The sequence below is a fragment of the Phyllobates terribilis genome, unplaced genomic scaffold (assembly GCF_046119375.1).
Source record: "Phyllobates terribilis strain yellow unplaced genomic scaffold, ASM4611937v1 Scaffold_5__5_contigs__length_657084704, whole genome shotgun sequence".
NCBI classification, from domain to species: Eukaryota; Metazoa; Chordata; class Amphibia; order Anura; family Dendrobatidae; genus Phyllobates; species Phyllobates terribilis.
Window position 1 is genome coordinate 364994749 of NW_027362765.1, and position 144179 is coordinate 365138927.

The following is a 144179-nucleotide window of genomic DNA, read 5'->3' on the forward strand; positions in this document are numbered from 1 at the left end:
TGGTCGTCAAGCTTGTGGCTTCTTCTCTTTCGTTTCAGCGCAACTTCTCCAGATGTCAAGGGTTCAGCTGGTGCACTCTTGTTGTACTGTGCTTCCTGCTTATCTCTCACCCTACTTAGACTGTCTTCGACACAGGCCTGTACTCTCTTGTACTGCTCCTGTCGGGTCACATCCCAGTCTTCAGTGGACATATCTTCTTCTGGCTCTACCACTCCAAGCTCCAGGTCCATGGGCAACTTTCCGGGTCTTGCTCTCATGAGGTACGCTGGAGTACAATTGGTGGAACTCACAGGTATGTGGTTGTACAGATCTACCAGGTCAGGTAGTTTGTCTGGCCACTGGTTTCTTTCTTCTAGAGGTAAGGTCTTCAACAGGTCGATGACTATATTATTCATCTTTTCACATAACCCATTGGTTTGGGGGTGGTACGGTGTAGTCCAGATCTTCTTACACCCGTACAGATGACAAAACTCTTTGAACAGCTCGGCTTCAAAGGCAGGGCCTTGATCCGTCAGCACCTTATCCGGGTATCCATGGGGTCTGCAGAAATAGGCTTGAAACGCAGTTTCTGCCCTCAGATACTTGACGGGGGCTACCACCAGGAACCGGGAGTAGTAATCCACCATGGTCAGTGCATAAGAGTAGCCCGACCTGCTGGGTGACAGCTTGACATGATTCAGAGCCACAATCTCTAGGGGCTGGGTTGTCTTGATGGACTGCAAGGGTGCTTTCTGGCTGCTGTAGTCTTTTCTTCTGAGGCTACAGGGTCCACAATCCCGGCACCACCTCTCTATGGAACTCCGCATTCCAACCCAATAAAACCGACTCTTCAGGAGGGTTTCCAGCTTCTTCCAGCCAAAGTGCCCCGCTTGATCGTGGTACACCTCCAACACCATCTGGATGTCTGTCCTGGGCACTACAATCTGCCATACCATCTCATGGGTCCTTGGGTTGACATACCTTCGGCACAGCTTCTCTCTATAGATGAACAGCTGGCTTCTCTTATTCCACAGTTGCTTGGCTTGTGGAGACGCGTCCTTCTCCAGGGAGGAGCCTTCCTGGGTTATCAGTTCTTTAATACGGCTGACAACCAGGTCGCTGTCCTGGGTCTCCTTACAACTGTGGTGAGGCAAAGGGTTTAGTTTCTTACCACGATACCTCCTGGAGGTGCGCTGCTCATGGACCATCCCATTTCTGTGGAAGGCAGGTAGCTCAATCTTCCAGGTCATCCACTTCTTCTTCAGTGTCCGACTGGTGAGGCATTCTGAACAGGGCATCGGCGTTGGCGTTCTTGTGGCCTGCCCGGTACTTGATGGTGAATTGATAGTTTGACAGCTGGGCCATCCAATGCTGTTCCATGGCTCCCAACTTGGCTGTCTCTAGATGTGTCAAGGGGTTGTTGTCAGTGTAAGCCGTGAACTTACTGTAGGCCAAGTAGTGCTTGAATCGTTCAGTGATGGCCCAGACCAAGGCCAGGAGCTCCAACTTGAAGGAGCTATAGTTTTCTGGATTTCTCTCGGTCGGACGAAGCTTCCTGCTGGCATAGGCAATCACCTTCTCTTTGCCACACTGCTTCTGGCTTAACACAGCTCCTAGTCCCTCGTTGCTGGCATCAGTGTACAGCAGGAAAGGTTGGCTTTAGTCAGGGTAGGCCAGGATTTCTTCGCCAGTCAGGATCTCTTTCCTCACTGCAAAGGACTCAGCCTGCTCTTTACCCCACTGGAAGGGGGGGGGGGGAGTTTGCCTCTGTGGGACTGTTCTACCAGGAGATCTTGCAAAGGCGCTGACTTCTTGGTGTAGTCCTTTACAAACCTCCGGTAATACCCGACCAGTCCCAGGAACTGACGTACCTCCTTGAGATTCTTCGGCTCCGGCCATTTCTGGATGGCAGTGACCTTCTCCGGGTCTGGTGCTACTCCTTCTGGACTGACGATGTGCCCCAGGTACTGAACCTTCCGTTTGAGCAGGTGACACTTGGAAGGCTTCAATTTCATCCCATACCGGGACAACGATTCAAATACCTTCGCCAGGTGCTTCAAATGGTCCTCATACGTCTTGGAGTACACTATCACGTCATCCAGGTATAGCAGCACGGTCTCGAAGTTACGGTGTCCCAAACAGCACTCCATCAATCTCTGGAACGTTCCAGGGGCGTTGCAGAGTCCGAACTGCATACTGTTGTACTCGCAGAGTCCCATCGGGGTAGTGAAGGCCGTCTTCTCTCGGTCCTCCTCAGCAACTGCTACTTGCCAGTACACACTAGTGAGGTCAAGGGTGGAGAAGTAATTTGCAGACTTTAATGCAGCCAGGGATTCCTCTATACTGGGCAAAGAGTATGCATCTTTATGTGATATGCGATTTACCTGTCTGTAATCTACACATATTCTCATGCTTCCATCCTTTTTCCTGACCAGGACCAGGGGAGCTGCCCAGGGGCTACAGCTATCTCTTATTACCCCTGCCTTCTTCATGTCATGCAACATTTCGTTCGCTTTCTGGTAGTGTGCTGGTGGGATTGGCCTGTAATGTTCTTTGATGGGTGGATGGTCACCAGTGGGTATATGGTGTTGTACCCCTTTAATCCTCCCGAAATCAAGTGGGTGTTTGCTGAATACTCCCTCGTATTCCTGAACCACCCTGTGTACACCCTGTTTCTGATGGACAGGAGTGGCGTCAGTCCCAACATGGAGCTGTTGACACCAATCCCCCACCTGGGTTTCCGAGTCGTTATCCTACACTCTGTCTGGTAAGGTTAAGGACTCCACTGTGTGGATAGCGTTGTTATTTACAGTGTACAATCTGGCAACAGTGGCATATCGTGGTAATTTGACTTCATCCTCTCCATAGTTTAGGAGACGTACAGGTACCCTCCCATTGCGTACATCAACTACCCCTCTAGCAGTTAGGAGTGTAGGTCTGTGCTCTGAGCTAATGGGCTCTACTACCGCCTGGTAGCTCTGTCCTTTGAGACCTATTGCTGCCCTACACCAAATCAGCATTTCACTCATCGGGGGAATCACAATGGGTATCGGGTCTGTCACCCGTACATTACCAATTTCACCACCTGTTAGCTTTACCTGTTGCTGGTACATAACGGCTCGGATCTCTCTCTGGAGCACCCTTCTCTGCCCTGGTCTGGCGGTGTCAGCCATCTGTTGGAGCAAGAACAACACTTCTCCCAAACAGTTACCAACAACATTAGTACCAAGTATCATGTACAAGTCTGTATCATCAGGATTAGTCTCTACTACAATTAGTCCCTGGTCCTTCAGTTCCGCTCTCCCCACCTTCACTGTCACATCCTTAACCCCGACTAGGTTAAGGGGAAGGCCATTGGAGGCATAAACGGAAAGGTTTGGAGGTGGCGGGTTCAGTTCGTCTATGGACCAGAACCTTTTGTAGAGGACATCAGGCATGATGGTTACCTGAGATCCTGTGTCCAGTAGAGCAGGTGTCGCAATGCCATCCAGCACAATGGACAGGAAAGGTCTTCCTCCCACGAACCGATGGTACAAGCCTGATGGGCCTGCTTGATCTACTCCTGGGTGTTGGCCCTCAGCCCCAGGGTTTGCTCGTTTAAAGGACAGTTCCGCGCTGTGTGGCCTGCCTTCTGGCAGCGATAGCAGATAAACTCTCCTGGAGGGCGAAATTGGTTGTTGGTCCTCCCACGGGGTGGCGTTGTCCTCCTACGGGGTGGCGTTGTCCTCCTTCTTCTTCTCATTCAGGGGACATCCTCAGGGCTGTCGGCGAGTAGTATCCTTCCTTCCAGCTCGGGCTCCTCCTGTAGCTGCAGGGTGCTCAGGACAGTGGCCAGGGTTTTACTTAACTTGCGCACTTCAGAGCGTAGGCAGTCCAGCTCTCTAGGGGGTACTGTTTGCATCTTTGTTCCGGCCATTAGTGAAGGAGCAGTTGGTGCTGCGGGCACTGGGGTGGCCCCACCCTGGTAACATTGGATAGCAGTATCTGATGTTTCCAGGGGCTGCAGACCCTTTATAGCCATGTCCTTAAGGGTGTCAAAGGTGGCATCTGGATGATCTAAGGCCCACCACCGTACAGTTCTGCTCTCCTCCTGGGATCTCAACCCCCGGACGAACTGTTCCATCAGCATTTTATTTTCATTTTGTATGCTGGCTGGACTGACCTGTTTCAGGGCCCGCAGGGCTTCCTGTAGGCGCCAGTCGTAGTCCCGGACACTGTCCTCAGGTTTCTGGACACAGTGGTAGAACCTCATCCGGAGATCTGTCTCAGTGCGGTTTTCAAACACAGCTTGCAGTGTCTTAAAGATGATAGATACTGATTCCTGGTCTGCGGCTGGCCAGGTTTCAACTTCCCGCTCTGCAGCACCAGTCAATTGTCCCAGCACAACAGCGGCTCTCTGCTTACCGGTCATAGAATACATATCTAGCACACCCCATATTTTTCTCTTGAATCCGGACAAGATGTCTGGTTTGCCATTATACTGGGAAAGCCATTTCGCTCCAGGGATATATGGCAGGGCCATGGGTATCACCCTGCTGGTGGAGCGGCCGCTCTGGTCTGTGCAGCGCCGGGCGCAAGTTGGGCATCAGGAGCGTTAACCGGTGCTCCGGCGGCTTGCCAGTCATCGGCCATGGTTGCGCCCCCCTAGTGAACCAGAGCCTACCTTCTTAACTTTTCTTTATTAGGTAGGCCGCAGCTCCAATGGCGACGGTCTTGTTCCAGGACCTTGCGTCGCTCGCCTCTGACGTCAGAGCGTCCTCTGGACTCCTTCCAGGACCTGATGCTTCCTGGTTCGACGTCAGGGGCGGGGCTTGTCCTGGGCTTTGCGCGCTTCCAGCGGTTACGCCTCTCCGATTCCCGCGGTTACGCCCCTCTTCTTCCCTCACGGCGACAGGAAAAATGACGGACAATGACAGGAAATCTCAGGAATGGCGGGAAAACTTCACCACAGTGAGTATTACAGTCTCTTAATGCGCACAGTACCCGGTGGCAACGGGCACGGAATCCTGTTCGTGACGCCAAGGCTGACGCGCCCCCTGGGCCATGGGGTACTCGGCAGCCGGGCCTCTGGTTGCCGGGGGATATCACGGTGGCTAGCCCGGTCCGTGACCTAGGGCGGTCAGTAAAAAGGGGGAGCTTTATAGGGGATTTGGAAAAGTGTTCGTGACACCACCTGTGGATTGCGGCTAGAGGGAGCCGCCGCTGCTGAGCAGTCCTCTGGAGCTGGTGTTACGGCAGCAGGGATGGTGTGGCTCTCCAAAGGTAGAGCTAGCTCCAGGGCAGTTGTAATAGTGGGGAAGGGCACAGCCTTCCCTTGGCACTGAGATAGTTAAAGGAAGTGTTCCTGAAGTCAGACCTCTCTGAACTGTTGGTAGACCAAGCTAAGGGGTTAGCTTTAGTGGTCCAGTCAGTAGAGTAGAGGGGGAACTTAGTGCCCTGATCAAGCCTTGAGTGATATAGAGATTGTTCCTGGCATAATTCCTTGTGGGCTGCAGTACCTGTAAACAGCCACAAGATGCCACTGTCCTGGGTGCAGATGTCAGGTTGAGTCTGCTAGCAGTGTTACCGACAGTGATGAGTTAATGCTGTGTGATGACAGCTCACCGAGGGTGGGCACATTAGGAAAATCTCTGTTTTAGTTTCCAGAATCAGGAAGTGATTCTTCAGTGAGAGATAGGACAGTGAATTGTACGGGCAGCCAATATATGTGACTGCTAGGGTAGACGGGAGCTCCATACCCTCAGACAGTGGGATCACCAGTGTGAAAGTCTCCCTACGCAAGAGCAAGAGTCCTGTTAGCCGGCCGGAGAAACTCATCAAAGGTAGTGAGGACCCGGGGCACTTCTAGTCTGCAGGAAGCAAAGGAAGATAAATAGGACTCCAGGCTAAGACGTGGGGGAGAGATATCGGATCCAGATCACTGTTGGTATTTCAGAAGAGTCTCTTGGGCCAGAGATTAGAGTCACAGAGATGCTTCACTTAAAGAGGGAACCAGGGCTGAAGGAGTTACCAGTGCCTGTGAGAGAGATGATAACCTGTCGGGCCTTATCCATTATATCTGCCTGTAAATATTGTACATATTCCTCTTCCCCAAGTAAAGTTCAAGTTCTGGTTAAGAACCTCGTGTCCTCTGAATTTATTGCTGCCCTGGTCCCAGAAGAGAAATGCCTGGAGACAGCCGCGATCGGATGGTTTGAAGTAAGTGGAGAGTCCCACATACACAGCCACACATCAGAGGGAGGACACAAATTGTCTGTAGGGTGCCAGAGCGAGAGGGGGCTACAGCTCGCCCACGACTACCTCGCTGGGGCACCTTACACAGTGTGAGGTGTAATGGATGGTGGTGCAGGGGAGAGACGGCAGGACGGTCCTGGAGGAAAGACGGACACTCACATGGGGATAAGCTTCAGTACCTTTACTGGTGATGTTGCAGGCACGGTCCAGGGTAGTCCAGGCGACAGGCACACTTTTGGACTCTCCCCAGTGAGTGTGTATAGGGCCTCCTGAGCCGTTGCTTTATTCTCTAAGCTTCTGACCTGCCTGGAACTAGGCCTAGCTTGGTTACTGTCTCTCTTTGCACCTGCTGACCTGGTGGTAGGGCCTTCTCTTGGAGATCACTCTCCCTGGATGCTGGGACCTCTGTGACTTCTAGCCCTGGTACTGTAGTCAGCGTTTGGTGAACCTGGGACCTGTAGTCCTCCAGGGGTTCCGGTTGTTCCTACTGGGTATAAATGACCCTGCAGGCACGGACCCGGTGTCCGGTTTATATATCGGGGTGAGCCTGGTATGCTCCTCTGCCCCCTCGCTACTTCTTCCTTCTCCTCTCGCCTTCGGCCCACTCAAGGCCCTCACTAGGCCTTCACACGTGCTGTAGGCCTTGGCTCGCCTAAGTACAGCAGCCTGCGTGCTGCTCTCTGAGCGTTAGCACGCTCTCAGCTCAACTCTGTGCTCTGTTCCTCTCTGTCTCTCAGCAGGAACTAAACTAAACTGCCTGGCTCCACCCTCCCTATATATATCCCTAACGGGCTCCCTCTGCTGGTCTGAGGTGGTAGGGTGGAGGTGTGTGAATGTGTGAGGGCCTCTTGTGAAGTCCATCCATGCACCCTTCTGGGTTCTGTGGCACCAATGCGCAGCAGGGCGCCACAGATCCGTGTGACGGAGAAAACACAGTTTTAAATAGCTGGATTTTAGCGCTGTAATATGGAAAGGACCTGGCTGTATTCTGCAGTGCCAACAAGCAAATGGCGCAGAAAAAACGTGTTCTCTGGATTGCTTTTTAAGTAAATAATGAGGATTAAGAACCAAAAAAAAGTATTCCTGGCCCCTGAGACCTGGGCCTTTGTATAGAAATATCTAACAGCAGCAGAAGGCAGAAGTGGAATGGAGCCTCTTGTGCTATATGCACTGCAGTCTGCTATATACACTGCCTGCCTACCTATATACACTGCCTGCCTGATATCTTTGCAGATGGATTAGTCCTCAGAAGGACTATTTGTTGAGATGGATATCTGTCTCTAATATAGTCTGTACACCTACACTAACTAGAAACAAGCAAATCTCTCCCTGACACAGCAGCAGCTGTCTGATCCGGAGTGACTGTGACGAGCATGGCGGCGCCAAGTCTGATATAGACCTGATGACGCTGTGCGGCCAGTCAATCACTGTAATGCCACAACCAACATGGCTACGGCATTACAGTGCATGGCAGGCAATCCCTGCATGATCATTGTCTCTGTAAAGAGCGCCAGACGTGCAAGTACTCGGCGAGCTCCGAGAATCTGAATACTGAGATGGTCGGGAGAGTACCGAGTACTTGTGAGTATGCTCGCTCATCACTAGTAATGACTTATCTATCGCCAGCAGTGCAGAGGGGCACATGGCCGACGCTCAGCGCGCTCCTATGATCTGCACCTGTCACACTATTCTTATAATGCAAAAGAAACGCAGCAAAAAGCTGCAGCTGTGCTCAGTGTCAGACTGAAGAACATTGTGCCCACCAGAGGATTTGTTTCTGAGGGCTAACCTTTCTCTCCCACTCAAGAGCTTCATAGCAGCTGCAAAGTTAGCGCTATCATGAACTCTCCTGAAGGAGAAGCCAGGGCCCACCGGAGGATTCTCCAGTTCTCTGTTGGGCCAGTCCAACCCTGATTGTGGTTATCCTGCAGCAAGGATGATCCTAATGAATGTCCAGTCAAAGACAGGATTTGAGTTCGGGCAGAATCTGGGCTGGATTTAATTCATTTGGCAATTGGTAATTGTAATAAGACTTAAAGGGGGTCTTCATGCTTGCTTCCTCCTTGCCGGGGGGCGGTGCACTCCTGATAACTGACAGTTCGGACCAGCAGCATGGCCGAGCTGTTGCTCTGTGCTGTGCTCTCTCCCATGCTGAAAGCAAAGGTAGGATTATCTCTGCAGCATTGGAGGAGAACAAACGCACGATTCTTGCAATCCTTGCAAACATTAGAGCAGTCTTTACAAACTCTATGGCAAAGAGCTTGGAAATGCTACACTCATTGACTAGGAGACCGGCTACCTCAGACTGAAAAAGTGGCCGGTCACCTAGGCAATGAGCAGCAAACTATAGAATGAAAAATCCCTCAGATCTTGTCAATGGACAGGAATTTTTTAAATTGCAATGTTGCTTGTTTGCAAGAAAAAGTTTCCAGTTTGTCAGGGAGCGCTTCCAGGTGATTCATTACTTACTCCAAATCTTTCAGGAATAATCCAGTTTATTTTTATATAAACAACGCGTTTCGGCTATACATAGCATTAGCCTTCATCAGGTGAAATCATAGTTGTCTTTAAAGAATACATTTATATAGCATAAAAAGAGGAGGAGGAACTAATCCAACCCCTCAATCAATTTTCATCAATTTAAAACACATGTGCACTTCCAAAAGGTATTAAGCAGTTAATTAAAAGTGAACTCTATATAGATTTAGAAAGGGGGGAGGGGGAAACAAAAACAAAAACAAAAAAAAAAATAAATAAATTTAAAAAAAAAAATAAATAAATAAAATAAAAATAAAAAACACCACTATATATTGTTTTTTCCTATTCAATAAATTTTTTTTTCCTCCTCTTTTTATGCTATATAAATGTATTCTTTAAAGACAACTATGATTTCACCTGATGAAGGCTAATGCTATGTATAGCCGAAACGCGTTGTTTATATAAAAATAAACTGGATTATTCCTGAAAGATTTGGAGTAAGTAATGAATCACCTGGAAGCGCTCCCTGACAAACTGGAAACTTTTTCTTGCACTTTCTGACGAGTCTCCTGCAAAGGAGCTCGTTTTACCTGTTTTTGAGCTGCAGGCCAGCAGATCCAGACAACTACTCCACTCCCTAAAGACAGGGATACATGCTGGATAACAAGACACCACAAAGGTGAGAGCAATTTTTAATTCTAATTCGATATTGTTAAAATATTACACTTAGATCTGCGCCCCCCTTTCTTTTCTCCTTTTCCCTTTTTTTTATTCATCCAATGTTGCTTGTTTGCACAACCCCTTCAACAATCGACTATGGCTGCGGTCCGGAGGAATACATGGAGTTGCATCCTGCACGGGGCGCTCATATAATCTGCTCCTGTCACACATTATTCATGTCCCTGGTATAGAGATAATATGCATGAAAAGTGCAGCCAGGTCCGCTATAAATATGGCGACATGACTATAATCAGCGATCAATAGGTGATATATAACCAATAACTGTCCGATCCATTGCTTGATTGCCTGCTGGACTCCATAGACACAATGGAGGTCTTGATACAGAAGAGAACAGATACCACAGTGCTTGTGTGATACTTATTGTTGGGGGTCTTAGGGCTGGACCTTAGGGTAGGACCCCACCAATCACATTAATTGATGTAAGGTTGTAGAAAATCCCTTTAAGTGCCATCTATGTGTATTAAATGTGTCTTGGTGAAACATGGTATGGCCAATGGCGATAAGCTCTGGGAATATAATGGAAGGTTATAGCGCCCTCTACAGCCATGAAACTCCGAGCCATAGACAGATACATCTTCCTTACAATGAATTACTTAAAGCCGCGGTGTTTCCTGAATACAGCCGGTCGTAAAATGATATTGCAGGTTACTCTGCAGCGAGGGCTGTAATCCGTTAAACGAGGACACATTTTATTAATGTCACTTTTTCTCGGAGCCGTTTCTGTAATTCTGCACTCGCTGGAAACACAATAATGAGACACCGGGTCAAATTGTTTACTGTGCAAGGGGTACAATAACAGCTATTGTTTCTCTGGTGTAAAATCACCGCCTCGCCATCTAATGATTTGCTATGCATAATTTAATTTCCTAATTTACTGATATGAGACTGCGGAAGAAGCCGGAACGCAAGAGCCCCCTATGGGGATATAAATTGTACGGGCGGCGGAGGGGTCGCTCCACACAGGTTCATTTTATTACAAGACAACAATGCGGCTCTATGTTATCGATACCAAAGAATTATCCTCAGGTCTCACTCCCTCCAGTGTTTAATATTGTATAGACTCATATAACATGTAATAATAACAAATAATCAACATCGATCCGCCAAAAAGATTATTAACAGAAAATGGGAAATAATGATTCATGTGTCAGCGGATCGTACGGAGCCAGAAAAAGAGGAAACAGTACAATGGAAGCAAGAAAGAAAAGCAACATAATAAGCTATCTGTAAGGCTATGTGCACACGATGCGGATTTAATCCATTTTTGCAGTGGATTTTCGATGCGAAAACGCATTAATATCGCTTGTAATAGGTCTGCCGTGTACTGCAATGCAAATCCGCATGTGCTGTGCAAGTCATGCGGTAATTTCCGCTGCAGATTCGCATTGCGGTAACAACCGCAGCAAGACCAATTCTAGTGAGATTCCGCTGCGAAATCACCGCCATTGACTTGCATTGGATCGCATAATATCCGCATGACTATGTGGCGCCCCTGAGGGTTCGGTTGCACAGAGGTACTGCACCTCACCCAGAGGTGTGGTGTCTCCCTTCTCTCAGGTAAGGAGGGAGTGCTTCACAGAACCCCAACACCTACATCCAACACTACACTACCCCAGGCCAGCAGGAGGGGCAAGACGCAATGTAGTTTTCTGCTGAGCCCTGACCCTTGTTGGGGTTGGGGAACCCAAAATTAGGGGGAACCAGTAGTGGGTGTGGGTGGAGGAAGTAGTTCATGGGAGCACTCATACAGTAAAGATATAAAATGGGGAAGCCATCTTGGGGTGGCAGACTAGTAGTTGGAGAACAATTTGGGAGCAGAGTCTCTCTAGGAGCTCTGCTCCACTTCAAGGGCCCAGGACTGGGGCTCAGGAGGGGAGCAGGGAGTAGGCTCCCTTCTACAGAAGGGATACTAAGGGGTACGACGAGTGCTGGTGTGGCGCCCCTGAGGGTTCGGTCGCCACAAGGGAGGATACTGCAGTCTGTCAGCAGGTGTAGTGTCTCCTCACCCAGGTAAGGATGGTGCACTGGTCAGGACCCTAATCTACATTCAACACTACACACACTCCTGACCTATGGGAGGCAATTATGCACCATAGTGGTGCCTCAGCAGGATCACGAGTGGGGGAACCAAAAGATAGGGGAACCATGTAGTGGGTGAAGGGTAGAACACAGTTTTAGTTTACACACATAATTTCATACATAATAGCCAGCCATCTTAAGCACAAGGTTCTTGCTTCTTGCTTCTTGGTTCTTGGTTCTTGGCTCCTGTTCTTTGATTGTGGTCTTTGCAGCTGACAGTGGCCTTGTGTAGGAGCCTGCAGTGTGCTGAAGATGCACGGTCCTCGTGCTCTGACCTTGACACGAGGAGCGGGTATGAGTTAACAGTGTCTCTACCCCGGTCAAGTTCCCTTGCTTAAGAAGGTCGGGAGCTATAGTGAAACAGCTCCACAAGCAAAAGGATCCCCGGGAGCACGGACAGAGCGGCGTACGCCACCTGTACTCTCCATTCAGGCCCTGCCAGAGGGACTCCTGCTGCAAGAGGGGTACCGGCCCCGACATCTGACTCTGCCACTTCACGTCTCTGTCAGAGAAGCCCAGTAGGCTACAGTGGATCCCGTCGGGTGACGGGCGGAACGGAATTGCCGCCTTACCCTATATCTGTGCATAGTCCAGAGGGAGACCCAGCCTTTGCACGCACACAGACAGGAGAGGTTCAAAGGGGACTGTTAGGAACACTCAGAGGGTCCTGATCGAGGTACCTGAATACCTTGGGTGCGCTGAGCCCTCATCCCTGGTGGCCGCAGTGATCCGTGAGGAGCTGGGAGAAGCCTTGCCGCTGCTTAAAAAACTGTGAGTAAAAGACCTGGAAGACTATCCCTATGGCCTCTGATTCCTTCATTTCTGCACTGCACCACACAGCACCTGAGTGACCCAGGACTACTCTCCCCATCCTCCTGTCACATCTGCCCTGAGGCCCTGCTCCGCCTGTGGGGAGTTATAACATCTCCTGCTGCCACTACATCCCGCCTCAGAGGGCAGTTAGCAGCGCTGGTGGCCTTCACCAGACACCACAGGTGGCGTAGTCGATAAATACCACTCAACCCTGAAAGCCCTTACATCTTTTTTAATGTGACGGCCGTGAGCACGGGTCGGGCCCGGGCCACGGCTGCATCCCACCTCTCCATCACGGGGCCCGACACCGAGTCCCCCAACACCCAGGGTAAAACACAGGCTTTACGAGTAGAGGCGTCACACAGGCGGCACCCGTACAACCCGAACCTGCCAGGTGTCAGGAGGATCTAGGCCGCAAGAAGGGGACCGGCCCCTGGCCCAGTCGTGCAGCTTCAAGCCTCGGCTGGAAAAAACGGAGGCTTCTGACTTCTATAGCAGAAGCCAAACTCTCACTTCAATCCCAGTAAGGTCGAGCAGGTCTGTGCAACTCCGACGGACAGGGGGGACCTCGCAGCACCCGAATAGGATTCACAGTGAGAAGCGCAGGGCAGGAGGGAGTAAAGAGAGCGTGAAGTCGGTCTAGGAAGGTACATATGAAAGTGGGGTTCTGCCAGGTACATCTGAGCCGCCTGAGGAAGGACTGAACCCCTGCCCGGTGAACGCAGTGTGACGCGGGAGGCTTGCACCGGTACTGTGCACCTGAGAAACTTGAACAGAACTGTAAGTAAACTCGGATGACAGCACTGAGCTGCCTCCTCTCCTTCATTTCGCCGGTACCATTTCCCTCCCTGCACTACAACGCCCAGCGCACCTCCTCCATTTTCTCTACACTGCCCAGAGGCCTGCTCCACCTGTGGAGAGCCGTTCCATCTCAAGCTGCCTTATCACCTGCCTCAGAGGACTGTCGCAGCGCTGGTGATCCTCGCCAGACACCACAGGTGGCGTCACGACGATTTCCACAACCTATAATTTCCCTTTTCAGTGACCGCCCTGGGCCACGGACCGGGCCAGCCACCGTGATATCCCCCGGCAACCAGAGGCCTGGCTGCCGAGCACCCCACGGCCCTGGGGGCGCGTCAACTACATGTGCACATGCGTATCTTATGCGATTTAATGCGCGGATGGTATCCGAGTCTGGAGAAGAGGAGACTCTCATCTGACCCAGGTACCATCGTACCTACAAGTTAAAAAATAATTGTAAAGTTAAAAAATAAAAAAAAATAATCATACTCACCTCTCCGGCGCCCCCGGTGTCCTCCCGGTCTCCTCCATGCGATGATGCGCTCTCCTTGGCTCCCAGGGGTGATCTGCAAGGACCTTGGGTCACGTCATTTAGTCAGCTGATGGTCACGCGACCATCACCTGACCGCTGATGTCATGGAAGGTCCTCTTACATTACCGGTACCCGCCACGGAGCTAGCAGCAACGCCGGGAGCAGACCGAGACCGCTGGAAAGGTGAGTATAAGATTATTTTTTATTTTTTACGATCTAATTCTTTTTTTTTAACATTATGTTGGTCACACAATATAAATCCATGCCGGTTGCATGGATTTATATAGTGTGACCAACTTTCAAGCACTTTTCCAAGTGATGCTAAAATCTCTTGACAAACGCTTGTCCCTGCCAGAAAAAACGAATATACAATCCGCATGTACAATCCGCATGTACAATCCGCATGCGTTTTTTCTGCCAGGGAGATGCAGAAACGCTCAGGAAAAATCCAGAGCATTTCTGCTTCATGGGCACATAGCCTAAAACTCACATTAACCTGTGGAGCAGTATTATAGTAGTTATATTCTTGTACATAGGGGCAGTATTATAGTAGTTATATTCTTGTACATAGGGGGCAGTATTATAGTAGTTATATTCTTGTACATAGGGGCAGTATTATAGTAGTTTTATTCTTGTACATAGAAGCAGTATTACAGTAGTTATATTCTTGTACATAGGGGCAGTATTATAGTAGTTATATTCTTGTATTTAGGAGCAGTATTATAGTAGTTATATTCTTGTACATAGGAGCAGTATTATAGTAGTTATATTCTTGTATATAGGAGCAGTATTATAGTAGTTATATTCTTGTACATAGGAGCAGTATTATAGTAGTTATATTCTTGTACATATGGGGCAGTATTATAGTAGTTATATTCTTGTACATATGGGACAGTATTATAGTAGTTATATTCTTGTACATAGGGGCAGTATTATAGTAGTTATATTCTTGTATTTAGGAGCAGTATTATAGTAGTTATATTCTTGTACATAGGAGCAGTATTATAGCAGTTATATTCTTGTACATAGGGGACTGTATTATAGTAGTTATATTCTTGTATTTAGGAGCAGTATTATAGTAGTTATATTCTTGTACATAGGGGGCAGTATTATAGTAGTTATAGTCTTGTACATAGGGGCAGCATTATAGTAGTTATATTATTGTACATAGGGGCAGTATTATAGTAGTTATATTCTTGTGCATAGGGGACAGTATTATAGTAGTGATATTCTTGTACATAGGGGGCAGTATTATAGTAGTTATATTCTTGTACATAGGAGCAGTATTATAGTAGTTATATTCTTGTACAAAGGAGGCAGTATTATAGTAGTTATATTCTTGCACATAGGGGCAGTATTATAGTAGTTATATTCTTGTACATAGGAGCAGTATTATAGCAGTTATATTCTTGTACATAGGGGCAGTATTATAGTAGTTTTATTCTTGTACATAGGGGACAATATTATAGTAGTTATATTCTTGCACATAGGAGCAGTATTATAGTAGTTATATTCTTGTACATAGGAGGCTGTATTGTAGTAGTTATATTCTTGTACATAGGGACAGTATTATAGTAGTTATATTCTTGTACATAGGAGCAGTGTTATAGTAGTTATATTCTTGTACATAGGAGCAGTATTATAGTAGTTATATTCTTGTACATAGGGGGCAGCATTATAGTAGTTATATTCTTGTACATAGGGAGCAGTATTATAGTAGTTATATTCTTGTACATAGGAGCAGTATTATAGTAATTATATTCTTGTACATAGGGGCAGTATTATAGTAATTATATTCTTGTACATAGGGAGCAGTATTATAGTAGTTATATTCTTGTACATATGAGCAGTATTATAGTAGTTATATTCTTTTACATAGGGGCAGTATTATAGTAGTTATATTCTTGTACATAGGAGCAGTATTATAGTAGTTATGTTCTTGTACGTAGGAGCAGTATTATAGTAGTTATATTCTTGTATATAGGGGCAGCATTATAGTAGTTATATTCTTGTACATAGGAGCAGTATTATAGTAGTTATATTCTTGTACATAGGAGCAGTATTATAGTAGTTATATTCTTGTACATAGGGGGCAGTATTATAGTAGTTATATTCTTGTACATAGGAGCAGTATTATAGTAGTTATATTCTTGTACATAGGGGCAGTATTATAGTAGTTATATTCTTGTACATAGGAGCAGTATTATAGTATTTATATTCTCGTACATAGGGGCAGTATTATAGTAGTTATATTCTTGTACATAGGGGCAGTATTATAGTAGCTATATTCTTGTACATAGGGGCAGTATTATAGTAGTTATATTCTTGTACATAGGGGCAGTATTATAGTAGTTATATTCTTGTACATAGGGGCAGTATTATAGTAGTTATATTCTTGTACATAGGGAGCAGTATTATAGTAGTTATATTCTTGCACATAGGAGCTGTATTATAGTAGTTATATTCTTGTACATAGGGGCAGTATTATAGTAGTTATATTCTTGCACATAGGTGCAGTATTATAGTAGTTATATTCTTTTACATAGGGGCAGTATTATAGTAGTTATATTCTTGTACATAGGAGCAGTATTATAGTAGTTATGTTCTTGTACGTAGGAGCAGTATTATAGTAGTTATATTCTTGTATATAGGGGCAGCATTATAGTAGTTATATTCTTGTACATAGGAGCAGTATTATAGTAGTTATATTCTTGTACATAGGAGCAGTATTATAGTAGTTATATTCTTGTACATAGGGGCAGTATTATAGTAGTTATATTCTTGTACATAGGAGCAGTATTATAGTATTTATATTCTCGTACATAGGGGCAGTATTATAGTAGTTATATTCTTGTACATAGGGGCAGTATTATAGTAGCTATATTCTTGTACATAGGGGCAGTATTATAGTAGTTATATTCTTGTACATAGGGGCAGTATTATAGTAGTTATATTCTTGTACATAGGGGCAGTATTATAGTAGTTATATTCTTGTACATAGGGAGCAGTATTATAGTAGTTATATTCTTGCACATAGGAGCTGTATTATAGTAGTTATATTCTTGTACATAGGGGCAGTATTATAGTAGTTATATTCTTGTACATAGGTGTAGTATTATAGTAGTTATATTCTTGTACATAGGGGCAGTATTATAGTAGTTATATTCTTGTACATAGGAGCAGTATTATAGTAGTTATATTTTTGTACATAGGAGCAGTATTATAGTAGTTATATTCTTGTACATAGGGGGCAGCATTATAGTAGTTATATTCTTGTACATAGGAGCAGTATTATAGTACTTATATTCTTGTACACAGGAGCAGTATTATAGTAGTTATATTCTTGTACATAGCGGCAGTATTACAGTAGTTATTTTCTTGTACATAGTGGGCAGTATTATAGTAGTTATATTCTTGTACATAGTGGGCAGTATTATAGTAGTTATATTCTTGTACATAGTGGGCAGTATTATAGTAGTTATATTCTTGTACATAGGGGGCAGTATTATAGTAGTTATATTCTTGTACATAGTGGGCAGTATTATAGTAGTTATATTCTTGTACATAGTGGGCAGTATTATAGTAGTTATATTCTTGTACATAGGGGGCAGTATTATAGTAGTTATATTCTTGTACATAGTGGGCAGTATTATAGTAGTTATATTCTTGTACATAGGGGGCAGTATTATAGTAGTTATATTCTTGTACATAGGGGCAGTATTATAGTAGTTATATTCTTGTACATAGTGGGCAGCATTATAGTAGTTATATTCTTGTACATAGCGGCAGTATTATAGTAGTTATATTCTTGTACATAGTGGTCAGTATTATAGTAGTTATATTCTTGTACATAGGGGGCAGTATTATAGTAGTTATATTCTTGTACATAGGGGCAGTACTATAGTAGTTATATTCTTGTACATAGGGGGCAGTATTATAGTAGTTATATTCTTGTACATAGGGGTCAGCATTGTCTGTGATACTTTAAGTATATTCATTTCTTGCCCACAGATGTTGTTACAGTCCGTATATTGCCTGTGGCATTAGTACAGTCCACTTCCTCTTTGTGATCAATTTGATGTGTATAATAAGAAATTCTTGATTTTTATAACCCCTGACCGTTCATAGTCATCTCTTATTAAGCCCTTTTACAGTTATAGATAGAAATTTGTTAATTTTTTTGTTTTCTTATTTGGATCTCTGGCATTATTTAAGCTTCAGGTAAAGGAAATTTCCTGTAAGATCTTTTTGCGTCTGATGTTTCTACGTCTAAGACGACAGAAGATGGTATCTAATATTCTCATGTGGTGTTCGTGGCTCTGTACTAGAGTCTAAGTGCCTTCCATTTACAATATGGTCTTTCGATAAATGTAAGAGGCTTTCACTGCGCTGACATCCTCGCTGATGTTTAGATCGGATTGAGGAAATTGAATAAGCCTCTATAAAGAACAATCAATCTTCAAGGAGTATTTTATTTTGTGCTTCCAAATTGTGGCTAGATATAAAACCTTACTATGATAAAAGTGGATGAAAAAAACAATTGTGTATAAATTACAATGTATCAGTAAAGAAATGAACACAATGAAATAATAAATAAAAAGAGATGTGGACCACATCAAACACGAAGTTGCGCTGGTATTTTGCAGCTTTTAGCATTTCGGCCTGGATTAGGGTGGAAAGCGGCAAAGTCTTCCTTCTAATTCATGAAAAGTTGTATCATAAGTTGAACCAGAAATGTTACTCCGGTCCCTGAACCTCTTACTGAATTAGGTTTTTCTTTCTCCAGCAAACCCATCATTAAGAAATGAACTGTGCATTACAAGTCTGAATGAATTGTGATATTTAATTGTAAAGGGAACATTCACATTTTAGCACAATTTTTCGCATCTTCTGCATTGATTTTATATACTTTATATAAGTGATTTAGGATTGTCATTGCAGCAGAGCTAAATATGTCATTTCGCAGAATGCAGATGGGAGCAGTGAAATACAGCAATGCAGCAAGAAAAAAACAGGTCAATGATAAATTCATCTTTGCAACATTTGTAGCAGAGGTTGTCAGCGTATACAATGTTGTTAGAAACTGCTCTGCAATTTGACACCCGCATAATTACACTCAATTTCAATCATTCCAGGTATCCATGGCCGTAACTGGAAGTGTTGGGCGCCTTATAAAACTTTATGTCCCCTCCCCATACTATTCCCTAAAAGAAATTCTCCATATTAAAGTTACATTTTATTTTTTAAATTTTACTCACTTATATAGCGCCAACATATTCTGCAGCGCTTTACAGACATTATGGGCACTGTCCCCATTGGGGCTCACAATCCACATTCCCTATCAGTCTTTGGAGTGCGGGAGGAAACCAGAGAACCTGGAGGGAACCCACACAAACACGGGGAGAACATACAAACTCCTTGCAGGTGTTGTCCTTGGTGGGATTTGAACCCAGGACCCCAGCGCTGTGAGATTAAGTGCACACGTAGCGTTTTTGATGCATAATCGCAGCGGTTTTTCCATGCGGAAATACATAAAAAACACTTGGTAATCGGATTGCCAGCTAATGCAATGACAATCCTGATGTGCTGTGCACATGATGTGGAATTTTCCGCTCAGGATTGTCATTGCGTTTTAAAGCACAGCATGTCCTTTCTATGCAGCGTTTCTGCAGCGTTTCTCGCCCATTGACTTTAATTGAACTGCAGCAAATCTGCAGGTATAATATTTATACCTGCGGATTTGCTACGGTTCAATTAAAGTCAATGGGCCGCGCAGAGGCGTAGCTAGGGTTTTGGTTCAGGGGGGGCGAAATTTCTGAGTGGGCTCCTAACCAGGTAACCCTGATTACAGCTATGGTGGAGCACCCAGATAGTGGATGTAGGAGAACCTCAGCAGATGACCGCGCTGTTACTAAAAATAATCTCTATACAAAGACCAGCACTGACAATACGGCCATACTGTGACCATAGAGTGGTAGATGCCAGTCCTGCAGAACATGGAAGAGATTACAGTACAGTTATATATAGGGACTTACAGGTGACACTCTTTCTGATGGAGTCGTTCACTTTTCCTGTCTTTTCCATCTGGCCCAGACCGACATGACAACTTCTCCAGCCAGGACTCGTCTGCAGGGATTACAGCACAGACACAGGTAATGACTTTCAGCTGACGTTCTTTCTGATTGAGTATTTCACTTTTCTCGTGTTTTCCATCTTACCCAGACCGATATGACGACTTCTCCAGCTAGGACTTATCTAAAGGGATTACAACAAAGATGCATTTGACTTCTCACATTTCCAGCCCCGTCCCCATCTATTCCCAACCTGCACAAACTCCTCATCCTGCTGATACCCCAATACTGAGCCGCTGTTGCCGTATGTTTCCCTATTACTGATCCTATTAGTACCCCACATAACAATGCGCACCACTGTGCCCCCACACAATAATGCCTCTTACAAAGTAACATCCCCCCTTTGTGCTCTCTAGATGTAAAACTACCCCTATAAAATATTACTGCCCTGTGCAAGTGCCCAAGAAAACAGTGTCAACATTTTGCCCCTAGAAAGAAATAGTGCCCCTATAACAATAATGCTTCTTAAGTGCTCACTTAACATTTAATGTCCCCTGATTCCCCCATGTACAGTAATAATGGCCCATGAGTCCCCAGCATTGCTTGTGTGATCGGCCGGTCGTTGCTATTTGCATGTGTTGCTTAGACTCTCACGCCTCAATTCTCTTCTATTGAGAGAAGCCAAATCTATCTAGTCGACACATGCAAATAGCAAACATGGGGTCACACGACCGGCCGATCGCGCTGTTGATATTGGGGGCTCATGACTGACAGCAGGTGCAACACAGACAATAGAAGACATTGCAGAATAAGGCTATGTGCCCACGATGCAGAAATGCTGCAGATTTTTTCCTGAGCGTTTCTGCATCTCCCTGGCAGAAAAAACGCATGCGGATTGTACATGCGGATTGTACATGCGGATTGTACATGCGGATTGTACATGCGGATTGTACATGCGGATTGTACATGCGGATTGTACATGCGGATTGTACATGCGGATTGTGCATGCGTTTTTCCTGCCAGGGACAAGCGGATGTGAAGCGTTCTTCACTTGCATTTCCGCATGCGGGTTGACAAGCGATTTTAGCATCACTTGGAAAGTGCTTAACAACTTGGTCACACTATATAAATCCATGTAAATGGCATATATAGTGTGACCTTAGAATGTTTAAAGATAAAAAAATAAATCTATACTTACCTTCTGATGGCCCCCGGAGTCTTTATTCGATGCGTCCTGGCTTGCCGGCAGCTCGTGGTACACTGAAGGACCTGCCGACGTCAGCGGTCGCGTGACCCGTCACATAACTAAATGACGTCACTGCAGGTCCTTTTCAGACCATATCGAGCTGCCGACAAGCCGGAGACCAGGGGCCATCAGAAGGTAAATATAATATTTATTTTTTATTTTAGTCTTTTTTTTACAGGTACTATGGTACCCGGGTCCGGAGGAGAGTCTCCTGTCCTCCACACCCGGGTACCATCCGCGCATTGAATCACATGGTATCCGCATGTACAGATGCAGTGATGCGGATTCCATGTGTTTCAATGCAAGTCAATGGCGGTGAAAACACCGCGCTTCCACAAAATAAATAGTAGTGCTGCGTTTTTTTTTCGTAATGATAATCCGGATTAGCACATGCGGATTATCATTGGGGAACATGGCAGACCTTCTACCAAGCGTTTTTTTTTAAGCATTTCTGCAGCGAAATTGCCGCTGCGGAAATGCTTAAAAAACGCATAGTGGGCACACAGCCTAACAATAATCACATAAATCAGATACCAGGAGAGAGGTCCCTGCTGCTCGCAAGCTACAATCTATGAGGAAATAGGGGAGACATGAAAGGTGGATGGTAACAATTGCTTGTATTGTACGGTCAGCTATCAATGTAATAAAAAGGGTATTCACATAATGCTAAATGAACCAGTCACCAACCAGTAATAGAACAAATACAGACACAGTAGTCTTAAGTGATGGGGTGTGTGAACAGAAGATACGACGGACCTGATTTGGAAGGATGTTTTGTATATGGGAAAAAAAGGGATAGTTAGATAGGTGAGGGGAGGCGATAGGCCAGTCTAAAGAAATGCATTTTTAGAGCACGTGTCAGATGCAGAAGTAGTGCTGTTGCTTTAAAAGCATTCAGAAACTATTAGAAGTAACACAAGCACATGAGAAAGGAAGTGTTGTGCTCCAGAAGCATCCAGCAACTAGAGGGGTTAACACAGTCACAGGAGAAGGGGAGTGTTTTAGCAGAGTCCCAGGGGGATTGTGGGAAGTTGTTTACTGTCTAGTTGGAGCCGAAGAGAAAGGTGATGTGTGTGTTCTGCATCTCACAGAAGCGCCCCTGCAAGTGAAAAGGATTCAAGTCAGGAGTGAAGCTAAGCACAGGCCAGGTAGAGTTTCTGAACTCACAATGCAGAGTATTGTCAGGCAGAAAGATAAGGACAGGAAGAAATGGTGTCACAGGGATCATCTCCCTCAGCAAACCCTCCCCCCTCCTCCATCTCACTGTGCTGTAAAGAATGCTGTGTTCATTAATGTGCCTTTGCATTAGAACTGTGCTGTCCTGTACTACTGGGAAGACTGTGAACTGCTGTGCTGCTAAGGAAACTGTACTGTTTGTCACTGGAGCCTGTTGCTCATAAGACTTAACTTGCACTGGCTGTGCGGCTTCTTATTAAATGCTACTGTTCTACCGTTTATGAAGACTCTTGTCAAGTGTGTCTGGTCAGCAAGTGAAACAACCTACGTGTCTGTGCCTGAGGGTCAATACCCCATTGTGCCTGAGAGAAGCTACAGCATATGGTCTATGGTCGCCCTGAGTAATGGTTCCCCCAGGATTCCAAAGAATTCATGTAATCTGTCTCGCCCCTATCTGAACCTAGCGGTGTACGTGTAACACACTTAAAATTGTGGGTATTGGGGATTAATTGAAGTCCTGGGTGGTGCGTTCCAAAGAATTGGCGCAGCACGTGAGAAGTTTTGGAGACGGGAGTGGGAGAGCCGGATTATTGAGGATGTTAATCTTAGGACATTAGCAGAACGGAGGGCACGGGTAGGGTGGTAGACTGAGACGAGAGAGGAGATGTAGGGTGGTGCTGAAGCATGGAGCGCTTTGTGGGAGAGGGTGATGAGTTTATATTGAACTCTGTATTGGATGGGTAACCAGTGCAACGAATGGCACAGGGAAGAGGCATCGGTGTAGCGGTTGGCGAGGAATATGACCCTGGTTGCTGCATTTAGGACAGGTTGGAGAGGGGAGAGTTTAGTAAGAGGGAGACCGATTAGTAGAGAGTTGCAGTAGTCCAGACGAGAATGAATCAGTGCGACAGTCAGAGTTTTTGCAGAGTCAAAGGTAAGAAAAGGTCGGATCCTAGAAATGTTTTTCAGGTGTAGATGACATGAGCGGGTTAATGATTGGATATGGGGAGAGAAGGAAAGATCTGAATCAAATATAACCCCAAGACAGCGGGCTTGTTGTTGGGGAGTAATGGTGGAGCCACACACGGAGATGGCAATATCGGGCATAGGTAGATTAATGGAGGGAGGAAACACAAGAAGTTCAGTTTTTGATGGGTTCGGTTTCAGATAGAGGAAGGACATGATGTTAGAGACAGGGGAAAGACAATCACTGGTGTTTTGTAATAATTCAGGGGTGAGGTCAGGAGACGATGTGTATAATTGGATGTCATCAGCATAGAGATGGTACTGAAAACCAAATCTACTGATTGTTTGTCCAATTGGGGGCGGTATGTAAGGAGAAGAGGAGGGGGCCCAGGACTGATCCTTGAGGAACCCCGACAATAAGGGGAAAAGGAGAGGAAAAGGAGCCGGCAAAAGACACAGAGAAGGAGCGGTCAGTGATGTAGGAGGAGAACCAGGAGAGAACAGTGTCCTTGAGGCCAATAGATTGGAGCATAGTGAGGAGGAGCTGGTGATCCTCAGTGTCGAATGCTGCAGAGAGATCCAGGAGAATCAGCAGGGAATAGTGACCATTAGATTTAGCTGTTAGTAGATCATTAAAGACTTTGAGGGCAGATTCAGTGGAGTGTAGAGCAGAAACCGGATTGCAGAGGGTCAAGAAGAGAGCTATCTGAGAGATAGCGGATTAGACGAGAGTGGACCAAGCGTTCCAGGAGTTTAGAGATGAAGAGAATATTGGAAACAGGTCTGTAGTTGGCCGTGCAGTTCTGGCCGATCGATGGTTTTTTAAGTAAATGATGTATGCTGGAATTTTTAAATGAGGAGGGAAAGATACCGGATGAGAGAGAGAGATTAAATATTTTAGTTAGGTGAGTGGTGACAGCTGGAGAAAGGGACTGAAGGAGATGTGAGGGAATAGGGTCACTGTTGCAGGTGGTAGGGCGCGAAGATGCAAGGAGCCTGAGCACTTCTTCTTTCGTGACTGGTTCAAAGACAGAGAGTGAGCTAGATGTAATGGGAGAGGGAGGATCGTGCATGGTATTAGGGGATTGGGAGAAAATTTTCCGTCTGATATGGTCAATTTTTCTTTGAAATAATTAGCCAGATCGTCAGCGCTGAGATCAGTAGTCGGGGCTTTCACTCTTGGTTGGAGGAGGGAATGAAAAGTGTCAACGAGGCGGTTAGGATTTTTGGAAAGTGAGGTGATGAGGGTGTTGAAATAGGTTTGTTTGGAGAGGTGATTTAAGCATAAACTTATAATGGATGAAGTCTTCGGCCAGATTCGATTTTCTCCACAGACGTTCAGCACCTGGAACTGAAAACACGTAGAAGACGTGTTTGCAGTGTGTGCCAGGGTTGTCGCCGTCTGTGCCGAGTTGTTCTAAGTGTAGGAGGAGCAGCTTCATCCACAGCGCTCTGCAATGTTTCATTATAATGTTTCAGTGCAGAGTCAGGACATGGGAGGGAGGAGATCGGGGCCAATGATGACTGCAATTTCTCGTCAAGTTTCTGGGTGTTAATGGCACATATATTTCTATAGGTGTGGAAAGTGGGGGTGTCCTGAGTGGAGCGACAGTTACTGACGGAGAATGACAGAAGGTTGTGGTCAGAGAGTGGGAGAGGGGAGATAGTAAAATCATGCACTGTACAGAGCCGGGAAAAGATCGGGTCCACCGTATTTCCATCTTTGTGAGTAGGAGAGTTAGTAAGCTGTGAAAAGCTGAAGGAGGAGGTTAGAGATAAAATCCTACCATTGTGCGCACAGCACACTGTCAGGACTCTCTGGTGTGGTGAGCGGGTTGTCATGTGACCTCAAGTATGTGATTTCCATGCTCCTGGCCACATTCCACCTACACTGATCCCGGTCTCCCTCAATACACTTGTATTGAATGAGGCCGAGCAGTTGGAATGTGGCCAGGAGCATGGAAATCGCATACTCGCCGATGGCGAATCCTCACAGTGTGCGCAATGTGAGGATTCACAAGTCTGCAGCACATAGAGTCACGGCAGACTTGTACATTTACACCGGACAACCCCTTTATACACAGTGCAGCTCATGCCATGGTTACTGTATGGGGGCTTATTATACTAAGAGGCAGGGGCTTATTATAAGAACTAAGCTGTAAATACAATAAGCCTTCTATCTCCAGCCTCCCCAGATAGCAACTATGACATGAGATCGCACTTAAAGGAGTTGTCCAGTACTTTTTATTATGTCCTCAATGTATTCACCCTGTGCCCATAAGTCTTTTTGTAATTACCTTCTGCTGTCCTTCTTTCCTATGAGCTATTGTGGCGCCCCTGAGGGTTCAGTCGCCACAGGGGTACAGCACCTCACCCAGAGTTGTGGTGTCTCCTTCTCTCAGGTAAGGAGGGAGTGCTGCCCGGGACCCCAACACCTGCATCCAACACTACACTGCTCCAGGCCGGCTGGAAGGGCAAGATGCATGTGCGCAGCTGCTGAGCCCTGTCCCTGGCTGGAGTGGGGGGAACCCAGCGGTAGGGGGAACCAGTAGTGGGTGTGGGTGGAGGAAGCAGTTTGAGGGAGCACTATAGAGTGAGATATAAAAAGGGAAGCCATCTTAGGGTGGCAGATGAGTCAGTGGAGAACAGTCTGGGAGCAGAGTCTCTTTAGGAGCTCTGCTTCACAAGTAGGGCCCAGTCCTAGAGGCCCAGGTGGGGAGCAGAGGAGGAAGGCTCCGTTCTAAGAAGGGATCCTAGGGGGTACGGCGAGTGCAGGACGGCACCCGTACGCCCTGAATCTGTCAGAAGACAGAGGGATCGTAGGCTGCAAGAAGGGGACCGGCCCCTTGTCCAGCCTTGCTACTCTACGTCTCGGCTGGGAAAACCGGAGGCTTCTGGCTTATATAGTCAGTTGCTGAAGCCGCATTCTAATCCCCGTGAGGGTCAAGCAGGTCCGGGAACTCCGACGAGACAGGAGGGACTTCAGAGTACCCGAGCGGGATTGAGAGTGGGAAGCGCAGGGCAGGAGGGAGAAAGACCCAGCGTGAAGACGGTCTAGCTAGGAACACAAGAAAGTGGGGTTCTGCCAGGTACTCCTAACCTGCCTGGGGAAGAGCTGAACCCCTGCCTGGTGAATGCAGCGCGACGTGGGAGGCCGACACCTATATAGTGCACCAGTGGAACTGTCATAAGAACTGTGAGTAAAATCTCGGATAACTGCACCGCACTGCCTCCGTCCCTTCTTTCATCTGCGCCATCTCTCCCTCCCGGCACTACAGCGCCCAGAGCAACCTACACATCCTACACTGCCCTGGAGCTAGCTCTACCTGTGGAGAGCCACACCATCCCTGCTGCCGTAACACCAGCTCCAGAGGAATGCTCCGCAGCGGCGGCACCCTTTAGCCGCAATCCACAGGTGGCGTCACGAACACTTTCCCAAATCCCCTATAAACTATTCCCCCTTTCACTGACTGCCCTGGGTCACGGACCGGGCCAGCTACCGTGATATCCCCCCAGCAACCAGAAGCCCGGCTGCCGAGTACCCCACGGCCCAGGAGGCGCGTCACTATCACTGGCCGCTCACAGGCATCACGTGACCCCCGACTGCAGCCGGCTCTGACATCTGCTGATGTCACGTCAAGTGAGGCGTGACATCAGTGCTGCGCTCCCCGCGGTGGATACTGGGCTGTGGGCAGGGTTACCCCGCTCGTTACACCCAGCATCCATAGCGGTAACCCCGCCCATACCCCCTAAATCAAGGGGGACCGCGTCACTGATGTCACGCCTCACGTGATGTGACATCAGTGGATATCAGAGGCGGCTGCAGCTGGGGGTCATGTGATGCCTGTGAGCTGCCAGCGATAGCGCCGCTCGCAGGAAAGAAGGACAGCAGAAGGTAATTACAAAAAGACTTATGGGCACAGGGTGAATACATTGGGGACATAATAAAAAGTACTGGACAACTCCTTTAATCTCAGCACACAAGTCCCCCAGCGCCACCCCCACTACCCCAAATCAACTCCCCCTCTTACCCTCACATTTACCCCACTCCCACAGTAAAATCATATGCTGGAGCTAACTGCAGCATTGCCAGCCTGTAGAAGAACATCAGGTTAGCAGGCAATAGCAGTGCTCCAGCCCGCACCGTGCGCTACTTCGCTGCACTGAGACTCTGCAATTGGCTGCTGTGCAGCATGCAGAGTCTCAGCTCAGAGTCAGACAGAGAACTGCGGCATGCATGTGTGCAGTGTGCGCCATTCTGACACATCAGAGAGCTGCAGCCAGCTGCTACTTAATGACAGAAGCGGTCGTGGCTCCAGGTGGACCCCTCCATGTGTCAGGGCCCATCAATAAGACCCTTTCATTACCAAACCTAATTAAAGTATGCAGTTTTGCCGCATTTTTGCTGCGATTTTGATGCGTTTTTGGAAGCGTTTTTTTAAGCGTTATTTGAAGCGTTTTTGTACATCAATGAATGCTTTTTGGAGCTAAATAAAGTTATTTTGGTGGGACATTGCTTTAACCCTTGGATTACCATCAGAACTTGGGTGAGAATATTGGTTAATTTAAATGATTAAAGAATGTGTGTGTTGTATTTCAAATAAAGTGTTTACTCTGTGTCTGTGTGTTTATTTAACTCTTTACTTTACTTTAATTAGGTTTGGTGATGAAAGGGTGTGATTGACACCTTGTCATCACCAAACAAAAGAGCTAGGTGTCAGCTAATCCCATTCACCTAATCTTCATTAGCATTCCCATTCATGTAATTTGTGGTGCAGCTGTGAGCTGCTATTTTTAGTCTAGGAAGGTGACTTTAGGCTAACATGGTCCCAGGCTTTAATAACAGCTCACAGCTGTTTCGTTAGCCGCTACGTCCCCATGAACAGCAACAAACAGCGCTTTGGACGCAGTATATTTTTGCCGCGTCCAAAACGCTGTTTTCTAATGCCGCACTTTTGTTGTTGGTACATGTGAATCCACTGCATATAATGACACTTCAAAATCTGCTGTGGAGACTAGTGTGTCCGCTACAGAAATTGAGATGTTGCGGGTGAGTTTGGTTACGTGGCCACGATCAGGAGCTGCTGCAGGTTTGACGTCGCATGTTTATACAGCATCAAACCGCAGCTTCCAAATGTTACAGCATAGTGGATTGGATTTCTAGAAATCCCATGACCACTATGCATGCATCAGAGGCTGCGAATCACCCATGGACACTGACATGCGGCGCATCTTTCAGGACCGCAGCATGTCAAATTCTCTTCCGGAGTCGCTAGTCTCCGCAACAGAAATTTGACCACTAGAAAGTATTGAATGCGATAAATCCGCATGGTTCAGTGAGCACATGCGGATTTACCTGCGTTCAATAGAATGCAATGTTTTGGACGCAGCAAAAATATGCGTCCAAAGCGCTGCTATGTCCGGATCATGGTACAGAGCCTAAAATTAAAAAAAAAAATGGCGTGGGCTCCCGCACCATTTTTATAACCAGCAGAGGGAAAGCCAACCGCTGGGGGCTGATATTAGTAGCCAGGGAAGGGGCCTTTAGCCAACAATTTTCCCTGGCTATTAATATCAGCCCACAGCTGTTTGTTTAGCCTTTACTGGCTAGATTACAGGGGGACCCCAGAAAAAAATTGATGTAGGATCCCCCTATAAAATCTAACCTGAAAAGGCTAAACAGACAGCTGCGGGCTGATATTAATAGCCAGGTAAGGGGCCATGGATACTAGCCCCCTCCGCGGCTAATAATATCACCCCTCACCAGTCTCAGAAATGGCGCATCCATAAGATGCGCCACATCTAGCGCTTAGCCTCCGCTCTTCCCACTGCCCTGTAGCAGTGGTGAGTGGGTAATGGGGTTGGAGTTCACATCAGCATTTTTTTTGTCGGCTGACATGAAGCCCAGGTTAGTAATGGAGGGCGTCTATAAGACGGCCCCATTACTTACCGCATAGTAAAGTTGTCGCCGCTTTTTCAATAAATACACGGCCAGTATTTTAATGAAATAAAAAACACACAGTTTTAAAAAACTTTTTTATTGTACACTCAGTTCCCGAAGCCCTCAATCTTCTGTAAAAAAAAAAAGTAAAATAAAAAACAACCATATCCCTCACCTGTCTGCTGACACGACGTAGTCCATGATTACCACCATCACGATTGTCCCTCGGCCATCCGGGTCACCTCTACAGCAGTGACATCAGCACTGGGAAACTCGAGCATTTTTCAGTCGGCTACCCCTGGCGGTCTGCAGAGGGCCTAAAAATTGGCCAAATCGATGGGAACAGTGCTCAAATGAGATGGGAACAGCATGGGGAAGACCCCTGGAAGCATCTCTGACTCCTGGGTCACTGCTGTCAACAACGTTGTCAGAGAATTATGCCACTTTTACGGACTCACAATAAAACATACAAAATCAAAACCAAAATGGATTTTCCTGGGAAATATATTAAGGAACATCCTTTGTATATAAGGCAAAATAAATAACCCAAACCAAAAATATTCCTCCACACCTTGGGCTGTGTTCACACGTAGCGTTTTTGATGCGTTTTTTCCCTTTTGCATTGCTTTCAACCGTGACAAATGCATTCACTGGGAAATGTCATTTTAACATTTTATAACCTTATTTGGCCATGTGGTGTGTGACACATCATCAGACACATGCATACAGTGCTGAAAAGACATGGGAACAGCATGGGGAAGACCTCTGGAAGCATTTCTGACTCCCAGGTCACTGCCTTAAAGTGTGTCTATCATAAGTGATCCTTGGCGCATGACGAAGATGCCTCCTGCCATGTACCTGTCGTTGCAGACTTGCAACAATCACCGTCCACATCCTTGTCCCACTGCAGCGTTCAGTTGCCCCTACCCCATTCCTTGGAATGCAAGCGCAAGTATGTAGCCAGCCACCCACCCACGCACAGGCTGCAATACTATAATGCCAATTTTTTGACAGCTGCTTGCACTTGAAATGTGGCCTTTTAGGTTCGTGGAGACAGAAGCTTTTCATAACCTCATGCTGGCAGCGGCCGGGTGTCCATACTTGGTCCCCAGCCGCCACTATTTCTCCCGGTATCGTCTCCGCCTTTCATAAGCACGGGTCCCACAACATTACCCGTGCCCTCCCCAGTGCACTTACTGGGAAGGACCGCCTAACCACAAACACGTGGACAGGTGAATGTGGCCAGGGACGGTACGGAGCCAGTCCACAGCTTTTTTTGCTGAGAGTTGTATTTAGCTTGGTGAAAGGACTGGCATAGAGGGAAACCCTATCTACCCTGGGTGCCATTTCTCCCAGGAAGTACTCTAATGCAGCTTGTCGCAGAAGCAATGGCAGCCCATCCAACATCAACTCGCACTTGTTGGTGGCTTTGACACACAATCATCTTTCTTTGCGCATTTAATTTTATGAATACAGAGTTGGACAATGGCCTGATTTGCAATGCAGTTTAAGAAATAACATGCATAAGCATGGCCGATCCACATTAAAAAAGCAGCCATAGAGTGCCCGGGAACCTTCCCCCACACTTTTCTTAGCCAGGGCTGCTTCTCGGCAGGGATGGACGGGCCCACCCGAGAACCGGAGACTCCTCCGGTGGGCCCTGGCTTCTCCTTCAGGAGAGTTCATAGTGCCGAGATGGGGCCATGATGATGATAGAGGCCACCATCTGCTTAGTTTTCTGTTACTTGGAATGCAAGCGCAAGTATGCAGCCAGCCAGCCACCCACCCACAGGCCACAACACTAAACTGCCAGATTTCTGGGCCGCTGCTTGCACTTGAAATATGGCCTTTTAGTGTCATGGAGGCGGAAGCTTTCACAACCTCATGCCGGCGGCGGCCGGGTGTCCATACTCTGTCCCCAGCCGCCACTGTTTCTCCCGGTGTCGTCTCCGCCTTCCACAAGCACGGGTCCCACAACATTACCCATGCTCCCATTATTAACAAGTGGGTCTCCTATACTGTTATTGCGTATCCAGTGACTGCAAGGGCTGCCAAAAATTTGGACGCAACCCAATACCCCTTTGAAGAGACATAGAGGAGGGTCTCAGTAAAAAAAAATGTTCCCATGTAAAGGAGCTTGTCTCCTATATTGGTAATGCCCATACTGTGACTGCAAGGGCTGCCAAAATTTGGGAAAAACCCCACTAAGAATTTAAAGATACTTAGAGCTGGGCCACAGTAACGACAAATTCCTATTAGAAAGGAGAGAGTCAGCTATACAGTTATAGGGTATGCAGTGAGTCCAACGGCTGACCAATTTTAGGAAAAACCCCAATAAGAATTTAAAGACACATAGAGCAGGGCCACAGTAACGACAAATTCCCATTAGAAAGGAGAGAGTCTCCCATAGTGTTGGCCTATGCAGTGAATGCAAGGGCTGCCAAAAATTTGGAGGCACTTCAATGCCCCTTGGAAGAGACGTGGAGGAGGGCCTCATAAAAAAATGTTCCCATTAGAAAGGAGCGGGTCTCCTATACTTGTAATGCCCATTCACTAAGTGTATGGGCTGACAAACATTTACCCCTGGGGGGTATACATGAACATACTGTATAAAATTTTTTTTTTACAGACATCATAAACACCCTTTAAAAAAATGATGTGGGTGTTGCATCACGGACCACGGTCACCCTGGTGATATGGTGGTGGAGTATGAGGAGATGGAGGAGGACAAGAGCAAATGGCCAAAATCAGGAAGCGTACACATATGTCTGGGTGTGAAGAGGTGCATGGGAATACATCTCCCAAGAAAAGACACTGGATTTGAGTTTATGTTACGCTGCTATTATTCGGTGGTGTTGAGAAGTCTGGCCCAATCCAGCCCTTGTTCATTTTTATAAGAGTCAGCCTGTCAGCATTTTCAGTTGACAGGCGGATGCGCTTATCAGTTATAATTCCACCAGAGGCACTAAAAACCCGCTCTGATAAAACGCTGGCGGCAGGGCAGGACAGGACCTCCAAGGCATAGAGAGCCAGTTCATTCCACATATCCAGCTTGGATACCCAATAATTATAAGGCACAGAGGAATCACGGAGGATGTTGGTACGGTCGGCAAGGTACTCCCTCAGCATCTTCCAAAACTTTGCTCTCCTTGTGAGAGTACCCCGCGCCTCAGGGCCTGTGCGATGGGAGAGCCTGAGAAAACTCTCCCAGAACTTTGACAGTGTTCCCCTGCCTCTGCTGGATTGGAGTTGTGTCTCTCTCGCCGGTACTCCTTGGTTGTCCAACGAAGTGTGCCCTCTGCCGCCAGCGTTTTCAGATGGGAATTTTTTTAATAGTTCCCCAACAAGGGCCTTCTGGTACAGCCCCATTTTTGTAGACCAGTCCGCCTCAGGAATAAGAGATATAAAGTTCTCCTTGTAGCGTGGGTCTAGAAGTGTCACCAACCAGTAATGACTGTCACCCAAAATTTTGAGAACACGAGGGTCATGGGAAAGGCAGCATAACATAAACTCAGCCATGCGTGCCAGACGACTAACAGGAAAGACTTCCGTGTCCTCACCAAGAGGATGACTGACGATGCTCTCCTCCTCCTCCTCCTCTCTGTCCTCTGGCCATCCACGCTGAACAGACGGTATGACAGCTGTGCAGGTAGTACCGTCTATAGTGCATGAAACTAGCTCCTGTCCTACCTCCTCCTCCTCCTCTTCCTCATTGTCACCCAATCCACGTTGGGATGAGATGAGGCTGGACTTTGTGTAATCACCCTGTATGGTTCCTTGCTCCATCTCATCGTGCTCCACCTGCAATGCATCCTCTTTAATTGTGAGCAGAGAGTGTTTCAGAAGACAGAGAAGCGGGATGGTGACGCTAATTATGGCGTCATCGCCGCTCACCATCTTGGTGGAGTCCTCAAAGTTTTGGAGGATGGTACATATGTCTGACATCAATGTCCACTTCCGAGGTCTTATGTGTGGAGTCTTAACTGAATACCGACGGCCTTGTTGATGCTGGTACTCAACAACTGCCCTCTTCTGCTCACAAATCCTTCCCAACATCTGCAGTGTAGAGTTCCAATGCGTGGGGACATCACACACCAGTCTGTGAGCCGGAAGCTGCAAACGCAGTTGAAACACGGCAAGGACGGCGGAAGCTGTAGCTGACTTTCTAAAATGGGCACACAGGCGGCGTACTTTAACAAGCAGATCCGGCAGCTCCGGGTAGGATTTGAGAAACCGCTGAACCATGAGGTTAAGCACATGGGCCAGGCATGGTACGTGTGTGAGCTCGCCTCGCCTCAGAGCCGCCACCAGGTTCTGGCCATTGTCACACACGACCATGCCTGGCTGTAGGTTCAGCGGTGTGAGCCACAGATCTTCCTACTATTTCAGAGCTGTCCACAACTCTTCAGCATTGTGCGGTTTGTCACCTAAGCATATTAGCACAGCCTGTTGCCGCTTGGCCGAGGCAGTGCTGCAGTGCTTCCAGCTTATGACTGATGTGGTCATTTCGGAGATGGAGGCTGAAGAGGAGGAGGAGGAGGAGGAGGATGAGGTGCAGGAGCTGTAGACCATGAGGGCAACCCTGATTGACCTAGGGCCCGCAATCCATGGCGTCGGGAGGACGTGTTCCTGATGCTGCTACTTGAGAGTGCGCAGCGACAGGTGCAGGGCAGGAGGCATCGTCGCATGCACCATGGACAGGGGATTGGCTTGCATGCACAACAGCGGAAGAAGCAATGGTGCCACCTGCAGACACTGTTCCTGGACCCTGGGGTTCGGCCCACAAAGTCAGGTGCTTTGCTGTCATGTGCCTGATCATGCTGGTGGTGGTCAGGCTGGTTGTTTTGCCACCCCTGCTGATGCTGGCTTGGTACGTGGTGCAAATGGCCTTTTTGGGGTTATCGGCAGAGTCTTTAAAAAACAACCAGACTCGGGAAGACCTAACAGTTGTACTGGCAATTTCCTTCGTGTTGGTGTTACGGGGAACGGTTGCCTGCCTTCTGTTTGCGGCCACCACACTGCTTCTTCCTTCCTGTTGTGGTGCTCTGCCTCCCTCCCCGTGTGTGCTGCTGTCCTCGCTCTGCATGTCCTCCTGCCAGGTTGGGTCAATTACTATATCATCCACCACCTCGTCTTCCACTTCCGCACCCTGGTCCTCCTCCTGACTTTCTGGCAATTGAGTCTCATCATCGTCCACCACTTGTGACACTTTCCCACCGTCGCCTTCGTGTGACCGTGGCTGCTCAAATATTTGGGCATCGCTACACGCGATCTCCTCTTGCCCCGCTTCAAGTGGACAGGGCGAGAGGCCCGAATCTATAAATGGAAAAGTGAACAGCTCTTCAGAGTGTCCAAGTGTGGGATCAGTTGTCTCTGGGCACTCGGCATGGTGGGAGGAAGGAGGATCAGGGTGAGGAATATGCGGTCCAGACTCACGGCTGCTGAGACTTGACAGTGTGGAAGACAGGGTGGTGGTGGTGGTGGCTAAGTGACTGGAAGCATTATCCGCTATCCAACCAACAACCTTTTGACACTGCTCTGGGTTCAATAGTGGTGTGCTGCGGTCCCCTAGAAATTGGGACAGGAAGGTCAGGCAAGAAGATGTGGGTGTTTGTTGTGGCACAATTTCAGCTTGCCCACGGCCTTGTCCTCGGCCTCTGCATGCACCATTACCATCACGTCCAGTTCCCCGTCTCTTGCCATGTGCCGTGCCCATTTTTAAATGGAGGACAGTATCTTCCACGCTCACTACAAATGACTGAGTTTGGAGCAAACTTATATGTGATCCGTGTGACAGAGAAAACAGAGTTCTAAATACCTGGCCTGTAGGTAAGTAGTTTGAACAGCAAACTGAAGTGAATTGCTTCAATGACACACTAAAGGAAATTTTTAATGGAGGCCAGAAATGGCAGTATTTTCTGACAACGTATATGTGATCCGTGTGACGGAGAAAACACAGTTTTAAATAGCTGGATTTCCAGCGCTGTAATATGGAAAGGACCTGGCTGTATTCTGCAGTGCCAACAAGCAAATAATGAGGATTAAGATCCAAAGAAAAGTATTCCTGGCCCCTGAGACCTGGGCCTTTGTATAGAAATATCTAACAGCAGCAGAAGGCAGAACTGGAATGGAGCCTCTTGTGCTATATGCACTGCAGTCTGCTATATACACTGCCTGCCTGATGTCTCTGCAGATGGATTAGTCCTCAAAAGAACTGTTTGTTAAGATGGATATGTGTAATGTACGGTTTTTCTCCCTACACTAATTAATACACAATCAAATCTCTCCCTGACACAGCAGCAGCTCTCCCTACACTGTCTAATTCCGGAGTGACTGTGACGAGCATGGCGGCGCCAGGTCTGATATAGACCCGATGACGGTGTGCGGCCAGCCAATCACTCTAATGCCACAACCAACATGGCTACGGCATTACAGTGAGTGGCAGCTAATCGCTGCATGTTGATTGGCTCTTTAAAGAGCGCCAAACATGCAGGGAGGGGACCCGAGCTCCCGCTGAGCAATCCCGGAAATACTCGGCGAGCGCCGAGCATCTCGCACAATGAGATGCTCGGGCGAGCACTGACGAGTAGCGAGCATGCTCGCTCATCATTAGTATATACCTGCGGATTTGCTGAGTCAATGGGCGGTTAACGCTGCAGGAACGCTGCATACAATGGACATGCTGTGTTTTAAAATGCAATGGCAATCCTGAGCGGAAATCTCCGCATCATTGTGTAGAGCACATCAGCGTTCCAGAGTTCCAACGCTTGGGGACATCACACACCAGTCTGTGAGTCGGAAGCTGCAAACGCTGTTGAAACATGGCAAGGGCAGCGGAAGCTGTAGCTAACTTTCTAAAATGGGTACACACGCCGCGTACTTTGACAAGCTGATCCGGCAGATCTGGGTAGGTTTTGAGAAACCGCTGAACCACGAGGTTAAGCACATGGGCCAGGCATGGTACGTGTGTGAGCTCACTTCGCTTCAGAGCTACCCCCAGGTTCCGGCCATTGTCACACACGACCATGCATGGCTGTAGGGTCAGCGGTGTCAGCCACAGATCTGTGTGCTCTTTCAGAGCTGTCCACAACTCTTCAGCATTGTGCGGTTTGTCACCTAAGCATATTAGCTTCAGCACAGCCTGTTGCCGCTTGGTTGAGGCAGTGCTGCAGTGCTTCCAGATTGTGACTGACTTGGTCATTTCGGAGATGGATGCTGAAGAGGAGGAGGAGGTGCAGGACCTGTAGAATGTGCGTGCAACCCTGATTGACCTAGGGCCCGCAATCCTCGGTGTTGGGAGGACGTGTTCAGTCCCAAGGTCTGACTGGTTCCCGGCTTCCATTATATTACCCCTATGTGCCGTCAGCGAGATGTACCGTCCCTGCCCACAAGCACTTGTCCACGTGTCCGTGGTTAGGTGGACTTTCCCACTAACTGCATTGTTGAGGGCAAGGCTAATGTTGTGGAACATGTACTCGTGTAATGCAGGGACGGCACACCAGGAGAAATAGTGGCGGCTGGGGACCGATCACCGAGGGATGGCCGTCGCCATCAGGTTGCAGAAAGCTTCCGCCTTCACGAGCCTAAAAGGCAACATTTCAACCGCAAGCATTCGCAAAATGTGTGAATTTAGTAGTGTGGCCTGTGGGGCGTTGGCTGCGTATTTGCACTTGCATGCCAAGGATTGGGGTATGGACAACTGAACGCTGCGCTGGGACAAGGACGCGGATGTGCTTGCTGATGGTACTAATTGAGACTGTGCAACGACAGGTGCAGGGCGGAAGGCATGTTCGCATGAGCCATGTACAGGGGATTGGCGTGCACGCACAACAGCGGAAGAAGCAATGGTGCCACCCGCAGACACTGTTTCTGGACCCTGGGGTTCGGCCCACTTAGTCGGGTGCTTTGCTGCCATGTGCCTGATCATGCTGGTGGTGGTCAGGCTGCTAGTTTTGCTACTCCTGCTGATGCTGGTCTGGCAGATGGTGCAAGTGGCCTTTTGGGGTTATCTGCAGAGTCTTTAATAAACAACCAGACTCGGGAAGACCAAACAGTTGTACTGGCAACTTCCGTCGTATTGGCGTTACGGGGAACGCTTTCCCGCCTTGTGTCTGCAGCCACCACACTGCTTCTTCCTTCCTGTTGTGGTGCTATGCCTCCCTCCCCCTGTGTGCTGCTGTCCTCGCTCTGCATGTCACCCTGCCAGGTTGGGTCAGTTACTATATCATCCACCACCTTGTCTTCCACTTCCGCACCCTCGTCCTCCTCTTGACTTTCTGGTAATTGTGTCTCATCATCATCCACCTCTTGCGACAATATTTGCACTTTCCCACCGTTGCCTTCGTGTGGCCGTGGCTGCTCAAATATTTGGGCATTGCTAGACGCATTCTCTTCACCCGCCTGGCCAACCGAGAGGCCCGAATTTATAAATGGAAAAGTGAACAGCTCTTCTGAGTGTCCAAGTGTGGGATCAGTTGTCTCCGGGCACTTGGCATGGTGGGAGGAAGGAGGATCAGGGTGCGGTCCAGACTCACGTCTACTGAAAACTTGACTATGTCGAAGACAGGGTGGTGGTGGTGGTGGCAAAGTAACTGGAAGCATTATCTGCTCTCTAACCAACAACCTTTTGACACTGCTCTGTGTTCAATAGTGGTGTTCTGCGGTACCCTAGTAATTGGGACATGAAAGTCGATCGACAAGATGTGAGTGTTTGTTGTGGCACAATTTCAGCTTGCCCATGGCCACGGCCTCGTCCTCTGCATGCACCATCAACATCACGTCAACTTCCTCGTCCCTTGCCACGCACCTTGCCCATTTTAAATGGAGGACAATATTTTCCACGTTCACTACAAATGGCTGGATTTGAACCACAGTTACATGTGATACGTCTGACGGAGAACCACGATTTTAAATAGCGGGCCTGTAGTTTACTAATACTATTCTTCACAGCGACCTCGTGTGAATAGCTTCACTGACACATTGCAACAAAATGGAAATGGAAGCCAGAAATGGCTGATTTTGGAACGCAGTTAAATGTAATACGTCTGACGGAAAACCACGGTTTTAAAAAGTGGGCCTGTAGTTTACTAATACTATTCTTCACAGCGACCTCGTGTGAATAACTTCACCGACACATTGCAACAAAATGGAAATGGAAGCCAGAAATGGCTGATTTTGGGACGCAGTTATATGTGATACGTCTGACTGAAAACCACGGTTTTAAATAGCGGGCCTGTAGTTTACTAATACTATTCTTCACAGCAACCTCGTGTGAATAGCTGCAACAAAATGGAAATGGAGGCCAATATTTTCCACGTTCAGTTTAAATTTCTGGATTTTTATCGCTGTAATATGGAAAAGATCTGGCTGTTTTCTGCAGTGCTAACAAGCAAATGGAGCAGAAAAATGGTGTACTCTGGATTGCTTTTTTAGCAAATAACCTGGATTAAGATAAAAAAATCTGGGGCTATATCTACAAATATCTGTCATAGCAGCAGCAGACAGAACGTGCTATGGACCCTCTTGTGCTGTATACACTGCAGTCTGTCACATATACTGCCTCCCTGCCTAACTCCTGCTATCACCACTGAATATTTGCAGCTGGACTAGTCCTCAGAAGAACTGTTAATACAGATGGATATATATATATATATATATATGTTGTAGAATACCTATACTAACTATAAACAAGCAAATCTCTCCCTGACGCAGCAGCAACGCTCCCTACACTGCCTGTTTCCGGGGTACACTGTGACGAGCATAGCGGCGCCAGGTCTGTAATGCCACAACCAACATGACTACGGCATTACAGTGAGTGGCAGGCAATCCCTGCATGTTCATTGGCTCTCTAAAGAGCCCCAAACATGCAGGGCGAGGACCAGAGCTCCCGCCGAGCAACCCCGGAAATACTCGGCAAGCTCCAAACTTGTTGAGCACAGTGATGCTCGGACGAGTACCGAGTAGTGGCGAGCGCGTTCGCTCATCACTAGTCATCATCAGATTTCTGTGAGATTTACTGATTTACTACACAAGTGACCTTATATATTCACTGCAGCCACTGTGCCAACATACATACGATGTTACCATATGTTTCCATATATACTGTGCAGACACATAGTATGAGAAAACAGAGTAAACTGCAACATTAACCTCAGATCGGACCCTTAAATATATTCAGCTCCCAGATGAGACCGCTAAATAATAATCTTTACTTCCAGATCAGACCCTTAAATTGATTCAGATCCCAGAACAAACTCCTTAGTAAATTAATACATTGGAAAAGACCCTTAAATACATTCAGATCCCAGATCAGATCCCTAACTTATTTCAGAATCCTAAATTTATTTAGATTCCATAACACATCCACATATTCGGAATTCAGACCCCATAATGGACCTTTAAATAAACTCAGACCCCAGGTCAGAAACCAAAATGTATTCAGACCCCCAAAAAATATATTTAGACAGAAGAATTCAATTTATATCCACAGACATGCCACTCAATATAAATACTGATCCCCTGGTCAGCTCCAGTTCTGGGGGCTTTGGCTCCCTGGGCTAACCGCCAGCGTGTGATAGCCACCCAAATTATGTAACCTACAAAAGCAACACACCACTACACAGAAGGTCTTCACTTTATGGCAGCACTAAAATCTAATGGATCAACTCCTCTTGAGTCCGGGACCTCAAAGGCGGCTGCTGTGGCAATAGTCACACCCCTGCTTACAGGCAACTCCCATCTCCGGGCTGACATTCCTGACTGCTGGTAGGGTCACTCCTTCATTAGCCAGAAGCAGGAATAACCTACAAGGAGCCTAACATAGATCTTTAGATTGACATCAGCTTGGTAAATATAACTCTGGGGTTGAGAATGGGCATCGGTATTTTGTGTCTATGCTTTGAGGGTCATGAAAACCTTATTATAATCTTTGTTCTAGATTACAGCACTAAAAACAATTCAGATGAGATCGTTACATTGCAGCTGAAAGAAACAACGATCTGTCAGGGAATGGCACAAGTGTGTCAGAAAATAGGGCTCAATGTATATAATATATGAGTCAGTGTAGTGCCGGCGTCCCTGCCCTCTGCTAGGCAGGGACGCTGTTCCCCTCACCGCTCTGCTCCGTGCCCGGCGTCCCTCTCCCGCCCTGCTGGCAGCGCGCGCTCCTTCCCGGCCACTGTGCTTAGGGCGCGCGCGCGCGCCCTCCCTCCCTCTTAAAGGGGCCGCGCGCGCCGTCCTAAGGAGTCCCCGGCCAATGGCCGGAGGACTTTACCATATATAAGGCACCTCCTCCAAAATGGAGGTGCCCGAGCAATGTTGTTGCACCGTTCTACTCTGCTTCAGCCCTCAGGTCCCGTTGCCAGTTACCTGCCAGATTCCTGCCAGCTTGCTGTCCTAATCCTGCCTGATTTCCTGTTACCTGCCTGCCTGCCTGAGGTCCGACGGTCTGCCTTACAACTCCGGTCAGTCTGTCTAAGGACCAACTTGCCCGCTCACCTGGGAGCGCACATCAGCTACCTGCCTGCTTGCCTGAGGTCCGACGGTCTGCCTTACAACTCCGGTCAGTCTGTCTATGGACCAGCTTGCCCGCTCACCTGGGAGCGCTTCTCCGCTACCTGCCTGCTTGCCTGCCCGGAGGCTCCGCTGTCACGTGCTGTGACCACCAGCTATTCCAGACTCTTGCCCGCTCACCTGGGAGCGCTTCTCCGCTACCTGCCTGCTTGCCTGCCCGGAGGCTCCGCTGTCACGTGCTGTGACCACCAGCTATTCCAGACTCTTGCCCGCTCACCTGGGAGCGCTTCTCCGCTACCTGCCTGCTTGCCTGCCCGGGGGTTCCGCTGTCACGTGCTGGGACCACCAGCTATTCCAGAGACTCTTGCCCGCTCACCTGGGAGCGCTTCTCCGCTAGCTGCCTGCTTGCCTACCTGGAGGCTCCGCCGTCACGTGCTGTGACCACCTGCTATTCCAGAGACTCTCGCTTGCTCACCTGGGAGCACACATCCTCCATCTGCCTTGCTAGCCTACCTGGAGGTTCAGCCATCACAGGTCGTACCTACCCTTTACCTAGAGACTGCCCCGGTCACTTGCCGTGACCTCCAGCCCGTTCTTCCAGAGACTGCCCCGGTCACTTGCCGTGACCTCCAGCCCGTTCTTCCAGAGACTGCCCTGATCACTTGCCGTGACCTCCTGCCCGTACACCCAGAGACTGTCCCGGTCACCTGCTGTGACTGCCTGCCTGGTCGCCACCCGCTCCCTTACAAGGACCGCTCCCTTGTATAGTAGCCCAGAGGTTCCGCCTCTCAGACCCGTTACAGTTTGCTCGGGCCATGGAACCCGGTGGCACCCAAGCTCCCTCGCTCTCGGACCTGTGTCATGAACTGTCCCGTCAAAGGTCCCAACAGGAGTCCATCCTGGGTCACCTGCGGAATGTCAATACTCGCCTGGACACTCTGACTGTTCCACCAACAACCTCCGCCAGTGCCATATCTCGCAATCCGGCAGCTCCGCTGTCCACTAACACCATGATATCCTACCCCGGACCTCGGCTTTCTGCACCTCCTCGCTTCGGAGGCGACTCAGCCCAGGCTCGGGGCTTCATAAATCATTGCACCCTGCACTTTGAACTATTGTCCCACCAGTTTAACTCCGACCGAGCCAAAATTGCATTCATCATGTCCCATCTCACCGGGGAGGCCCTGGCCTGGCTAAATCCTCTATGGGAGAGAGGAGACCCCCTGGTGTCCAACTTGCCTGCTTTTCTCACGGCTTTCCGGAAAGTCTTCGACGAACCCGGACGGAAGACCTCATCCACATCTTCGTTGCTACGCCTCCGTCAGGAAAGTCTCACCGTGGGCCAATATGCCATACGGTTCCGTACCCTTGCCTCGGAGCTGGCCTGGGATAACGACGCTCTGGTTTCCGTCTTCTGGGAGGGTCTGTCCGGCCGTATTAAAGATGAACTTGCCGGTCGGGACATTCCTACCACTCTCGATGACTTAATAACTCTTGCCACCCGGATTGACCTACGGTTCCAGGAGCGTGCCAGAGAGGTCACCCGTGAGAGGAGGTTACCACGTCTAGCTCCTACTTTTCAGAAACCCGTCACTCCTTCTGTCTCTAACCAGGTACACCCTCCTGAGCCTATGCAGGTCGACCAGACCAAGATGGTCAAGACCCGTCAGGACTTACGCCGTGCCGAGGGGACCTGCTTCTACTGTGGCAGTAAGGAGCACCGGATCCGTGCCTGCCCGGAGAGGTCGGGAAACGCCTGTGTCTAGGTTCGCTCAGAGAGGTCCACCTAGACAAGAATAAATCCTCTCCATCCCTGCTGTTGTCAGTTTCAATCGTCTACGGGGAGAACCGTTATTTCGAACTAGCCCAACTGGACTCTGGAGCAGCCGGGAATCTTATTTCACAGTCCCTGGTAGAGAAATACCGCATCCCCACCAAACCTCTGGCTGTACCCTTGTCTGTTGCTGCCGTGGATGGGGGGCTCTTACCACGCCCCATCCAACTCATCACCGAATCCATTACTCTGCAGGTGGGAATGCTGCATTCTGAAAGTATCTCCTTCCATGTTCTGCCTGGACTCTCTCACGCCCTCTTGCTAGGCCTACCTTGGCTCCAGAAACATGCACCCGTTCTTGACTGGCAGACCGGAGAAGTCCTTCGCTGGGGACAGGGCTGCCATAAGACCTGTCTGGTTCCCGTTCATCCCGTCCGTCCTTCTCCTACCCCAGCTAATCTACCTGGACTTCCGATTCCTTATTGGTCTTATGCTGATGTCTTTAATAAAAAGGAGGCAGAGACACTACCCCCTCATAGACCATACGACTGCCCTATCGACCTGTTACCTGGTACTTCTCCTCCCCGTGGGCGTATTTATCCATTATCCGCTGCTGAGACCCGGTCGATGTCCGAATATATTGAGGAGAATCTGGCCAGGGGATTCATCCGGAAATCTACCTCCCCGGCGGGAGCAGGCTTCTTTTTCGTCAAAAAGAAGGACGGCTCTCTCCGTCCCTGTATAGACTATAGAGGCCTTAACCAGATCACGGTGAAGAATAAGTACCCCCTTCCGCTCATTCCGGAGTTATTTGATCGTCTGAGGGGGGCTAGAATCTTCACCAAACTGGACCTCCGTGGGGCGTACAACCTGGTTCGTATCCGTCAGGGGGATGAATGGAAGACGGCATTCAACACCCGGGACGGCCACTATGAATTTCTGGTAATGCCCTTTGGCCTCTGTAACGCTCCTGCCGTCTTTCAAGAGTTGGTCAATGACATCTTCCGGGACCTTCTCTACTCCTGCGTAGTGGTGTACCTGGACGACATCTTGGTCTTCTCTCCGGATCTCCAGACTCACCGGAGGGATGTTCGTCAGGTCCTGCTCAGGCTCAGGCAGAACCATCTCTACGCTAAATATGAGAAGTGCCTCTTTGAGCAGACCTCGCTTCCGTTTCTGGGCTACATTATCTCTCAGACCGGCCTACAAATGGATCCTGAGACACTGTCTGCCATCGAGAAATGGCCCCGACCAGAGGGGTTGAAGGCTATTCAACGGTTCCTGGGCTTCGCCAACTATTACCGCCTCTTCATCCCGCACTTCTCTTCCCGGACTGCCCCAATTTCCGCGCTCACCCGTAAGGGTACTAATCCCAAAGAGTGGCCGCCCGAAGCAGAGGAGGCCTTTCTTTCCCTAAAACAGGCCTTCTCTTCCGCCCCGGTGCTGCATCGCCCGGACGGCAACAAGCAGTTCTTCCTGGAAGTTGACGCCTCCTCCTCTGGAGCCGGAGCGGTACTTACTGAAAAATCATCTTCCGGGAGAATGGTAACTTGTGGCTTCTTCTCCAAACTCTTCTCCTCTTTTGAGCGCAACTATTCCATAGGAGACCGAGAGTTATTGGCCATCAAGCTGGCGTTGGAGGAGTGGCGTTACCTACTCGAGGGGGCTCTTCATCCGGTAATAATGTACACTGACCACAAGAACTTGGCTTACCTCCAGCATGCCCAGAGACTTAACCCACGCCAAGCCCGGTGGTCCTTGTTTTTTGCTCGCTTTGATTTTGTTCTTCATTTTCGCCCGGCTGACAAAAACGTCAAAGCAGACGCCTTGTCCCGATCCTTTCTGGTGTCCGATCTCGAGGAAGAACCTAAACATATCATCGATCCCGCCAGAGTAATGCAGGTGGCTCCCGTGAGTCTAAATCGTCTCCCTCCCGGTAAGACGTTTGTTTCAGTACCTGATCGGGAGAAGATCCTACACTGGGGCCATTCGTCTAAACTCAGCTGGCCACGCCGGTCAGAAAAAGACCCTCCAGCTTATTGCCCGGCACTATTGGTGGCCTACCCTGCACAAGGACATAATAGACTTTGTTTCTGCCTGTGTGTCCTGCGCCCGCAACAAAGTCCCGAGACATCTGCCAGCCGAACGCCTCCTTCCGCTTCCTGTACCTGCTGCCCCCTGGCAGCATATAGCAATGGACTTTATAACTGATCTCCCCGTCTCTGCCGGTTGTACGGTCATTTGGGTGGTCGCTGACCGCTTTTCCAAGATGGCTCACTTTATTCCCCTGCCAGGCCTTCCGTCTGCACCCGAGCTGGCTAAAGACTTTATCCGCCACATCTTCCGTCTTCATGGCCTGCCCCTCCACATCGTGTCGGATCGTGGGGTACAGTTCACCTCACGTTTCTGGAGAGCCACTTGTAAACTACTAGACGTCACCCTGGACTTCTCTTCCGCTTACCACCCACAGTCCAATGGTCAAGTGGAGCGGATCAATCAGAACCTGACCAGTTACCTCCGGCACTTCGTTAATGCTCACCATTCTGACTGGGTGGATCTCCTACCATGGGCCGAGTTCTCTTATAATAATCACGAGAGCGAATCCTCCTCCAAATCCCCGTTTTTTGTAGTCTTTGGTCAGCATCCTCGGATTCCTTTTCCTGTCTCCACCTCTGTGGACAACCCGGCTGCGGAATCTCTCGTTAGCAAATTTTCCTCCATATGGGAGAGTACCCGGTCCGCACTCCTTCTGTCATCCGAGCGTATGAAAAGACACGCTGACAAAAAACGCCTGGATCCTCCACAATTTCGTCCAGGAGATAAAGTCTGGCTCTCATCTAAATATGTTCGACTCAAGATACCTTCTTACAAGTTAGGGCCTCGGTTCATCGGTCCTCTGGAGGTCATCAGTCAGATCAACCCGGTGGCCTATAAATTGAAACTCCCGGCCAACTTACGGATCCCTAACTCCTTCCATGTATCTCTCCTCAAACCCGTGGTGCTTAACTCTTTTTCCAAGTCTACAGGTACGCCTCCTGCTCCGGTTTCTGCTGAGGACGAGTTTGAGGTAGAGAACATTCTTGCCACCAAAAGGGTAAGAGGAAAGACCTTTTTTCTGGTAGATTGGAAGGGGTTTGGTCCTGAGGAGAGAACGTGGGAGCCCAGGGAGAACATCCATGCCCCTCTCATCCTAGCTAAATTTCTATCTGGCCTAAAAAAGGGGGGGCCTAAAGGGGGGGGTACTGTAGTGCCGGCGTCCCTGCCCTCTGCTAGGCAGGGACGCTGTTCCCCTCACCGCTCTGCTCCGTGCCCGGCGTCCCTCTCCCGCTCTGCTGGCAGCGCGCGCTCCTTCCCGGCCACTGTGCTTAGGGCGCGCGCGCGCGCCCTCCCTCCCTCTTAAAGGGGCCGCGCGCGCCGTCCTAAGGAGTCCCCGGCCAATGGCCGGAGGACTTTACCATATATAAGGCACCTCCTCCAAAATGGAGGTGCCCGAGCAATGTTGTTGCACCGTTCTACTCTGCTTCAGCCCTCAGGTCCCGTTGCCAGTTACCTGCCAGTTACCTGCCAGATTCCTGCCAGCTTGCTGTCCTAATCCTGCCTGATTTCCTGTTACCTGCCTGCCTGCCTGAGATCCGACGGTCTGCCTTACAACTCCGGTCAGTCTGTCTAAGGACCAACTTGCCCGCTCACCTGGGAGCGCACATCAGCTACCTGCCTGCTTGCCTGAGGTCCGACGGTCTGCCTTACAACTCCGGTCAGTCTGTCTATGGACCAGCTTGCCCGCTCACCTGGGAGCGCTTCTCCGCTACCTGCCTGCTTGCCTGCCCGGAGGCTCCGCTGTCACGTGCTGTGACCACCAGCTATTCCAGACTCTTGCCCGCTCACCTGGGAGCGTTTCTCCGCTACCTGCCTGCTTGCCTGCCCGGAGGCTCCGCTGTCACGTGCTGTGACCACCAGCTATTCCAGACTCTTGCCCGCTCACCTGGGAGCGCTTCTCCGCTACCTGCCTGCTTGCCTGCCCGGGGGTTCCGCTGTCACGTGCTGGGACCACCAGCTATTCCAGAGACTCTTGCCCGCTCACCTGGGAGCGCTTCTCCGCTACCTGCCTGCTTGCCTACCTGGAGGCTCCGCCGTCACGTGCTGTGACCACCTGCTATTCCAGAGACTCTCGCTTGCTCACCTGGGAGCACACATCCTCCATCTGCCTTGCTAGCCTACCTGGAGGTTCAGCCATCACAGGTCGTACCTACCCTTTACCTAGAGACTGCCCCGGTCACTTGCCGTGACCTCCAGCCCGTTCTTCCAGAGACTGCCCCGGTCACTTGCCGTGACCTCCAGCCCGTTCTTCCAGAGACTGCCCTGAACACTTGCCGTGACCTCCTGCCCGTACACCCAGAGACTGTCCCGGTCACCTGCTGTGACTGCCTGCCTGGTCGCCACCCGCTCCCTTACAAGGACCGCTCCCTTGTATAGTAGCCCAGAGGTTCCGCCTCCCAGACCCGTTACAGTCAGCCCCTCTCCCAACAATACTTACAGGCAGACTTTTGTTTCCATTTCCCAAAAAGATTATATATATACAGTACAGACCAAAAGTTTGGACACACCTTCTAATTTAAAGATTTTTCTGTATTTTCATGACTTTGAAAATTGTAAATTCACTCTGAAGGCATCAAAACTATGAATTAACACAAGTGGAATTATATACTTAACAAAAAAAAGTGTGAAACAACTGAAAATATGTGTTATATTCAAGGTTCTTCAAAGTAGCCACCTTTTGCTTTGATGACTGCTTTGCACACTCTTGGCATTCTCTTGATGAGCTTCAAGAGGTAGTCACCAGAAATGGTTTTCACTTCACAGGTGTGCCCTGTCAGGTTTAATAAGTGGGATTTCTTGCCTTATAAATGGGGTTGGGACCATCAGTTGTGTTGTGCCGAAGTCAGGTGGATACACAGCTGATAGTCCCACTGAATAGACTGTTAGAATTTGTATTATGGCAAGAAAAAAGCAGCTAAGTAAAGAAAAATGAGTGGCCATCATTACTTTAAGAAATGAAGGTCAGTCAGTCCGAAAAATTGGGAAAACTTTGAAAGTGTCCCCAAGTGCAGTCGCAAAAACCATCAAGCGCTACAAAGAAACTGGCTCACATGAGGACCGCCCCAAGAAAGGAAGACCAAGAGTCACCTCTGCTTCTGAGGATAAGTTTATCTGAGTTACCAGCCTCAAAAATCGCAGGTTAACAGCAGCTCAGATTAGAGACCAGGTCAATGCCACACAGAGTTCTAGCAGCAGACAGATCTCTACAACAACTGTTAAGAGGAGATTTTGTGCAGCAGGCCTTCATGGTAAAATAGATGCTAGAAAACCACTGCTAAGGACAGGCAACAAGCAGAAGAGACTTGTTTGGGCTAAAGAACACAAGGAATGGACATTAGACCAGTGGAAATTTGTGCTTTTGTCTGATGAGTCCAAATTTGAGATCTTTGGTTCCAACCACCGTGTCTTTGAGCGACGCAGAAAAGGTGAACGGATGGACTCTACATGCCTGGTTCCCACCGTGAAGCATGGAGGAGGACGTGTGATGGTGTGGGGGTGCTTTGCTGGTGACACTGTTGGGGATTTATTCAAAATTGAAGGCATACTGACCAGCATGGCTACCACAGCATCTTGCAGCGGCATGCTATTCCATCCTGTTTGTGTTTAGTTGGACCATCATTTGTTTTTCAACAGGACAATGACCCCAAACACACCTCCAGGCTGTGTAAGGGCTATTTGACCAAGAAGGAGAGTGATGGGGTGCTACGCCACATGACCTGGTCTCCACTGTCACCAGACCTGAACCCAATCGAGATGGTTTGGGGTGAGCTGGACCGCAGAGTGAAGGTAAAAGGGCCAACAAGTGCTAAGCATCTATGGGAACTCCTTCAAGATTGTTGGAAGACCATTTCCAGTGACTACCTCTTGAAGCTCATCAAGAGAATGCCAAGAGTGTGCAAAGCAGTCATCAAAGCAAAAGGTGGCTACTTTGAAGAACCTAGAATATAAGACATATTTTCAGTTGTTTCACACTTTTTTGTTAAGTATATAATTCCACATGTGTTAATTCATAGTTTTGATGCCTTCAGTGTGAATGTACAATTTTCATAGTCATGAAAATACATAAAAATCTTTAAATGAGAAGGTGTGTCCAAACTTTTGGTCTGTACTGTATATATATATATATATATATATATATATATATATATATATATACACAGCGGGTGAAATAAATATTGAGCACGCCAACAATTTTCTAAGTAAATCTATTTCTAAAGGTGCTATTGGCATGAAATTGTCCCAGATGTCGGTACTAACCCATCCAATCCACACGAGTAAAGAAATCATCATAGATGTCCATAAATTAAGTTTTGTGTAATAATGAGAAATGACACAGGGGAAAAGTATTGAAGACATGAAAAAAAGAGAGGAGAAAAAAGACCTGGAAAGTCCTGACACCAGCTGAAATCTGTCAGTAATTAAAAATCAATCCTGCCACTTAGTGACAAATAATAATATCAGCTGGTTCACCTGATGGCCTATAAAAAGGTCTCTTATTACCAAGGTGCCACACAAGAAACATCTCATGATGGGGAAAACCAATGAGCTGTCTCAAGACCGTCGCAACCTTATTGTTGCAAAACATACTGATGGAATTGGTTACAGAAGAATTTGGAAACTACTGAAAGTTTCAGTGATCACTGCTGGGGTGATAATACAGAAGTGGAAAGAAGATCATTTCACCATAAACCGGCCATGACCAGGTGCTCGACGCAAGATGTCAGACACGCGTGAAGAGAATTATCAGAAGAGTTGTTCAAGAGTCAAGGACACCTGTGGAGAGCTACAGAAAGACCTGGAATCAGCAGGTACAATGGTTTCAAAGAAAACAGTAAGTAATGCACTCAATCTCCATGGCCTGTATGCACGCTCACCACACAACCTCCATGGCCAGTATTGTATGTACACTAACCACGCAACCTCCATGGCTCATCATGCAAGACTCTACTGCTCAACAAAAAGCATGTTCAGGAACCCTTACAGTTTGCTCAATGACACTTAGACAAGCCTGTGGAATACTGGGAGAATATAGTCTGGTTAGAGGAAACCAAAATTGAACTTTTTGGGTGCCATAATACACATCATGTTTGGAGATCAAAAGGCAACTGCATATCACGCCCAAAACACCATACCAACAGTGAAGCGTGGAGGGGGAAACATGGTGTGGGGCTGTTTTTCAGCATACAGCACTGGCAAATCATGTAATTAAGGAAGGATGTATGGACAAATGTATCTAGACATTCTTGATAAAAATCTGCTGACATCTACCAGGATGATGAAGTCAGGGTGGACATTTCAGCAAGACAATGATCCCAAACACACAGTCAAGGAAACTCTCAATTGGTTTCAGAGAAAGAAAATAAAGCTGCTAGAATGGCTGAGCCAATCACTGGACCTGAATCCAATCGAAAATGTATGGAAGGAACTAAAGCTCAGTGTTCATAAATGGAGCCCACAGGACCTTCAGGATGTAACGAGTGTTTGTTTAGAAGAATGGGCCAAAATTACACTTGAGCAATGCCTGCTACTAGTTTCTCTATCCAGGAGGAGTCTTGAAGCTTCATCACCAACAAAGGCAATTGCAAAGTATTAAATACATTTTTCATTGTTACATATACAGTTCAGACCAAAAGTTTGGACACGCCTTCTCATTTAAAGATTTTTCTGTATTTTCTTGACTATGAAAATTGTACAGTCACACTGAAGGCATCAAAACTATGAATTAACACATGTGGAATTATATACTTAACAAAAAAGTGTGAAACAACTGAAAATATGTCTTATATTCTAGGTTCTTCAAAGTAGCCACCTTTTGCTTTAATGACTGCTTTGCACACTCTTTGCATTCTCTTGATGAGCTTCAAGAGGTAGTCACCGGAAATGGTCTTCCAACAATCTTGAAGGAGTTCTCAGAGATGCTTAGCACTTGTTGGCCCTTTTGCCTTCACTCTGCGGTCCAGCTCACCCCAAACCATCTCGATTGGGTTCAGGTCTGGTGACTGTGGAGGCCAGGTCATCTGGCGTAGCACCCCATCACTCTCCCTCTTGGTCAAATAGCCCTTACACAGCCTGAAGGTGTGTTTGGGGTCATTGTCCTGTCGAAAAATAAATGATGGTCCAACTAAACGCAAACTGGATGGAATAACATGCCGCTGCAAGATGCTGTGGTAGCCATGCTGGCTCAGTATGCCTTCAATTTTGAATAAATCCCCAACAGTGTCACCAGCAAAGCACCCCCACACCATCACACCTCCTCCTCCATGCTTCACGGTGGGAACCAGGCATGTAGAGTCCATCCGTTCACCTCTTCTGCGTCGCACAAAGACACGGTGGTTGGAACCAAAGATCTCAAATTTTGACTCATCAGACCAAAGCACAGATTTCCACTGGTCTAATGTCCATTCCTTGTGTTCTTTAGCCCAAGCAAGTCTCTTCTGCTTGTTGCCTGTCCTTAGCAGTGGTTTCCTAGCAGCTATTTTACCATGAAGGCCTGCTGCACAAAGTCTCCTCTTAACAGTTGTTGTAGAGATGTGTCTGCTGCTAGAACTCTGTGCGGCATTGACCTGGTCTCTAATCTGAGCTGCTGTTAACCTGCGATTTCTGAGGCTGGTGACTCGGATAAACTTATCCTCAGAAGCAGAGGTGACTCTTGGTCTTCCTTTCCTGGGGCTGTCCTCATGTGAGCCAGTTTCTTTGTTGCGCTTGATGGTTTTTGCAACTGCACTTGGGGACACTTTCACAGTTTGCCCAATTTTTCGGACTGATTGACCTTCATTTCTTATAGTAATGATGGCCACTCGTTTTTCTTTACTTAGCTTCTTTTTTCTTGCCATAATACAAATTTTAACAGTCTGTTCAGTAGGACTATCAGCTGTGTATCCACCAGACTTCTGCACAACACAACTGATGGTCCCAACCCCATTTATAAGGCAAAAAATCCCACTTATTAAACCTGACAGGGCACACATGTGAAGTGAAAACCATTTCCGGTGACTACCTCTTGAAGCTCATCAAGAGAATGCCAAGAGTGTGCAAAGCAGTCATCAAACCAAAAGGTGGCTACTTTGAAGAACCTAGAATATAAGACATATTTTCAGTTGTTTCACACTTTTCGTTAAGTATATAATTCCACATGTGTTAATTCATAGTTTTGATGCCTTCAGTGTGAATGTACAATTTTCATAGTCATGAAAATACAGAAAAATCTTTAAATGAGAAGGTGTGTCCAAACTTTTGGTCTGTACTGTAACTTAGTTTATGGACAGCTATGGATAATTTATTTGCCTGTGTGGATTGGATGGGTTGTTACCGACATCTGGTGAGAATTTGATGTCAATAGCACCTTTAGAAATATATTTACTTAGAAAATTGGTGAAGTGTTCAATACTTATTTCACCCTCTGCATACATACATATTTCTCGAAAGGTTGTGGAATGACGGAAATCACAGGATGGAGATGTCACTAATCTGCAAATGAAGAAAATGGAATCGAAATTTTCCAAACCTCTGTATTTCTTCTGAGCCTTATGCAGAAATTCTGGCAACTCCAGACTCAGCTGCTATCGTTGAGGTTATAAATAGTTGTCTGAGGAAGATTCTGCCTCTGAATGCACTTGGACAAATCATCAGAAACCGGTGCTGGCAGCTCCTGTGTTATCGCTGACCAATGATGTCCCCATGTGCTTGATGGGAGACAAGTCCGGAGATATGTTTTTATAAACAAACTGGAACTGTGGGCAGCAACTAACAGAATGATTTTTAACAGGGAGAAATGCAAAGTCCTACATCTGGGCAAGAAAAATGAAAAAAGCATATACAGAATGGGAGTAATAGGGCTAAGCAACAGCACGTGTGAAATTCACAGACTGAACATGAGTCAACAGTGTGATGCAGCAGCAAAAAAAGCAACACACAATTCTGGGATGTATTAACAGAAGCATAGAGTCTAAATCACGTGAAGTCATTATCGCACTTTACTCCTCTTTGGTCAGACCTCATCTGGAATACTGTGTTCAGTTCTGGGCACCACAACTTAAAAAAGGCATGAAGAAATTGGAGCAAGTTCAGAGAAGAGCGATCAGAATGGTGACCGGTCTGCAAACTATGTCCTATGAGAACGGTTAGAGGATCTGGAAATTTTTATCTTGCAAAAGAGAAGACTGAGAGGAGACTTACTAGCTGTCTACAAATATATGAAAGGCTGTCTCACTGTAGAGGGATCCGCTTTATTCTCATTTGCACATGGAAGCACGAGAAGCAATGGGATGAAACTAAAAGGGAGAAGATACAGATTAGATATTAGAAAAATATTTTTGACAGTGAGGATGATCAATGAGTGGAACAGGCGGCCATGAGAGGTGGTGAGTTTTCCTTCAAGGAAGTCTTCAAACAGAGGCTGGACAGACATCTGTCTTTAGATGGTTTAGTGACTCCTGCACTGAGCAGGGGAATGGACACGAGGACCCCGGAGGTCCTTTACAACTCTAACATTCTATGTTTTGTGACAAAGTCACTGGCAAAATACTGGAGGGAAATATGTAGCACTGAAATTGTTAGCTCCAGTAATATAAACATAGAAAATTGTTCCAGCACATGAAGTAATGAGAGGGGTTAATCAGCCATGTTTAGTGCTAGGGTGATTAAACACCTGTAGAGAGGGAGGAGGTCAGAGGATAAATTCCCAGCCTTTTAGAGCATTTGGTGTGGGGTGGGCCTGGAGGCACAAGCTCTGGAGCTGTATTACCATGTGAAGGAAAGCTAAACTTGGGTTGTTTGTTCCTGAAGGGGGGGGGGGGGTGTGGTTACCAATAGGACTGTGCCATAAGTTATGTTTTGTTTTTCCTGTTAGGCCGAGAAAGCCGAGTTTATTTTGCTATAATTGCTGTGGTTTATGCAGTTCCCTTAATAAACCACAACGCAAGATTAAAGAGACAGTGTTCCTGTGTCTACCTCTATGTGCAGCCGAGTGAGCCGATCTACCACAGTTTCTATGTTTCTACGCTGCAGCTATGTGAGCAGGTTGATGCCATGCCGTCTCTCACAGTAGTAAGAGGAACATGCGCCTGGGGTTGTTGTGTTGATAAACGGCTCCTGGGACACTGGAGAAATGGTCGCCCTACTGGTTCCACCAGCAAATCAATGTAACACCCACACATTTATCCACCAGGAGCAGGACCAGTGTGACGCTGGCATTTTTCTTTACTCACAGTAGAAATAATTGAGTGAATTGTCAGTTTTCTGCCCGGCTCCTCCTGATCCGTGTATCCTCGTTAGTGAGAATTTCTCGGTCAGTTCTGAGACGAGATTTTGGCCCTTGTCCTTTAAATGAATCAATACAGAGAAGCTACATAATAAACTTAATTGTGGCGTTTTGAGCGCTGAGCAGCGGAGAAAATGTAATTTTTAAATAGTGCTCGGAAGATAATTGATACATAATTGCCTCATTAAACGTTAAGGAAAACACAGGCGAATGTGATGTAATTTCCGATCGTCCTCGTAAAGATGATCATGTTTTTATGGGGAATTTTCACAGAGATAAGGACAGTATTAATTTTCATGTGACACAAAACAGACGTTATCCATAAAAATTATACAGAACATGGAAGATAGAGATTAAATAAGAGGAAAAAACATACGACTGAAGCGGGACCTAAACATACAGAAAATGAGTAATTCTCACATCCGACGCTCTTCTTAAAGGGGCATGTCAGGAAATATTAAAATTATATTGGAACAAAAATATACTAAAATCGGCTAAATTAACTGGTGCCACAACGTGTGTATAACGTGTTTGTATGTAAAGTGTGTATAATGTGTGCATATAATCTGTGTATAACGTGTGTAACATGTGTATAACATGTGTATAATGTGTGTATATAATCTGTGTATAATGTGTGTAACGTGTATGACGTGTGTAACATGTGTATAACGTGTATAATGTGTGTATAACGTGTGTATGACGTGTGTATAACGTGTTTGTCTATAAAGTGTGTATAACGTGTGTGTATAATGTGTGTGTAACCAGTGTAACATGTGTATAATATGTATATTATACACTGGCTCGGGATAGAACGCGTGCTGGGTCACGCGTGCAATAGATTTTAAGTGCAGTAGTTAAAAGTGCAGTTATACATGGCCAGAAGCTGATAATCCACTCTCCTCTCTTCTTCTTCTTCACACAGGTATTTAATTGCACCATGTGTTTTTGTGTGCTGTCTGATGAGAAGTATGAACAGAGTCATATTGTCTAGCAAGATTTTTCCATGGTATTTAATTGCTCCATCCGTTTTTGTGTGCTGTCTGATGAGAAGTGTGAACAGTGTCATACTGTCTAGCAAGATTTTTCCATGGTATTTAATTGCTTCATTCGTTTTTGTGTGCTGTCTGATGAGAAGTGTGAACAGCGTCATATTGTCTAGCAAGATTTTTCCATGGTATTTAATTGCTCCATCCGTTTTTTTTTTTCTTCCCCTGTTCCTATTTTAGTGTTCAGAGCTTTCTATTTCACTGTTTTATGACCTCTTTGTTTAACATTGGGTGTTTATTACTAGAGATGAGCGTTGTTCGACTCGAACTGTTCGCCAATCTCAAACTCGAGCTGTTTTGGACGGTGTTCGAGCAGTTCGGCGAACGAACAATTTGAGAAAAATTCGGCTGTTCGAGGTTATGTTCGATAACTGTTCGTGCACCAAAATCATAACTGGATTTTTTCTCAGTAATGATGAAAATTAATTTTAATACGCAGTTTGAGTGTACAGCGGGGTGGGGGGAGGGGCAGGGGATGGATCTCTGCAGGAATAATGAAGATCTCCATTTTTTTTTCTCTTTCCCGCATTTGCAGTGGGGAGGTGCAATCTGTCAGCCTATCAGCAGCGCACACACGGAGCGAAGTGCTTTTTTTCACACAAGCAAGGGCATGTGTCATTGGCAGTGTATGTCACATGTCCTTGCCCTATAAGACCAAGCCATTTTCCCCGTCGCCACCATTTTCTCACTGCTGCAGCTGCGTGTTAGACGGCACCGCTGTTGCTGTGTGCGCTATACCTTGTTAATTTCAAGCCAATTTTCGCACAAATCTACAGATAGCTTGGGAGTAGGGAATAGTTGTGATTGCAGTCCTTTTAAGGACTAGGTTACAGCATTTCCTACAACTTTTATCAGGCAGGTCTGTGCTCTTAAATAGATAGATTGTGGGAGTAAAGACTAATTGTAATTGCAGTCCTTTTCAGGACTAGGTTACATCAGTTCCTATCAGTTTTTGCCAGGCAGGTCTGTGCCAGTGCTGTGCAAGTTTTTTTCACAGCATTTGGTTGAATCTAGCAAAGCTAATCCTTTTTGGCGTGTTGGTCAGTGGAGTAGCCTATCTGTGTTGCAAGATATACCACCTGTGTATAGAATACCAATTTTTTTACTGCACCTAGTGAAGTAAAATGTTTTGGGCATAGCATCATTCTATTAGTCCATCTATACTGACCTCCATCAGGTTGCAAATTAAAAATAATTTTTTGTCTGCATCTAGCTCTGAAAAAATATTTGGGCTTCTAGCAGTGTGTGGGACTTGTTCTATTAGTCCATCTATACTGACCTCCATCAGGTTGCAAACTGAATATAATTTTTTGTCTGCATCTAGCTCTGAAAAAATATTTGGCCTTCTAGCAGTGTGTGGGACTTTCTCTATTAGTCCATCTATACTGACCTCCATCAGGCTGCAAATTAAGAATAATTTTAATCTGCATCTACCTCTGAAAAAATATTTGGCCTTCTAGCAGTGTGTGGGACTTTCTCTATTAGTCCATCTATACTGACCTCCATCAGGTTGCAAATTAAAAATAATTTTATTGTCTGCATCTAGCTCTGAAAAAATATTTGGCCTTCTAGCAGTGTGTGGGACTTTCTCTATTAGTCCATCTATACTGACCTCCATCAGGTTGCAAACTGAATATATTTTTTTTCTGCATCTACCTCTGAAAAAATATTGGGCTTCTAGCTGTATGTGGGACTTGTTCTATTAATCCATCTATACAGACCTCCATCAGGTTGTAAACTGAATATAATTTTTTTCTGCATCTACCTCTGAAAAAATATTTGGGCTTCTAGCTGTGTGTGGGACTTGTTCTATTAGTCCATCTATACTGACCTCCATCAGGTTGCAAACTGAATATAATTTTTTTCTGCATCTAGCTCTGAAAAAATATTTGGCCTTCTAGCAGTGTGTGGGACTTGTTCTATTAGTCCATCTATACTGACCTCCATCAGGTTGCAAATTAAAAATAATTTATATCTGCATCTAGCTCTGAAAAAATATTTGACCTTCTAGCAGTGTGTGGGACTTTCTCTATTAGTCCATCTATACTGACCTCCATCAGGTTGCAAATTAAAAATAATTTTTTTTCTGCATCTACCTCTGAAAAAATATTGGGCTTCTAGCAGTGTGTGGGACTTTCTCTATTAGTCCATCTATACTGACCTCCATCACGCTGCAAATTCAAAATAATTTTTTGTCTGCATCTAGCTCTGAAAAAATATTTGGGCTTCTAGCTGTGTGTGGGACTTGTTCTATTAGTCCATCTATACTGACCTCCATCAGGTTGCAAACTAAATATAATTTTTTTCTGCATCTAGCTCTGAAAAAATATTTGGCCTTCTAGCAGTGTGTGGGACTTTCTCTATTAGTCCATCTATACTGACCTCCATCAGGTTGCAAATTAAAAATAATTTTTATCTGCATCTAGCTCTGAAAAAAATATTTGGCCTTCTAGCAGTGTGTGGGACTTTCTCTATTAGTCCATCTATACTGACCTCCATCAGGTTGCAAATTAAAAATAATTTTTTGTCTGCATCTAGCTCTGAAAAAAATATTTGGCCTTCTAGCAGTGTGTGGGACTTTCTCTATTAGTCCATCTATACTGACCTCCATCAGGCTGCAAATTAAAAATAATTTTTATCTGCATCTACCTCTGAAAAAATATTTGGCCTTCTAGCTGTGTGTGGGACTTGTTCTATTAGTCCATCTATACTGACCTCCATCAGGTTGCAAACTGAATATAATTTTTTTCTGCATCTAGCTCTGAAAAAATATTTGGCCTTCTAGCAGTGTGTGGGACTTTCTCTATTAGTCCATCTATACTGAACTCCATAAGGTTGCAAATTAAAAATAATTTATATCTGCATCTAGCTCTGAAAAAATATTTGGCCTTCTAGCAGTGTGTGGGACTTTCTCTATTAGTCCATCTATACTGACCTCCATCAGGTTGCAAACTGAATATATTTTTTTTCTGCATCTACCTCTGAAAAAATATTGGGCTTCTAGCTGTGTGTGGGACTTGTTCTATTAATCCATCTATACAGACCTCCATCAGGTTGCAAACTGAATATAATTTTTTTCTGCATCTACCTCTGAAAAAATATTTGGGCTTCTAGCTGTGTGTGGGACTTGTTCTATTAGTCCATCTATACTGACCTCCATCAGGTTGCAAACTGAATATATTTTTTTTCTGCATCTACCTCTGAAAAAATATTTGGCCTTCTAGCAGTGTGTGGGACTTTCTCTATTAGTCCATCTATACTGACCTCCATCAGGCTGCAAATTAAAATAATTTTTATCTGCATCTACCTCTGAAGAAATATTTGGCCTTCTAGCTGTGTGTGGGACTTGTTCTATTAGTCCATCTATACTGACCTCCATCAGGTTGCAAACTGAATATAATTTTTTTCTGCATCTAGCTCTGAAAAAATATTTGGCCTTCTAGCAGTGTGTGGGACTTTCTCTATTAGTCCATCTATACTGACCTCCATCAGGTTGCAAATTAAAAATAATTTATATCTGCATCTAGCTCTGAAAAAATATTTGGCCTTCTAGCAGTGTGTGGGACTTTCTCTATTAGTCCATCTATACTGACCTCCATGAGGTTGCAAATTAAAAATAATTTTTTGTCTGCATCTAGCTCTGAAAAAATATTTGGCCTTCTAGCAGTGTGTGGGACTTTCTCTATTAGTCCATCTATACTGACCTCCATCAGGTTGCAAACTGAATATATTTTTTTTTTCTGCATCTACCTCTGAAAAAATATTGGGCTTCTAGCTGTGTGTGGGACTTGTTCTATTAATCCATCTATACAGACCTCCATCAGGTTGCAAACTGAATATAATTTTTTTCTGCATCTACCTCTGAAAAAATATTTGGGCTTCTAGCTGTGTGTGGGACTTGTTCTATTAGTCCATCTATACTGACCTCCATCAGGTTGCAAACTGAATATAATTTTTTTCTGCATCTAGCTCTGAAAAAATATTTGGCCTTCTAGCAGTGTGTGGGACTTTCTCTATTAGTCCATCTATACTGACCTCCATCAGGTTGCAAATTAAAAATAATTTATATCTGCATCTAGCTCTGAAAAAATATTTGGCCTTCTAGCAGTGTGTGGGACTTTCTTTATTAGTCCATCTATACTGACCTCCATCAGGTTGCAAATTAAAAATAATTTTTTTTCTGCATCTACCTCTGAAAAAATATTGGGCTTCTAGCAGTGTGTGGGACTTTCTCTATTAGTCCATCTATACTGACCTCCATCACGCTGCAAATTCAAAATAATTTTTTGTCTGCATCTAGCTCTGAAAAAATATTTGGGCTTCTAGCTGTGTGTGGGACTTGTTCTATTAGTCCATCTATACTGACCTCCATCAGGTTGCAAACTAAATATAATTTTTTTCTGCATCTAGCTCTGAAAAAATATTTGGCCTTCTAGCAGTGTGTGGGACTTTCTCTATTAGTCCATCTATACTGACCTCCATCAGGTTGCAAATTAAAAATAATTTTTATCTGCATCTAGCTCTGAAAAAATATTTGGCCTTCTAGCAGTGTGTGGGACTTTCTCTATTAGTCCATCTATACTGACCTCCATCAGGTTGCAAATTAAAAATAATTTTTTGTCTGCATCTAGCTCTGAAAAAAATATTTGGCCTTCTAGCAGTGTGTGAGACTTTCTCTATTAGTCCATCTATACTGACCTCCATCAGGCTGCAAATTAAAAATAATTTTTATCTGCATCTACTTCTGAAAAAATATTTGGCCTTCTAGCTGTGTGTGGGACTTGTTCTATTAGTCCATCTATACTGACCTCCATCAGGTTGCAAACTGAATATAATTTTTTTCTGCATCTAGCTCTGAAAAAATATTTGGCCTTCTAGCAGTGTGTGGGACTTTCTCTATTAGTCCATCTATACTGACCTCCATAAGGTTGCAAATTAAAAACAATTTATATCTGCATCTAGCTCTGAAAAAATATTTGGCCTTCTAGCAGTGTGTGGGACTTTCTCTATTAGTCCATCTATACTGACCTCCATCAGGTTGCAAACTGAATATATTTTTTTTCTGCATCTACCTCTGAAAAAATATTGGGCTTCTAGCTGTGTGTGGGACTTTCTCTATTAGTCCATCTATACTGACCTCCATCAGGTTGCAAATTCAAAATAATTTTTTGTCTGCATCTAGCTCTGAAAAAATATTTGGCCTTCTAGCAGTGTGTGGGACTTTCTCTATTAGTCCATCTATACTGACCTCCATCAGGCTGCAAATTAAAATAATTTTTATCTGCATCTACCTCTGAAAAAATATTTGGCCTTCTAGCTGTGTGTGGGACTTGTTCTATTAGTCCATCTGTACTGACCTCCATCAGGTTGCAAACTGAATATAATTTTTTTCTGCATCTAGCTCTGAAAAAATATTTGGCCTTCTAGCAGTGTGTGGGACTTTCTCTATTAGTCCATCTATACTGACCTCCATCAGGTTGCAAATTAAAAATAATTTATATCTGCATCTAGCTCTGAAAAAATATTTGGCCTTCTAGCAGTGTGTGGGACTTTCTCTATTAGTCCATCTATACTGACCTCCATCAGGTTGCAAATTAAAAATATTTTTTTGTCTGCATCTAGCTCTGAAAAAATATTTGGCCTTCTAGCAGTGTGTGGGACTTTCTCTATTAGTCCATCTATACTGACCTCCATCAGGTTGCAAACTGAATATATATTTTTTTGTGCATCTACCTCTGAAAAAATATTTGGGCTTCTAGCTGTGTGTAGGACTTGTTCTATTAGTCCATCTATACTGACCTCCATCAGGTTGCAAACTGAATAAATTTTTTTTCTGCATCTACCTCTGAAAAAATATTTGGGCTTCTAGCTGTGTGTGGGACTTGTTCTATTAGTCCATCTATACTGACCTCCATCAGGTTGCAAATTGAATATAATTTTTTTCTGCATCTAACCCAGCCAATAGTTTTGGCCTAATACCACAGTTTGGCCACTCAGCTCTGCTCGGTTCCCATCCATTGTTTTTTTGTGCAAACAACTCCAGAGTTGTGAATTAGTTAACCACCAAAATGAGTGGAAAAAGGCCTGCTGCTGGTGGAAAGGGGAATAGGCGTGTTGGGAAGGGGAAAAAAGGTTGTGTCCGTGGGGTAGGTGTTAAAGCAACAGTAACATCTGCAGAAGAAAGACCATCTTCCAGCCAAACTAAAATGTCTACTTCTTTTAGCGGACAATGTGATAAGATCCCTTTCTTACGGCCACGCCAATCGCTACAAATTCCAGATGAGGCACAAAAACAGCAGGTGCTTCAACAGATATCAAGTGCTCCTTTAAGTGGGCTCTCCTCCACATCAACTTCAACATCACAAATACTCCAGTTCTCAAAGGTGTCACCCAAATCGCACTTGCTTCCTCACAGCTCCCAAATCTCCAGCTGCCCGTCTGAGTATGAGGTAGAACAGATGGTTGAGTCTGCAGAGCTGTTTACTCATACTATAGCCTGGGAATCAGAGGTTGACTCCAGCGCTTCTGTGAATCCAGACGAGGAAATGATCTGCACTGATGCCCAGAATCTTTATGAGTCGGATCCAGGACCAGACGCAGAAGGTTCTGACCATAATGTAGACCCTCATTCCCAAACTGTAACTCCTGTTGGTGGAGACAATGAGGAAGACGATGATGAGACTCAAATACCTGATTGGAGCGACAACTTTAGTTTTTTGTCAGGGCAGGAACAGGTTGGCTCTGAGGACGACGGGTGTGATAACGCACAGGGTGATGATGATGAGGTTGGAGATCCCACTTACTGTCAACCCACAGTCAGCCAAGAGATGAGGTCAGCAGAGGAGGTGGAGGAAGATGCTAGTGACGACGAGGTCAGGTTGCGCCTTCCTGGACAGAGACGTAGTACTGGAAGCACGTCAACAACTGCATCCTCAAACACAACTCTGCCTCTCACCACAAGTCGTGGTGGCTCTTCAGGTCGCATGGGTGCTAAGCCTTGCATAGCCTGGGCATTTTTTCAGATCGATAAAGATGACCCAACTCGTGTTATCTGTAACATTTGTCAGCAAAAGCTAAGTAGAGGCCAAAAAATACATAGTTTGAGTACTTCATGCATGAACTGGCACATGGACATGAAGCATAAGTTGCAGTGGGAAGCTCAGTGTGCTACAATGCGGCCTAGCCGGCCGGGCCAACCACCGTCTGCCATATCTTGTGCATCCGCGGCCTCTTCATCCTCTGTGACTGGGGGGACAGCAGTCACACCTGTTTTGGGGCGCAGACCTGCCACCTCTTTACCCGCAACAGCCAGCGTGATTGGCAGGTCATCATTTTCTTTGGAGGTGGTAACACCAGCTGGTGTTGAGCGCTGTCCGACATCGATAGCACCACCTTTGGATCAAGGCAACCTAACATGTCCGCCTGCATCTTCCTCACAGACCGGCAGTTTGCCGGGACACCCTTATCAACCCCGTCTAAGCACAATAGCCAGCCCTCGGTCCCTCAGATGTGGACAAGTAAAAGACCATTTCCTCCTAGCCATGAGAAAGCTAAGAGGTTGAATTTCACCATCTGCAAGCTCTTGGCTACAGAAATGCTGCCTTTCCGCCTGGTGGACACAGAGGATTTTCGAGACCTTATGTCCGTCGCAGTGCCCCAGTACCAGATGCCCAGTCGGCACTACTTCTCAAAGAAAGGTGTGCCTGCGCTCCACCAGCATGTCGCACACAACATCACCGCTTCTTTGAGAAACTCTGTGTGTGACAGGGTGCATTTCACCACAGACACTTGGACGAGTAGGCATGGACAGGGGCGTTACATGTCGCTGACTGGGCACTGGGTAACTATGGTGACAGCAGGACAAGGGGCTGCTGTCCAAGTCTTGCCGTCCCCACGAGTTGTGCGTCAATCCTCTTTATGTCAAAGTTCCTCCACTGCTTCTGCCTCCTCAACCTCCTCTCGGTCTTCCACCTGCACCCAAAGCCTGTCTGGTCATGCCACAAGCTTTCTAACTGCGCAGAAGGGATCCTGCACACCTCCTTACTATGCTGGCAGTAGGGCTCAACGTCATCAGGCGGTTTTTACTTTGAAATGTCTGGGAAATGTGAGTCACACAGCTGAGGAGTTGTGGTCAGCTCTGGAGAACCAATTTCATGAATGGTTGTCTCCACTGGACCTGAAACCAGGGAAGGCCGTGTGCGACAATGCTGCAAACCTGGGTGCGGCCCTTCGCCGGGGCAATGTCACACACGTGCCTTGTATGGCTCACGTGTTGAACCTGGTTGTCCAGCAATTTTTAGCCCACTATCCCAGACTAGATGGCCTTCTGCAGAGGGCACGGTCGCTGTGTGCTCACTTCCGCCATTCGCATCCCGCAGCTCAGCGACTTACATCTCTACAGAAGTCGTTGGGCCTGCCACTTCACCGGCTAAAATGCGATGTGCCTACCCGGTGGAATTCAACTCTGCACATGTTGCAGCGACTGTGGCAGCACCGACAAGCCCTGGTGCAATACGTTCTGACGTATATCCTGGGCCAACGAGATCCAGAGGTGGGGCAAATCACGCTGGAGGAGTGGTCTCAGATCAGGGACCTATGCACCCTTCTGCACAGTTTTGAAATGGCGACGAAGATGTTTAGTGCTGACGATGCCATTATCAGCATGACTATTCCGGTGATTTACATGCTGGAGCACATGTTAAACAGAATTCGGAGTCAGGTGGTGGCACAAGAGGAGGTGGAGGAAGTAGAGGAGGAGGAGTTGTATGCGGAAGGGCTAACATCTGCAAGGTCCAGACGGTCGGCAGCACCAAGGTGGCAGGCATGTGAGGGTGGGGGAGATGGTTTTACCAGGGCGCATGGTAGCAGCCAAACTAGTGAGGAAGGTGCAGGAGCCCAGGAAGAAGTGGAGGACGAACTGATGGAAGACTCATCAGATGAGGGAGACCTTGATCACATTTCTGTTGTGCGAGGTTGGGGGGAGAGGACAGAGGAAGGAAGCATGATTGTTACCTCGCCACCAACACAACAGGGACTTGGTGCTCCTGGATGCGCAACACACATGAGTGCCTTCTTGCTGCACTACCTGCAACATGACCCTCGAATTGTGAGAATTAGAAATAATCCTGACTACTGGGTTGCCACACTGTTAGATCCCCGGTACAAAAGTAAATTTGCAGAAATTATTCCTGCCATAGAAAGGGATGCACGCATGCAGGAGTATCAGCAGAGACTGTTGCAGAATCTTACATGTGCTTTTCCACAAAACACCAGTGGTGCACGTAGTGAATCTCACAGTTCCAACTTGCCAACCGTGGGACCGTGAAGTGTTCAGCACTCAAACCATAACAGAACCACAGTATCTGCTGGTAACATCAATTTTGCGGAATCATTTCACCACTTTTTTAGCCCATCCTTTGCAAGGCCACAGGAGACAAGAAGTCTGACTCATAGTCAACGCCTAGAGACGATGGTACAGGAGTATCTCCAAGTAAACATTGAAGCCATGACTGTGTCACTGGACCCTTGCTCTTTTTGGGCTTCCAATCTGAATAAATGGCCGGAGCTAGCCACTTACGCCTTGGAGATCTTGTCATGCCCCGCAGCCAGCGTTCTGTCTGAACGTGTGTTCAGCGCTGCTGGTGGTGTGCTGACAGATAAGCGCACGCGGCTCTCCACTGATAATGTAGACAGACTCACGTTCATAAAGATGAACAAATCATGGATCCGAAACGAATTTTCTACCCCTGTGTCATCCTGGGGAGAGTAAAAGCTTGATGATTGGTTAAAATCACCCTACCAACCGTTTTAAGCTTTCAAATTACTAATCATGTTTATCTGTATCTTGGCTAGAAAATAATTTGGGCTTTGTAGCAGTGTGCAGCACTGATTCTATTAGGCCATCTATAATAAGCTCCACCAGATTTAAAATTACTAATCATGTTTATCTGTATCTTGACTGGAAAATAATTTTGGCTTTGTAGCAGTGTGCAGCACTGATCCTATTAGGCCATCTATACTAAGCTCCACCAGATTTAAAATTAATAATAATTTTTAGCTGCATCTAGCCCCGAAAATAATTTTGGGGCTCCGATATGCGCAAGACACATAAGTGCCTTCTTGCTGCACTACCTGCAACATGACCCTCATATTGTCAGAATTCAAAGTAATCATGACTACTGGGTTGCCACACTCTTAGATCCCCCAAACTTTTCGATCAACCTTTTCATTTTAATAAAGACCAAAAAAATGGTCATTTTTGAAATTATAAGCATTAGCAGGTTATTAGAAACTGAAATCAAACAGTTTTCAACTCAAAACTTTATTCTAGGTGATGTTACATTTTCACATAGGACCCCTTGTTCGAAAGGAGCTTCTGAACTCTCTCGTCCATTGAATTTGTCAGGTTTTGGATGGTTTCTGCTTCAATTGTTTTGCATGAGGACAGACTACCCTCCCAGAGCTGTTGCTTAGATGTGAACTGCCTCCCGCCATCATAGACACTCCTTTTGATGATGCTCCAGAGGTTCTGAATGGGGTAGAGGTCAGGGGAGCATGGGGGTCACACCATAAGTTTGTCCCCTTTTATGCCCATATCAGACAGAGATGCAGATGTTTTATGTGCAGCATGAGATGGTGCATTATCATGCAAAAAAATGATCTTGCTGTGAAATACACGGTTCTTCTTCTTGAACCATGGCAGGAAGTGCTGTTTGAGAAAATCCACATACATTATGGAGTTCATCTTTAGCGCCTTCAGGGATCCTAAAGGGGCCGACAATCTCTCCCCATGATTCCAGCCCAAAACATTACTCCACCTCCTCCTTGTTGGCGCTGTAGCCGTGTTTGCGTGGGGTGTCCATCAACCAGCCATCCTCCACTCCATCCATCTGGACCATCGAGCGCTGCACGGCACTCATCCGTGAACAAAACAGTTTTGAAATCAGTCTTCATGTAATGTTTGGCCCACTGGAGCCGTTTCTGCTTGTGTGAAGTGGATAGAGGAGGTCGACAGGATGGCGTATGCACAGCTGCAAACCTCTGAAGGACCCTGCATCTTGTTGTTCGGGGGACGTTGGAGGCACCAGCAGCTTCAAAAACTTGTCTGCTGCTATGACAAGGCATTTTTGCCGCTGCTCTTTTAACCTGACGTAATTGCCTGTAGGAAAGAGTCCTCAATTTGTCCTTATCAGCACGCACACGTGTGTACTGTGAATCAGCTACATACTTCTTGATTGCCAAGACACTTCATCCTGATCATCGCACAATGTTGATTGTAGTCATGCCTTGACTTAAACACTCCACAATTTGTTGCTTCTCAGCAGCCGACACATCCTTTTTCTTTCCCATTTTGGCAGAAAATGTAGGCTGCTTAATAATGTGAGACAGCCTTCTTAAGTAGTCTTGCCTTTCATTGGACACACCTGCCAAACTAATTAGCACAGGTGTCTGCAATTGCTTACAGTGATATAAAGAGCCCTGACACACATCACCATCAATGAGTTTAACTGACAAACAAACAAATTCTTCCCTTATCACTCCTAAACACTTTTTGCATAATAATTTGGAACACAGTGTACATGTGCTTTTCCACAAAACACCAGTGGTTCACGTAGTGAATCTTACAGTTCTAACTTGCCAACCGTGGTCTGTATGGAGTTGTTCAATAAAGGGCCCAAAATTAAGATAACATAGATGGGAGAGGTCTCTATGAATAGGAATTCCTAAGTATTTGATACCCTGTGAGGGCCAGGCAAAGGGAAAATTGGACTGGATGGAATCCTGTATGGATTTGGGGAGGGAGACATCGAGGGCCTCACACTTCGCTGCATTGATTTTAAAATTTGACCATGTAACAAAGTGATCTATTTCAGCCATAACAGCAGGGATGGATATATGTGATTGAGTGATATATACTAGGACATCATCAACAAATAGAGAGCACTTGTACTCGGTGCCTCCCACCTCAATCCACCTAATATTGGGGTTATGGCGAATTGATGAGAGCAGGTGCTCCGTCACTAGGATGTATAAGAGAGGGGACAGAGGACATCCCTGCCTTGTCCCATTGGTGATTGTGAAAGGTGATGAAAATGTTCTGATGCACCCCCTGGGCCTTGGGACACCCGGAGCCGGACCCTTTTTGGTGGATGCTGGTGGTTGTAGTCTTCGTGGCGGCGACCCGGTTCCGTGGCTCAGGGTGGTCAAACCAGTGGCGGAACTATTTATGTGGTTTTGATGTTTAAATGTCCGACTACGCCACCCGTGGATTGCGGTCAGAGTGAACCGCCGCTGCAGGGCAGACCGCTGAGGCTGGTGTTGTGGGTGCAGCAGAGCGTAGCATAACTCCCCACGGGAGGAGTATAGCCTCAGGGCAGTGTATGCGGAGGATGGGGGTGATGGTGCAGGGCAGCAGCAGTAACGACACGGAGTCAGTGATGCAGTCCAGGGCCTTTACTCACAGTTCTTATTATCCAGACCACGTCTGCAGGTAACGGCTGCCCACGTCGTACTGTGCTCACCAGGTGAGGGGCTCAGACAACTCCCAGATAACTTTGGAGCGCTTTACAGGACCCCCTTTGTGTGTCCTTTGTCTGGCCTTTCTTACCAACCCTTCTGTCCGGCTGCCTCGGGCCTCCTCTTGGTAAACTTGGCGCCAGTTTCCCTGACCCTATGTGGTGCCTTCCTAGCGGGTGTAGCGAGGGGCTGCACCACATAAAATGTCACAGCCTCCGGTTTCTAGCTGAGGGTCGTTTCCTGCCTCCACTAGTTTCGGGGACCGGTCTCCCCCTTTGGCCTGACCCCTCCACGCAGGTGGATTCGGGCGTGCGGTGGCGACTCGCCCGTCCGCACCCCTGGGATCCCTTCATTCCTCGTTCCTGGAGCCTTCTCCGCTCCTCTTCCTTCCTTCTCCCTCTTCCAGGCCTGGGCCTCTGTTACTAGGCCCGCCTCCGGAGCAGAGCTCATGCAGAGCCCCTGCTCCCTGCCACTTCTGCTCAGACTTCTCTGCACTGAACTAAGATGGTGCCCACCTTTTATACTCCCTTCTCAATGCACCCAGGAACTGCTTCCTCCCTGCTCCTGCACTACAGGGTTCCCCTTCCTCAGTGTTCCCTCCCCCCACTCCAGCCAGGGACAGGGACTGTCGTGCCCATCTCAGAGGCATATTGGTCGCCCTGCCCCACGGCAATGTGGTGTAATGCATGCAGGTGTCGGGTCCTGATCCACACTCCATCCTTACCTGAGAGTGAGATATCACACCTCTGGGTGAGGTGCAATACCTCTGTAGCAACCGAGCACTCAGGGTGCTACAGTTCCATTTATCTTCAGCCTAGGTGACGTATTGTGATACAGGGCCGTGATTTTGGCTATAAAAGGGTCCCCTAGACCCCTACCCCAAGCTTTTTAAGAGAATCATATATGGCGTGCCAGGAGACTCTATGGAATGCTTTCTCAGCATCCAACGAGAGTATCTAATTACAAATTTTTAACTGCATCTAGCCCAGGAAATACTTTGTGCCTAGTAGCAGTGTCTGCTAGTCAGCGGATTATCCCGGCTGTTAAGCAAGCTACACCACCTGTAGTTTGGACACTTAATTTTTTCAAAGGAAATGCTTCGGGACCACGGGATACTCAGTGAAGAGCATCAGGAGGCACCCCAAGGCATAGGGGCTGGGACTGGCAGTAGGATGCCTTGCGGTGGACAGCCGAGCTCGATCCTTATAAAAGCTTTTTAACTGCAGCAGCTTTAGTGGACGCTACTGGAGCTGGAATTACGCGGCTGCTAGCATGAGACTTGCCCTCCAATAGATCCTTGTAAATGGATTTAAAGTGTATTCATTCAAATTAGAGAGACAATTTAAATTAAAAAGCTTAGAGCTGCCTCCACCACAGGGGGGCTCGCTCGACCCACCAGCGGACAGGCACCATTATTGGGAGAGGGGGGCTGGCCGTCAGGGTTCACCGCGGCTCTGGCACAAACCCGGCGACACGGAGGTGGCACGGGCAGGAGCGGACTGAACGTGTCGGCTTCTCACTTTTTGGATTTTAGAAGGGCATGACATGCCTATATCTGTTACTCCCCCTCCTTTTACTCCTCCACCTCTTTTCTTTTCGCATGACTATATGTACTTGTCACTTTTCCATGTGTTAGTTGTGTCTTCTGAGCAGTTTGTCAGCTTTTGGACACCTTTGAAGGTGTTTTCTATGTGTTTCTATGTGTTTTTGTTTGCCTGCCATTGGTTTTAACGGTGTTCGAAGGGTTTCGACGAACAGTTCGATGAACAGTTCGGCGAACACACGGGTGTTCGACGAACCGAACCGAACTCGAACACTACGGGGGTGGCTCAACACTATTTATTACCCTGCATAGCATTGCCAGCTCTGGACTTTTGCTAATTGACTAATTACTCAGTATGACCAACTGGTGCTGGACTTTAGTAGACATTTCAATTCATATATATTCAGCTCTGGCTCGGGATAGCACGCATGCTGGGTCACGCGTGCAATAGATTTTAAGTGCAATAGTTAAAAGTGCAGTTATACATAGCAGTTGGACAGGGCAGGAGACAGGTAAGGTGCATAAGAGATTCATACAAACATGCTTCTCGGTCAGTCATACTGCATTATGCATTAATCTTATCAATCTGCTTTTTATTTGTTTTCACTTCTGCTTTCTCACAACTCGCCCGCCCTTTAACACATTCTGTGCACTCACTCTATATCAGCCCCTCCCTTCTCCCCTCTCCCATGTATAACTCTGAGGCTCTACTGACATTCCTCACCCACTGCAAACCATCCTCTACCTCCATACAGCACTCAAAACGTTCATACAAATCATTGCACCACCTGCTCTTTCTCTTCTTTCTCCTTTTACTAGTTGCAGGCGACATCTCCCCCAACCCTGGATCCCCCTCCACTAGCATACATTACTCTCCTCCAGCTGCATATAGAAACCCTGCTAATCTTATTAACGTTCAGTGCATGCCCTCTCCTATCGATTTCCATTGTGCTCTCTGGAACGCACGGTCTGTGTGTAACAAACTAACTTACATCCATGATTTTTTCCTCTCTAATTCCCTTAACCTTCTGGCTATCACTGAAACCTGGATTCAGCAGCCAGACACCACCGCTGCTGCTGCTCTCTCGTTTGGTGGTCTGAAATTTTCACATACCGCCAGACATGGCAACAGACAGGGTGGAGGTGTTGGTCTGCTCCTTTCCTCACAATGTGCTTTCCAGGTCATCCCCCCGGTTCCCTCACTTATGTTTCTGACTCGCCCCCTGGGCCGTGGGGCACTCGGAACCGGGCTTCAGGGCAATGCTGGGAGTAGTAGTGGCGACCCGGTCCCGTGGCTCAGGGTGGTCAGACCAGTGGTAGTCTTTTATATGTTTTGCAATGTCCGACTACGCCACCTGTGGATTGCGGTCAGAGTGAACTGCTGCTGGTGTTGTGGGTGCAGCAGGGAATAGTACAACTCCCCACTGGAGGAGTGTAGCCTCAGGGCAGTGAGCGTAGATGGTGGGGGTTGTAGTGCTGGGCGTCCCAGTACCGTTAGTGCTAAGAAATGGTAAGAAACACAACGACAACGTGTTGCAGTCCAGGGTCTTTTACTCACAGTTCGTATACTCCAAGTCACTTCCACCGGTAATGACTGCCCGAGCCGTGCTGCGTCCACCAGGTGAGGGGCTCGGTCAACCCCCAGGCAATTCAGGAGTATGGCACAGGACTCCCTTCTATCCTTTCTCTGGCTCGTACCCCACCAGTGACCAAACTTCTGTCCAGCTGCCGCGGATCTATACGGGTAAACGTGGGCCCAGTTTCCCGCTATCCTATATGGTGCCTTCCTAGCAGGTTTAGCAGGGGGTCGCACCAGCAAATGATCACGACCTCCGGTTCTTGACTGAGGGATAATTTACCTCCACCAATTTGGGATCCGGTACCCTTTTCTGCCTGACCCTTCACCCGTTATCTCGTGGGTTCTTAGGGTTCCTTCTTCCTTCTTGTTTCTGAGCCCTTCTGCTTCTCTGTCACTTCTCCTCCTTTCCTGTTCCTTCTTCTCCTCCTTCCTCGGCCTCTTCTCTAGGCCTACTTCTCCTTCTCCTCTCAGGCTCCGGCCTTCACCCTAGGCCTGCCTTTGAGCAGAGCTCCTACAGAGCCTCCGCTCCCTGTCTTCTCCTCTCACTGACTGAACACTGATCTAAGACGGTGCCCACCTTTTATACCTCCTCCTCTGTGTGTGAGCTCAGGTGACCAGCACCCAATGAGCGCCTACCTATGCTCAGAACCCAACCCCTATCTGCTCCTACACCACTGGGTTTTCCTCCCCCCTCCCCACTCCAGCCAGGGACATAGTCAGATGTGCCTGCATATATATATAAATGGGAGCACCGTAGAGCTGTTCCCCGGAAATGGGGTGTGTGTGGTGTATGCAGCTAACTGAGCCCTGCTCCATACTCCATCCTTACCTGGGAGTGGAATATCACACCTCTGGTTGAGGTGCAATACCCCTGTAGCAACCAAACCCTCGGGGCGCTACATTTCCTTCCTTTGAAGTCCACACCATCAGACTCTTTAAACCCTTCTCCCTGCGAGTGGCAGTTGTGTATCGCCCTCCAGGCTCCTCCCACCAGTTCTTGGATCACTTTGCCACCTGGCTTCCTCACTTTCTATCCTTTGACATCCCCACCCTCATCATGGGCGACTTTAACATCCCCATCGATGATCCCCTCTCCCAATCTGCCTCTCATCTACTTTCTCTAACCTCTTCATTCCGTTTCTCACAGCTTACTAATTCTCCTACCCATGAAGACGGGAATAATCTGGACCTAGTTTTCTCCTGTCTCTGCTCGCTTCATGACTTTACCAACTCCCGCTCTCAGACCACAACCTTCTTTCCTTCTCTGTCAAGAATTTTCTCCTCACCTGGGACACCCCCACTTACCACACTTATAGGAATACACGTACCATTAATACCCAGCAGCTTATGGACAATCTCCACACATCTTTAGCCCCCATCTCCTCCTTCTCCTGTCTAGACTTAGCATTGTCACACTACAATAATACACTGCAGAGCACCCTAGATGAAGCAGCTCCTTCTACTCGCAGAAAGACCCGACACAGACAACGGCAGCCCTGGCACATGATGCAAACACGTTTTCTTCAACGTTGCTCAAGGTGTGCTGAGCGTCAGTGGAGAAAATCTTTTTTAGCAGAGGACTTCATCCACTATAAATTCATGCTCAAAACCTATAACTCTGCCCTTCATCTGGCCCAACAATCCTACTTCACCACCCTCATCACTTCAATGTCCAACAATCCAAAACGACTTTTCGAAACCTTAAACTCCCTCCTGAAACCTAAAGCACAGACCCCCACCACCAACCTCAGCGGGGAGGATCTGGCCACTTATTTCCTTGAAAAAATCAACCACATCCATCAGGACATCCCAGCCCAATCTCCTCACTGCCTGGATCCCCTTCCCTGCTGCACTTCAAGCTCACTTGCCATCTTTGAGCCTGTCACAGAAGAAGAAGTTACCCAGCTCCTCGCTGCTTCTCGGCCTACAACGTGCAACAGTGACCCCATTCCTTCACATCTCCTGCAGTCCCTCTCATCGGTGGTCACCACTCACCTGACTAAAATATTTAACCTCTCTCTTTCTTCAGGTATCTTTCCCTCCTCATTTAAACATGCCATCATAACCCCTTTACTTAAAAAGCCATCCCTGGACCAGAACTGCACTGCTAACTACAGACCGGTCTCTAACCTTCCTTTCATCTCTAAACTCCTGGAACGCCTGGTCCACTCCCGTCTAATCCGCTATCTCTGATTACTCTCTCCTTGACCCTCTACAATCTTGTTTCCGCTCTTTACATTCCACTGAAACTGCCCTCACTAAAGTCTCTAATGATTTACTAACAGCTAAATCTAATGGTCACTGCTCCCTGCTGATCTCCTGGATCTCTCTGCAGCATTTGACACTGTGGATCACCAGCTCCTCCTCACTATGCTCCGCTCCATAGGCCTCAAGGACACCGTTCTCTCCTGGTTCTCCTCCTACCTCTCTGACCACTCCTTCACTGTATCTTTTGCCGGCTCCTCTTCCTCTCCTCGTCCCCTTACTATCGGGGTTCCGCAGGGCTCAGTCCTAGGCCCCCTCCTTTTCTCTCTATACTCTGTCCCTATTGGACAAACAATCAGCAGATTTGGGTTCCAGTATCATCTCTATGCTGACAACACCCAATTATACACTTCTTCCCCTGACATCACCCCTACCCTAATACAAAATACCAAGGATTGTCTGTCTGCTATCTCTAACATAATGTCCTCCCTCTATCTTAAACTGAATCTCTCCAAAACTGAACTTCTTGTGTTTCCCCCCTCTAGTAACCTAACTCTACCTAATATCGAAATTACCTTGGAGAGGTCAACCATAACTCCCAAGCAGCACGCCCGCTGCCTTGGGGTCATATTCAGCACTAACCTTTCCTTTACTCCCTATATCCGATCACTCACTCGCTCTTGTCACCTGCATCTTAAAAACATCTCCAGAATCCGATCTTTTCTCACTTTTGAAACTGCTAAAACTCTTACTGTCGCTCTTATTCACTCTCGCGTCTGGACTCCTGCAACTCTCTTCTGATCGGTCTCCCTCTTACCAAAATTTCCCCTCTCCAATCTGTCCTGAATGCGGCAGCCAGGGTCGTATTTCTGTCCAGTCGCTTCACCGATGCCTCCACCTTGTGCCAGTCATTACACTGGTTACCCATTCGCTACAGGGTCCAATATAAACTCATTGCTCTCACCCACAAAGCTTTCCACAGTTCTGCACCACCTTATATCTCCTCTCTCATCTCAGTCTATCGTCCTACACGTGCCCTCCGTTCCACAAATGACCTAAGACTAACATCCCCCATAATCCGAACATCGCACCTCCTTCTCCAAGACTTCTCTCGTGCTGCGCCAGTTCTCTGGAATGCTCTACCCCAGACGATCCGATTGATGCCTAGCCCCCATATCTTCAAGCGTGCTTTAAAAACCCATCTCTTTAAACAAGCCTACCACCTCAACTACTCAGTAAACCAACTTTCCCCTGTTCCCTCCTAAATACTATTCAGAATCTGCTCCCTACTGTTCATCTGTCTTTATACCCTCCATGCACACGATAACTGCACTCGGTAATTGAGTATTGCACTTGAACATACGTGCTGATGACCGGATCATACAGCTTTATATGATAATCCCGACTTATTATAATTGCCAGACCTGAAATAACAAGCACTTTCCACCTATTGCGTCCCCCCATTTCCTTGTAGAATGTAAGCAGCGAGCAGCCGGACCCTCACTCCTGATGTAACTGTTTAAACTGTCTCACCTTGTATTGAATTTATTGTCTGTACATGTCCCCGCTTAATTGTAAAGTGCTGCGGAATATGTTGGCGCTATATAAATAAAAATTATTATTATTATTATAACGTGTGTCTGACAACTGTGGCTTCTTTTCTTTCTTTCCTCATGTCCGGGTTTCACAGGTAATAAGACAATTGACTCTATGATTAATGACCAGGAGTGCAGCATAAAGAAGACCACCCTGCCCCACGTCAGGTCCTCGGGATTCTTGGGGAGACTCCTATGTGCAGTGAGCGTTGCCTCCACCGACAGCTTTATTCATCTCTGTTTTATATACAATATATCAGAAAGGAGAAGCCAAAGGGCTGAGATATGAGACCGGAACGTCTTCATCTCTTCTCTACACAAACCCGATCCCTGAACCCCCCTATGCTAACAAGCTGTGCACTACTGCGGATCTCCTGTATATGACAATAAGTATACAGCAGGTATATGTTATACATCTTGTATATATAGTGCTATGAGCCATACTGGTGTAACCTGGGTATCTTCTGTATATACAGTAATTATATATGTACAGCTGGTATAACCTGTGTATATACTGTATAGAATTATATATGTACAGCTGGTATAACCTGTGTATATACTGTATATAATTATATATGTACAGCTGGTATAACCTGTGTATATACTGTATATAATTATATATGTACAGCTGGTATAACCTGGGTATGTCCTGTATATAATTATATATGTACAGCTGGTATAACCTGTGTATATACTGTATATAATTATATATGTACAGCTGGTATAACCTGGCATCTCCTGTATATACTTATATATGTACAGCTGGTATAACCTGGACATCTCCTGTATATAATTATATATGTACAGCTGGCATAACCTGTGCATATACTGTATATAATTATATATGTACAGCTGATATAACCTGGGCATCTCCTGTATATAATTATATATGTACAGCTGGTATAACCTGGGTATCTCCTGTATATAATTATATATGTACAGCTGGTATAACCTGGGCATCTCCTGTATATAATTATATATGTACAGCTGGTATAACCTGGGCATCTCCTGTATATAATTATATATGTACAGCTGGTATAACCTGGGTATCTCCTGTATATAATTATATATGTACAGCTGGTATAACCTGAGTATCTCCTGTATATAATTATATATGTACAGCTGGCATAACCTGTGCATATACTGTATATAATTATATATGTACAGCTGATATAACCTGGGCATCTCCTGTATATAATTATATATGTACAGCTGGTATAACCTGGGTATCTCCTGTATATAATTATATATGTACATAACGTGCCCCCTGGGCCGTGGGATACTCTGTAACCGGGCCGGTCGTTGGTAGGGGAGATGTCACAGTGGCGGTGACCCGGTCCGTGACCCAGGGCAGTCAGTAAAAGGGGATAATTACAGGGAATTTATAGTTTTTATATACAGTTCGTGACGCCACCTGTGGTATGCGGCTATATGGAGCCACCGCTGCGGAGCAGGTCCTCTGGAGCTGTTGTTAATGCAGCAGAGTTGGTTCAGCTCTCCATAGGTAGAGCTAAGCCCCAGGGCAGTGATGAGATGTTGTAGATGTTGAGGTAGTGATTGTGGTGCAGTGTAGTGCATGGGGTGATGGCGCAGCAGCAATAATTGACAGAGACAGTGGGATGTAGTCTTCCGGATTTACTCACAGTTCTCACTTTGCTCCTGGTTACAACTGCAGATCATAACTTCCCACGTCGTGCCGCATTCACCGGACAGCGGCTCAGCCAACCCTCAGGTACCTCCGGAGTACATAACGGGACCCCCTTCTGTGTGTTCCTTCTGGCTGTCTCCCTGCACCTCACACCCAGTGTCCCAATCCAGTGACTGCGGACCTTGTCGGACGATGTCTTCTCTGTCCCCTGGGTCCTCTATGGCCACCTTTTCGGTGAGTTAGATGTGGTTTTTGGGCTGTAGCACCTGAAATGCTGCACCCTCCAGTTACCTAGTTGAATTTTGCAATTCTCACTAGTTAGGGGCCGGTCCCCTCTGCGACCCGATCCCTCCACCGCCTGGTAGACTCGGGCGTACAGGTGGCCTCCAGCACTGCCCGTACCCCTGGGATCATTTCTTCACTCCTGCAGCCTTCTCTCTGCTCCCGTTTCTTCTTCCTCTCCTTCTCCTGGGCCTCCCCACTCAAGCCTGCGCTTCCCCTGAGCAGAGCTCCTGCAGAGCTCCTGCTCCCAACTCCTCCTCTGACTGGAACTGAACTCCTTTTAGATGGTTCCATCCCATTTTATATCACTTCTTACTGAGCTCCCTTGAACTACTTGCTCCACCCACACCCACTACATGGTTCCCCCTACTTTGGTCCCCCCCCACTCCAGCCAGGGACAGGGCTCAGCAGAGGAGCAGCGCATCTTGCCACTCCTGCTGGTCTGGAGTAGTGTAGTGTTGGATGCAGGTGTTTGGGTCCCGGGCAGTACTCCTTCCTTACCTGAGCGTGAGATACCACACCTCTGGGGGAGATGCAGTACCTCTGTGCGACTGAACCCGCAGGGGCGCCACATACAGCTGGTATAACCTGGGTTTCTCCTGTATATAATTATATATGTACAGCTGGTATAACCTGGGCATCTCCTGTATATAATTATATGTGTACAGCTGGTATAACCTGGGCATCTCCTGTATATAATTATTTATGTACAGCTGGTATAACCTGGGTATCTCCTATATATAATTATACAGCTGGTGTAACCTGGACATCTCCTGTATACGATTATATGTGTACAGCTGGTATAACCTGGGTATCATCTGTATATAATTACAGCTGGTATAACCTGAGCATCTTCCGTATACAATGATATATGTGCAGTTGGTGTAAGTTGTGCTGTACATCTTCTATATATAGGTATATTCTGCTCTTCCTCCTGGCTGGACCTTCTTCTGGAGCTCAGGTTATATACGATCTTCCCTTCCTCCGTCCTCGGTGCAGATGTCAGAGATCCATTATGATAATAGAGAATTACTTTCAGTTGCAGGGTTTTACTGCCTGTTAATTGGCCGCTCTTTGTCCCTGTAGACATTGGAGGGAGAAGTTCCTGGATTAGGCTCTTAATTTATCTCCATGCTGTCGGAGGATTGGGGGGACGTCGTTGGGTCTCACTAATATCATTAAACTTTGTAACATTAATTTGATTCTCTCCATATGGTCGCTGATGGAAATTATATTGCAGATTCGCAGTGGCAGCTTCAGTCAGCAACTCCGGGGTCCTCGGAGACCGTCTCATCATAAATCCTGCTTAAACTTTACATTTTTAGATGGAGGATTAGGAAATTACTGGGAAGGTGATTATTTCTGTTGTAAGGTCTTATAGCATAGTAACAGAAGAGGTGGCGACTTTTCATCTTACTCATCCATGTGAATGTTGCTCATATCACCGACATATTTCACATTTTTTGTGCCTAAGAACTAAGCGGCATTAAAAAAAAAAAAAAAAAAAGTATCAAATATTTGGACATTTCTTTGATCATTTTTTATTATTACTCTAGGAGAATGTTTATTTTTTTTTCTTTTATTCTTTTATGTTAATTTCAAAATGGAGATATTAATTCAGATTTCTATTTTCCTATAATTATACATTATTCTATCTATAAACACACACGGACCACGGGCACATTGTCCTGCTAGCCCTCTAATGACCCCGGGACTCTGACCACTGACCACTGTTCTATTGCAGCATTGAAGTCCTGGATCTAAATCCGAACAAGAGCAAAATTATCATGAAGTTTAACTTTTTCAAGTTTTGATTTTTCTTCCTAAACTTCAAAATCATTATTGGATCTGAAGAGCTTTGCGGAATATGTTGGTGCGATATAAGTAATAAGAAGAAGATAATCGATATTAAACTGACTTTGTTTACAATTTCCCCAAATTTGCAGATTTTAACATACCTGAAAGTTCTGGCTCCAGTCTTCTGTCAAGTCTTCCCACCGACAAAGACTTCAGACGTGTTATGGGCCAAAGCCCTGGGGAAGAGGGAAGAGAAGACCAGGACTGAAGCCTCTGGAGCAGCATAGGACTGGCGGGAGCTGACGTTAGCTGACCCCAATGTCGCTTCAAAACTGAATGGGTCCATAAAAAATAGGGTTTGTATATTCCCTTGAAGAAAAAAAAAAAGAAAAATTGATGCAAAATTGTAATCCTTCTAACATCCTAACAAAATAATAGGAGATTTGAAAAATAATGCTGACGTCTAGTAAACGAATAGGAAATGTTAGTTGATAACTTATTTGCGTAATGCAACTATTGGTTTAAGGATAGAAGCATTCAAAGTTTTCATCTAAATTTTCATCAAATTTCCAATATTATCGTAAAAAAAAAAAAGCATAACAAATTGACCTAAATTTACCGCTAATAGGGTTGAGCGAGTATGTTCTGTCCGAGTATGCTCGGGCCGAGCTCCGAGTATTTACAGCTGCTCGGTGATATGGTTGAATCGCTCCCGTGTGCATGATTTGCAACTGTTTGACAGCTTTATTACATGTGAGGAATGTGTAAGAAATAGACATCACATGTAATAAAGCTGTCAAACAATTGCAAATCATGCACACGGGAGCGATTCAACCATATCACCGAGCAGCTGTAAATACTCGGAGCTCGGCCCGAGCATACTCGCCGAAAGGGTTAATAGAACATACCCGCTCAACACTAACCGCTAACTTAAATTACAATCTGTCAAGAAAAAACAATGGAATATTTGGAAATTGTGGGTATCCCGCCCTGCTGGCACCGTATCCAATAATGGAGTGCAATCGAGAAGGAGTATATGGGCAGTTTATTCTCTAACAGTTTCGAAGTGTTCTTTTTTCTTCTTCTTTTCCTTCTCCCTCTTCAGAAGAACCAGAGAAATTCAGGATTTCTGTGGTTCTCTTGAAGAATACTTTGAAATGCATAGAGAACAAACTGCATTTGATACTCCTTCTCAATTGTACTCCTTTATTGAATATAACACCAGCAGGGCAGGTTACCCACAACTTCCAAATATTTCATTACTATGTTGCTCCTGCCAGTCCTGGGATCCCTATATGATTCCCTTTACCGTGTTGTGTCGCCATTGCCTTTTGCCTAACTCTTGTAATCTGGATAACACCTTATTGCACTTTTCTTGTTCCGTCAGCCATTTCCCATGAAAAAAATCACTGGGATATGTTGAAACGTCCCAGAGTTATTAACACATAAAGTGACACCGGTCAGAATTGAAATAAATGGGGCTTGGTCATTAAGGGAAAAATTGGCTCCACCACTAAGGGGTTAATATATTTCCTTGAGGTTATAATCTGTTGATACTGTTGTATTTTTGCTCCTATTTGTAGTTGTACATATAAACACACTTACGTTATTTACACCAGAAATATAAATAACATGATACAAATTAGTTCCCTTGTTAATACTTTGTTACAATATATACAGTTCTCTGATCTGCTGCTGCCCTTTTCTATGTCCTTCCAGCCAAAGTTGGAAGTCTCAGGTCGGAAATCTCAATCTTTTAAATCACCGGGAGATGCTGAGAATAATCTTCATTTCCAGAAGATGATGATTTCACCTAGAAAGCAAAACGCTCATGGATATTACGTGGAGAGGGATCTGCAGCCACATCAGTCAGAGGAGTCATCTGCTCCACATCTGGGAAACCATCTTTCGGTTGGAGCCCTTGGGACAAGTAATAGTTTTGTGAATTTCTCACTGTGATAGATGTTGTGAGTAAAAATAGGGGAGAAAAAAAAAAAACAGGTAATAGATTTATTGGCTTTTCATAAACTGCCCTCAGGGGTTATGCAATAATACAGAAGATTAGAATACAAAATGGATAACAATCTGAAGATCGTCCAAAATGGTTGAACACTTTCAAATCTTAAACAATAATCTCCTTCTGTATAAACTAATAGTGTTTTAACACATTTGGCTGTTAAACCCTTAAGGAGCCACCCTAGGATGATAAAGACAGTACAGGTAACATCTTCTGACAGTGATTGTATGTGCACTGATACGGTGCCCTCCTGATCCTAAGGTACTGTGGCTTGCGAAAGTATTTACCCCCTTGGCTGTTTACCTATTTTGTTACATTACACCCTGTGTGTAAATATCCTTTTAGTCCGATTTATGTGTGATGCATCTGCACTCAATAGTCTAAGTTGGTGAAGTGAAGAGGGAAAAATATAGGCATAAATGGAAAAAATCATGGGATCAAGTACCTAAAAATTGGCATTTGCATAGATATTCACCCCTTTTGCTATGAAGCCCCTAAACATTTCTGTTGCAAGCAATTACCTTCATAAGTCACGTGCTTAGTGACAGGATGTCCACCTGTGTGCAATCTATGTGTCACATGTCTGTCGGTATATAGGTTTTACCTTTACTGAAAGGCCACAAAGGCTGCAACACCATTAAGCAAGAGGCACCACTAACCAAACACCACCCTGAAGACCAAGGAGATCTCCCAACAACACCATGAAGACCAAGGAGCTCTCCAAACAACACCATGAAGACCAAGGAGATCTCCAAACAACACCATGAAGACCAAGGAGATCTCCAAACAACACCATGAAGACCAAGGAGATCTCCAAACAACACCATGAAGACCAAGGAGATCTCCAAACAACACCATGAAGACCAAGGAGATTTCCAAACAACACCATGAAGACCAAGGAGATCTCCAAACAAGTCAGGGACAAAGTTATTGAGAAGTACAAGTCAGGGCTGAGTTATAAAATAACTATCCCAATCTCTGAGGATCCTATAGCACCATCAAATCCATTATCATCAAATGGAAAGACCATGGTACCACAACAAACCTGCCAAGAGAGGGCGCCCACCAAAACTCTCATCCCGGGCAAGGAGGGCAATAATCAGAGAGGCAGCACAGAGACCAAAGTTAACCCTGAAGGAGCTGCAGAGTTTCCAAGCAGAGACTGGAGTATCTGTCCATACAACCACAATAAGCCATACACTCCATGGATGTGAAGACAAGGTCCAAAAAAGAAAGAGAAGTACTCACTTCCGGAGTAGAAGCACTGGAAGGGCGTGAAATGGCCGTAGTCCATGAGCACTCCTCTTATCCCTCTGACTGCCGCATAGATGTTCAAAAGACTGATGGAATAAAGGACGTTTTAATTTTTTCATAAAAGTAATGGTGAGTGCTGCTCTTTCTTTTTTGGACCTTGTTTTCATTTTCATGCTTGTTGAGCAATAGCACCACTACCATCCTGATTGCTGAAAGAGGCTCATAGCGGGGAAATATACAACACGTGGTATTTTGACTGATTGGTGCCGCAGTCCTTGTATGAATTGACTCCATAGAGGTGGCCTTTATGTAAGAGTGGGCAGAAATAAGCCTTTATTTATACAACAACAGTAAGGCTCATTTTGAGTTTGCCAAAAGACATGTCGGAGACTCCCCAAATGTATGGAGGAAGGTGCTGTGGTCAGAGGAGACCAAAATTTAACTTTTTGGCCACCAAGGTAAACGTTATGTCTGAAGCCAATCTAGCACAGCTCATCACGCCAAGAACACCATCCCCACAGTGAAACATGGTGGTGGCAGCATCATGCTGTGGGGATGTTTGTCGGCAGCAGGGACAAGGAAAATGGTCCGAGTCAAGGGAAAGATGGATGGTGCAAAATACAGGGATATCTTTGAGCAAAATCTGTTTCAGTCTGTCAGTGATTTGAGACTGGGACGGAGGTTCACTTTCCAACAAGACAATGACCCAACGCATACTGTTAAAGCAACACTTGAGTGGTTTAGGGGAAACATGTAAATGTTCTGGAGCGGCCGAGTCAAAGCCCAGACCTTAATTCAATGGAGAATCTGTGGTCAGACTTGAAGATTGATGTTCACCAGAGGAAACCATCTAACTTGAAGGAGCTGGAGCAGTATTGTCTTGAGGAATGGGCAAAAGTCCCAGTGGCAAGATATGGAAAGCTTATAGAGACTTATCCAAAGCGACTTGCAGCTGTAATTGCTGCAAAAAAAGGCTCTACAAAGTATTGACTTTAGGGGGGTGAATAGTTATTCACACTGAAGTTTTTAGTTATTTTGTCCCATTTGTTAATTGCTTCACACAAAAAAAGAAACCAAATGTTCACAGTTGTCGGCATGCTCTTTATATCAGGGTTCCCCAATACCAGTCCTCAAGGCCCACCAACAGGCCATGTTTTCAGGATTTCCTTAGTATTGCACACAAGATAATTGCATCACCTGCACAGGCAATTCCATCACCTGTGCAATAGTAAAGAAATCCTGAAAACATGACCTGTTAGTGGGCCTTGAGGACTGCAGTTGGGGAACCCTGCTTTACATGAACTGATGTAAACCTTAAAAAAAACAGTTAAATTTGAGGTTGCGAGATAGCAAAACACGAAAAATGCCAAGGGGAGTGAATACTTTTGCATGCCACTGTATGTGCTTTTACGAGGAGCAGTAGGGAGTGAGTCTGTGTGTGGCTGAGGCCACATGGAAGGAGAAGGTTCCCTATTACTGAGGAAAAAAACATTAGGCTGGAAATACAGCAGTTCCTGAAATAAGGGACCAGTTAGACACACCTGAGGAGATGGGAGTTTATGGGATAGAATGACTGTAAGGCCATGTTCACATGTTCAGTATTAGGTCAGTATTTTACATCAGTATTTGTAAGCCAAAACCAGGAGTGGGTGATAAATGCAGAAGTGGTGACGTGTTTCTATTATACTTTTCCTCTGATTGTTCCACTCCTGATTTTGGCTTACAAATTCTGATGTAAAATACTGACCAAATACTGAAAGTGTGAACGTGGCCTAACTATTCCTTACACAGACTTATCGACTATGCATACGACGCGCCCCCAGGGCCGTGGGGTACTCGGCAGCTGGGCCTCTGGCTGCTGGGGGATATCACGGTAGCTGGCTCGGTTCGAGACCCAGGGGGGTCAGTAAAAAGGGGGAAGATATTGGGGATTTGGGAAAGTGTTCGTGACGCCACCTGTGGAATGCGGCTAAGAGGTGCCGCTGCTGCGGAGCAGTCCTCTGGAGCTGGTGTTACGGCAGCCGGGATGGTGTGGCTCTCCACAGGTAGAGCTTAGCTCCAGGGCAGTGTAAGGAGATGGTGGTTGCGCTGGGCGTTGTAGTGCAGGGAGGGGAAGATGGCGCAGATAAAGAATGGATGGAGGCAGTGCGGTGCAGTCATCCGGGTCTTTACTCACAGTTCGTATGGGAGTTCCACTGGTGCACTGTACGGGTGCTAGCCTCCCACTTCGCGCTGCATTCACCAGGCAGGGGTTCAAGCACTTTCTCAGGTAGTTTAGGAGTACCGGACAGAACCCCATTTTCTTGTGTTCCTAGCTATACCGACTTCACGCTGGGTGTTTCTCCCTCCTTCTCTGCGCTGCCCAATCTCAATCCCGCTCGGGTGCTCTGAAGTCCCTCCTGTGCGTCAGAGTTCCCGGACCTGCTTGACTCTCCTGGGGATTAGAATGCGGCTTCGGCAACTGACTATATAAGCCAGAAGCCTCCGGTTTTTCCAGCCGAGACTTGGAGTACACGACTGGGCCAGGGGCCGGTCCCCTTCTTGCGGCCTACGATCCCTCTGTCTTCTGAAAGATTCGGGGCGTATGGGTGCCGTCCTGCACTCGCAGTACCCCCCTATGATCCCTTTGACCAGAACGGAGCCTACTCCCTGCTCCCCTCCTTGGCCTCTAGACTTGGCCCTACTTGTGGAGTAGAGCTCCTAATGAGACTCTGCTCCTGGATTGTTCTTCTGAACTGTCCTCTCACTGCTGTTCCTCTCACTAACCTGCCACCCTAAAATGGCTTCCCATTATATACTCCTACTACTATAGTGCTCCCTTAAACTACTTCCTCCACCCACACCCACTACTGGTTCCCCCTACATCTGGGTTCCCCCCACTCCAGCCAGGGTCAGGGCTCAGCATAAACATACATTGCGTCTTGCCCTTCCAGCCGGCCTGGAGCAGTGTAGTGTTGGATGCAGGTGTTGGGGTTCCGGGCAGCACTCCCTTCTTACCTGAGAGAAGGAGACACCACACCTCTGGGTGAGGTGCAGTACCTCTGTGGCGACTGAACCCTCAGGGGCGCCACACTCCCCCCTGGTAAAACACAGCACGTCCGCGGGCTGGAACTAAGCAAAAACACGGTAAATTAGACATACAAATTTTTAAGAATGCATTCGCATATAAGATTAGAAAATACAACATTTCTTCCCTTTATGGGAGGCACATCACTTTAGCGTTGCAGGTTATATCTAGCAAACATTATAAAACATTTTTCATATCATTATTGCAACAGGGTGTCCTTTTTACTTTTAAACAGGTGCAAACTCTCAACGTAGGCCCTGAGCGTGGCTGCAGGGCATAGGCGATCCTGGGGTTGGACCACGTCTTCTGTCACGCCAAACGGGTTTTTCTTCTGAGGTCATGGTTGTGAATATAAAACCAATAGGGTGCACTTTAAGAAGTGTGGAACTATTTACAGCATCAGTTTCTGGCTGTTCACAGTCCCCAGCCTGGAGTCTGTATACCCTGACGGGTAGTATGGAAACATACACTATTTTAGAAAAACATTATTAACTTTCACACTGTACCCTTACGGGTGATTATTTACAGTTTCAGTCCCACTTGCTAAACTAATAGTCGGGTCCCCGCCTGGGGTATGGCTGATTTTTACCTGACCCAGCCAGGTCATACGGTATGTCCTGCGGGGGTGTGTCCTCGATGACACGGTACACTTGCAGGGCGTACCACCCGCGTTCCCCGTGGTGACGTGTGTAGGTGACCTTGTCACCGGGGTAGAGATTCCGGTCGGGATGGCCCTCTTCCAGCTCGGGCTTAACATCCCGCCGGTTAACGAAGATGTCCCTCGTAAAGTTGGGATCTCTTATAAAGCCCCACCCAGCCTTCAGGTCAAACTTTACCACAACTCCCACATCGCGGGGGCTGAGGTGGGCTGACTCCGCCTGGCAGACTTGGGCCTTTGCGGCCTTGTCCCGGGCCTCCAGGCATTCACAGCGCGCCCGCCGAGCGCGCCGCTCCTTCTCCAGCTGCAGGAGCTCCCGCCTGCAGTACTCCTTCCTCTGCAGGGCTCCGGCCTGGGTCTCCCGCGGGAACCTCATCAGGTCCCCCCCCTGGTTGTCCCAGCAAAACTCCTCTCCGCCAGAATAGGCAACCAGGGGTGCTGGTATCGGGAGTTGCATGCTCGGCTGCTGGTCCTCGATCCGGGCAGACCAGTCGAAGGCCGGAGCGCCGTACACCCACTCGGGTGCCGGAGGTGGAGGCGCGGGAAGGAACCAAGTAGAAGGCTCCCAGTTTCCGTGCCCGGGAGTGAAGGTTCCGGGAGGGCACTAAGTGGAGGCTCCTCAGGGTCAGCGCCTACCTGCTCCTTTGCTGCATCTGGCCTCCTGGTACTCAGTGGGCTCCGCCGGGCCTGGGGTGCCGCTGCTGGCTTCTGCCGGCTCAGCTCCAGGACTTCACTTTGGAGGAACTCCGCGTCCTCCTGGGACAATTTTCTAACTTCTCCCTCCTGGGTGAGGGGAGTTGCTTGCCACTGTAGCAGGCCAGAGGCGGAGGCTTGATCCTGGCTTCCGTCCATGCTGGCTGCCGGGTGCGGTCTGTCTAGACTGGTTAAGACCACACCCTGTCTCCATTCCTTTTCTCCTCCTCCTCTCTTCTTTCGGGGGCGGTCCCATGGCAATCTGCTGTCGGTCACTCCCTGTGACGGCCTCCCTGCCTTGACGGACACATCTATGTGGACAGTCACTGTTGCAAGGGGCAGGGTTGGCTTTTGGCGCCATTCCGGGACCCGGCCCACTATGGGAGGTTCCATACTGTTGTCTTTGATCACGCACATAATGGCACCCGTTCTTCTGGGGCGGGCGCCACATTCAGCAACATAACACAGTTCTTTAGGCACACTTCACCCGTCGATACGGGCTGGTCATGCATCCTGTTCGTGACGCCAAAACATGATGCGCCCCCTGGGCCGTGGGGTACTCGGCAGCCGGGCCTCTGGGGGATATCACGGTAGCTGGCCGGGTCCGTGACCCAGGGCGGTCAGTAAAAAGGGAAATTTATAGGGAATTTGGGAAAGTGTTCGTGATGCCACCTGTGGAATGCAGCTAAGAGGTGCCGCCGCTGTGGAGCAGTCCTCTGGAGCTGGTGTTACGGCAGCCGAGATGGTGTGGCTCTCCACAGGTAGAGCTAGGTCCAGGGCAGTGTAAGGAGATTGTGGTTGCGCTGGGCGTTGTAGTGCAGGGAAGGGAAGATGGCGCAGATAAAGAATGGACGGAGGCGGTGAAGTGCAGTCATCCGAGTCTTTACTCACAGTTCGTATGGCAGTTCCACTGGTGCACTGTACGGGTGCTAGCCTCCCACGTCGCGCTGCGTTTGTAGCACCCAGAGGATTCGGCTGCTACAGGGGTGTTGCACCTCAACCCAGAGGTGTGATATTCCACTCCCGGGTAAGGATGGAGTGTGGAACTGAGCTCAGAAAGCTGCATGCACTACACACATCCCATTTCCGAGGAACAGACCAACGGTACTCCCACTTAGAAATGTGCAGGTACGACCGAGTCTGTTCCTGGCTGGAGTGGGAGGGGGGTGGTACATCCCAGTAGTGTAGGGGCAGATAGGGGGAGCAGCCTGGGTAAAGATAGGAGCTCATTGGGTGCTGGTCACCTGAGCTCACACATAGAGGGAGTATTTAAGGTGGGCACCATCTAAGATCAGGGTCAGTCAGCCAGTCTTTGCAGAGAAGCCAGAGGAGAGGAAGAGAGCAGAGGAGCAGAGCAGCCCCAAGGCCCAGAGAGAGAGAGAGGAGCGAGAAAGACCCAGAGGGGGAGACAGAAGGAACTCTGAGAACCCAAGTACAACCCTAGGGTGAAGAGTTGGCAACAGGGTACCGGATCCCAAACTGGTGGGGGCTAAAGCATACCTCAGCCAGAGACCGGAGGCCGTGGGCAGGATCTGCCACGGCCACCCACCACATCCACCCTGAAGGCAAACCACGTGTAGGGTCAGGGAACCCAAGGCCAAGGGTCTCCCAACAGAAGGCCCGAGGGAGCTGGACCTAGGTGGATCCCTGGTGGGGACGGCCAGAAGAAAGGACAAGAAGGAGGGCTCAGGGACACGCTCCGGACTTGCTTGGGGGTTGGCTGAATCCAGGACCTGGTGGACGCAGCACGGCTCGGGTGGTCACTCAAGGCCGGAGTGACCGGAATATCTGCAGTAAGTAAACACCCTGAACTGCACAACCCGACTCTGTCTTTAATTATCATCTACGCTGCACCACCACAACCCCCATCCTCTGCACCTGACCCCCTGAGGCCATACCCCTCCCGTTGGGGGTTATACTATCTAAAGCTGCACCAACACCATCAGCCTCAGCGGACCCTGCTGCAGCGGCGGCCGTAGTGACCGCAATCCAACGGGTGGCGTAGTCGACATAACGAACTTTGTAACATCTGTAGGACTGCCACATACTCTGAGCTTGACACCCTGGGCACGGACCGGGTCACAGCCACTCGGAGACTACAACCCCCATCTGATCCGGCTCCGGGTATTCCCCTAAAGAATATGGCCCAGGGGGCGCGTCAACTTTGGCGTAGTCGGCAGGATTACGTGCCCGCAACACCCGGGTACTGCGTGCCTGAAGAAAAGAACAAGTTTACCTCAAAAAGAAGTCTCCTGCCGGTTCCGGAGGGTCCCCGCCATCGGACTCCGTCACAGATCGATTCCCGCCGGTTGTCCGCCATTAACAGCTTTTTCCCGCCATCTGCAGAGTTTCCCGCCACTGGGAGACGATTCCCGCCATTTCCAAAGGTTTCCCGCCTTGTCAGAGCGGACGCCATTATGGGCGTGCCAGAGGATGGCAAGAGGCCGCCTCCCATCGTGGGCCAGGACCGAAAATGGCGCCAAAAGTGGAAACCGCCCCCACCAACAGAGACTGTGATGCTAGAGGTGTCTGTCAGCGTGAAAGAACTGCCCCTGGAGCTGACAATCACCAAGTGGCCCCGGGACCGACCTCGAAGTGGGAGGACTGAGAAGAAGAGAGCAAAGATGGGTGTCGCCTGGAGCAGTCTGGAGAGAGCGCACCCGGAGACAAGAAGCCTAGAGCTGAGTCCAGAAGAAGCTTACCCGGAGATGGGAGAAGAGCAGAGCAGCACCGGCCCGCTGGCCAGGAGCCTGCTGTAGACAATGGAAGGAGAGCAGAGCAGCACCGACCCGTTGGTCAGGAGCCTGCTAGAAGCAACGACCCCACTAGGCTTAGTGGAGGTCCTGGCACAGCTCCCCCGAGATCGGGAGTGTGCACAGACCGCGCTGGAGGGCCTCGCACGGAGGATGGCCCGGGTGCAGCGAGAGACGTTGGCGGAGTGGAGCCGAGAGATGGCCCAGCAGACAAGAACTCGTCAGCGGAGCACGCCACCCGAAACGAGGAGACAGACCGCCTCTGAGGATGGCGCAGGAGGACTGAAGGCCGGAGACGGCGCCGAGAAGGGAGCCGAACGAATGGAGGCAGGTAAAGGGGACGTCTATACCCCAAACCGGGAAACCGCGCACCTGCCCCAGCTCCCCGTCGCAGAGCCCGAAGTACCCCCTGCCGTGCCCGTAACCGCAACGTCACCGCCACAGACTAGGCCTCAACCGGAAGCCGCAGCCGCGACCCCTGTGACGTCACACGCCTCGACCCCGAGCGTGACCAAGCAGGAAGTACCACCAGCCTGGTCGCAAGGCCTAGTACCCCCGGGCGCCGCAATACCAACAGCGCCCCTTACCTCCGTGGAGCCACCGGCCTGGTCGCAGGGCCAAGTAGCCCAGGGCGCCGCCGTCCTTACGGTGCCCTTCACTTTCCAGGTGCCCCAGGCCTGGCCGCAAGGCCTGGGCAACCCGGGCGCCACCACCACCGCGCCCATAAAACCAAGAGTGCCGCATCTGGGAGAAGATCTGTTCGCCCAACATACGTGCCCGGATGGGCAGCCCTTTATATGGCCACCGGAGTTTCACCATCCCCGACTCCGGAAAGAGAGACCCCTAGACGAACCCCTGATTCCGGTTCCAAAGCCCGTAAAAAGGACCTCGCCCCCGCTAGAGGAGGCACAGTTTGAGTGGGACCCCACCGGAGAAGATCTCATGGGGTTCACTCAGGAGACTCGGGCAGCCGCAGCGGAGCGTGCAGAGTGCTGCCGCCAGCAGCTCGAGGTCTTCGAGAGGGAGCGGAGAGAGAGGCGGGTCCGGGAACAACAAGCCCAGATAAAGAGCGCGGAGCAGAAGAGCCGGGCCAGGAGGAGTCCCCGTGCAGCTCATGGTCCCCCTTCCACCGGGACTGTGATCAAGTTTAATATGCAGCACGGGTGGGGCTTCATCCGAGATCACCGCACCCCAGGCGACGTCTTCGTGACAAGAAGAGACGTTGAGTCCCACCTACCGGAGGGACACAGAGGACGTGACCTGTATATAGGGGACGAGGTCACCTTCACCCGGCACAAGTGTGCCAAAGGACCCTACGCCCTCCATGTGCATCGCCTGACGGAGGAGGAGCTGCGGTGTGAGGAGTAGCAAGAGGACCCGGACGGGTCTGAAGCTAAAGTGAATCACAAAGAAAGAGCAGGAGGACGTCGTCGTTGAGTACAGCGGAGTAGAAGCTGTATATAGTTGCCCGTCGGGGCACAGTGAACTGTTGTTGCTATTATAGTCCCCGTTGGGACCAGCAAATTGAACTGTTACCCGTATTTCCCTTAATCCCACTGACCGAGGACTGAGAGCGGTCATCCCTTTCCTATATACCTGGCCGAGGACTGAGAGCGGCCATATCCCTTGTATATAGTTGCGCTTCCTAAGGCGCCCCCTACCGGTTTTATAGGAAGACCATTTTTCTAGAGAAACTGTTGCACTTTTCCCGGGCACACGTTGCACAGTGTCCGGAGGAGGAGCTAGAAGACGAGAATGTTATTTATATGAAAAGTTTTATGATGCTGCTAATATATGTTGTTTTATATGTTTTATTATGTTGTTTATGCAAAAGTTGTATGTTTTGGTGTTGTTTTATATCTTACAGCCCGAGGACGTGCTGTGATTTACCAGGGGGGAATGTAGCACCCTGAGGATTCGGCTGCTACAGGGGTGTTGCACCTCAACCCAGAGGTGTGATATTCCACTCCCGAGTAAGGATGGAGTGTGGAACTGAGCTCAGAAAGCTGCATGCACTACACACATCCCATTTCCGAGGAACAGACCAACGGTACTCCCACTTAGAAATGTGCAGGTACGACAGAGTCTGTTCCTGGCTGGAGTGGGAGGGGGGTGGTACATCCCAGTAGTGTAGGGGCAGATAGGGGGAGCAGCCTGGGTAAAGATAGGAGCTCATTGGGTGCTGGTCACCTGAGCTCACACATAGAGGGAGTATTTAAGGTGGGCACCATCTAAGATCAGGGTCAGTCAGCCAGTCTTTGCAGAGAAGCCAGAGGAGAGGAAGAGAGCAGAGGAGCAGAGCAGCCCCAAGGCCCAGAGAGAGAGAGAGGAGCGAGAAAGACCCAGAGGGGGAGACAGAAGGAACTCTGAGAACCCAAGTACAACCCTAGGGTGAAGAGTTGGCAACAGGGTACCGGATCCCAAACTGGTGGGGGCTAAAGCATACCTCAGCCAGAGACCGGAGGCCGTGGGCAGGATCTGCCACGGCCACCCACCACATCCACCCTGAAGGCAAACCACGTGTAGGGTCAGGGAACCCAAGGCCAAGGGTCTCCCAACAGAAGGCCCGAGGGAGCTGGACCTAGGTGGATCCCTGGTGGGGACGGCCAGAAGAAAGGACAAGAAGGAGGGCTCAGGGACACGCTCCGGACTTGCTTGGGGGTTGGCTGAATCCAGGACCTGGTGGACGCAGCACGGCTCGGGTGGTCACTCAAGGCCGGAGTGACCGGAATATCTGCAGTAAGTAAACACCCTGAACTGCACAACCCGACTCTGTCTTTAATTATCATCTACGCTGCACCACCACAACCCCCATCCTCTGCACCTGACCCCCTGAGGCCATACCCCTCCCGTTGGGGGTTATACTATCTAAAGCTGCACCAACACCATCAGCCTCAGCGGACCCTGCTGCAGCGGCGGCCGTAGTGACCGCAATCCAACGGGTGGCGTAGTCGACATAACGAACTTTGTAACATCTGTAGGACTGCCACATACTCTGAGCTTGACACCCTGGGCACGGACCGGGTCACAGCCACTCGGAGACTACAACCCCCATCTGATCCGGCTCCGGGTATTCCCCTAAAGAATATGGCCCAGGGGGCGCGTCACGTTCACCAGGTACCTCTGTGGCGACTGAACCTTCAGGGGCGCCACACATACAGTGTCAGGCTGCTTATGGCCCGCCAGTAAGATTGACTCTGGGGGCCCACTGTTCACCTACTGAACATACAAAAACGGAACTCTGTTTCTATATAATGATACATTGGGTGCGTGATGAATGAATGATGAGCTGCTGCTTTGTCTGTACGTAGTGAGTCAAGTATATTGTGCCAACTACTGTTCATGTAGGGTAGTGGAGCCCACCGGGGGATTCACCTTTTGCCCTTTGGGCCAGTCCGAGCTTGTGAGCAGATGTCACTTTGATTACATGTGTATTGGTGTTAGAGATGTGCAGGACTTCAGTCCTGGGGTTGTTATCACTGGTCCTCCACTGAGCACCTGACTGTCAGAGCTGTGGACAATGAATTTAATGGTAAAGCAAGGAGTTGTAGATGCAGTAGATGAGTTTAGTGCCTGGACAACCTGATATTGGCATCGTAGGCATAAGCTTGTCTGTAATGAAAGTGTGATGAAGGTCTGGAGTGGGCAGAGGACAAGGGGTTGTGGAGATCTTGTATGGTGTGGGTCACCAAGTATGAAGTGGTAGAATAAATAATGAACCAGCATCAGGTTGTCTGCACCCGCGGCTCATTTATGTGTGTGGAGAGTAAAGGTAAACTCATCTGGTCTTATCCAACAGAAGAACAAATGACTCCAAAATTATTTATAAATGTACTGCAGCTAGAAAAGTGTCAGGACATGCAGAGCATCACAACTATGATAGAAAGATGTAATGACATGCAGAGCATCGCAGCTATGATAGAAAGGTGTCAGTACATGCAGAGCATCGTAGCTATGATAGAAAGGAGTCAGGACATGCAGAACATCACAGCTATGAGTGAACGGAGTCAGGACACACAGAGCATCGCAGCTATGATAGAAAGGTATCAGTACATGAAGAGCATCACAGCTATGATAGAAAAGTGTCAGGACACGCAGAGCATCACAGCTTTGAGAGAAAAGTGTCAGGACACGCAGAGCATTGCATTGCAGCTATGATAGAAAAGTGTCAGGACTAGTGATGAGCGAGCACTAAAATGCTCGGATACTCGTTGCTCGGGTCGAGAAAATTGGAATACTCGGGTGCTCGACCCGAGCAACAAACCCAATGTAAGTCTATGGGAAACTCGAGCATTTTTCCGGCGGCTCCCCCCGGCGGTCTGCAGAGGGCCTAAAAATTGCCCAAATCGATGTGAACAGTGCTCAAATGACATGGGGACAGCATGGGGAAGACCCCTGGAAGCATCTCTGACTCCCAAGTCACTGCTGTCAACAACGTTGTCAGAGTATTATGCGACTTTTACGGACTCACAATAAAACATACAAAAACTAAACCAAAATGGATTTTCCTGGGAAATATGGTAAGGAACTTCCTTTCCAGGGTAATGACTTGTATATAAAGCAAAATAAATAACGAAAACCAAAAATACTCCTCCACACCTTGAGCTATGTTCACATGTAGCGTTTTTGCACTTTTGAATTGCTTTCAACCAAGACAAATGCATTCACTAGGAAATGTCATTTTAACATTTTACAACCTTATCTGGCCATGTGGTGTGAGAGCATCACAGCTATGATAGAAAAGTGTCAGGACACACAGAGCATTGCAGCTATGATAGAAAAGTGTCAGGACACACAGAGCATCACAGCTATGATAGAAAGGAGTCAGGACATGCAGAGGATTGTTGCTATGATAGAAAAGCGTCAGAACACGCAGAGCATCACAGCTATGATAGAAAAGTGTGAGGACACGCAGAGCATGACAGCTATGATAGAAAAGTGTCAGGATACAGAGAATCGCAGCTATGGTAGAAAGGTGTCAGGACATGCAGATCATCGTAGCTATGATAGAAAGGTGTCAGGACATGCAGAGCATCACAGCTATGATAAAAAGGTGTCAGGACATGCAGAGGATCGTTGCTATGGTAGAAAAGTGTCAGGACACGCAGAGCATCACAGCTATGATAGAAAAGTGTCAGGACACAGAGAATCGCAGCTATGATAGAAAGGACATGCAGATCATCGTAGCTATGATAGAAAGGTGTCAGGACATGCAGAGCATCACACCTATGATAAAAAGGTGTCAGGACACACAGAGGATTGTTGCTATGATAGAAAAGTGTCAGGACACACAGAGCATCACAGCTATGATAGAAAGGTGTCAGGACAACGTTGCTATGATAGAAAAGTGTCAGGACACGCAGAGCATCGCAACTATGATAGAAAGGTATCAGGATACGCAGAGCATCGTAGTTATGATAGAAAGGTGTCAGGATGCAGCTATGACAGATAGAATGTATAGAACTTAAAGGGTCTTCTAAAACCATAGTGCAGATTGTACAGGACACGTGCATGGTTCTTCTCTCGATCGCTCAGAGCACAATGGAGGTTACACAGCATTAGCTGATGGTTATAATATAAGAAATGAAATAGCACCTTGAATTCAGGATCGATAGCATTTTATTGGCGGACATTTCATGGCGTTCTGCGTGAGATGCTCGCAGTTTTTCAGCTGCAGTGGATGTGTGCGGATATTTGTTTAGAATTGATTATTTTCTTAATGCAGTTACATTCAGCTGTTAAGATACCAGAGAGAGAAACAGGAAATTATCTGCAGAGCTTATCAATATTTTTCTGAAATTTAAAACATTTGTTGTGGTTTCTCATGCTGTTCTTCAAGCCGAACATCAGATATTTCTCTCTTCATCCTAAAGTAATGGCCAACAATTAAAGAGCTACAGGTTGTAAACCAAACAGCTCATGCAAATTGGCACAAAGGACGGATGTCTCTATACAGTGGGGAAAATAAGTATTTGATACTGCTTTGATTATTTTTTAATCTAAAAATAAAATCCAGAAAATCACATTGTATGATTTTTAAATAATTAAATTGCATGAAATAAGTATTTGATCACCGACCAACCAGTAAGAATTCTGGCTCTCACAGACAGATTACTTTTTCTTTAAGAAGCCCCCCTACTCTGCACTCATTACCTGAATTAATTGCACCTGTTTGAACTCATTACCTGCATAAAAGACACCTGTCCACACACTCAATCAATCACACTCCAACCTCTCCACCATGGCCAAGACCAAAGACCTGCCTAAGTACACCAGGGACAAAATTGTAGACCTGCACAAGGCTGGGATGGGCTACAGGACAATCGGCAAGCAGCTTGGTGAGAAGGCAACAACTAATGGCACAATCATTAGAAAATGGAAGAAACACAAGATGACTGTTAATCTTCCTCAGTCTGGGACTCCATGCTAGATCTCACCTCATGGGGTAAGGATGATTCTGAGAAACGACAGGAATCAGCACAGAACTACACGAGAGGACCTGGTCAATGACCTGAAGAGAGCTGGGACCACATTCTCAAACATTATCGTTCATAACACACTATGCAGTCATGGATTAAAATCCTGTAGGGCACGCAAGGTCCCACTGCTCACGCCAGCACATATCCAGGCCCGTTTGAAGTTCGCCAAAAGGAGGCATGGGAGAAGGTCATGTGGTCACATGAGAATCAAAATAGAACTTTTTGGCATCAACTCCACTTGCCACGTTTGGAGGAAGAAGAAGGATGAGTACAACCTCAAGAACACCATCCCAAATGTAAAGCATGGTGGAGGAAACATAATACTTTGGAGCCACTTTTCTGCAAAAGGGACAGGACGACTGCACCGTATTGAAGGGAGGATAGATGGGGTCACATATCGCGAGATTTTTGCCAACAACCTTCTCCCCTCAGTAAGAGCATTGAAGATGGGTCATGACTGGGTCTTCCAGCATGACAATAACCTGAAACACACAGCCAGGGCATCTAAGGAGTGGCTCCGTAAGAAGCATTTCAAGGTCCTGGAGTGGCCTAGCCAGTCTCCAGACCTGAACCCAATAGAAAATCTTTGGAGGAGCTGAAACTCAATGTTGCCCAGTGACAGCCCTGAAATCTGAAAGATCTGGAGAAGATCAGTATGGAGGAGGGGGCCAAAATCCCTGCTGCAGTGTGTGCAAACCTGGTCAAGAACTGCAGGGAACGTCTGACCTCTGTAATTGCAAACAAAGGTTTCTGGACCAAATATTAAGTTCTGTTTTTCTGTTGTATCAAATACTTATTTCATGCCATAAAATGCAAATTAATTATGTAAAAATCCTACAATGGGATTTTCTGGATTTTATTTTTAGATTCAGTCTCTCACAGGTGAAGTGACCTACGATAAAAATTACAGACACCTCTCCGTTCTTTGTAGGTCGGAAAACTTGCAAAATCGGCAGTGTATAAAATACTTATTTTTCCGGCTGTATGTACAATGGAGCATAAATTCAGAGGCATAAGGAAATACAGTAGTCAATAGAATTGGATATTCAGATAGACAGATAAATGACTGCAGTACTGAGAAAACGCCGGCAGAGGCTGGACACACAGTGACATTTAATGACTTACAAGTGATATCATCTCTGATTGGAGTTGTTGCCCTTATTTTATATTCTCCAGACCTTCATGACTTCTTTCAGCTCGTTCTTGTCTCTGCAGACTTTGCCACCCAGACATCTTCAGCTCTTCAGCCTTCACTCATCATAAAATATATACAAAGTAAAAATTCTCAACTCCAAACACTGTGCCCCTTGAATCAGGGATGGACACAGTAAGAAAGGGGCCCTTTGCTGTCATCATAATGAACAATTCCACATGCTTTGAAAATGGAAATTGGCCCAATTACTTCTCGGGCCTCTGTGCATCTGCACAGATTACGCCAATGGTATGTCCACGCCTGACCTGAACATAGCTGTATTCTATGTCCCCCCTATATATATAGCTCTTCATTCTGTGCCCCCTGTACATATCTCTACACTCTGTGCCCCCTGTACATAACTCTTCACTCTGTGCCCCCTGTACATAACTCTTCACTCTGTGCCTCCTGTACATAACTCTTCACTCTGTGCCCTTTGTACATAACTACACTCTGTGCCCCCTGTACATAACTCTACACTCTGTGCCCCCTGTACATAACTCTTCACTCTGTGCCCCCTGTACATAACTCTACACTCTGTGCCGCCTGTACATAACTCTACACTCTGTGCCCTTTGTACATAACTACACTCTGTGCCCCCTGTACATAACTCTACACTCTGTGCCTCCTGTACATAACTCTTCACTCTGTGCCCTTTGTACATAACTACACTCTGTGCCCCCTGTACATAACTCTACACTCTGTGCCCCCTGTACATAACTCTACACTCTGTGCCTCCTGTACATAACTCTACACTCTGTGCCGCCTGTACATTACTCTTCACTCTGTGCCCCCTGTACATAACTCTACACTCTGTGCCCCCTGTACATAAGTCTACACTCTGTGCCTCCTGTACATAACTCTACACTCTGTGCCCCCTGTACATAACTCTACACTCTGTGCCCCCTGTACATATCTCTGCACTCTGTGCCCCCTGTACATAACTCTACACTCTGTGCCCCCTGTACATAACTCTTCACTCTGTGCCCCCTGTACATAACTCTACACTCTGTGCCTCCTGTACATAACTCTTCACTCTGTGCCCTTTGTACATAACTACACTCTGTGCCCCCTGTACATAACTCTACACTCTGTGCCCCCTGTACATAACTCTACACTCTGTGCCTCCTGTACATAACTCTACACTCTGTGCCCCCTGTACATAACTCTACACTCTGTGCCCCCTGTACATAACTCTACACTCTGTGCCCCCTGTACAAAACTCTACACTCTTTTCCCCCTGTACATAACTCTACACTCTGTGCCCCCTGTACATAACTCTACACTCTGTGCCCCCTGTACATAACTACACTCTGTGCCGCATGTACATAACTCTTCACTCTGTGCCCCCTGTACATAACTCTTCACTCTGTGCTGCCTGTACATAACTCTTCACTCTGTGCCCCCTGTACATAAGTCTACACTCTGTGCCCCCTGTACATAACTACACTCTGTGTCCCCTGTACATAACTACACTCTGTGCCCCCTGTACATAACTCTACACTCTGTGCCCCCTGTACATAACTCTACACTCTGTGCCCCCTGTACATATCTCTACACTCTGTGCCCCCTGTACATAACTCTTCACTCTGTGCCGTTTGTACATAACTACACTCTGTGCCCCCTGTACATAACTCTACACTCTGTGCCCCCTGTACATAACTCTTCACTCTGTGCCCCCTGTACATATCTACACTCTGTGCCCCCTGTACATAACTCTTCACTCTGTGCCCCCTGTACATAACTCTACACTCTGTGCCCCTTGTACATAAGTCTACACTCTGTGCCCCCTGTACATAACTCTAAACTCTTTGCTGCCTGTACATAACTCTACACTCTGTGCCCCCTGTACATAACTACACTCTGTGCCCCTGTACATAACTCTACACTCTGTGCCCCCTGTACATAACTACACTCTGTGCCCCCTGTACATAACTTTACACTCTGTGCCCCCTGTACATATCTCTACACTCTGTGCCCCCTGTACATAACTCTACACTCTGTGCCCCCTGTACATAACTACACTCTGTGCCCCCTTTATATTAATCTACACTCCGTGCCCCCTGTACATAACTCTTCACTCTGTGCCCCCTGTACATAACTCTACACTCTGTGCCCCCTGTACATAACTCTACACTCTGTGCCCCCTGTACATAACTCTTCACTCTGTGCCCTTTGTACATAACTACACTCTGTGCCCCCTGTACATAACTCTACACTCTGTGCCCCCTGTACATAACTCTACACTCTGTGCCCCCTGTACATAACTCTACACTCTGTGCCCCCTGTACATAACTCTACACTCTGTGCCCCCTGTACATAACTCTACACTCTGTGCCCCCTGTACAGAACTCTACACTCTTTTCCCCCTGTACATAACTCTACACTCTGTGCCCCCTGTACATAACTCTACACTCTGTGCCCCCTGTACATAACTACACTCTGTGCCGCATGTACATAACTCTTCACTCTGTGCCCCCTGTACATAACTCTTCACTCTGTGCTGCCTGTACATAACTCTTCACTCTGTGCCCCCTGTACATAAGTCTACACTCTGTGCCCCCTGTACATAACTACACTCTGTGTCCCCTGTACATAACTACACTCTGTGCCCCCTGTACATAACTCTACACTCTGTGCCCCCTGTACATAACTCTACACTCTGTGCCCCCTGTACATATCTCTACACTCTGTGCCCCCTGTACATAACTCTTCACTCTGTGCCCTTTGTACATAACTACACTCTGTGCCCCCTGTACATAACTCTACACTCTGTGCCCCCTGTACATAACTCTTCACTCTGTGCCCCCTGTACATAACTACACTCTGTGCCCCCTGTACATAACTCTTCACTCTGTGCCCCCTGTACATAACTCTACACTCTGTGCCCCCTGTACATAAGTCTACACTCTGTGCCCCCTGTACATAACTCTAAACTCTGTGCTGCCTGTACATAACTCTACACTCTGTGCCCCCTGTACATAACTACACTCTGTGCCCCTGTACATAACTCTACACTCTGTGCCCCCTGTACATAACTACACTCTGTGCCCCCTGTACATAACTCTACACTCTGTGCCCCCTGTACATATCTCTACACTCTGTGCCCCCTGTACATAACTCTACACTCTGTGCCCCCTGTACATAACTACACTCTGTGCCCCCTTTATATTAATCTACACTCTGTGCCCCCTGTACATAACTCTACACTCTGTGCCCCCTGTACATAACTACACTCTGTGCCCCCTGTACATAACTCTTCACTCTGTGCCCCTGTACATAACTCTTCACTCTGTGCCCCCTGTACATAACTACACCCTGTGCCCCCTGTACATAACTACACTCTGTGCCCCCTGTACATAACTCTGCACTCTGTGCCCTCTGTACATAACTCTTCACTCTGTGCCCCCTGTACATAACTCTACACTCTGTGCCCCCTGTACATAACTCTTCACTCTGTGCCCCCTGTACATAACTCTACACTCTGTGCCCCCTGTACATAACTACACTCTGTGCCCCCTGTACATAACTCTTCACTCTGTGCCCCCTGTACATAACTCTACACTCTGTGCCCCCTGTGCATAACTACACTCTGTGCCCCCTGTACATAACTCTACACTCTGTGCCCCCTGTACATAACTCTACACTCTGTGCCCCCTGTACATACCTCTACACTCTGTGCCCCCTGTACATAACTCTTCACTCTGTGCCCCCTGTACATAACTCTACACTCTGTGACCCCTGTACATAACTCTTCACTCTGTGCCCCCTGTACATAACTCTACACTCTGTGCCCCCTGTACATAACTACACTCTGTGCCCCCTGTACATAACTCTTCACTCTGTGCCCCCTGTACATAAGTCTACACTCTGTGCCCCCTGCACATAACTCTTCACTCTGTGCCCCCTGTACATAACTCTACACTCTGTGCCCCCTGTACATAACTACACTCTGTGCCCCCTGTACATAACTCTTCACTCTGTGCCCCCTGTACATAACTCTACACTCTGTGCCCCCTGTGCATAACTACACTCTGTGCCCCCTGTACATAACTCTACACTCTGTGCCCCCTGTACATAACTCTACACTCTGTGCCCCCTGTACATACCTCTACACTCTGTGCCCCCTGTACATAACTCTTCACTCTGTGCCCCCTGTACATAACTCTACACTCTGTGACCCCTGTACATAACTCTTCACTCTGTGCCCCCTGTACATAACTCTACACTCTGTGCCCCCTGTACATAACTACACTCTGTGCCCCCTGTACATAACTCTTCACTCTGTGCCCCCTGTACATAAGTCTACACTCTGTGCCCCCTGCACATAACTCTTCACTCTGTGCCCCCTGTACATAACTCTACACTCTGTGCCCCCTGTACATAACTCTTCACTCTGTGCCCCCTGTACATAACTCTACACTCTGTGCCCCCTGTACATAACTCTTCACTCTGTGCCCCCTGTACATAACTCTACACTCTGTGCCCCCTGTACATAACTACACTCTGTGCCCCCTGTACATAACTCTGCACTCTGTGTCCCCTGTACATAACTCTTCACTCTGTGCCCCCTGTACATAACTCTACACTCTGTGCCCCCTGTACATAACTCTTCACTCTGTGCCCCCTGTACATAACTCTACACTCTGTGCCCCCTGTACATAACTCTACACTCTGTGCCCCCTGTACATAACTACACTCTGTGCCCCCTGTACATAGGTCTACACTCTGTGCCCCCTGTACATAACTCTACACTCTGTGCCCCCTGTAGATAACTCTGCACTCTGTGCCCCCTGTACATAACTCTACACTCTGTGCCCCCTGTACATAACTCTTCACTCTGTGCCCCCTGTACATAACTACACTCTGTGCCCCCTGTACATAACTACACTCTGTGCCCCCTGTACATAACTACACTCTGTGCCCGCTGTACATAACTACACTCTGTGCCCCCTGTACATAACTCTACACTCTGTGCCCCCTGTACATAACTCTACACTCTGTGCCCCCTGTACATAACTCTACACTCTGTGCCCCCTGTACATAAGTCTACACTCTGTGCCCCCTGTACATAACTTTTCACTCTGTGCCGCCTGTACATAACTCTACACTCTGTGCCCCCTGTACATAACTCTACACTCTGTGCCCCCTGTACATAAGTCTACACTCTGTGCCCCCTGTACATAACTCTTCACTCTGTGCCCCCTGTACATAACTCTACACTCTGTTTCGCCTGTACATAACTCTACACTCTGTGCCCCCTGTACATAACTCTACACTCTGTGCCCCCTGTACATAACTCTACACTCTGTGCCCCCTGTACATAAGTCTACACTCTGTGCCCCCTGTACATAACTCTACACTCTGTGCCCCCTGTACATAAGTCTACACTCTGTGCCCCCTGTACATAACTCTACACTCTGTGCCCCCTGTACATAACTCTACACTCTGTGCCCCCTGTACATAAGTCTACACTCTGTGCCCCCTGTACATAACTCTACACTCTGTGCCCCCTGTACATAACTCTACACTCTGTGCCCCCTGTACATAAGTCTACACTCTGTGCCCCCTGTACATAACTCTTCACTCTGTGCCCCCTGTACATAACTCTACACTCTGTTTCGCCTGTACATAACTCTACACTCTGTGCCCCCTGTACATAACTCTATACACTCTGCCCCTGTTACTTTCTCTACACACTATGCCATCTGAATTTAATGATGTCACTTGCTGTGTCTTTTGCTGCACACACTGTGCCCTCATAAATAAAAATCATTCTAAATTACTGAACCTCAGAAAAGAAAATTGCACATTTTCCACTAAAAAGATCCTAATTTACATTGTGGCCACTAAAATAAATTACACTACACTACACACTCTACCTCTAAAATGAATGTATTACTGTGCCCCAAGAAAAGTATTATAATATACACACTGCTCCTTGAAATGAATAATATCACACGCTCTGCCCTCAACCAAAGCTTAGAATTTACACTGTGCCCCCTGACGTGAGTACGTTTCACATTGTTTTCCAGATATGAATTATAACATTCACTGCGCATTATAAAATCAATTTATAATGGACACTTGGCCTCCAATCAATTAGAGTTTTTCACTGCCCCCAAACAAGTACCATTTAAACTGTTCCGCCAGCCCCCAATAATTCCTTATAATATACACTTTAATGAGGTGCAAATACTCACTGACTTCCAGAGATGCAGGTATGCCTCCTCCGGTGTCATTATTGTCACAACTAAGATAGATAGATAGATAGATAGATAGATAGATAGATAGATAGATAGATAGATAGATAATAGATAGATAGATAGATAATAGATAATAGATAGATAATAGATAATAGATAGATAGATGATAGATAGATAATAGATAGATGATAGATAGATGATAGATAATAGATAGATAATAGATAGATAATAGATAGATGATAGATAGATGATAGATAATAGATTGATGATAGATAATAGATAGATAATAGATAGATAGATGATAGATAGATAATAGATAATAGATAGATAATAGATAGATGATAGATAATAGATAGATGATAGATAGATAATAGATAGATGATAGATAATAGATAGATAGATAATAGATAGATAATAGATAGATGATAGATAATAGATAGATAATAGATAGATGATAGATAGATAATAGATAGATAATAGATAGATAGATGATAGATAGATAGATAATAGATAATAGATAGATAATAGATAGATGATAGATAATAGATAGATGATAGATAGATAATAGATAATAGATAGATTATAGATAGATAATAGATAGATGATAGATAGATAGATAGATAATAGATAATAGATAGATAATAGATAGATAATAGATAGATAATAGATAGATAGATAGATAATAGATAGATAATAGATAGATGATAGATAATAGATAGATAATAGATAGTGTAATGCAGCAGGTTGCTAGCATTACTGTAAATGGTCCAGGATGTGCTTACCGGACCATGTACCTTCCCCTTTATCTGACTGGTCACATGACTGTGACATCACCCAGGTCCTGCATGCACAGTAAAGCTCTGTATACATGACTGGGACAGCACACAGGACCTATACACACAGCTGACTGATCACATTACTGTGACATCAGCAAGGTCCTGTCAGTATGTGGCTGTCTGTGCACAGCATATATAAACCTGCTTAATTTGAGACAGGTGTGTTCGGTGTGAGAGGCGTGAGGCCTGTTCCCCATGTGTGTGGGATACCGTGATACCGTGGAGCCTGGCAGCCTGAAGGCAAAGACTAGATCCTGTGCGGATGCTAGTGGCCTTGGAAGGCAGCGGCTTTGAAGTGAAGCCTGGTACCTGAAAGGTCGAGTCTGGATCCTGTGCGGATGTCAGTGGCCTTTGAGGGAGAGCCTGCTTGAGTAAGAGTCCTGGAAGGCAGAGCCTGGATCCTGTGGGGATGTCAGTGGCCTTTGAGGGAACGACGGCTGGAGACCCCTACCTGGGAAGCCGCAGAGCCACAGCGGTGGCAGAGTAACGGACTGAGACAGCTATACCCGGCAAAGGTAATACCCGGTGCTATATGGACATTGTGATATGAACATTGCTACTTTATTACCTTGCCGTAAGCTGTACCCTGGAGCAAGTGGGCCGGTGTGCCACTTGGCTCATGAATTGTTTATGTGTGTAAACCTGCCGGTGGCGGACTAAGATGAACTGTGTGTGAACAGCGGTTTATGAAGTGCCATAATAAACTGCAACACTGTGTGAAAAACGTAAAGACATTGCACGTGTGCATTTGATTGACGCAGCGAAGCGAGTTACCCCCAGTATGATGACGAGCGCTGCCTTACATATGGTTCGAGAATGCGGGCAACGGCAGCCCGGTTGCTAGTGGCAACGACAACCCCGGTTGCTAGGGGCAACGGCACAGGACGACGAGTGTGGATAAAGCATCTTGCGGCAACTCGGCGGGGTTGCGAAGATTGGCGTCGCACTCAAACCTGGTTTGCTGTGGCTCGGCGGGGCTCACGAAGTATAAAGCATCTTGCGGCAACTCGGCGGGGTTGCGAAGATTCTCATCGCACTCAAATCCGGTTTTGCGGTGGCTTGGTGGGGCCACGAAAATTTTTCCGGGAGAGCGGTGAAGTTCTAGTGTGAACAGTGTACCGCGATGGCTGTGAGCAAAGCAGCAGATCTGTCTGGAGCTATTGAGCGGTTGAAGGGCCGGTTGGGACCGGAGCAGGTATTTGGGAAACTTTTACTGGACATGGTGCAGGAACCGCAGGAGCTGTGGGCACCATATGGAATGGCGGCAGTGGACCATTCTATGGACTCTCCGGGGGCGCCAGTGTTGTCCCAGAGTGCCCGGGGAGGTGGTAAGAGATGTTGTGAACTGAGTCCTAAGACTACTGCTGATTTTTTGTGTAAAAATTACCCTGCCGGTGTGGTTGTTAAAAAGGGGGCGGAGTCTAAAAAAGGGGCGGATTTTCACAAGAGTGTGGAGTGTAGAAAACTGAAAATTGTTACTGTTGGTGGGTTGGTGCCTCCTAAAAATGACAATGTGACCGTTGATAACGTGGTAACTCCAGTAGAAGGGGGTGACGTCAAAGTGGGAGGTGACCTGTTAGTCCACAACACCATGGGTAGTGACACAGACCCCGTAGCTGACTGTGACACTATGAAAGTAAAAAGTGAGTTCAGTCAGGAGGGGCTAGACGAGGTGAGAGAGTCCCCATCTCGTAGACGGCGCAAGGGCCACAAAAAGGTTGCTCCTGTAGACTTGGCTGAAAATGAAAATAAAAAGAATGTAGTACTGTGTGCCTATGCTTCAAGTGTGGATCCTCCTTTAGAGGTAGAAGAGGAGGTGACGTTTCCAGTAGCAACCTCCGGTACGGTACTGAGACTGACGGATCAGGATCTGACAGCCCCGAAAGAGAAGGTGGCCAGTCATGACCAGGAACTGGAGCCTATCAGGCAACAGTGTCAGAGTGACGTGTCCGCAGACCAGCTGAACCTGGAGTCTGAACAGCAGAAAATATACCAGGTTATGAGGAACTGGCAGCGAGACGTGGAGGGAAGCAACGCGGAAATTAACCATTGGAAGGAAATGTTCTACGCAATTAAGGAGGACCGCCGCAAAATCAAGGAAGAAGTTTTGCAGTTGAAGCTTGAGAAGGAGGCGCAGCAGGATGGTGTTTCTGGACGTGAACAAATCCTAGAACGACTGCGCAAACAGCTCAACCAGGAGCTGTGTGACTCCAAGAAGGTGTGTGGTGAACGCAGTAGGGAACTGCAACAGAGTAAGAGAGATTATGAGGATCTCCTCAAGGTGAAGGAAAAACTAGAGGAGGATAAGGCGGGTGCAGAGCAAGTGCGCCAAGTGGTTGAGACCACTCTGCAAGACACCCGTGAGGAGAATGATGGTCTCCGGGGAAAGACCCTAGATCTGGAAGCTCAGGTGAAGGAGCTACAGATGTCCTGTGATACTCTCCAGAGGGCGGAGACGTGCCTTAAAGAAACAGTCAGCAAGATGGAAGCTGAGCGGAAAAAGATGGAGGAGTCCGTCAGAGAAGCCACAGACCAGGGCCAGGAGTTGGCCGCTGGTGAGGGGAGGTGTGAAACAGATACCTCCTCGAGTGATGCGAGCTTGGATGATTCGGTGGAAGTAAGAGCCGAGATCAGGGAGCTCAAGGAGTTGCTACAAACCCAGTGGACGCAAGAGAAGCGTGAGAGACTGGCTATTGAGAGCCGAGTGGGCACATTGGAGACGGAGAGGTCTGAGAGAGCTCTGCTGCTGGAAGAGCAGTTGAAGCAGGAAGAGCTTCAGAGACGGGCCGCTGAGAGGCGAGTAACTGAGCTGGAAGGAGAAGTTTTAGAGCTCAAAGGTCGCCTAGCAAAGTGTCACGTGGTGAACGAGGTCTCCTTGGAGAAGGGAAAAGGCAAACAAGTTGCACTTACTCCCTTAGACCCTGAGATGGTGGACCTGAGGAGAGCTAAAAGTATGGTGTTGGAAGATAAAGGTGAAGTGGAGGTGGTCAAGACGAAAAGTTGTGAAGTGGTAGCTGTGAGTCAGCTCAGGGGAAGCGTCCAGGGTGAAGAAGCTGGAAGTCAGTTGTCCCTGAAACCTGAGCTGGTTGATCGTCTGGAAACCACTGGTGAGACCGAAACGTCTCGGTACAAGTGCCTCGTAGATGTACCCGAGGACTTGAGGGAAGAATGCACCCGTGAGTCCGTGCATGAAGAGTTTAAGAAGGCTGTGGGAGCCTGTAAGGTGTACTTGACCTCAGAAGCTAAACAGCTGGTGGTCCTGTCCACGACCGAAGTCACAGTGAAGAGGGTGGCGATCCTAAGTGATATGCACTGGCGATGTATTCGCACGAAGCGGTTTCTCCGGTTGAAGACGGAGCAAGCCGTTAGACAACTGGAGCTTAGGAGGAAAGCTCACAGTATGCGTGAAGAGGTCATCCGGGTGCCTCATGTTCTGGTGAGAAAGCTCATTGGGAGAAGCGGTCAAGCCATGCAGATGATGGTCAAAAAGTCTGGTGTGATGAGAGTAAGCAGTCCACGTGATCAACAGGACTGGATACCAGACGAAGACGGCATGGTGTCCTTCTCCGCTGTGGGAACAGAAGAAAGCCTAGAATATATACGCATGCTGATTGAGTACCGAGTGACCTACCTGCAGGAGGTAGAACAATTGAATCTCGCTAGACTGCGAGTAGATAGACAGCATCATCTGAGCAGCAGAAGATGGAAGCCGTCTAGAAATAGTGAGACCCGACAGAGAAAGGGCCCCCTAAATAACAGAACAGCTACAGCTGAAGTTAGGGACCTTTTAGGATGTCCTGAGAGTAGTGGGTGTGGGTTTAGAGGTAGTGAGACCTCCAGTAACTCAGGTTTGAGCAGTCCGTACAAACGACCCAATAGAGGACAGGACAGTACGGAGTCGAACCGGACCTTAGATACCAGGGCATGTGAGTCGCACTGCTGTATTGACCGCTGGGAGCGGGGAAGACCTGACAGGGTTTTGATTGACCGCAGGGAGCGGGGGAGACCTGACAAGGTTACAACTGACCGCTGGGAGCGGGGGAGACCTGACAAAGTTACGACCCGGAAAGGTGACCTGACGAAGTCAGTGACAGTGACAAATGGTAGGTCCCTAAGGAATGGGCTAATGTCATTGACCAAGGTTCCAGGGGCTGAGTAGCACAATTGTAAAGTTCATGGTCTATATGTGAGCTGGGGGTTATAATGTTATTGTGTATATTATGTGTTCAACCCCACAAGTTTGAACAGAGGGGGGGGATATGTAATGCAGCAGGTTGCTAGCATTACTGTAAATGGTCCAGGATGTGCTTACCGGACCATGTACCTTCCCCTTTATCTGACTGGTCACATGACTGTGACATCACCCAGGTCCTGCATGCACAGTAAAGCTCTGTATACATGACTGGGACAGCACACAGGACCTATACACACAGCTGACTGATCACATGACTGTGACATCAGCTAGGTCCTGTCAGTATGTGGCTGTCTGTGCACAGCATATATAAACCTGCTTAATTTGAGACAGGTGTGTTCGGTGTGAGAGGCGTGAGGCCTGTTCCCCATGTGTGTGGGATACCGTGATACCGTGGAGCCTGGCAGCCTGGCAGCCTGAAGGCAAAGACTAGATCCTGTGCGGATGCTAGTGGCCTTGGAAGGCAGCGGCTTTGAAGTGAAGCCTGGTACCTGAAAGGTCGAGTCTGGATCCTGTGCGGATGTCAGTGGCCTTTGAGGGAGAGCCTGCTTGAGTAAGAGTCCTGGAAGGCAGAGCCTGGATCCTGTGTGGATGTCAGTGGCCTTTGAGGGAACGACGGCTGGAGACCCCTACCTGGGAAGCCGCAGAGCCACAGCGGTGGCAGAGTAACGGACTGAGACAGCTATACCCGGCAAAGGTAATACCCGGTGCTATATGGACATTGTGATATGAACATTGCTACTTTATTACCTTGCCGTAAGCTGTACCCTGGAGCAAGTGGGCCGGTGTGCCACTTGGCTCATGAATTGTTTATGTGTGTAAACCTGCCGGTGGCGGACTAAGATGAACTGTGTGTGAACAGCGGTTTATGAAGTGCCATAATAAACTGCAACACTGTGTGAAAAACGTAAAGACATTGCACGTGTGCATTTGATTGACGCAGCGAAGCGAGTTACCCCCAGTATGATGACGAGCGCTGCCTTACAATAGATAGATAATAGATAGATAATAGATAGATAGATAATAGATAATGCATAGATAGATAGATAGATAGATAATAGATAGATCTATGATTCTATTGTATTAATCCTTTATTCAGAATAGTCAGAAATTCAGCTGTTATTGAAAAATGTCAGATGCTCTGGATTTCCTACAAGCATAAAAGGTGAAGTGAAAAAAAATCAAACATCTTGTTTTCACCTTAGGGGTCATTGGGGAAAACAACATGTTGCAGCAAAAAGGATCGAGTTCACAATTATAGAACACAGTAAACAGCCTGATGACAAACACATCCGCTAACAGCTTATCCGAGCTAAATAATGCAGAAGTCAGATGTTTTTCTACATTACATTACAGTACAGTGCCTATTGTGAATATGGCACTTTTCAATATGCAAGACACTGAACAAGCAGGAAGAGTTGAACAATAATGCATATAGAATAGTGAGTGCAGCTCTGGAGTATAATACAGGAGGTAACTCAGGATCAGTAATGTAATGTATGTACACAGTGACTGCACCAGCAGAATAGTGAGCGCAGCTCTGGAGTATAATACAGCATGTAACTCAGGATCAGTAATGTAATGTATGTACACAGTGACTGCACCAGCAGAATAGTGAGTGCAGCTCTGGAGTATAATACAGCATGTAACTCAGGATCAGTAATGTAATGTATGTACACAGTGACTGCACCAGCAGAATAGTGAGTGCAGCTCTGGAGTATAATACAGGATATAACTCAGGATCAGTACAGGATCAGTAATGTAATGTATGTACACAGTGACTGCACCAGCAGAATAGTGAGTGCAGCTCTGGAGTATAATACAGGATGTAACATAGGATCAGTACAGGATCAGTAATGTAATGTATGTACACAGTGACTGCACCAACAGAATAGTGAGTGCTGCTCTGGAGTATAATACAGGATGTAACTTAGGATCAGTACAGGATCAGTAATGTAATGTATGTACACAGTGACTGCACTAGCAGAACAGCGAGTGCAGCTCTGGAGAATATTACAGGATGTAACTCAAGATCAGTAATGTAATGTATGTACACAGTGACTGCACCAGCCGAATAGCGAGTGTAGCTCTGGAGTATAATACAGGCTGTAACTCAGGATCAGTAATGTAATGTATGTACACAGTGATTGCACCAGCAGAAAAGTGAGTGCAGCTGTGGAGTATAATACAGGAGGTAACTCAGGATCAGTAAAGTAATGTATGTACACAGTGACTGCACCAGCAGAATAGTGAGTGCAGCTCTGGAGTATAATACAGGATGTAACTCAGGATCAGTACAGGATCAGTAATGTAATATATGTACACAGTGACTCCATCAGCAGAATAGTGAGTGCAGCTCTGGAGTATAATACATGATGTAAGTCAGGATCAGTACAGGATCAGTAATGTTATGTATGTACACAGTGACTGCTCCAGCAGAATAGTGAGTGCAGCTCTGGAGTATAACACAGGAAGTAACTCAGGATCAGTACAGGATCAGTAATGCAATGTATGTACACAGTGACTGCACCAGCAGAATAGTGAGCGCAGCTCTGGAGTATAATACAGCATGTAACTCAGGATCAGTACAGGATCAGTAATGTAATGTATGTGCACAGTGACTGCACCAGCAGAATAGTGAGTGCAGCTCTGGAGTATAATACAGGATGTAACTCAGGATCAGTAATGTAATGTAATGTATGTACACAGTGACTGCACCAGCAGAATAATGAGTGCAGCTCTGGAGTATAATACAGGATATAACTCAGGATCAGTACAGGATCAGTAATGTAATGTATGTACACAGTGACTGCACCAGCAGAATAGTGAGTGCAGCTCTGGGGTAAAATACAGGATATAACTCAGGATCAGTAATGTAATGTATGTACTTAGTGACTCCACCAGCAGAATAGTGAGTGCAGCTCTGGAGTATAATACAGGATGTAACTCAGGATCAATGCAGGATCAGCAATGTAATGTATGTACCCAGTGACTGCACCAGCAGAATAGTGAGTGCAGCTCTGGAGTATAATACAGGATGTAACTCAGGATCAGTAATGTAATGTATGAACACAGTGACTGCACCAGCAGAATAATAAGTGCAGCTCTGGAGTATAATACAGGATGTAACTCAGGATCAATGCAGGATCAGCAATGTAATGTATGTACCCAGTGACTGCACCAGCAGAATAGTGAGTGCAGCTCTGGAGTATAATACAGGAGGTAACTCAGGATCAGTACTGGATAAGTAATGTAATGTATGTACACAGTGACGGCACCAGCAGAATAGTGAGTGCAGCTCTGAAGTATAATACAAGTGACATGCAGAAGTAGTGCTGTTGCAGAGTGTAACATGCAGAAGTAGTGCTGTTGCTTCAAAAGCATCCAGCAACTATTAGAAGTAACACAAGCACAGGAGACAGGAAGTGTTGTGCTCCAGAAGCATCCAGCAACTACCGGGGTTAACACAGTCACAGAAGACAGGGAGTGTTTTAGCAGAGCCCCAGAGGGATTGTGGGGAAGTTGTTTACTATCTGGCTGAAAGGTGGTGTGTGATCTGTATCTCACAGAAGGCAAGGGAACAGAATTCAGGTCATGGGGGAAGCTAAATACAGGTCAGATACACTCCCTGAGCTAACAGTGCAGAGTATTATTGGGCAGAAAGATAAGGACTGGAAGCAATCGTGTCATAGGAATCTTCTCCCTCATCAAACCCTCCCCCCTCCATCTCCATGCAGGATAAAGAATGTGTGTACTGTTGAGTCCTTGTGAAGGAAAAGCCTGTGGTTGTGTATACATAGAAGTGTGCTGCTAAGAGATTTAATCTGTGCTGAATTATGCTGCTGAAGAGACTGACGTTACTGTGCCTGCTTCATTAAACTGTACTGTAATGAAGATTGTTGCTTTAATATCCCCGAATTGCACTGGCCGTGCTTCAAATTAAATTCCACTGTTAAACTGTTGAAAAAGACTCTTGGCAGATGTGTCTGGTCAGCAACTGAATCTATCGTGTGCTTGAGAGAAGCTGCAGCGAATGGTCGCCCTGAGTAACGGTTCCCCCAGGATTCCAAAGAATTCATGAAACGTGTCTCGCCCCTATCTGAACCTAGCGACGTGCGTGTAACATACAGGATATAACTCAGGATCAGTACAGGATAAGTAATGTAATGTATGTACACAGTGACTCCACCAGCAGAATAGTGAGTGCTGCTCTGGAGTATAATACTGGATGTAACTCAGGATCAGTAATGTAATGTATGTACACAGTGACTGCACCAGCAGAATAGTGAGTGCAGCTCTGGAGTATAATACAGGATATAACTCAGGATCAGTACAGGATAAGTAATGTAATGTATGTACACAGTGACTCCACCAGCAGAATAGTGAGTGCTGCTCTGGAGTATAATACTGGATGTAACTCAGGATCAGTAATGTAATGTATGTACACAGTGACTGCACCAACAGAATAGTGAGTGCAGCTCTGGAGTATAATACAGGATATAACTCAGGATCAGTACAGGATAAGTAATGTAATGTATGTACACAGTGACTCCACCAGCAGAATAGTGAGTGCTGCTCTGGAGTATAATACAGGATGTAACTCAGGATCAGTACTGTAATATATGTACACAGTGACTACACCAGCAGAATAGTGAGTGCAGCTCTGGAGTATAATACAGGATGTAACTCAGGATCAGTACAGGATCAGTAATGTAATGTATGTACACAGCGACTGCACCAGCAGAATAGTGAGTGCAGCTCTGGAGAATAATACAGGATGTAACTCAGGATCAGTAATGTAATGTATGTACACAGCGACTGCACCAGCAGAATAGTGAGTGCAGCTCTGGAGTATAATACAGGATGTAACTCAGGATCAGTACAGGATAAGTAATGTAATGTATGTACACAGTGACTGCACCAGCAGAATAGTGAGTGCGGCTCTGGAGTATAATACAGGATGTAACTCAGGATCAGTACAGGATCAGTAATGTAATGAATGAACACAGTGACTGCACCAGCAGAATAGTGAATTCAGCTCTGGAGTATAATACAGGATGTAACTCAGGATCAGTACAGGATCAGTAATGTAATGTATGTACACAGCGACTGCACCAGCAGAATAGTGAGTGCAGCTCTGGAGAATAATACAGGATGTAACTCAGGATCAATAATGTATGTACACAGTGACTGCACCAGCAGAATAGTGAGTGCAGCTCTGGAGTATAATACAGGATGTAACTCAGGATCAGTAATGTAATGCATGTACATAGTGACTGCACCAGCAGAATAGTGAGTGCAGCTCTGGAGTATAATACAGGATGTAACTCAGGATCAGTAATGTAATGTATGTACACAGTGACTGCACCAGCAGAATAGTAAGTGCAGCTCTGGAGTATAATACAGGATGTAACTCAGGATCAGTAATGTAATGTATGTACACAGTTACTGTACCAGCAGAATAGTGAGTGCAGCTCTGGAGTATAATACAAGTGACATGCAGAAGTAGTGCTGTTGCAGAGTGTAACATGCTGAAGTAGTGCTGTTGCTTTAAAAGCATCCAGCAACTATTAGAAGTAACACAAGCACAGAAGACAGGAAGTGTTGTGCTCCAGAAGCATCTAGCAACTACAGGGGTTAACACAGTAACAGGAGACAGGGAGTGTTTTAGCAGAGCCCCAAGGGGATTGTGGGGAAGTTGTTTACTGTCTGGCTGAAAGGTGGTGTGTGATCTGTATCTCACAAAAGGCAAGGGAACAGAATTCAGGTCATGAGGGAAGCTAAATACAGGTCAGATAGACTCCCTGAGCTAACAGTGTGGAGTATTATTGGGCAGAAAGATAAGGACTGGAAGCAATCGTGTCATAGGGATCTTCTCCCTCATCAAACCCTCCCCCCTCCATCTCCATGCAGGATAAAGAATGTGTGTACTATTGAGTCCTTGTGAAGGAAAAGCCTGTGGTTGTGTATACATATAAGTGTGCTGCTAAGAGATTTAATCTGTGCTGAATTATGCTACTGAAGAGACTGACGTTACTGTGCCTGCTTCATTAAACTGTACTGTAATGAAGATTGTTGCTGTAATATCCCCGAATTGCACTGGCCGTGCTTCAGATTAAATTCCACTGTTAAACTGTTGAAAAAGACTCTTGGCAGATGTGTCTGCTCAGCAACTGAATCTATCCTGTGCCTGAGGGAAGCTGCAGCGTATGGTCGCCCTGATTAACGGTTCCCCCAGGATTCCAAAGAATTCATGAAACCTGTCTCGTCCCTATCTGAACCTAGCGACGTGCGTGTAACATACAGGATATAACTCAGAATCAGTACAGGATAAGTAATGTAATGTATGTACACAGTGACTCCACCAGCAGAATAGTGAGTGCAGCTCTGGAGTATAATACAGGATGTAACTCAGGATCAGTAATGTAATGTATGTGCACAGCGACTGCACCAGCAGAATAGTGAGCGCAGCTCTGGAGAATAATACAGGATGTAACTCAGGATCAGTACAGGATCAGTAATGTAATGTATGTACACAGCAACTGCGCCAGCAGAATAGTGAGTGCAGCTCTGGAGTATAATTCAGGATGTAACTCAGGATCAGTACAGGATCAGTAATGTAATGTACAGTATGTACACAGTGACTGCACCAGCAGAATAGCGAGTGCAGCTCTGGAATATAATACAGGATGTAACTCAGGATCAATAGAGGATCAGTAATGTAATGTATGTATACAGTGACTGCACCAGCAGAACAGTGAGTGCAGCTCTGGAGTACAATACAAGATGTAACTCAGGATCAGTACAGAATCAGTAATGTAATGTATGTACACAGCGACTGCACCAGCAGAATAGTGAGTGCAGCTCTGTAGAATAATACAGGATGTAACTCAGGAGCAGTACAGGATCAGTAATGTAATGTATGTACACAGCAACTGCGCCAGCAGAATAGTGAGTGCAGCTCTGGAGTATAATTCAGGATGTAACTCAGGATCAGTACAGGATCAGTAATGTAATGTATGTACACAGCAACTGCACCAGCAGAATAGTGAATGCAGCTCTGGGGTATAATACAAGATGTAACTCAGGATCAGTACAGGATCAGTAATGTAATGTATGTACACAGCAACTGTATCAGCAGAATAGTGAGTGCAGCTCTGGAGTACAATACAAGATGTAACTCAGGATCAGTACAGAATCAGTAATGTAATGTATGTACACAGTGACTGCTCCAGCAGAATAGTGAGTGCAGCTCTGGAGTATAATACAGGAGGAATCTCAGGATCAGTACAGGATCAGTAATGTAATGTATGTACACAGTGACTGCACCAGCAGAATAGTGAGTGCAGCTCTGATCAGCTGTTGCTCACTGTGGTTATTGTGGTGTGGTGGCTGCAGATCCTGCTGTGTGTTCCTGAGGTCTGTCAGAACCAACACCTCTCCACCTGGGGACCTGCTCTCTCTCCTACCCAGGGAGGGAGTGGGTTTCCTGGGATGAGTGATGGAGCCAAGTCCCAGGCTTCTGCTTCCCGAACCAGGCCGATGGGGAGCAGGAGAAACCAGCAATCGGTCTGCACATTGGAGGACTCGAGGGTGAGACACTCCACTAGGAGTTGCAGCAATGTGGCTCCTACTCCCTGCGGGACTATGGATACTCAGAGAAGCCGCAAGGCTTCCAGCATGGAGGGTAAGCCTGACAGTGGCGTGCATGATGGCGCTCCTTCTGAAGGAAAGCATAGTGCTCACGGAGGTGAGGCCAACCGCACTGAGGAGGGTTGGGCGCTGCAAAGTTCCCGGGAGTCTGTGTCCACCTATGCCTCCCGGGTCATGAGCCACCTCCGTGAGTATGAATATGCAAGTAAGCTCGTCAGGAGGCTCCGGGAGGAGTTGCGCTGCACAAGCACCAAAGCTGCGGGGGCCTCCAAACCGAGGAAGACTAAACTCCAGGCGGAGGTAAAGAGGCTGACAACTGAGATTAATGTGCTTGAACTTAGGAAAGCTACCATCAGAGAGCAGATTGGTCCTTTTAAGGAAAAACTGATAAATGAAGACCGATTCAGAGAAATGGCTGATAACAGAGAGCAAAGGCAGATGGGGCTGCAGCCTGAGAGCCAGGTGGATGATGAGAGTGATGATGAAAGCCCCACCTTGCAGCCTGCAAAGTCACCCGCAGGCCACGTGCAGGGAGCTCCCTGCAGGACAGACAACAATGATAGTTCTGCCGGCTCTGGGGAGGACAGTGACAGCAGCGGCCTGGGAGGGGTGCTAATGGCGGAGATAAAGCTCCTGGAGTCCCCAGTGTGCCTCCAGAACTTCCAGCTTGGTGACGATCTACCAGAAAAGACACCTGGAGGCCAGTAACAGGCTAAGAAGACCAAGCCAAAGCTGCCGGAAGCAGTAAGCTATATATATGCCCCCCTCCCTGTATCCCCTGAGTTGGCAGCAGGCTCAGCTCGCTGTATAAGCCCCGTTGCCCAGTCGAGCCCGGGTTCTGCTGTGGATCCGGTGCAAAGGCGCGGGGAGATTACACAGTGTGGTAGTGAGGCGCAGAGCTCCGTCTCTGCTTGTAGTAGCGGGGACGCAGCAGAAGGTGCATCAGCCGAGAGGCTGGACAGTGAGGGCGGCCCGGCGGTGGGCATTCGGTCAGGCCACGATGCTGTCGTGTGCTCCTCAGTGGGAGGGGTGAGCAGCCCGGTGTCGAGAGCAGCTCCGGTAGCCTCGGCGCCTTTGAATGCTGTTGCCGCTGATCTCTTAGTTTAGGAGCGGCAGCAGTGTGAGGTAGCTGTCGGGGCTAAGCGTTCTGGTCCTCCCACCAAAGTGTTATTTTGTGTTGGCGCCGCTGGTCAGGAAGATCCTGATGCTAAAGATCAGCGGCGCCTCACAACAGCTAAGGATCAGAGACGCATCGCTATAAATGTAAAACAGCAGAAATTACCAACTTATGATGTGGAGGGCACACATAAGACCAGGGGTGAGGTCGCCTCCAGTTCTATGGAGGTGACTGAGCCCCTTGTGCCTGATGATGCAGAGGTCAAAATGTCATTCACCATTGTTACCGGTCCAGCACGAATGAATGTGGTGGTGGGTGTCAATGAGGCCAATTCATTGTCTAGTGGTGTGATTGCTCGTTTGGTGGAGGGTGAGATGGACGTGGGTAATGGTGATGCTGTTGGGGCTGATGTAGTCACTGGTCCGGTTGCCCCTCCAGTGGTGGCAACACCTGTCCAGAGTTATGCCAGTGTCACCTCCGGGGCAAATAGGGCATCCTCCTCCTCCTCGTCTCCGGGCTCTGGGGATGGCATGTTGCAACAGCGCCTTCTGGAGGCTCTAAAGGAGGGGGAGAGATCACTAATGGTAGAGGGTCGAGAGGTTGATCTATCCTTCTGGATAGAGAGGCATGGCCTTGGGGCCTTCCGAGAGCAAAAAGGGGGGGGATACAGTGTGGTCCCTCCGAACTGCCGGGCCAAGCAGTGTGCGTAGGAATGTGGTCCGTCTTCGGTGGAGGGGCAGTGATGCATGTCCTCCAAGGTCTAAAGTTGTGGAGCTCCTGCTGAGGATGGGCTTCAAGGCGATTGACATCTATGCCTTGATACATCCCTATTCCATGCCTGAGTTTGATGTCAGCTTCGTTCGGCTGGAGGGGCTTGAGCTCTTCTGGACAAATTATGAGTTGACAAAAAATGAGCCCGGCTGGCGAGACTTTGCCGTTCAGGCAGTATCTCGCCAAAACCAAATCAAGAAAGTGACCATGATGACTCGTAATGAGACGCTTTCTTGTTATGACATCATGACGTGGCTTGGACGGTATGGAAAGGTGGTGGAGATGCCAAAGAAAAAGCGCAATGAGTTTGGTATCTGGTCAGGGGCCTGGACGTTTATGGTAAAACTTAAGCGTTCAGGTGGTACGGTTGCCCACATTCCATCATCTGCCTTCCTGGGTAGGGATCGTATCCTGGTCTTCTACCAGGGGCAACCAAAGCTCTGTCACAGGTGCGGTGACCCCACACACTTCAGTGCAAACTGCACTGTGCAGAAATGTGCGTTGTGTGGGGGTGTCGGCCATCTTGCTGCATCTTGTGTGGAGATTAGGTGCTACCTATGTGGTGAGTTAGTTCAGCCATTCAGCCGTTGTCCTCGCTCCTTCGCTAATGCAGTCGAGACCCCGGTGGGAGTAAGCCGTGAGGCCGATTCTGCTGGGGAGGGGACTAGCAGGGGTGGGGGAGCTGAGGGGCCAGGGAAGAAAAGCAATAAAAAGACGCCTGCCCAGCTGAGGCGTCTAGACAAGCGCAGACAGGAGAGGGAGCGGGGCGAGCCCCGGGCTACTGGGGCAGCCCCTGTCCTGGATGCCAGTCTTGCTGCTGAGGCCCCGAGGGATGATGAGTTGGATGAGGAGGTCAGGAGGATCCACAGGGAGGAAACCGCCTCTGCCTCAGAATCCTCCCATTATGAAAGTGTGGATGAGGATAATAAGCGGTGGCTAGAGGACAAGCGTAAGCTCGGCACCAAAAAGAAGAGAAAGAAGGGAAATAAAACATCTTCTCCTGCTCTAACCAAGGTATCTAAGGAAGGTAAAACTGACTCCCCTCTGGTTGGTCCTTCCAACCGGTTCCAAGCCCTTGAGAACATCTCTTCCTCTGAGGAGGAGGCCGAGGGTGAAGTTCCGGCTTCGGCAGAGCTTACAGGGGGTGCCTTGTCTCCTACTCCTGGGGATGCAGGGTCTTTGGGGGGAGGGACTGGCCCAGAGTCTGGAGATGAGGACAAAAAAAAGGAAAAATGCGGGAATGTACACCTTTGTGTCGTTAAAGACGGGGAAGGATTCCTTGTCTGAGGCAGAGAGTAAGGAGAGTGGGAAGAAGAAAGCCATCTAACTCAATCACCAATGATTGCGGTACCCACTCTGTTGATGCTGGCATCCATTAGTGTCGCCTGCATTAAGTCAAATATGACTAGATTTGCGGCCTTTGATTTTCTCAGCCGGGTTGAAGCTGACATTTTCTTTTTGCAAGAGACCAGGCTGCCAAACATGGTAGAGGTGTTTAACGCTAAGAGGGAGTGGAGACTCGGGCCCTCCTATTGGTCTCTTGCGGCCGAGCCGTATAGCAGAGTGGCGGTCCTTTATACCGCACCGGTAGAATGCCGACGGGTTATTGAGTTAGAAATGGGGAGGTGCCTGATATTAGATGTCCTCATGAAGGGACAGGAGTTTCAGCTCATTAACATCTATGGTTCCCAATCTAAGTGGGACCGAAGTGTCTCTTTATGAGGATCAAGCCCTACCTTTTTACGAGTCCGCAGGTCGTCTTTGGAGGGGGCTTCAACACTGTCACGAGGATAGAGTTGCCCTTAATAGTATAGCTAGGGAGGCTCGCCTGGTGGATGTCCACATTCGGCACACCCCAGGCCACGAGGGGTTCACTTATCATAGAGGTAACTGTAGGTCCAGGATAGACAGGTTTTATTTAAAGAAGGAAGCCGTCTCTTCAGGAGTATCTGTTGTTGAGGTGGAGTTCTCCGATCACTGTTTGATTTTGTTTTCTCTGAATGTTACAGAGACCCCCCGGATGGGAAGAGGCTTTTGGAGGCTCAATTCGTCTCTCTTGGAAGAAGCGGAGATAAGACAGTCCTTTGAGGATTTTCTTCAGAGCCAGGTACCCTTACTGGATCTTTGTAGTAGTAAGTCAGAGTGGTGGGAGATGTTTAAAAAAAGGGTGGCGAGATTCTTCCGCCAGCTCTTGAGCCTCAGGAGCCTGGACAGATACCGCCTGTATCAGGGCCTGAGGAGGAAACTCGAGCATCTTGTCTCAACTGAAGGTAGCCACGAGGAGATCTCCAGAGTGAAATCTTTGCTAATGAGGTGTCAGTATGATAGACATGAATCTTTGGTTTTTGAGAGGGATTATGGGAAGTACCGCTCACCCGACCCTTACAGAAACTGCAAGATGTCAGTGAATAGTAAAGTTGTTACAGGACTGGTTGACATTGCGGGTTCCCAGAAAAGATCCAGATCAGGGATCCTGGAGGTCGTCAGATCCTTCTACTCGCACCTCTTGAGGAAGAGGGATCTGGATTGGGATGAGATGTCGGCTTTTCTGGCTGAAGCCGTCCCCGAACCAGGGGTAGACCCCTCTCTTGGCGTTTTGACAGAGATGATCAGGGAAGAGGAAGTTAAGTTGGCGATTGAAGGGCTTGCCCTAAAGAAATCTCCTGGTCCAGATGGCTTAACATCTGAATTCTATAAGACCTTTAAGGACGCCTTGGTTCCCCTCTTGACTGAGGTATTCAATGAGTGTCTTTCCATGGGCACTCTGCCAAAGTCAATGAGGAGGTCTGCCCTGATCATCTTGTCAAAGGGTAAGGACCCATCTTGCATTGAGAATTGGAATCCCATAGCGCTTCTCAATGCAGACAGGAAGGTTTTGGCAAAGGTGCTGTTTAATCGGCTGGTGAAATTTGCGCCCTGGCTCCTTTCTGGAGCCCAGCATTGCTCTGTTCTGGGCCGCAGTACAATTAGTGCTGTACTCTGTGTCCGAGAGGTGGTGGAGCAGGGTAGGACTGGCCACTGGAAGGGGTACATGCTGTCGTTGGACCAGGCAAAAGCGTTTGTTCGGGTTAATCATGAGTACCTCTGGTCTGTCCTTCTGAGGTATGGCCTGCCGGGGGGGTTTGTTGATTGGCTTAAGACCTTGTATGCTGGGGCAGAGAGTTTCCCGCTTGTGAACCACTGGATTGGCAGCTCTTTTGAGGTTGGGTGTGGTGTTCGCCAGGTCCCTTGAGCCCACTGCTGCACGTGTTTGCGATTGACCATCTTTTTAGGAGGGTGGAGCGTGGACCGTTGACTTGCATCGGGATTGACTGGGCAGCAACGGAAGCCACTCTGAGGGTGGTGGCGTATGCCGATGATGTCACCGTTTTTGTTTCCTCTGATGGGGAGGCAGAATGGCTGATGTCAGAGGTAAATCGCTACTCATAGGCATCAGGGTCTAAGATCAACCGGGATAAGTGTGAGAGTCTCTGGCTGGGAGGAGGAGTTCCTGGTTTTGATCTCCCGGACACCCTTCCAGGACCCAAAGTTGTGCAAAAGTTCTTGGCATCGAATTTGGCCAGGGGGATTACTCCAAACAAAATTGGGACAGCAGGCTAGAGCTCGCCACTCAGAAGGTGAACCAATGGAAGGGTTGGTCTTTGACCCTAAGGGAAAGGGTAAACCGGATCAAAACTTACCTGCTCCCTTTCCTGATCTATCTGGGCAGTGTGTGCATGTTGCTGGAGCCTAAAAGGACTCGGGTCTACAGTTTGTTCTTCCAACTGTTATGGGCGAATAGACTGAATCTGGTCAAGAGGGAGGTTACTTAACATATGAGGAGACTAGGAGTGTTGGGTATGGTCAACCCTGTGGTATTCCTTGTGAATACCTTCATTAAGATCAATATTGCAAACCTCTGGAAAGAGAGGGCTCCTCCATGGGTATTCTCCTGTAGGGGATAGTTTCAGCCTTTCTTCCAGGAATGGGAGACAGGAGGGCAAGTGAAGGATCTACGCACACCGCATGGACATTTCCCGGCTTACGCTACCCTGGTTCTGAAGCTAATTCGCCGGTGGGGTCTGGGAATGTGGGAGGTCAGGACTCTGCCGAGGAAGTCCCTTGACAAAAGGGTTTTGTTGACCCATTTTCAGAGGCCTCTGGTGCTTAGGGATTGCCCAAGTCAAGATCTGGGGGTGGGTCTGCATCTTTTGATTTCTATCAGGATCCCCTCGAAGTTTTGGGACTTGGCTTGGCGCTGCTTCCATGGGAAACTGTGTGTGAGAGACAATCTGAAGCGTAGGAGCTCTGAGGACAGGAACTGTCCTCGGGAGCATTGTGGTACCATGCTGGAAAGCAAGGACCACTTCCTGCTTTTTTGTCCCTTTAACACAGAGGTGTACAACAGGGTGGGCGCCTCCATTGGCTGGCCCCGGCTGGCCGGTCTCTCTTATGCGGAGTGGGCCTATGGAGCATTCGGGGACCTGGGTGGTCGGGACCACTGCACCTTATTTCTAGTTAGCGCAGTGGTTAGGTATCACACGCGGAAGGCACGGTACTTAGTATCGACGCAACGGAAAATCCTCCCCGTGGACGATGTTTTCAGGACCATACTCGGTGACCTGGTGAAGGTGCGCTCTCTGGAGTATGAGAGACTGGGTACACGAAGGGCCGCTCTCCTCTGGAGGGGCTTTTCTTTTAGTGTGTCCTAGTCTTGTCATCTCCTCTCCTGGTGGTGGGCTGCTGCTGACACCATAGATTTTTGTTTTTGATCAGTAGACAGTGATGTAGGGCTGCAGGCGCCGAACTTGGGCTTTGTCAGTTGTGGTTATTGTATTGTTTGTTATTGTATTGCTTGTTTCTGTATATATTGTATATATGGGTTTGGGTTAAGGTGTTAGGTTGGGTGGAGGGAAAAGGGGGGAGGTGGGTTCATCTTGTGGGACACTGGTTAGTTGGGGGAAAAACTGGCACTGCCTGATCTGTCCTATGGACGTTGGACATGGACTGAGGCATGAGGCGCAGGACCAGCTCTCAGGTCAGTGCCGGGGTTGGGAATGGTGGGCTCAAGTGTGGGGGGTTTTGTTTTGTTTTGTATATATTTAGTATTTATTTTATTTAAAAAAAAAAAAGTGTATATATTAGTTTGTATATAATTTTGTTGGCTATGGTTTATTTTACTTATTATATTGTTATTATTTGTTTGGTTATCCGGACCAGATGTCACAGTGTAAGTAGTTGTTTATTGTGTATATATGTATAATATGTGTGCGAGGAGAGAAGGAGCCGCTGGACCAGTTCATTACATTGTTTATTTTGTGGTTGTTACTTTTGTTATGTTTCTGTTATTATTTTTGTTATGTTTTTCATTTTTATAATAAAAAGATCTACAGGAGGCAACTCAGGATCAGTAATGTAATGTATGTACACAGTGACTGCACCAGCAGAATAGTGAGTGCAGCTCTGGAGTATAATACAGGATGTAACTCAGGATCAGTAATGTAATGTATGTACACAGTGACTCCACCAGCAGAATAGTGAGTGCAGCTCTGGGGTATAATACAGGAGGTAACTCAGGATCAGTAATGTAATGTATGTACACAGTGACTGCACCAGCAGAATAGTGAGTGCAGCTCTGGAGTATAATACAGGATGTAACTCAGGATCAGTAATGTAATGTATGTACACAGTGACTGCACCAGCAGAATAGTGAGTGCAGCTCTGGAGTATAATACAGGATGTAACTCAGGATCAGTAATGTAATGTATGTACACAGTGACTCCACCAGCAGAATAGTGAGTGCAGCTCTGGGGTATAATACAGGAGGTAACTCAGGATCAGTAATGTAATGTATGTACACAGTGACTGCACCAGCAGAATAGTGAGTGCAGCTCTGGAGTATAATACAGGATGTAACTCAGGATCAGTAATGTAATGTATGTACACAGTGACTGCACCAGCAGAATAGTGAGTGCAGCTCTGGAGTATAATACAGGATGTAACTCAGGATCAGTAATGTAATGTATGTACACAGTGACTGCACCAGCAGAATAGTGAGTGCAGCTCTGGGGTATAATCCAGGAGGTAACTCAGGATCAGTAATGTAATGTATGTACACAGTGACTGCACCAGCAGAATAGTGAGTGCAGCTCTGGAGTATAATACAGGATGTAACTCAGGATCAGTAATGTAATGTATGTACACAGTGACTGCACCAGCAGAATAGTGAGTGCAGCTCTGGAGTATAATACAGGATGTAACTCAGGATCAGTAATGTAATGTATGTACACAGTGACTCCACCAGCAGAATAGTGAGTGCAGCTCTGGAGTATAATACAGAATGTAACTCAGGATCGGTAATGTATGTGCACAGTGACTGCACCAGCAGAATAGTGAGTGCAGCTCTGGAGTATAATACAGGATGTAACTCAGGATCAGTAATGTAATGTATGTACACAGTGACTCCACCAGCAGAATAGTGAGTGCAGCTCTGGGGTATAATACAGGAGGTAACTCAGGATCAGTAATGTAATGTATGTACACAGTGACTGCACCAGCAGAATAGTGAGTGCAGCTCTGGAGTATAATACAGGATGTAACTCAGGATCAGTAATGTAATGTATGTACACAGTGACTGCACCAGCAGAATAGTGAGTGCAGCTCTGGAGTATAATACAGGATGTAACTCAGGATCAGTAATGTAATGTATGTACACAGTGACTGCACCAGCAGAATAGTGAGTGCAGCTCTGGGGTATAATCCAGGAGGTAACTCAGGATCAGTAATGTAATGTATGTACACAGTGACTGCACCAGCAGAATAGTGAGTGCAGCTCTGGAGTATAATACAGGATGTAACTCAGGATCAGTAATGTAATGTATGTACACAGTGACTGCACCAGCAGAATAGTGAGTGCAGCTCTGGAGTATAATACAGGATGTAACTCAGGATCAGTAATGTAATGTATGTACACAGTGACTCCACCAGCAGAATAGTGAGTGCAGCTCTGGGGTATAATCCAGGAGGTAACTCAGGATCAGTAATGTAAGTACACAGTGACAGCACCAGCAGAATAGTGAGTGCAGCTCTGGAGTATAATACAGGATGTAACTCAGGATCAGTACAGGATCAGTAATGTAATGTATGTACACAGTGACTCCACCAGCAGAATAGTGAGTGCAGCTCTGGAGTATAATACAGGATGTAACTCAGGATCAGTAATGTAATGTATGTACACAGTGACTGCACCAGCAGAATAGTGAGTGCAGCTCTGGAGTATAATACAGGATGTATCTCAGGATCAGTAATGTAATGTATGTACACAGTGACTGCACCAGCAGAATAGTGAGTGCAGCTCTGGAGTATAATACAGGATGTAACTCAGGATCAGTAATGTAATGTATGTACTTAGTGACTCCACCAGCAGAATAGTGAGTGCAGCTCTGGGGTATAATACAGGATGTAACTCAGGATCAGTGCAGGATCAGCAATGTAATGTATGTACACAGTGACTGCACCAGCAGAATAGTGAGTGCAGCTCTGGAGTATAATATAGGATGTAACTCAGGATCAGTACAGGGTCAGTAATGTAATGTATGTACATAGTGACTGCACTAGCAGAATAGTGAGTGCTGCTCTGGAGAATAATACAGGATGTAACTCAGGATCAGTAATGTAATGTATGTACTTAGTGACTCCACCAGCAGAATAGTGAGTGCAGCTCTGGGGTATAATACAGGATGTAACTCAGGATCAGTGCAGGATCAGCAATGTAATGTATGTACACAGTGACTGCACCAGCAGAATAGTGAGTGCAGCTCTGGAGTATAATACAGGAGGTAACTCAGGATCAGTAATGTAATGTATGTACACAGTGACTGCACCAGCAGAATAGTGAGTGCAGCTCTGGAGTATAATGCAGGATGTAACTCAGGATCAGTAATGTAATGTATGTACACAATGACTGCACAAGCAGAATAGTGAGTGCAGCTCTGGGGTATAATAAAGGATGTAACTCAGGATCAGTAATGTAATGTATGTACACAGTGACTGCACAAGCAGAATAGTGAGTGCAGCTCTGGGGTATAATAAAGGATGTAACTCAGGATCAGTAATGTAATGTATTTACAACTGGCTCAACATTTTATATATATAAATTTTTACTTGTGTGTGAGATTTTATATGTTTTGCACTTATTTACTGACTTGTGATATTTGTTTATTAAACAATTCTTTACGGAAATGTAATTTTTAGGCTGCGTTCACACATTGCGTATTTTTCTCCTTTTTCTACCTGCGTTTTTTTACGGAGGTGCAGGAGAAATGAAGTGTGACGAGCATGGACACCTGTATGTAATGTAATGTATGTGTATGTATGTAATGTATTGTAATGTAATGTATGTGTCTGTGTGTCTTGTGTGTACTGTCTGTGTCTATGTGTCCTGTGTGTACTGTCTGTGTCTATATGCCCTGTGTGTACTGTCTGTGTCTATGTGTCCTGTGTGTACTGTCTGTGTCTATGTGTCTATGTGTCCTGTGTGTACTGTCTGTGTCTATGTGTCTATATGCCCTGTGTGTACTGTCTGTGTCTATGTGTCTATGTGTCCTGTGTGTACTGTCTGTGTCTATGTGTCCTGTGTGTACTGTCTTTGTCTATGTGCCCTGTGTGTACTGTCTGTGTCTATGTGTCTGTGTGTACTGTCTGTGTCTATATGCCCTGTGTGTACTGTCTGTGTCTATGTGTCTGTGTGTCCTGTGTGTACTGTCTGTGTCTATGTGTCCTGTGTGTACTGTCTGTGTCTATGTGTCCTGTGTGTACTGTCTGTGTCTATGTGCCCTATGTGTGCTGTCTGTGTCTATGTGCCCTGTGTGTACTGTCTGTGTCTATATGCCCTGTGTGTACTGTCTGTGTCTATGTGTCTATGTGTCCTGTGTGTACTGTCTGTGTCTATGTGTCATGTGTGTGAGTGTCCCCCTAGCAGTGTATGTACAGACAGCTTCTGGCTGCAGTACATACACTGCTTAAGTTATTAAAAGAAAAAAACTATGGATACTCACCTATCCGATGGATGGGAGAGGCGTCCAGTCCGGTCCCGCGGTTTCCAGCATCTGCCGTGAAGCGATCAGCTGACTGTGAGCTGACCGGCTTGTAAATCAGCTGACCGGAAGCCGGTAAGCTACAGTCAGCTGATCGCTTCACCGGCAGATGCTGGAAGCGCGGGACCGGACCGGACGCCTCTCCCATCCATCGGATAGGTGAGTATCCATAGTTTGTCCTGCGCCTCCGTAAAAAAGCGCTGGAATTACGCAGCGTGTGAACACCGCTGCGTAATTCCTGCGCTTATAATGGGCACAATAAGGAGAAAGCGCAGGACGCAGCTGCGTAAAGAATTGACATGTCAATTCTTTACGCAGCTGCGTAAAATCACACAGTGTCTGAACGGCAAAGTGAATTTCCCATTCACTTTGCTGGCAGACACCAGGTACATTGCGTATTTTGAAAAAGCGCGCACAAAAAAGCGCGCGAAAATACGCAATGTGTGAACGCAGCCTTAGTGATGGGCAAGCACTAAAATGCTCGGGTCAAGCACATTGGAATACTCAGGTGCTCGGTTTGAGTAACGAGCCCAATGTAAGTCTATGGGAAACTCGAGCATTTTTCCGGCGGCTCCCCCCGGCGGTCTGTAGAGGGCCTAAAAATTGCCCAAATCAATAGGAACAGTGCTGAAATGACATGGGAACAGCATGGAGAAGACCCCTGGAAGCATTTCTGACTCCCAGGTCACTGCTGTCAACAACGTGGTCAGAGTATTAACCCACTTTTACAGACTCACAATAAAACATACAAAAACAAAACCAAAATGGATTTTCCTGGGAAATATGTTAAGGAAGTTCCTTTCCAGGGTAATGACTTGTATATAAGGCAAAATAAATAACCAAAACCAAAAATGCTCCCCCACACCTTGGGCTATGTTCACACTTACCGTTTTTGATGTGTTTTTGCACTTTTGTATTGCATTCAACCAAGACAAATGCATTCACTGGGAAATGTCATTTTAACATTTTACAACCTTAGCTGGCCATGTGGTGTGTGAGATATCATCAGACACATCGTGTTTCATTTATGATGGAGGAACTCTGAAAGTCACAAAGCCTATTTTTATAGGGCCATTAGGCGGCTCTTACTATTCCTAAAGGGCCAGCAGTCGGCCCTCGCTATTGTTAGAGAGCCATCTGCTGGCTATGCTTTGCTGTTCCAATTATTAACGAGTGGGTCTCCTATGCTGTTATTGCGTATGCAGTGAAGCAACGGCTGCCAAAAATTTGGAGGAACTCCAATGCCCCTTGCAAGAGACGTAGAGGTCAGAGAGTCTCCTAAAAACAATGTTCCCATTATTAGGAAGTGAGTCTCCCATAGTATTTGCCTATGCAGTGAATGCAAAAGCTGCCAAAAATTTTGAGGAACTCCAATGCCCCTTGCAAGACACGTAGAGGAGGTGATATAGTAGATATGGTGGTGAATGATATGGTGATGGAGGATGAGGAGAAAGAGGAGGACAAGAGCAAATAGACAAAATCAGGAAGCGTATACCCATGTGTGGGTGTGAAAAGTTGCATGGGAATACACATCCCCAAAAAAAGACACTGGATTTGAGTTATGTTACGCTGCTATCATTCTGTGGAGTTGAGAAGTCTGGCCCAATCCAGCCCTTGTTCATTTTTATAAGAGTCAGCCTGTCATCATTTTCAGTTGACAGGCGGATGCACTTATCAGTTATAATTCCACCAGCGGCACTAAAAACCCGCTCTGATAAAACGCTGGTGGCAGGCCAGGACCTCCAAGGCATAGAGAGCCAGTTCATTCCACGTATCCAGCTTGGATACCCAACAATTATAAGGCACAGAGGAATCACGGAGGATGTTGGTATGGTCGGCAAGGTACTCCCTCAGCATCTTCCCAAACTTTGCACTCCTTGAGAGAGTACCCCGCGCCTCAGGGCCTGTAAGATGAGTGGGTCTGAGAAAACTGTCCCAGAACTTTGACAGTGTTCCCCTGCCTCTGCTGGATTGAAGTTGTGTCTCTCTCGCCTGTACTCCTTGGTTGTCCAACGAACTGTGACCTCTGCCACCAGCGTTTTCAGATGGGAATTTTTCCGCAACAAGCGCCTTATGGTACTGCCCCATCTTAGTAGACCTGTCCGCCTCGGGAATAAGAGATAGAAAGTTCTCCTTGTAGCGTGGGTCTAGAAGTGTCACCAACCAGTAATGACTGCCACCCAAAATTTTGAGAACGTGAGGGTCACGGGAAAGGCAGCGTAACATAAACTCAGTCATGTGTGCCAGACTGCTAACAGGCAAGACTTCCGTGTCTTTACCAAGAGGATGACTGACCATGCTCTCCTCCTCATCCTCTTCCTCGTCCTCCCCATCCCTGTCCTCAGGCCATCCACGCTGATCAGACGGTATGACAGTTGTACAGGTAGTACCGTCTATAGCGCATGAAACTAGCTCCTCCTCCTCCTCTTCCTCATTATCACCCAATCCACATTGGGATGAGATGAGACTTGGCTGTGTGTAATCACCCTGTATGGTTCCTTGCTCCATCTCATCGTGCTCCGCCTGCAATACATCCTCTTTGATTGTGAGCAGAGAGCGATTCAGAAGACAGAGAAGCAGGCTGGTGACACAAATTATGGCGTCATTGCCGCTCACCATTTTGGTGGAGTCCTCAAAGTTTTGGAGAATGCTACATATGTCTGACATCCATATCCACTCCTGAGGTCTTATCTGTGGAGTCTGACCTGAATACCGACAGCCTTGTTGATGCTGGTACTCAACAACTGCCTCTTCTGCTCACAAATCATTCCCAACATCTGCAGTGTAGAGTTCCAACGCGTGGGGACATCACACATCAGTCGGTGAGCCGGAAGCAGCAAACGCTGCTGAAACATGGCAAGGGCGGCGGAAGCTGTAGATGACTTTCTAAAATGGGAACACAGGTGGCATTCTTTGAGAAGCAGATCTGGCAGCACAGGGTAGGTTTTGAGAAACCGCTGAACCACGAGGTTAAGCACATGGGCCAGGCATGGTATATGTGTGAGCTCGCCTCAGAGCCGCCACCGGGTTCCGGCCATTGTCACACACGACCATGCTTAGCTGTACGTTCAGCGGTGTCAGCCACAGATCTGCCTGCTCTTTCAGAGCTGTCCATAACTCTTCAGGGTTGTGTGGTTTGTCACCTAAGCATATTATCTTCAGCACAGCCTGTTGCCGATTGGCCGAGACAGTGCTGCAGTGCTTCCAGCTTGAGACTGATGTGGTCATTTCGGAGATGGATGCTGAAGAGGAGGAGGAGGTGCAGGAGCTGTAGAATGTGGGGGCAACGCTGATTGACATAGGGCCCGCAATCCTCGGTGTCGGGAGGACGTGTTCCGTCCCAAGGTCCGACTGGGTCCAGGCTTCCACTGTTAACCCAGTGTGCCGTCAGCGAGATGTAACGTCCCTGCCCAAAAGCACTTGTCCACGTGTCCGTGGTTAGGTGGACTTTCCCAGTAACTGCGTTGTTGAGGGCACGGCTAATGTTGTGGGACACAGGCTCGTGTAATGCGGGGCGGCACACTGGGAGAAATAGTGGTGGCGGGGGACCGAGTACCTAGGGATGGCCGCCGCCATCAGGTTGAGGAAAGCTTCCGCCTCCACGAGCCTAAAAGGCAGCATTTCAAGCACAAGCAGTCGTGAAATGTGAGAATTTATTAGTGTGGCCTGTGGGGCGTTGGCTGCGTATTTGCACTTGCGTTCCAAGGACTGGGGTAGGGACAACTGAACACTGCGCTGAGACAAAGACGTGGACATGCTTGCTGATGGTGCTAGTTGAGAGTGTGCAACGACAGGTGCATAGCGGGAGGCATCTTCGCATGCGCCATGGACAGGGGATTGGTGTGCACGCACAACAGCGGATGAAGCAGTGGTGCCACCCGCAGACACTGTTCCTGGACCCTGGGGTTTGGCCCACTTAGTCGGGTGCTTTGCTGCCATGCACCTGATCATGCTGGTGGTGGTCAGGCTGGTCGTTTTGCTACCTCTGCTGATGCTGGCCTGGCAGGTGGTGCAAATGGGGTTATCGGCAGAGTCTTTAAAAAACAACCAGACTCAGGAAGACCTAACAGTTGTACTGGCAACTTCCGTCGTGTTGATGTTACGGGGAACAGTTGCCTGCCTTCTGTCTGCGGCCACCACACTGTTTCTTCTTGCCTGCCTCCCTCCCCCTGTGTGCTGCTGTCCTCGCTCTGCATGTCCTCCTGCCAGGTTTGGTCAGTTACTGACGCGCCCCCTGGGCCTGTGCTGTGCAGGGGGATACCTGGAGCCGGATCGCTGGGGGTTGTAGTCCTCCGTGGCGGTGACCCGGTCCGTGCCCAGGGCGGTCAAACCAGTGGCAGTCTATAGGTAAGAACAATGTCCGACTACGCCACCCGTGGATTGCGGTCAGTGGGGACCGCCGCTGCGCTGCAGACCGCTGAGGCTGATGTAATTTGCGCAGCCGAGTATGGAATAACTCCCCACGGGAGAAGTATTGCCTCAGGGCAGCTAATGTGAGATGATGGGAGCGATGGTGTGAGCGTCCCGGTAGTAATGGTGCTGGTGCGGCGATGAAACACAGAGACGTGTGGTGCAGTTCAGGGCCTTTCTGATGGTATAAAGCAGACCCTCCCGGGAGTACTGGTTAGCAGTAGGGGCCTGGTCAGTCTGTGAGCAAGCAGGATCTCCCCTGGCCAGGTGGAGTTGTAGGCCTCCCCGACTATCTGCACTCTTTCCTGGCTACCTTGCTCTATGCGGGTAGAAGTAGCCCACGTCCCTGAGTATACCGTGTGGTGCTCACCCGTATGGCCGGTGACTTGGGGCCTTCCGTTAGCCTCCGCTTCACGATGGCGGTGCTGGTCCCTTGCTTGTGACCGTGCCTTCGGGTTTCTAAGGCCAGAGGACATGGAATCCCCTGCCGGTTAGATTCTGCTGCTGGACCTGGATGTCCCCACAGCCTCGGACTCCGTGTCCGGGTTTAGTGTCTTCAGCCAAGGCGAGCTATCTAGCTTCCAGCCTCTGGCACTCACTCCTGCTCCTACAGAGCTCCTGTTGTAACTCTCCCTTTCCAGGCTCTGACTGCTCTGCTTGTTCTGCAGGCTCTGTCTCACCTAATCGCGCCCCAGACCCAGTTTATAAGGGCAGATTCCTCCCCTCCCAGGTCTGGGTGGGCCGTGTTGCATGCTTAGGGCTCCTGACCAGAGAAACCTCCCACTTGCTCTCAGACATAATATCTCTATTACTGTGGTAACCAGACCCCTGGGGTGCCACATTACTATATCATCCACCACTTCATCTTCCACTTCCGCACCCTGGTCCTCCTCCTGACTTTCTGGCAATTGTGTCTCATCATCATCCACCTCTTGTGACAGTTTCCCACCGTCGCCTTCGTGTGACCGTGGCTGCTCAAATATTTGGGCATCGCTACATGCGATCTCCTCTTGCCCCACTTCAAGTGGACCGGGTGAGAGGCCCGAATCTATCAATGGAAAAGTGAACAACTCTTCAGATTATCCAAGTGTGGGATCAGTTGTCTCTGGGTACTCGGCATGGTGGGAGGAAGGAGGATCAGGGTGAGGAATATGCGGTCCAGACTCACGGCTACTGAGACTTGACCGTGTGGAAGACAGGGTCGTGGTGGTGTTAGCCAAGTGACTGGCAGCATTATCTGCTATCCAACCAATAACGTTTTCACACTGCTCTGTGTTCAATAGTGGTGTTCTGCGGTCCCCTAGAAATTGGGACAGGAAGGTGGAGCGAGAAGATATGGGAGTTTGTTGTGGCACAATTTCGGCTTGCCCACGGCCTCGGCCTCTGCATGCACCATCACCATCACGTCCAGTTCCCCATCCCTTGCCACGTGCCTTGCCCATTTTAAATGGAGGACAATATTTTCCACGTTCACTACAAATGGCTGGATTTGAACCGCAGTTATATGTGATACGTGTGACGGAAAATCACAGTTTTAAATACCTGGCCTCTAGGTTACTATTTTTAACAGCGAACTGGTGTCAATAACTTCGCTGACACTCTGCAACAAAATTTCAATGGAGGGCAGAAATGTCAAAATTTTCAGCGCAATTATATGTGATCCGTGTGACGGACAAGCCAGTTTTAAATAACTGGATTTTTTGCGCTGTAATATGGAAAGGACCTGGCTGTATTCTGCAGTGCCAACAAGCAAATGGCGCAGAAAAACTGTGTTCTCTGGATTGCTTTTTAAGCAAATAATCAGGATTAAGATCCCCAAAAAATTATTCCTGGCCCCTGATACCTGGGTCTATGTCTAGAAATATCTGTAAAAGCATCAGCAGAAGGCAAAACTGGAATGGACCCTCTTGCTATGTGCACTGCAGTCTGCTATATACACTGCCTGTCTGATATCTCTGCAGCTGGATTAGTCCTCAGAAGGACTGTTTGTTGAGATGGTTGTGTCTCTAATATAGTTTGGTATACCTACACTAACAAATAAACAAGCAAATCTCTCCCTACACTGTCTGATCCGGAGTGACTATGACGAGCATGGCGGCGCCAGCTCTGATATAGACCTGATGACGCTGTGCGGCCAGTCAATCACTGTAATGCCCACAACCAACATGGCTATGGCATTACAGTGAGTGGCAGGCAATCCCTGCATGTTCATTGGCTCTGTAAAGAGCGCCAAACATGCAGGGAGGGGACCCGAGCTCCCGCCGAGCAACCACGGAAATACTCGGGGTGAGAGTGAGATGCTCGGGCGAGCACAGAGCAGTAGCGAGCTTGCTCGCTCATCACTAGTAATTTTTCAAAAAAAGAAATCTTTTTCAAAAGTTCTATGAGCACTGATGTTTGATAATATGTAACAGAGCAGCCAATCCCCAAATGGGCCAATTATAATAAGGAAGGTCTAGTATTTGTCGAGCTCCTCTGAAATGTCTAGTAAAGAGGTGAAAGAAATTCAGATTATTATTGGGAATCTGTCACATGGCTCAATAACAAAGAAACACAATGTAACAGTAAACTGAAATATGACTCGAATATAAAGTTTCGACTCATATTTTCTAAATTCGTTTAACTTTTTTCATGTTGAATCTAAGTTTTATTATCATCCAGCACATGAACCTACTTCTATTACCCATTACATTTTTGAGCCCCAAGAATAAGACCAAATTATTACATTGTTGTATAATAACTAGTGATGAGCGAGCACTAAAATGCTCGGGTGCTCAAAGCTCGGGTCGAGCACATTGGAATACTCGGGTGTTCTGCTGCGCTCCAGCCTGTCATCTCGATGTAGCAGAGCTGAAGCCGTCCTGGGAACCATGGAAAGGTAAGGATGAGGTTGCTTTATTATTTTTCTTTTATTGCAGGAGATCGTTGGCTTCAGCTGGAATGGGCTTGACGGTAAGTAGAGTTTAATTTAGAACATTAAAGGATTGTGTCTTTATTTCAATTAAATGACTTTATTCTGGGTGTTTGTGTTTTTTTGTAACTTTGACTATGGGGTTAGTAATGGGGGTGTCTTATAGACGCCTCTCCTTACTAACCTGGGCTTGATGTCAGCTGGCATTATAAGCTGACATCAACCCCAACCCTATTACCCCACTGCCACCGCTACAGGGCAGTGGGAAGAGCGAGGCTAAGTGCCAGAGTTGGCGCATCCTATGGATGCGCCATTTCTGGGGCGGCTGACGGCTGGTGTTTCTAGCCTGGGAGGAGGCCAATATTCATGGCCCCTTCCTGGGCTATTAATATCAGCCCCCAGCTGTCTGCCTAGCCTTTGCTAGCTATTAAATTAGGGGGGACTCCACGTCATTTTTTTGGGGGTCCCCCATTTTAATAGCTAGTAAAGGCTAGGTATTCAGCTGGGGGCTGATATTAGTAGCCTGGGAAGCTCCGTGGGTATTACCCCCTTCCCAGGCTTCAAACATCTGCCCCAGCCGTCTGCTTAACCTCCGCTAGAGACTAAAATTACGGGGAACCCTACGCTAATTTTTTTTTAAATAAATCCTTTATTTTAACACTAAATGACAAGTACAGTAACAAACACTATCACTGTACTTATTATATATGTGACTGACATGTTTCTATCTATCTAATCTATGTGTGATGCTCTATTCTTTCTGTTCTAAATTGTCGGGTACCGGTGTATGCCGCTGATGAATTGCCGGCTTTTCATGTTTCACTGTGAGCACTGTTCCCATCGATTTGGGCAACCACTGTAATGCCACAACCACCATGGCTGTGACATTACAGTAAGTGGCAGACAATCCCTGCATGATTGGTGCTCTAAATAGCACCAGACATGCAGGACGGGGACCCGAGCTCCCGCCCGAGCATCGCGCAAGTACTCGGCGAGCTCCGAGCATGCTCGCTCATTACTAATAATAACCAATTAAAGAAGTTTTGTCATAAACATAAATAGTTAAAATTGAAAAACAGCTTTGTAATTTACCTCTACTGAGGTATTTTTAATTCTGCTGAAAAAAATCGGATCCCAAATGGAACATCTGTATGGCGTGTTATATTTACGGATCCAATACCATTATTAGCATAGGAAACTGTATGTGATTATGTACATGTTAAACTATTGATGCATAAATATGTCACACTGGAATAAAATACAGATATATGGATGAAAATGCAGATGAAAATTCTGGTTGAAATCTGCAATTTTTCACACGCACGTCTGACGCTGGTCTAAGTGTGATCTGTGCTATGGGTCCATTTTTCTTCTACTTAAACTGCTGCTTAAAAGTCAAGTGCTCTGAAGAGTCTGAGACAACTGTACCTGATCTACGGATATAGCCTCATAATAAAGTCTCCAAATTATTTATTTCCATATGTATTGTCCTATTGCTACTTATTTTCAATCACACCGAATGCTACAATATAAAAACTAGTACAACAGAATGTCTCTTCTGGTATACTCACCATGCTATCAGGCGGCTAGACCCCCCGCCTCTCCTATACCCTGCCCCTGCTTCTTCAATGCCCCACCTCTTCTCCTAAGCCCCAAGCCTGCTTCTCCTATGCCCCACCCCTGCTTCTCTTATGCCCACCCCTGCTTCTCCTATGCCCCACCTCTGCCTCTCCTATGCCCCACCCCTGCTTCTCTTATGCCCACCCCTGCTTCTCCTATGCCCCGCCCCTGCTTTTCCTATGCCCACCCCTGCTTTTTCTATGCCCACCCCTACTTCTCCTATGCCCCACCCCTGCTTCTTCTATGCCCACCCCTGCTTCTCCTATGCCCCACCTCTGCCTCTCCTATGCCCCACCCCTGTTTCTCCTATGTACCACCCCTGCTTCTTCTATGCCCACCCCTGCTTCTCCTATGCCCCAACCCTTCTTCTCCTATGCCCACCCCCACTTCTTCTATGCCCACCCCTGCTTCTCCTATGCCCCGCCCCTGCTTCTTCTATGCCCACCCTTGCTTCGTCTATGCCCTGCCCCTGCTTCTCCTATGCCCCACCCCTGCTTCTCCTATGCCCCACCCCTGCTTCTCCTATACCCACTCCTGCTTCTTCTATTCCCACCTCTGCTTCTCCTATGCCCACCCCTGCTTCTTCTATGCCCACCCCTGCTTCTCCTATGCCCCGCCCCTGCTTCTCCTATGCCCACCCCTGCTTCTTCTATTCCCACCCCTGCTTCTCCTATGCCCCACCTCTGTCTCTCCTATGCCCCACCCCTGATCCTCCTATGTCCCACCCCTGCTTCTCCCATGCCCACCCCTGCTTCTACTATGCCCACCCCGGCTTCTCCTATGCCCTGCCCCTGCTTCTCCTATGTCCCACCTCTGCCTCTCCTATGTCCCACGCCTGCTTCTCCTATGTCCCACCTTCTTTTCCTATGCCCTGCCCCTGCTTCTCCTATGCCCCTCCTGCTTATTCTATGCCCTGCCCCTGCTTGTCCTATGCCCCACCCTGCTTCTACTATGCCCATCCCTGCTTTTCATATGCCCGCTCCTGCTTCTCCTATGCCCTGCCCCTGCTTCTCCTATGCACCACCCCTGTATCTAATATGCCCCACCATTGCTTCTCCTATGCCCACCCCTGCTTCTCCTATGCCCCACCCCTGCTTATCATATGCCCCACCCCTATTTCTCATATGTCCCACCCCTGCTTATCATATGCCCCACCCCTGCTTCTCCTACGCCCACCCCTGCTTATCATATGCCCCGCCCCTATTTATCATATGTCCCACCCCTGCTTATCATATGCCTCACCCCTGCTTCTCCTATGCCCCATCCCTGCTTCTCCTATGCCCCACCCCTGCTTCTCCTATGCCCAATCCCTCCTTCTCCTATGCCCAATCCCTCCTTCTCCTATGCCCAATCCCTGCTTCTCCTATGCCCCACCCCTGCTTCTCCTATGCCCAATCCCTCCTTCTCCTATGCTCAATCCCTGCTTCTCCTATGCCCCACCCCTGCTTCTCCTATGCCCCACCCCTGCTTCTCCTATGCCCCACCCCTGCTTAGTCCCATTGCCTCCATCCTGGTTTGTCTTTCATATCCAGAGCAATGATAAATGTTGCTATTACCAGAGAGTAGTGAATATTAGGACTATCATAGTGAGGAAAAAGAGATTTGTTGGACAAGAACAGCTGTGATAGAGTTAAAATAAAAATTCAATATTGTTTGCAGAGCACGTCTTGTGCGTGCTCATGAGGACAGTGCAGTGTATAAGGATAGCGCTCCAGGACAAGAAGATAGATGATAGCATTGATGAGCTCCTCCAGCTCACGTAACATATTATCTGACCGCTTCAGGTGTAATAGAGAATCCGTTGTGTAAGAGTCAGCAGGACGCCGCCTGTATAATGTGGCTGCATGCATATGTATGATACAAAACCTCCATCATGTGTGCGGCTGAGCAGACTGCAAACAGGCAGGGGTGACATGCAGATATTGCAATTCTTACACTGACCAGAAGGTGACGCTGTGAATAAATGTGCAGATGCCCATTGTATAGATACTTTGTGTTCACCTCACCTTGCATTTGTTTGGTTACAGTCATTTGTGTATAAATGTAATAGAAGTCAAAAAGCCTTATTGTCATCTGCTGGCTGACCGCAATCAAACGGAACCAAGATGCCTTAGGAAAGTTGAAGGGGGAAGAGATTTGAATGTGAGATCCGGTCAGGTGACGTCCAGTAAGGAATCTTTAAATATAATGGTCGAGCGCGCCAAACCTGAGGTGATTTCGGCGCCAAGCTGCAGAGAAAAGGAGGAGGAAACCAGCCTGACAGGTCGGAGGCAGAGGCCTACGAGGCAGCACAGGCGGACCCCGGTGAAGAAATGCCGAATTCACCGCAGAGGTCCCCCGAGTACCGCGACCGCTGAGGAGAGCCGGGCTCTGCTTGTGGTACTGAGTGACTTCACAGTACCCGATATTGCCCGTCAACTGACAAGGTCCGGACACAGCTATCCAAGGCCCAAGAGATCACCTCCAATGGCCGAGAAAAGAGAGATAGGAGAGAAGTGCGTCAGAGGAGTCACGCCAGCAGAAACAGAAGAGCTGCATCGCTGAACAGGGCCGACACTTCAAATGATCATCCACGGTACCGAGGGCAGTCGGGTTTAGGATGTCAGGTTGGTAGGGGGACAGGCGAAGTGGGAAAAGCCAAACTAGATTTAATTGACTTTGTTAGAAAAAGACTTGCGGCCTAGCGGGAATAACCGGTGATCCCCACTAGAGCCATTCACGGAGTTAAAGAACTGCTGTGGTGACTCCCACGCCAGGGGTGATTTAATCTTATCACACTCTTGGCATTCTCTTGATGAGCTTCAAGAGGTAGTCACCGGAAATGGTCTTCCAACAATCTTGAAGGAGTTCCCAGAGATGCTTAGCACTTGTTGGCCCTTTTGCCTTCACTTTGCGGTCCAGCTCACCCCAAACCATCTCGATTGGGTTCAGGTCTGGTGACTGTGGAGGCCAGGTCATCTGGCGTAGTACCCCATCACGCTCCTTCTTGGTCAAATAGCCCTTACACAGCCTGGAGGTGTGTTTGGGGTCATTGTCCTGGTGAAAAATAAATGATGGTCCAACTAAACGCAAACCGGATGGAATAGCATGCCACTGCAAGATGCTGTGGGAGCCATGCTGGTTCAGTATGCCTTCAATTTTGAATAAATCCCCAACAGTGTCACCAGCAAAGCACCCCCACACCATCACACTTCCTCCTCCTTGCTTCACAGTGGGAACCAAGCATGTAGAGTCCATCCATTCACCTTTTCTGCGTCGCACAAAGACACGGTGGTTGGAACCAAAGATCTCAAATTTGGACTCATCAGACCAAAGCACAGATTTCCACTGGTCTAATGTCCATTCCTTGTGTTCTTTAGCCAAAACAAGTCTCTTCTGCTTGTTGCCTGTCCTTAGCAGTGGTTTCCTAGCAGCTATTTTACCATGAAGGCCTGCTGCACAAAGTCTCCTCTTAACAGTTGTTGTAGAGATGTGTCTGCTGCTAGAACGCTGTGTGGCATTGACCTGGTCTCTAATCTGAGCTGCTGTCAACCTGCGATTTCTGAGGCTGGTGACTCGGATAAACTTATCCTCAGAAGCAGAGGTGACTCTTGGTCTTCCTTTCCTGGGGCGGTCCTCATGTGAGCCAGTTTCTTTGTAGCGCTTGATGGTTTTTGCAACTGCACTTGGGGACACTTTCAAAGTTTGCCCAATTGTATCCACCAGACTTCTGCACAACACAACTGATGGTCTCAACCCCATTTATAAGGCAAGAAATCCCACTTATTAAACCTGACAGGGCACACCTGTGAAGTGAAAACCATTTCCGGTGACTACCTCTTGAAGCTCATCAAGAGAATGCCAAGAGTGTGCAAAGCAGTCATCAAAGCAAAAGGTGGCTACTTTGAAGAACCTAGAATATAAGATATATTTTCAGTTGTTTCACACTTTTTTGTTAAGTATATAATTCCACATGTGTTAATTCATAGTTTTGATGCCTTCAGTGTGAATGTACAATTTTCATAGTCATAAAAATGCAAAAAAATCTTTAAATGAGAAGGTGTGTCCAAACTTTTGGTCTGTACTGTATATAAATTGTTTGTACACATCTCTGACTGCCCTCATTTCGTGTCTCTGCGCGTTGCATTTCTGACACCTGCTTTACATTTGGCGCAGACGGAAGGATGCAACATTCAGACGCAGAGGTGGGGGATCAGTCTGTGACTGGGTCTGTCAGTGGACATATACCCTTGGGGGTTATGCTCAGCCACCTTCCCAAGTTCAAGGGGAATGGCACGTAACTGTGGGACTGGGTAGAAAGACTAAGAAGTATGTTACGCATGTGATGCGCCCCCTTGGCCGTGGGGTACTCGGTAGCCGGGCCGGTCGGTGCTGGGGGATGTCACAGTGGCAGTGACCTGGTCCGTGACCCAGGGCGGTCAATAAAAGGGGAAAAGTAAAAGGGGGGAATAAAGTTTTTATAGAGATAATGTTCGTGACGCCACCTGTGGTATGCGGCTATATGGGGCCGCCGCTGCGGTGCAGATCTTCTGGAGCTGATGGTTACGCAACAGAGTTGGTTTAGCTCTCCACAGGCAGAGCTTAGCTCCAGGGCAGTAAATGATAAATTGAATGAGGTAGATGTTGCTGGTGCTGTGTAGTGCAGGGCTGGTGATGGTGCAGCAATTATTCAAGGATACAGTGGAGTGCAGTCTTCAAAGTTTACTAACAGTTGTTCAAGACTCCATGTTACCAGGGCCAGTGTGTAACCTCCCACGTCGTTCTGTGTTCAGTTCACCTGGGAAGGGGTTGAGCGACTCTCAAGTATTTCAGGAGCACTTAAACAGGACCCCATTCTATGTGCTTTTCCTGGTTGTCTTCCCTGCGCTGGCTCTCGCCCTCCTGCCCTGCGCCTCACAATCAGTGTCCAGTAGCCTCGGGTCTTGTCTGGCAACTTGCAATCCCCTGAACCCTATGCGGCCACCTTTTCCTGTAATTGTGGTGGTTGGCTACTGCACCTTGCAAATACAGCAGCCTCCGGTTATCTAGCTGAGCCTGGTTGTTCTCCACTAGTTTAGGGGCCGGTCCCCTCTGCGGCCTGTTCCCTCCATGTCCGTGTAGATTCGGGCGCACGGGTGGCTTCCTGCACTCACTGTGCCCCTGGGATCCCCTCTGATTCTGGAGCCTTCCCTCTGCTCCCGTCCTCTCTCTCCTGGGCCTCTCTTACCAGGCCCGCTCCCTTCTCTCTCCTGAGCGGAGCTCCTTCTGAGCTCCCACTCCCGACTGTCTCTCCTCTGTACTGACCTACTTCTAGATGGTTCCCCCTCTTCTTATACTCCTACTGTCTGTGCTCCCCTGAACTACTTCCTCCACCCACACCCACTACATGGTTCCCCCTCTCTTGGTTCCCCCCTTTCCAATCAGGGACAGGGCTCAGCAGCAGATCAGTGCATCTTGCCCCTCCTGCTGGCCTGGAGTGGTGTAGTGTTGGATGTGGGTGTTTGGGGCTCGGGTAGTGCTCCCTCCTTACCTGAGAGTGGGGTACCACACCTCTGGGTGAGATGCAGTAACTCTGTGGCGACTGAACCCGCAGGGGTGCCACACATGTATCTCCTCAATCCCCTATGCCAGGCGGAGCTGGCCCTCCTAACCCTTGATGGAGAAGCCCTGCAAACTGTAATGTATCGTCCACCTGGGGACCGTGACACTGTGGACAAAGTGATAAAAGTTCAAGACAATTTCGGCTGCACTCGGGACATTCAACATGAAATACCCACAGGAAATACGGCTCCCATTCGAGAGAAGTATCAACAGATTCCACCTCAAATGTACCAGGAGGTGAAAGAACTCTTGGCTCATATGTTGCGGAATGGCGTGATCCGCGAAAGTCAGAGTCCATGGGCAGCTCCTATTGTACTGGTTCCGAAAAAAGATGGTACCCTGAGATTCTGTGTAGACTATCGGAAGTTGAATGCATGTACAGTACGGGACTCTTATCAATTACCCCGAATTGAAGAGTCTCTATCTGCGTTAGGAAGTGATAAATTCTTCTCTTCTCTCCACCTGGCCAGTGGCTACTGGCAGGTCCCAGTGGCTAAGAAGGATCATCCAAAAACTGCCTTTGTCCTTTCTATGGGTTTGTTTGAGTTTAACCGGATGCCGCTTTGACTGACAAATGCACCAGGGACTTTCCGAAGATTGATGGAGAGATTCTTGGAGGACCTCAACTTCGAGGCTACTTTAATATATCTAGAAGATATAATCATCTATTCCGCCACATTTGAAGATCATCTCCGATGACTAGAACAAGTGTTGGAACGACTTCAGAGGCATGGATTGAAAATCAAGCCCTGCAAGTGTCATCTCTTCAAGCGAGAGATTGAATATTTGTGGCATGCTGTGTCTAGTGCGGGAGTGTACCCCACCGCGGAGAAAGTAGCGGCAGTGTAGAAGTGGCCCACACCAGTCAACCTAAGGGAGCTGAGGGCGTTTCTAGGACTCTCTGGATACTATCGCAGATTGATAAAAGACTTTGCTAATATTTCAGTCCCGCTTAATGAATTGCTGAGAGGAACGGCTAAGGGAGCCAAACTACTGCCTATTCAGTGGGGTCCACGACAGTAAGAAGCATTTCGAGCATTGAAAATGGTGCTAACGAATACCCCAATTCTGGCCTACACTGACTTTTCACAGCCTTTTGTCTTATACACTGACGGAAGCTTACATGGACTGGGAGCAGTGTTGGCTCAAGTGCAGGAAGGAAAAGAGCGGGTGATTGCGTATGCCAGTTGGTCGCTCCGGGATACTGAGAAGAATCCGGACAACTACAGTTTGTTCAAGTTGGAGTTACTGCCACTGGGGTGGGCCATGACCGAGAAGTTTTCAGAGTACTTGTCATGTTCAGAAGTGAGGACGGACAATAACCCTTTGGCTCATTTGTAGAGCGCAAAGCTGGGGGCATTGGAGGAACGGTGGGTCGCAAGGATGTCCAAATATCAGTACAAAATCGCTTATCGGTCCAAGGCCCTGAACACTCATGCAGATGCCCTGTCCTGGGTCACTCAGATGGGGCCAAAGAGAGATATATAGATGAAGAACTGGAAGGTGACGAGATTCTGGATTTTCATCAATTCCCTGCAGCTGTAGTTGATGCTCAGGAGTCCAAATAAAAGGCAAGGCCCACTCAAATCCTGGGCCGCTCAGGAGACGAGTGGATATGTAGCACCCTGAGGATTCGGCTGCTACAGGGGTATTACACCTCAAGCCAGAGGTGTGGTATTCCACTCCCGGGTAAGGATGGAGTGTGGAACTGAGCTCAGTAGGCTGCATGCACTACATACATCCCATTTCCGGGGGACAGAACTACGGTACTCCCACCAGTATATGTGCAGGTACGACAGCGTCTGTCCCTGGCTGGAGTGGGAGGGGGGTGGAACATCCCAGTAGTGTAGGGGCAGATAGGGGGAGTAGTCTGGGTAAAGCTAGGAGCTCATTGGGTGCTAGTCACCTGAGCTCACACATAGAGGGAGTATATAAGGTGGGCACCATCTTAGAACAGGGTCAGTCAGAGTCTTTTTAGCCTGAGGAGCAGAGCAGAGGAGCTCAGCCAGGAGGGCTGACAGGGAGCTGTGGCTCCGGCTGGGCCCAGCTCCAGAGCCAAGCCTGCAGAGGGAGAGAGGAGAAAGGAAGGACCCAGAGAGGAGACAAGAAGGGAACCCCAAGATCCCAGAATAAAGACAAAAGGGTGAAGGGTTGGCGGACAAGGGTACCGGATCCCAAGCTGGCAGAGGCCAAAACCAACCTTAGCCAGGAACCGGAGGTCGTGGTCAGGATCTGCCACGACCCTCACCAAATCCACTAGAAAGGCACACCGAGCATAGGGTCAGGGAGCCCAGAGGAGGCTTGACCACCAAGAGATCCGAGGGAGCCGGCCAAAAGTGGATCCCTGGTGGGAACGGCCAGAGGAAGGGAGAGTCAGAAAGGAGCTCAGGACCACGCTCCGGAATTGCCTGGGGGTTGGCCGAGTCCAGGACCTGGTGGACGCAGCACGGCTCGGGTGGTCACTCAAGGCCAGAGTGACCAAGAGAACACCAGTAAGTAAAAACCCTGAACTGCATCTCCTGACTCTGAATCTTCTTTCTGCATCATCACAACCCCCATCATCTACACCTGCTGCCCTGAGGCCATACCCCTCCCGTTGGGGGTTATACCATCACTGCTTCGCATATACCACCGGCATCAGTGGACTGCTCTGCAGCGGCGGCTTCAAAGCCGCACTCAACGGGTGGCGTAGTCGACAATCAAGTTAACATCTACTGCCATAGACTGCCACTTAGTTTGACACCCTGGGCACGGACCGGGTCACCGCCACAAGGACTACTACCCCCATCGAGATCCGGCTCCGGGTATCCCCTACAGCACTGGCCCAGGGGGCGCGTCAACTTTTGGCGTAGTCGGCAGGATAACGTGCCCGCAACCACCGGGTACTGCGTGCCTGAAGAAAAGTTCGCATTTACCTCAAAAAGAAGTCTCCTGCCGGTTCCGGAGGGTCCCCACCATCGGACGCCATCTCGGATCGGTTCCCGCCATTTGCCCGTCATCTGCAGCTTTTTCCCGCCATCCACAGAGTTTCCCGCCACTGGGAGGCGATTCCCGCCATCTTGGACAGTTTCCCGCCCTGGCAGAGCGGACGCCATTATGGGCGTGCCAGAGGGTGGTAAGAGACGACCTCCCATCGTGGGCCAGGACCAAGAGTGGCGCCAAAAACGAAGACCGCCCCCACCAGCAGAGACTGTGATGTTAGAGATGTCCATCAGCGTGAGGGGTCTGCCCCTGGAACTGACAATCACCAAGTTACCCCAGGACCGCCCTCAGTATGGGCGTATACAGAACAAAACAGAGAAGATGGGTGCAGCTTGGAGAAGTCTGGAGGAGCCGTACCCGGAGATGGAGGGAGAGGCAGGCAGCACCGACCCAGTGGTCAGGAGCCTGTTGCAAGCGACAACCCCAGAAGGCCTGGTGGAGATCCTGGCGCAGCTCCCCAGAGATCGGGAGCATGCACGGACCGCACTGGAGGGCTTGGCTCAGAGGATGGCCCGAGTGCAGCGGGACGTACTGGCCGCATGGAGCAGAGAGATGGCCCAGCAGGCTGGAACCCGCCAGCGAAGCACGCCACCCGCAACGAGGAGCACGCCTGCCCCTGAAGAGGATGCAGAAGGGACGGAGGCCGGAGACGACGCCGCAGAGGGAGCTGAAGAGACGGAGGCAAGTAAAGGGGACGTCACTACCCCAAGCCCAGCCACCGTAAGCCTACCCCCGCTCCCCGTCGCAGAGCCCGAAGTCCCACTGATCGTGCCCGTTGCCGCACCGCTACCGCTCCAGACTAGGC

At 47.7% G+C, this 144179-nt stretch overlaps 1 long non-coding RNA gene across 1 annotated transcript; it reads left to right on the forward strand.

Moving 5' to 3' along the window:
* The first annotated feature begins 9201 nt into the window (after window positions 1-9201).
* Window positions 9202-79900, forward strand: LOC141271179 (uncharacterized). Its single transcript, XR_012321857.1, has 3 exons — window positions 9202-9370; window positions 78059-78265; window positions 79629-79900. It is a non-coding gene; the product is annotated as an uncharacterized lncRNA (long non-coding RNA).
* The last annotated feature ends 64279 nt before the right edge of the window (window positions 79901-144179 follow it).